At 36.1% G+C, this 135,547-nt stretch overlaps 2 protein-coding genes across 5 annotated transcripts; one reads left to right on the plus strand and one right to left on the minus strand.

Moving 5' to 3' along the window:
• Window positions 1-39,643: 39,643 nt before the first annotated feature.
• On the minus strand, window positions 39,644-42,451 carry LOC115209886 (28S ribosomal protein S17, mitochondrial). Its single transcript, XM_029778469.2, has 2 exons — window positions 42,293-42,451; window positions 39,644-39,993 (listed from the first exon to the last, which is right to left on the minus strand). The coding sequence occupies exons 1-2, from the start codon at window positions 42,407-42,409 to the stop codon at window positions 39,757-39,759; spliced, it is 354 nt and encodes a 117-aa protein (XP_029634329.1). The 5' UTR covers window positions 42,410-42,451; the 3' UTR covers window positions 39,644-39,756.
• Window positions 42,452-44,379: 1,928 nt separating this feature from the next.
• On the plus strand, window positions 44,380-121,684 carry LOC115209611 (mediator of RNA polymerase II transcription subunit 15). Of its 4 annotated transcripts, XM_029778052.2 has the most exons (18): window positions 44,380-44,530; window positions 49,712-49,799; window positions 51,366-51,417; window positions 69,560-69,757; window positions 81,014-81,046; window positions 104,831-104,934; window positions 105,825-106,007; window positions 107,912-107,998; window positions 108,606-108,676; window positions 109,809-109,936; window positions 110,036-110,164; window positions 112,289-112,355; window positions 112,441-112,504; window positions 113,525-113,691; window positions 114,714-114,880; window positions 117,490-117,588; window positions 121,160-121,257; window positions 121,508-121,684. In XM_029778052.2, exons 1-18 carry the CDS (start codon window positions 44,469-44,471, stop codon window positions 121,544-121,546), a joined length of 1,836 nt encoding a protein of 611 aa, XP_029633912.1. In that variant the 5' UTR covers window positions 44,380-44,468; the 3' UTR covers window positions 121,547-121,684. The 4 variants fall into 4 exon arrangements, with proteins under 4 accessions (XP_029633912.1, XP_029633913.1, XP_036357129.1 ...); XM_029778053.2 differs by lacking the exon at window positions 81,014-81,046; XM_029778054.2 differs by lacking the exons at window positions 44,380-44,530; window positions 49,712-49,799; window positions 51,366-51,417 and adding an exon at window positions 61,164-61,318.
• Window positions 121,685-135,547: the final 13,863 nt, after the last annotated feature.

Below are 135,547 nucleotides of genomic sequence, written 5' to 3' on the forward strand. Positions count from 1 at the left end.
ATTTCAAGGCGATGCCCCAGCATGGCCGCAGTCAAATGACTGAAACAAGAAGAATATAAAGAAAACAAAAGATATGAAGAAGGACTTCTGTCGTTGTGGTTGTAGAATTTTGAGTGCTGGCAGCTATGACGTTCTGAAGTGCTCTGCTCTTTTCTCTTCCATTGCTCAGAAATCCTTAAAGTGGTCTGTTTTGCTACATGAACAACAGTTCGATCCTCTCCACAACTCACACTTGTCTGCACCCTTCTGATGCGAACAACACATGGGACTCCAGAGATATACCTGTTTTACTCTACGAATGTGGATCCTCCGTAATCTTCCACCATTGCTACTATTTCTGCTTGGTCCCTGTGGTGTGGCACATTGGAGAACCATATCTTCGTCACCCATTTTTCCAAGTATAGTGGAATCATGACAAAATCTTGTGAAATGCACGTGGTAGTAGCAACACTTCTAGCCTTCACCTCGCTGTTACCGACAACAACAACGGTCCCATAGTGTTTGCCTCTTGTTAGGTATCCTACTGTGAGTCACACTTCCTGCAGGCATTTTCCCACATATGCTGGACTGAGATACTATGCTTGTGCAATATGTTTGTTGTTTTTTGCTCTTTCTTACTACTATGTATAGACGTGATAAGTTTCTGGTATCCTGGGAGAGTAGTATCGCATTTATATCATTTTAAATGTTTCTTCTTGTGATCGAGTGACTGAATAATCTGCTCACTACCGATTTTTTAATCAAATGAAGTTTTCTTTCGAGTCTCTATGTTGTTGTTGTTGTTGTTGTTGTCGTCGTCGTTGTCGTTCATTTTGTTTTCTTCAGTACTATTCAGTTGATTCGAAGCAGACGACGCCAATTCATTTTTCCTCTCTGATTTAGTATGTCATTGCCATAGCTACAACAGTGATGTTGTTACTAAGACAGGCTCTAAGAAAACTCATATCTCCGCCTAGATCTCAGTCCGCCACTCTGTCTGTTGTTGTCCCTCTGCCCTCCCTCTCTCTCTCTTTTTCTAGTTCAACTTTCAACTTTCTTTCACTCCCTATATGTTATATTCTCCGCTGAACATTACAAATTCTTCACATGAATCCAAGTTTACTTTCTTATAAAAAAAAACTGATAATTTTTCCAATGCAAAATTTTAAAAACGTACGATTCCTTTGACTGAGAGAGGGTCGAGCAAAATGGAAAATCTCGCCAAGAAAAAATGCGGATTCATTCCTCTATACAGATAGCAAAAATTTTTAAACTAAAACACATCTCAATACGCTTAAAAACTAAAAGAATTCGGTAATTTTACACAGCCGAGATCGAGTTCCCTGTCAATAACTATAGGTTTTGATTTAATCACTTGCCAACAATTTTAGATGGAGGGTTTTAGTCGATACCTTCGACAGCAATACATGACTGGTACTTTATTTTGTCGATCTCAGAAGGATGAAAGGCTAAGTTTACCACAGCGGGATTTAAACTCAAAATAAATACCGCCCTAATTTTCAATATATTAGTAAAGAAATATCAACTTCAAATTACACTGTAATTTTATAATATATGACACAGAGCGGGAAAAAATGAGAAAAAGAGATCGTGTTTAAAAAGTTGAATGCATGTTGTTTAAAAGAAATAAATATTTATTAGAAATTAATAAACAAATAACAATGATATAGATGGCAGTATTATCGTAAACAGATTTATCATTTTATGAAATAATTATTGAACAATACAATTAATCAAATATTTTGTTGGTTACATAAATTCCATATCCCCCTAAATTCTATACTGTAATGAACAGGTCGTATGACATCAGCTTTACGTTCTCTTGGAGACTATTCAGAAATTCCATGTAAAAATTATCAGCTTGAGAGAGATGAAATATTGGCTTCAAGTTTAGGCACAAGGACAGCAAATTCTGTGGCAGGGTGGGGGGCAATCGATTTCATCGACCCAGTACTTAACTGGTACTTATTTTATCGACTCTGAAAAGGACGAAAGACAAAGTCGACACTGACGGCATTTGAACTCGAACGTAAAGTCGAAAAAAAATTTTCACTCAGCACTTTCTTCGGCACAGTTTCCATTCTGTCATCTCGCTGCCTTATGAGAGAGAGAGAGAGAGAGAGAGAGAGAGAGAGAGAGGAAATATTGGTTTCAAATTTTGGCACAAGGCCAACAATTTCGGGGAAGGGGATTGGTTAGTTGATTACATCGACCCTAGTGCTCAACTGGTACTTATTTTATCGATCCCGAAAAGGATGAAAAGGCAAAGTCGACTTCGGCGGAATTTGAACTCAGAACGTAAAGACGGTTGAAATGTTACTAAGCATTTTGCCCGGCATGCTAACCATTCTGGTCGCTCGCCGCCTACTACCAGCTCGCCGCCCACGGAGAGATGAAATATTAAAGTCAGGTTTTCAAAAAATTACCAATCTTAGAAACAATTCATTTTTTCAAGGATCTACCAACCGTTAATAAGATTTTTCAATTCAAAGAAGCAATCAAAAAGTTTAACATTTGTTATTTTTTAAATTCATTTCATTAAACATTATCACAGGGCATTAGATATAATCTATTTTGTTATCTGCTTCATACGGACGTTTTAATACTTTTATTTTATCTATTTATTTATTTTACTTTTTTTTCTGTTCTAGCCGTTCTTCATTTGAGCAGGGTCCGTTTGTTTTTATTCGTGTGTTTACAATATTGCTGCAGTCGACGGCTTTATACGGACGATTAAATTAATTGGATAAATAAATAAATAATATTTTATGTTTATTTTAATGATCTAGTCAAACTTCTGTCGACCTGTGAAAAAAAACCCAGAGAACTGTCTTGACTCAAGAATAGGATTGGAATGCAATTTCCTTTGTATTTGGATTTAATGACATTAAACTGCATTGAATTGAAACGACATGAAATTGTGCCGTGGCTAATCTACGATGGTTAATCTCCGCACGAAAGATGACTGAGTGTTTTATTTGTGAAGGACAAATAGAAAGTTATAACGTTCGAGTATTTTCCTAGTGCTGTATTGCATTCCATAAATTTTCTAAGGTTCGAAGAAGACTATAAATTGTTAGGAGAGAGAGAGAGAAATGCAGGCGATCGAGATACGTGGTTAGGTTATTATACTGTTTTATTTTATTCAAGACAAATTCCCCCACGAGAATTTTAACATGCAAAGTAAAAGAAGGAAACTAAAGGTATTTAGATAAAGGTATTTAGTATGGTGCTCTGTTTCTACTCTCCAGTCCATAATGTTGAATTCAAAGCCACAGACTTGCAGAAGGAAAATATTCGATTAATTTGGATCTAGTACTTATTTTAAATCGTACACCCTTCTGGAATCGACAAGTAAGCATCAATCAACTACTGAGATCGATTAGATTAAAATTATTCCGCTTCCTAAATATATTGTCTTATGCTTAAGTCAGAAAGCAATGTTGCTTTCCAACATACAAGTAAACACCGATTCTTAAGACAAATAGGTTTAAAATTTGGGCGATTAAACCAGTTTAAGTACTTGACAGATATTATATTTTATCGACCCCGGATAGCTGAAAGGCAAAGTTGACTTCAGTGGGATTTAAACTCAGAACGTCAAGGGTAGTATTCTGAATATTTACCCGGCATTCTAACGATTCTACCAATCAACTGTCCAACAAATTAGAATTTAATATTAAGAATGTGAGAGAGGTTACGAAGCAATACATTTTCAACTTAATTTACAACAAAAACTCCACTCATAAAAGTATAATCTTGAGTTCAAAGTGTTGCTAGTTTGGGTTTAAGGTGAATGGCTACATGTAGAATACTGATTAAATATTGAGAATCATCCTAAACTAACACACCAATTACTTCGTTATTTATGTTGAAACAAATGGGCATCCTCTACTGAGAGGGAGTCTCTGCTGGGTCATCAAGAAAGGCTCTGCAAAACTAATGAAAGAATCTTCGCTGAGCCATCAAGGAAACTGATTCCATGGGGTAACCTCTACTGAGCTGCTAGGGAAGCTTTTACTGAGCCAACGAAAGAGCTTCTGCTGAGTCAGAGAGAAAGAGAGAGAGAGAGAGAGAGAGAGAGAGAGGGAGAGAGAGAGAGAGGGAGAGAGAGAGAGAGAACAGCTGAGCCATCACGGGAATCTCTACTGAGCAAACGAGAGAACGTTTGGAAAACCAACATGGTAGTCTTTACTGAGCTAAGAAACCTCTGCTGAGCAATTAAAGAAGTTCTATTGAGCAAATGAAGGAGCTTCTGTTAAGACACCAAGGAATCCTCTACTGAGCCAACGATGGAGCTTCTCTTGAGTCAACGAGGGAACCTCTATGCACTCATTCAATTTCCTATAAAAATCAGCCAAATCTTCTTCAAATCACACCCACTGTCTCCAAACAAACAAACATTAGACCATGTCCTAAATACGTTGTTTTTTTATGAAAAGGACGAGATTACAAAGGCGGAACGGCTTTAGTCAGATATCAGTATGATCAGAGTTGATCTGGGGCTCAATAATAATAAAATGATGTCTATATGTCCCTAGTGCAAAACCTATGAGTTGTTCCTGAATATTTAATCCGTGCAGAGGATGAACTCGAGTTATTCAAAACAGATCCTGCTACCACCACCTCCGATGCTACTGCTGCTGTTGCTACAGGAGGACTATTGTGTCAAAGGTGGGAAACTCTTTACCTGTATTCATATTTGTTCAGAAGTGACGATCTTTTTTTCCTGATGTAATATCAAGATGAGATTTTCATTTATTAAATATTTAACGGCTTATTTAAGGATAGTATACCGTGTAAGTAGGTTCTCAAAACGGACTTGCTGCTTTAATTAAGAAGGATACAAGACTGGAGTCTCATATTTTAATAGTACCATTAGTATTCCTATTTTCTCATGGAATAAACATTATAAAATATATTAACTTCATTATTAAAAAGAATCAGAAATTGAACACGAGAGAATTGAAATAAATTCAAAGAATATTGAGACAGAATATGGTGATTTAATGTACCTTTGCAAGGTGTGGCGACTCAGTAAAGGACACATACTCAAGTTATTTTATGAGCTGGAAAATGAAATTAAACATTTTACAATATGAATTCTCATAGGAGGACAAAATATGGTTATATAATTTTGTTGACATCATTAGCCACTTAGATAATTTATGGATGATAAAATGAATTCTCCTTGTGAAATTAGAGGACAAACAACGGTTATGTGATTCTGTCGATATCAATCGCCTCTTACATTATCTAAGTTTGACATTATAAGGATCAAATCTGATTATTACCTCTCTTCTTGCCAGTATTAATTGTTCATAACTTAACTAAAGAAGCACCATTTAGCACATTTCCCCTTACTGAAAGAACAGGAATTGGAATCGAGGGTGGAATATTTTACAGAGTGTTTCAAATTTGATGGCCAATTTCAAAAGAGTTTTCCATTACGAATGTATGAAACTCCTTTAGATATGTCAACAGATGAAGTTCATCAACCCTTGAATCTCGAATTCATTTACAATCAGATTATACCTTAATGTCCAAATTTAATACCGTATCCATCTCAGTATTTTATTAATCTTATGGGGTGGTTGACAAATTTCGGTTTTGAATTGAAAATTGTATCACTTATTTCTACTACTTACCGATCCGAACAGTTATTTTTAATTTCACTTGATTTTTTTTTTTTCTTAGATTCACTCTCAGGAAACAGTTGCAGATAATAAATAATCTTGCAAACCAACTGAGAATTTCTACATCATCAGCCCCATTTCAAATTTCTGAGATCTCCGAAGAATAAAACAGAAGCAACTTTCTCATTAAAATGTTGGATAAGAATACATTATTTTTTATCTATATATTACTCTAGGGTATCTTTGATGTTGCAGAATTAAAGCATTGTAAATATCTGGATAATTATCTGGATAATTATAGATAGATTTTTAATTACTGTTGTTTAATATATTTATGCATGTGATTGAACATAATTAAAGACACTAAATTACGTTAATTCTTCACAAGTTTTTCATTACTCCTCCGATATTTTACATTCTTCTCAAATTGATCTATTTACTGTCAAATTTTTTTCAACCTTGTGAAATAATTTTTGATAACAAAGTATTTCAAATTTTACACAAGACCAGCAATGTTTTTGGGAAGGGGGTTACTCGATTAATAATAATAATAATAATAATAATAATAATAATAATAATAATAATAAATAATAATAATAATAATAATAATATAATAATAATAATAGCAGCAAAAATAGAAGCGTGCTATTGTTATCAAATGAATGATATTTCTACATCTCGTGTGTCTTCTCAGGCTCAAAAAATAAACTTGTCAATCTACTTTATTTTAGTAGATGTCGAAATATCGTTGACTTGATAACAATGGCTCTCTTCTATTTTTACTTCTATATCTTCTGGAGGAGTTACCTCAGTCCTATATATTATTATTATTATTATTATTATTATTATTATTATTATTATTATTATTAATAATAATAATAATAATAATAATAATAATAATAATAATGATAATAACAACAACAATAATAATAATAATAATAATAATAATAATAACAATAATAATAATAGCCATATGTTGAGAGGAATTCTTTAGGGCTTGAATATCAAGAGTCATTTTCCAAGGGGACTCGTTGTCCCCTTTAATATTTGTCATATGTTTGATCCCACCACCACCACCACCCACCACCTCCAGTTTGGTATTAAGGAAGGCAAAGGCAGGGTATCACTTCAGAAATAGTAAGGGAAGATTAATCATTTGCTCTACATGAATGATCTGAAGCTTTTTAGTAAGAATGAGAAAGATATATACATAGATAAGTGAGCAATATTAGTCATGAGAAGGGGACAGGTAGTCAACAGCGAAAGCATCCAATTACCAGATGTTCAGACATTAAAATCATTGAAAGGAGGAGAGAGTTATAAATATGTAGGCGTATTAGAATCTGGCAGAGTACTAACTACATAAATGAAAGCGAAAATTGAGAAGGAGTACATCAGAAGGGTGAGGAAGCTAATGAAGTCAAAGCTAAATGGTCCGAATCTAGTGACGGCTGTAAATACTTGGGCCGTATCATTACTTAGATACTCAGCAGCTTTTGTAGAATTGTATAAAAACTAAATTAGCAAAGCTAAACAGAAGAACTAGGAAGGAATTCAATATGAATGGAGGACTCCACCCAAGGGCGGGAGTAGCAACATTATACTTACTTAGAAAGGGAGGCGGGAGAGGGTTAATATCAGTAGAAGGCTGTGTGGAGTTAGTTAGAGTAGATGTAGACTCCTCTGTAGATAATAGTGAAGAAAGTTTAAAAGGTGCTAGAGTCACAGCAAGACATAGGGATACCAAAAACCCAAACGAACTTAAAAAATCAAGAAAAAGAACTGAAATTATCTGACTGGAGGAGAAGGCGTTGCATAGTAGATTCCCAAAGATAGTTGCAGCAAATAGTAGTAATAAGGCATGGTTATGGTTGCAAACCTGGAAAGCTGAAGCAGAGGACAGAAAGTTTGTTAGTAGCTGCACAAGATCAAGCATTAAGGATTAACTGGATAAAAGCCAAAGTAGACAAAAATAAGTAGATTCCCAGTGTCGGTTATGTAAATCAAAAGAGGAAAGCGTTGCTCATATAGTAAATGAATGTAACATGCTGGCACAGAAAGAATACAAGACATGACAACCTAGGGAGAATAATCCACTAGGTGTTATGTAGAAAGGTAGGATTTGACCATACTAATAAATGGTATGAACATGAACCTAACAAAGTACCAGAAAGTAAGAAATACAAAATGTAGGACTTTAACATTCAGACTGACACAGTAATTGAAGCTAGAAGGCTTGATTTAGTAGAAGGTAGATAAAAAGAATAGTAAGCGCCAGATAATTGATTTTACAATCCCAAATGAGGAAAAAACCAATATGAAAGGTATAGAAAAAAATAGCAAAGTACCAGGACCTAGCCATTGAAATGTAGAGACTATGGAAAGTACTGGTAAAATTTATCCCAGTAGTTATAGGTGCATTGGGAACTATCTCTAAAGATCTGAACAGATGGATAGAGGAAATAGGCATAAGCAGATGGATGGAGTAAATAGGCATAAGACCCAGTTTAGTACAGCTGCAGAAATCAGTGTTATTGGGGACAGCTAGGATATTTAGGAGGGTTCTTGGCATCTATGTTTACTTGTTGTAGCCCGATGTTAAGATTTTTTTCTTTCCAACAGTCTAATCTGTTGTGTATATATTAATAATAATAATAATATAATAATAATAATAATAATAATAATAATAATAACAATAATAATAACAACAACAACAACAACAACAACTACAACAACAACTATAATAATAATAATAATAATAATAATAATAATAACAACAACAACAATAACAATAACAATAATAATAATAATTATTATAATAATAATAATAATAATAATTAACATCAGAAAAAAGATGGTATAGGCACACACCAGAAAAGGTCACAGAAAACCAGAAAGCAACCATACTCTGGGATATGCCGATACACACAGATAGAGAAATTAAGGCCAACAGACCAGATATAGTTGTCAGAGATCATGAAGAAAAAAAATGCTTTCTAATTGATGTATCAATACCGGCAGATGACAACGTGTCTCTAAAAGAAATTGAGAAACTCTCAAAATACAAAGACCTGGAAATAGAGGTAACTAGAATGTGGAATCTGAAAACAGAAACAATTCCTATCATAGTAGGTGCATTAGGCATGATAAAAAAATATTCAGACAAATACATAACAAAAACACCAGGACTTACAAACACATATAACATACAGAAAATTGCACTACTAGGCACTGCACACATCCTACGCAGAACACTTTCCATACAATAACCATCAGAGCATCACAACAAATCACAGCACATACCCAAGGCACACAGAGCTGCGCTCGGTAGTGAAGTGAAAGCACGCTATAAAATAAAACTACTGAATAATAATAATAATAATAATAATAATAATAGTGTCATAATTGGTCTAGACACCTAAACTCTGATGTCTGGATGTTAAAACTTGTCTCAAAGCATGAAAACAAGAAAGTATCATACTCATTAACAAAACAGGCAAAGGAATATCTGAGTTCCAAATGCAACAAATTCCTTTTGAGTGGGGTGGGATACTCGACCTGAAGAAAATTCTTACTGGGTCCCACCTGCAAAGTCATGCGCTGTTTATCTTGATATGAGATCATCATGTCGCGCAGATATAGTTGGGATGCATGTACCTGGTGTACCCTTATCAGACCGGTAGTCATGATGGATATACTGGGTTTCGTATATTTTACCCCAATGTCATTTTGATGGCTCTCAATAATAATAATAATGCCTTCTTTATTGACCACTAAGGGTCCACAAAAAAATTGGGGACAGTACAGCGGGAGTTACATAAATTGAAGCGTGTAAACAGTAAAATAAAAACGATAATATAAATTTTAACAACGAAAAATTTCCCAAAACGCATGACCTCTTAGGGTTTGTCTTGGAGATCATACAAAACAACAGTAACATTGACTACAAGGGCATGTGCCCTCTCCACATTGACCTCCTCAGTCTACAGGCGCATGCTTAGAGTAAGCCAGTTCACTCGAACCATTCTTGCTGCATTCACCCATCTTCCAATAAAATTGCTGGGAGGCAACGCATCCCTCTTTACCCTCATCTTCCTTTTCAAATGACGCTTGAAAAAGTTGACAAAAGTTTGCCAAAGAGAACAGTGTCTGTCTTCAGCCCTTTCAATCTGGTCTACCACACAACCTCTTTCGCTGAGGCCACCAGACAAATAAACATTGTCTACCCTTCCTGGTCAAACGAAGGCGGCGGGACGACCTTCACAATGAACTCAGCCGATAGCAAAATCCATTCTACACCTGACAGCAGATGTTCGACATTAACCCACAAGTCAGCAAAGCTCAGACACTGAACTAGAAGGTAGAGAACAGTTTCGTTGCTCTGCGCGCATCTCGAGCAACCTCGGCTGACGGCACTTCCAAGCTTGTAGGGTAAATTCTGAACCGGCAATGCTCCCCATAATACTGCCAGGCCAGGTATTTCTGAAAATTACCCAAGGAGCTCCGGCCCAAAAGTACTCCAGAACAAACCAGCCAGCTAATTCTCGTCGACGCCCAGAGTCTCTCCGAGAGCGTGATCGCACTTGCTCTCCACTAACCCTCTGTAGAACACCAAAGCGGAACTTCCACTGACCGCATTGCTTGACTGACAGAAGAATGCGTTCATAGGAAAACCTCCGACCCCCGAAGAAATAGGGCTGTCCATCCCCTATCAGAGCATAAACTTTGAACGTACCCGCCTTACGTGATTAACGCTCCCACGGTTATATCATTGAGACCTTCTACCTTTCATTACCACCAGCACTTGCTGCCCTCCTGGGATATATATTAGGTTAGGGATTTTCTCAAATGGTTCAAGTTTCATCTGAATCAAAATATCCAACCCCACTCCAAATGAATTTTTTTTCGGAATCTGTTTATTTATAGCAGCATGGTAGGGTCATTTAAAGCTACACATTTTATCACCCATCAGAAGTCTAGTTCTGGTGATACGATTGAAATTTTTACACGGTCACTCTCCGTTCCAGATAAATCGGTGCCAGCGGAAAATAACTCGGGTGTATCCGATCTTATGTAGATGTCCCACATGTTTTGCCATGTGTGTGTGTTTGTGTGTCTGTGTTTGTCCCCCTAGCATTGCTTGACAACCGATGCTGGTGTGTTTACGTCCCCGTCACTTAGCGGTTCGGCAAAAAGAGACCGATAAAATAAGTACTGGGCTTACAAAGAATAAGTCCCAGGGTCGATTTGCTCGACTAAAGGCGGTGCTCCAGCATGGCCGCAGTCAAATGACTGAAACAAGTAAAAGTAAAAGTAATATACTTTAATTTGTGTCTTTTCGTCGATAAGCACATAGACTGAAATGTTTTCTTTTCTGTTTGGTCTAAAAGATCTTGCAGTATATTGAACATAACTTTTCTCTGTTCTCTTTTGTGAGTGTATTTCTCCGTCTCTTTTAAATGTTCAGACTTATTGTACAAATATAGTGAAATGAAATCGAACATATTTGTGATCTTGGCAAAACAAATATTTTAGGCTGTGTTTTCACCGTTGTTGTTGTTGGTGGTGGTGGTGGTGGTGGTGGTGGTGTGATGCTGGTGCTGGTGGCTGACAATTCTTCGTTTGATCCAAACACTTCTATTCTACCCTGTTTCGACTTCTTGTTTCTTTTACTGGTAATTTAGTCGTTTTTCTTTAGACTGAACATTTCTTTTCTTTTCAATTCTTTTCAACTCAGGGTTAAGGAAAGACGTATTTTGAGACGAAATACGTCATTTGTTTAAGATTATATACACTTCATATGTACTTCAAAATAACTTGATTGACCAAGAAACTTTGAGTGAAAAGATTTTGCTGAATGCGGAGAGCTAGCAGAATCGGTAGCACGAGGGACAAAATGCTTAGCGGCATTTCTTCCAGTTCCTTGAGTTCTGAGATCATATAGTACCAAAATCATCTTAGCCTTTCATCCCTTCGGTATCGATAAAGTAAAATATCAGTCAATTACTGGAGTTGATGCAATCGGCTTGTCTCTTCTTTCAAAATTTGCTGCCCTCGTAACTCTGCAATGGACTGGCATCCTATTCGGCAAGAAATGTGATCTCTGTCACTCATACGTCATGGAAATCAGGTAAGCACCTTTATAAATACTGGAGTTCGAAAAAATATCTCCCATAATATATCATATTGAGCTACCAGCTACTAAAGAAAACGTAAGGGTGGACTCCTCATGACATGCGGCACATCTTGGGAGCCCATCTTCCTCAAGGTCTGACCATAGCTGACTTCTCAAAAAGAGAAGCAAACAGAGAAAGAGAGACAGAAAGAAAGAGAAGAATCGACCCCACTTCAAGACTGTTACTTTATCGAGCTCGAAAGGATGAAACGCGAAGTTGACTGTAACGAGGTTTGAACGCTGAACGCAAAGACCCGAAACAAATAATCCAGAAGTCGGATCTTTTTGTAAACCTGATATGATGTGCAAGAAAACAACACCTAAAAAGATACGAAGAAATAAACAAACACGAAGAAAGAAATAAAAGTACGTGTACATGCGTGTGTGGTTGGAAAATAAAACTGCTTTGCCATACATTTGAATACGTTCACATACATAACTTCTGTCTATCGATGTAGCTACTTTTCTATTGATAAGATATGCATTTGTGTTTGATTGAATAATTCTATGTAAAGAACTAACTAAAAGCCTGCAGTAAGTTAGCCTTTCTAAGATTAACTGTCTCCACCAAACGGCTTGGTACAAAGCCAAACCGTTTAGCGGAGAAGTTTTGAATTCAAGATGTAAATATATCAGGTGTTAGATCATATATACACTTTGGCTTACAATCCCTGCAATGAGATCGGCTGAGATATTAATAATCCCTTATAATTTGGATATAAGGTCAACAATTTCGAGCGATGTGGAAGTCATTTACATCGACTCCAGTGTTCAACTTGTATTTATTTTATTAATCCCGAAAAGATAAAAAACACAAAGTCAACGTCTGCAGTACTTGAACTCGGAACGTAAAGAGCCGGAAAAATACTGCTAAACATTTAGTCTGACTTGTTAGGGATTTAGCCATTTTGCCAGCTCGCCGCCACATAGAAACTGCCTTAATAATAATTGCTTCAAATTTTGACAAAAGGCCAGTAATTTTAAGGGGAGAGACTAAGTCGATGTAATCGACCCCAGTGCTCAACTGGTACTTATTTCATCGATCCTGAAAGGGTGGAAGGCAAAGTCAATCTCAGCGGAACTTGAACTCAGAACGTAAAACCGAAAGAAATGCCGCTAAGCATTTTTCCGGCGTGTTAACTATTCTGCCTGCTTGCTGCCTCAGGTCTAGCCTTAATAATCCTTTCTTCTACAGGAAAAAGGCTTGAAAATTTAGGGGAGGATGATTGTCGATTACATCTTCACCAGTGCGCCATTGGTACTTATTTCATCTGACCAGCAAAATTTGAACTCAGAACGTGAAGCCGGAAGAAGTGCTGGTAAGCATTTTATCCAAAATGCGAACCGTTCTGCCAGCTTGCTGCCTTGTCCTACCTTATTAATAATTTCAAATTTTGCCACAAGGCCTGAAATTTTGGGAGAGGGGGGCAACTTGATTACATTGACCCTACTATTCAACTGGTACTCATTTCATCGACGCCGAAAGGATGAAAGGCAAAGTCGACCTCGGTGGAATTTGAACTCAGAACGTAGCGACTGGCGAAATACCGCTAAGCATTTCGTCCAGTGTGTTAGCGATTCTGCTAGCTCACTGCCTTAGTGATTTCAAATTTTTCCACTAGGGCAGCAATTTTGGGGGAAGGGATGAGTCGTTTAAATTAACCCCAGTGTTCAACTGGTACTTATTTTATCGACCCCGAAAGAATGAAAGGTAAAGTCGACCTCGTCAGAATTTGAACTCAGAACGTATCGACGGGCGAAACAGCACCAAGCGTTTCGTCCAGCGTACTAACGATTACGCCAGCTCCCCGCCTTGTCCTACTTAATTAATAATGACAAATGTAATAATACTTCACAATTGATATTTCACAATATTCAATTCTGCTTATTACTATTTCATTTTACATCATGAACATTTTCGTTGCATCCCGGCAACCACCTGAAATGAGATCTTTATATTCAACTGATTATTGTTATTTATATTCTTTACAAAAAGAGTTTGTTGTCAATCGTTTGTTGCTAAACATTACCCAAACATTTTGCTATGAGTGAATAAATATATATATATGTAAAATTGCTCATGACACACCTTTACGTACCCTAGAATTTCATCAGCGTTGACAAGGCAAGTTAAGTGTGTTGTGTTGTATGCACATACACATACACCCACACACGAGTATGTAAGTAGGTAGGTAGGTACTGGGATACATTGCTAAGTAGGATATAAGTATGTATACACGTGTATGTCTATGTATTTGAAAAGGTATGCACCGGGTAGGATTGGGTAATCTATGTGTGCGTTTTGTGTATGTATGTATGTATGTATGTATGTATGTATCTCTATATGCATGTATGTACATGTAATACATGCATATATGCACGTATGCGTGTGAATGTGTGTGTGGGTGGGGGTGCATGTGCGCGTATGTGTGTGGGTGGGGGGGTTTGTGTAACATTTAACGAACACTACCACGCCTCAGAATAACCCTCATTGGCTGATAATGTTTACTTAAGCAGATTTCTGACTGTGTTTTACCTATCACTATTCTATTTACTGTAATATAGTCGATGTGTGTCTTGTTTATATTGGATAATGTAATTTTTTTTTATTATTGTTACGATATATTGTAGATTGTGTTTTCTCTTTCCATTATGTTAAAGCAGTAATAACTTCGAAAGTAAAAGAAAAATATAACTATACGTTATGAAAGACTTTATATGGGAGATATATCGTTTTTTTTTTTTACTTCTTCGTATTCTGTTAACATGTATACGTATATGTGTATGCGTAAGTGACTGTGTTTATAAAGTAGATAGATAGATAGATAGATAGACAGATAGATAGATAGATAGATAGATAGATAGACAGACAGACAGACAGACAGACAGACAGACAGATAGATAGATAGATAGATAGATAGATAGATAGATAGATAGACAGGTAGACAGACAGATAGGTAGAGAGATAAATAGATTGACAGACAGACAGATAGACAGATAAGTAGAGAGATAAATAGATAGGCAGACAGACAGACAGACAGATAGATAGATAGATAGATAGATAGATAGATAGATAGATAGATAGATAGATAGATAGATAGATAGATAGATTGATAGATACACGGGGGAGGAGAGATAAGTCATGTCTTTATATGACATCTAGGTAGATCATCCTCAGAGGCTAATTGGTTTGTGCGGTGAGGCAATTCATTTTTAAAGGTTTCAAATATGGTACTTTATCCTACCTTATATCGGTGGGTGTTCATGTGTGTGTGTGTGTATGTGTGTGTATTCGTGTGTGTGAGTGTGAGTGTGCGTATGTATGTATATATACATACACACATACATACGTACATAGATATATATATATATATGTGTGTGCGCGCACAGGTTTTTTGTGTATGTGTGTATGTTTGAATGCATATATATATATATATATATATATATATATATATATATATATATATATATATATATATATATATATACATATATATACATACACACACACTTATACACATGCACACACACACACATACACACATAGATATACATGTGTGTGTGTGTGTGTGCGTGAGAGAAAGAGAGAGTTACAGTAAAGACAATATACCAAATAATGAAATAAGTGAACGGACAAACAAGCAAAAAAATAGATTTGAACAAAATAAGTAAATAAGTTTTATTTGTTTTTACCGCTTTCTATGTTTTCGATGTTCTCTGGGAATTTTTGGTCTTGATAATTTGATTAAGTTCAAAAAAGCAAAAAATACTAAAAAAAAAAGCAAAAAATCCATTGCTTCATATTTACAATGTTAGTTTCTTCAGCCTTTTTTCTGTTTGTCCTTTCGAGGTGGCTGTTTCGTTTTTCTTATCTTTTACTTCAATCTTAAAATTTTTGCATTTTTTTCAACATGGTCTCAATTTGTTAAACTACTTAACCCATAACAGTCCAACAGTCCTTTCCAAATTCTTCTAACTAGGTTTACTAAAAAGGAATCCTTCTCGTTTCGTAACTTCATTCAAATTTCATCCTACGATTTTTGTGGGGAAAAAAGTGCAAGGGCATTTTCGATTCTAAAAACACTAAAAATTGACTGGTCACAACAGAATGCTTTCGATAAGGTCTATCGGGGACTAAATAATAATAGCAACCTGTCTTTATTTGCAAAGGTGAGATAGAAGGCTATTCGAAACGGCAACATTGAGATGCCAAGTGTTTCGTTTGCTCGCATGATTAATTTCGGATCCTTTTGTAAACTTTCGTCTTGATAATAACGCTTACGACGTGCCTTCACCGTTCATTTCTAAAGGCACACTTTATTCGCGCGCGCGTGTGCTAAGATATTGTATCAGATTGCTTCCTACCATTTTATTCAAAAATTTCAATTGCTTGAGTTTTCTATATAATTCTCCAATTACTATCGAACAGTATTCCTGTAGAAAATTAAACTTGTATAACGAGCTGAAATTTGGTCAACGAACAACGAGCAGTTGTGCGGATTTTTACCTTTTGACCGGCAGATTTAGAAAATAATTTTTTGTAACTAAACACTTTCAAACTTCGTATACTGGTAGAATGTGTCATATAAAACATATTTTACTCTTAGCGTTTTTTAGGAAAGTTTATGTTTACGAAGTTATTTCGTGTTAAAGTTCTCCCGATTGTGCACGCATATAAATTAGTGAGAATTCATTTTCTTAGCGAGTTCAAGTTAAACAACAAACTAGACTACGTATGCGTATAAGTTACTGGCGTGGGGGCGCAATGGCCCACTGGTTAGGGCAGTGGACTCGCAGTCTTAGGATCGCGGTTTCGATTCCCAGACTGGGCGTTGTGAGTGTTTATTGAGCGAAAACACCTAAAAGCTCCACGAGGCTCCGGCAGGGGATGGTGGTGATCCCTGCTGTACTCTTTCACCACAACTTTCTCTCACTCTTACTTCCTGTTTCTGTTGTACCTGTATTTCAAGGGGCCGGCCTTGTCACTCTCTGTGTCACGCTGAATATCCCCGAGAACTACGTTAAGGGTGCACGTGTCTGTGGAGTGCTCAGCCACTTACACGTTAATTTCACGAGCAGGCTGTTCCGTTGATCCGGATCAACCGGAACCCTCATCGTCGTAACCGACGGAGTGCTTCCACATAAGTTACTGGCAGCCCGTTCGCTTGGCGAGCTGAAATTCGAACAACAAACCACGAGTAGGTACTGCATGCGTATAAGTGCTGGGGGAGCATATACGAACGATACGCTAGTTCTTCTAAAGAAAATTAAGTCAGCCAATGAACTGAAATTTGAACAAGCTACGAGCAGAGCGTGTACAAACGGTTTGTTAACGCGCCTGAACGTATTTAATGTAGCATGCAATTTTCCATATTTTAAATAGAAAATAATTTCTGATAATCTTTTTTTTTTCTGCAAAACTTACGGCCATAGATTAACAGAAGCAAATCAAAAGGGAAAACGCACGAACGCACGCGCACACACACATACACACACGCACACACACAACTATTATCTGCCACTCTATATTTTTCTTTTAATTTTTCTTTTATTTGTTTCACTGATTTGACTGTGGCCATGCTGGAGTACCGCCGTAGTCGAACAAATCTACCCCAGGACTTACTTTTTGTAAGCCTAGTACTTATCCTATCAGTGTCTTTTGCTGAACCGGTAAGTTACGCGGAGGTAAACACACTAACATCGGTTGTCAAGCGATGGTGGGGGGACAAACAAAGATACCCAAATACACACACACACACACACATACACATATATATATATATACGACGGGCTTCTTTCAGTTTCTGTCTACCAAATCCATTCACAAGGCTTTGGTCAACCCAAGGCTATAGTAGAAGACACTTGCCCAAGGTGCCACGCAGTGGGGACTGAACTCAGAACCATGGGGTTGGTAAGCAAGCTACTTACCACACAGCCAACACACACACGCGCATTATGTAAATACGCATACACACAACCATACATATAAACGTGTATGTGTGTGTGTGTGTTGTGTGTGTGTGTGTGTGTGTGTGTGTGTGCGCGCACGCACCTGTGCGTATGTGGCTCGAATACACTGAGTTTCTAGCTGACTTACATGAGAGAGAAAAATCTTCGAAAGATATACGCATATTACAGGTATAAGATTTCTACCTTTCATTTCAGCGTGAATCTACTATATCAACTTATTCGTTTGTCTGCACAATTTTTACGCTGTCACTAAGGATTTTTGTTGTTGTTGTTGTTTTTAACAAGCCGACGAGAAACTCAGATATAGTTTTCTTTGGATTACCTTTATTCGTTTATTATATGCCTCCAATGTATGTTTGTATGTACGTACGTATGTTTGTATGTATGTATGTATGTATGTATGTATGTATGGATGGATGGATGGTTGGATGGATGGATGTACATGTATGTATGTATATATGTATTTATGTATGTATGTATGTATGTATGTGTGTATATATATATATATATAAAATAAGAAAATGGATGAATAGATTCCTTATGTATTATGAATTTAAGGTAAAACATTTTACCTTCGTCCATATAATACAATAAATGAACTAATTGCATTGCAATTGTAAGCATTCATTTGGGTACTTCACTGGCAGTATATTGGATAAATGATATCCCATAGTGGGTTACACTCATAACCCCTATCTCACTTTGTACTGTATATATATATGTATATATATATATATATATATATATTATATATATATATATATATATATATATATATATATATATATATGAAATTCTTATACTAGGATGTTGTTGACAGTGACTTCGAAGTTTCAGCCAGCTAAGCCATCATCCAACGATGGCTTAGATGGCCGAAACTTCGACGTTACTGTCAACAACATTCTTGTGTAAGACTAATAGACTTGTGCTGTATAGAATTATAGAGTAACCTATCAGATTAATGTAAAGTTGTCTATATTGTAACTGAACAGAAAAACAACCATGTACCCGACGTTTTTTTTTTTTAATTTTGGAATTTATTGCGTTTATAAATTTTGGAATCTAATTTTTCGAGAATTCTATTTTTGAATCATTTTGGAATCTTTTTTTTTTTTTCTAGTTAATTTTAGTTAATTTTTGTTTATTTTCAGATCATTATTTTGTTTATTTTCAGCTGCTCGCGACATTTGTGCTGTGTATGGAGAGGGTGCCATAGCTGAAAGAACCGCTCGTGATTGGTATGCCAAGTTCAAAAATGGAAATTTTGATCTCAAAGATGCACCTCGTTCTGGCCATCCAGTTGAGTTCGATGAAGAGCGATTAAACCAACTTTTGCACGAAAATTCTCGTCAAACGATAAGGGAACTGGCAGAGAAAATGGAATGCTCCCACACTGCTATAGAAAAGCATCTTCACTCGATGGGAAAGGTTCAGAAGTATGGAGCATGAGTTCCACATGTTTTAAGTGACAACAGCAAACTCAACGCACCACAATTTCCGCTGGTTTGCTTGCTCGCCACCGCTCAACTCATGGACACAAGCAATGATTTCTTTACTGAATCGTTACTAGCGACAAAAAATGGCGCCTGTGCATCAATATGAAGCAGCGTAAGGAAACAACCGATAACGCGCATGAAACAAGATCTTCATCCACGTAAAACGATGCTGTGCGTATGGTGGGACTGGGAAGGGATTATCCATTACGAATTGCTTGGACGGAACCAAACGTCAACGTTCAACAGATGGAACAACTCAGCACGGCTATTCAAAAGAAAAGACCTAATCGGCAGCATGGAGTTCTTCTGCTGCACGACAACGCCCACCCTCATATCTCCAATGTGACCGAGGAAGCCATTCAAACGCATGACTGAGAAGTGCTGCCACACTCGCCGTACTCTCCTGATTTGGCACCAACGGATTTTCACCTCTTTCGATCTCTTTCAAAGGCTATGCGCGGAGTTTCGTTCAGTACTGATGCAGAATTGAGAGCTTGGTTGTATCAATTTTTCGAGTCGAAATCGGGTGATTTCTACCAACGAGATATTGAAAATCTTGTTGAACGTTGGGAAGAAGTTGTAAACAACAAGGGTGAATAGATTATTGATTGATTAGTTATTTTTTTATTAAACCTTTTAAAAAACGGCGGGAACTTATTTGCCAACCCAATATATATATATATATATATATACTAGCAGTATCGCCCGGCGTTGCTCGTGTTTGTAAGGGAAATAACTATATAAGCATTTTTAGAGAGTTATAGCAAAAAAATGCATTAAAAATGGAATTAAAAAAATGATGATAATTTTTTTTTAAATCGTTGACTCAGTGTCTTCAAGTCGTTGTTCTAAAAGAACGCTGGTCTCCTTGACAACGCTTTACGACGTTGATTTCCTTATGCTCCCTTCCCCACAGCTTCACGAGGGAGGGGAGAAGCAAACACAGGTGCAGGTATTTGAGCGTGGACGCCAACTCCGCCGCCATCGACACACGAAACATTATGCATTAAAATGGAATAAAAAATGATGTTAAATTATTTTTAAAATCGTAGACTCATTGTAGACGCGCGCTAATAGCCAGACGGGCTCGATATTAATCACGACTATAAGATACCCGAATTTGGTTAAACTGCACCGCAAAATGTGGGAGGAGTTAGGAATCTAAATCGAAGGGGACAGACACTCACACAACTACAGTTTTATATATATATATATATATATATATATATATATATATTGTCATCAAATTTATATTCGCTTTTCCTTGCTTGCATGGGTTGGATCAGTATTTTCCAACACAAATCTTACCATTTGTTACGTTTTTTTGTAATCTCTTGTATGGGGGATTATCATTCTGAATTCAGGTTTTACTATTTCTGCTTGTATCTTACTCAACCTTCCTCTTTCACAGTTTCATTCCACCTGGATATCCAAGCATATTTTTACTCATGTATTATTACCCATGTGCACCACATATCCGTATCAACGTAAACTTTCTTCCTGCACATTACAAGACACTCCTCTTATACCCAGTTTATCCCTCCATCTATCTGTGCTTCGTCATTCATGGACACTGATGATACACATCAAGTAGACAATGTTTGACTTCATTTCTCTCCACCTTCTCACATCCTCCATGTACAGTAATCACGTCTCACTACCATGCAGCGTCACACTTTGTACACAAGCAACATACAAACTGCTACTCACTCCGAGAGAGAATCCCTTGTTTCTGGAAAAGATAATATCTCGCTGAATTTTTTTTACCGTATCCTTATTCTGATTACCATGATTCCAGAGCTTCTTTCACTAATGATTAGGTCCCCCAGGTAACAGAAGCAATCACCTACGTCTACTGGATCCTCCAAGCATTGAAAATGAACTATTTTTGTAGTACCCTTAATGCTAACTACTCCTACTCATCAGTCACATACAAAGTCTATTTTTTTTCGCCCTTTTCAAGCCTAGCCAGGCTCATGGACCCAGTTTCCCGGTTTCTGTGGCGTATGTGTCCCCCCCCCCCAGCTGGACGGGACGCCAGTCCATCGCAACGTTACTCAAGAAACAGGAAGAGAGAGTGCCGGAGCATCGTGGAGCATCGTGTTTCCGCTCAATAAACACATACAACGCCCGGTCTGGAAATCGAAACCGCGATCCTCCGACCGCGAGTCCGCTGCCCTAACCACTGGGCCATTGCGCCTCCACACAAAGTCTTTACTTGCAGTAAATTGCAATATAAGTAGTGAGCTAAAATATTTGCTAGATTATAACAGTATTTGTATACAAATTACTGTTCTGTAGCTTTAAGCTTCAAGTCTATAAAAACTTTGCTAAAATTTACTTTTCAAATTCATCCAGTAAGCGGAACAGTGAAAATAAACAAGATTCAAAACATAACTCGAAATTTAATATGTAAATTCCAGTAATGGGACTTCTATTCTTTTTAGAAACCAGTCTTTTCTCTATATGACAAATGCAAAGTGTTAAAAATGAAAGATAATTTTCATACATTCATGCATACATGGTGGCTGTCGTCTCATTAGAAACGTATGACCTTCGCTGACAAAGTATCTTATCCTAGATGTTAAAAGACAATGGTTGTCAGTGATGCCCATGCTCGCACAACGCCGTTAAGACTCTCGTTTTCAAAGCCAAGTAGTTCAGAAGGAAACAAGAGCAATATATTCGGCTTCACAATGAGGTGGATGTGTTTTTTCGGAATTTCCTTCTCCAAGACATTTGCTTCAAAAGAAGCTTGGATATAACACTCCTACTGGCTCATCACGCGCCGGGGCGTTACATCCGGTTTTTCTATGTCCTCGCGCATACATACGTACACTTTGCATTTGTCATATATGCATGCATGCATGCATAAATACATACACATGCAGCCGAATCATATGGAAACTCTAAGCGTCGTGTTATATGCGTAGGTAGTCACATTGTCACTTCATTGCAGACTTGAAGCAACATAAGTGGGTTCAGACAAACATCTTGAGCTATGATAGGCTTGTAAATTGAAAAACAAAATATTTCTACAAAAACGCCTTCATGGATTCTTGTATGTTTGAAGTTTAACGCAACTAACACATCACAAAACACCAGAAAAGAATAAAAGAAAAATATTTTAATTAAAAGAAAATTACTTTGGAGAAACAGAATTTGAAACTTTAAATTATAAACAAAATCAGATAAAATAAAATTTTAAACCACAGTTGAAATGTTAAAACGTAATTCAACATATTATAAAGGCATCATGTTGAATAGAATTGGCGGAACACTCTAAACCAGGCACGTACCGTCAGTAATTACTCAGGGTAGGCAGTTGGTGACCTTTATATAGTAAAACACACACAAAAAATATAATAAGCGAAACACAAGCGCGCGACTGAGTTGAAGGTAGATTTACTTCTGCCTTTATAGCGCGTAAAGAAAACGGTGTTACATCACGTGTACTACAGCAGTTCTATGCGTAGCTTAAATACTGAGATTGAAAGTCAGGGGCGAATTATGCCTACCTAATCTACAAAAAAAAATTAAATATTTTGAATTTTATGCTGAGTAATCAGATTAACCTTCATAATTTTATTCAATTAGGTGTATATTTTGCCGTGAAAGGAAAATGTTGCAATCGGTCTATTTTATTCAAGGTAGGCACTGCCTACTTTGCCTACCTTGGCGGCACGTTCCTGCTCTAAACCATAAAAATTACTGTAAATTTTTACCATCATATGAACCATTTGAAAGCTGCTGTGAAGTCTACTGAGAAAGAAATTACAAGTTTAACAAGCAAGCCGAATGGATGTATGAACAACAGCAGAGATATGCAAACATTTTGAACAATGGTAATATCTAATAAATGAGTCTGTACTGCAAAAAAAAGCTTCTAAAGAAACTATTAAACAGAAAATCGCTAAGCTCACCTATTATTAGTGTAGACATTTTATCGAAGGAATCTGATCGTAGTCTAATGTCAAGCGTACACCCAAATGACTATCAACTTAACACTTTTCTCATTCCAAACATAGCCATACTGTTTGCTCAGGCCAAACCTCATCGACCAATGGTCTGTAAAGGAAATCAAGTACATGTTATACACCAAGTGCATCAATCTGTTCGTATAGATATATTTTGCTACCAATAATAACTTAGGGCAGTGAGCTGACAGAATCGTTTGCAGGCCGGGCGCAATGCTTAGCACTATCTCATCTGCCGTTACGTTCTGAGTTCAAATTCTGCTGAGGCCCACTTTGCCTTTCATCCTTTCGAGATCGATTAAAAAAGTACCAGTTACACACTGGGGTCAATGTAATCGACTTAATTTGTTTGTCCCCTCTATGTTTAGCCCCCTGTGGGCAATAAAGAAATAAATAATATTGTAACTTAAAACTCGCAGGTTAAAAAGACGTATAGAGTTGAAAAGAACAATAACATTTAAAAATCGTTCAAGACGAAGCAGTAGATGATTGCAGGATGTTGGTTGTAGTAGTTCGGTTGGACTATACGAAAGCATTTACTTTTATACCGCACGTATGAATTATCAAAACTTTCCAACTACCGTAAGTATAATACAATATCTTGTTTTTCGGGAGGTGATATATATATACAGTTGCGGCCAAAATGTTCAGAACGGCATTGTTTTCGTCAGAAAGGTAGATATAATTTTTTATCAAAGTTGTTTTATATTCTATAATTTTCACAGACAATAAATACAATATTATTTGTTATTGCCTGAGATTTTGGAGTAATTTGAGAGGATAATACAAAAGTTATGGATGATTTAGTGATTTAATGCAAAACCCATGGCGGCCAAAATGATCAGAATGGTTGCTTTTACTCCGTGTTTTAGTATATTTAACCGGCGAACTCTAATGTTTTGAATTTGTTTACGTGACAGTTCGTTTACTAAACATTAGTAAAAATATTTGCAGTGTACTTTGTTAATATAATTCCACTTACTCTGTTACCAATTCATCAGCAGATTATTAAGCTTCCAAGGAAGGATAATTTAAGTATTGGATCTATTGCAAAGATTGTTAACAAGTCAAAAAGTGTTGTACACGGTATTCTGGTATTCTTAAGGTCTACGATGATTGTGGTTCGTGTGAAACAAGAAAGTTTACAGGTAGGCCAAGAAAAACGACCAAGAGAGAAGATCGAGCTATGGTAAAGTTGGTTAAAAAAGACAGATTTAAAACTGCTGCTGCTGTTTCTCGGAAAATGAGCATTGTATTGAAGAAAACTTTATCTCGAAAAACTGTGTATCGTCGTTTAGTTGAACATGACCTACAAGCAAGAGCACCTGCAGTGAAGCCACTGATCAGCTCCAAAAGTAAAAAGTGCCGTCTTACCTTTGCAACCGAACATGTGTTGTGGTCTCAAGAAAAATGGCAAATGGTGCATTTCCGTGATGAATCTAAGTTTATGTTATTTGGCTCAGATGGGAAAAGGTACGTTCGTAGAAAAGTAGGTGAAAAATTGTCGCCTAAATGCCTTAAGACTAGTGTTAAATTCGGTGGAAGAAGTGTCATGGTTTGGGGTATGATATCTGGAGATGGTGTGGGCCTTTTGGTGCGATTACATGGAAAGGTAAATGCAGGAGTTTATAAACAACTTGTAAAAGATTATGTCTTGACTGTGCTGAGAAATTCAACTAAGCGACCACCCATATTCATGCAGGACAATGCTTCGTGTCACAAGGCTAAGGTGGTCATGAACTTCCTCAAGGCTGAAAAGGTTATTGTTATGGATTGGCCTTCTCAAAGCCCAGATCTCAATCCTATTGAAAATGTATGGAATATTCTAGGAGAACGTTCGAAAGCCAGAAATCCTAAAACAACTGAGCAATTATGGAATGCCCTTCAGGAAGAATGGAATAAGATCACCCAGCAAGAAATTGAAAATTTAATTTCCTCATGCAGTCGAAGATGTCAGAGTGTGATTGAAGCTAAAGGGCTTCACACTAAATATTAAATAATTTCAGTATTCTCTGTCATTTTTGATTATTTTGTTATTTCTTCAACCGTTCTGATCATTTTGGCCGCCATGGGTTTTGCAGTAAATCACTAAATCATCCATAGCTTTTGTATTATCCTCTCAAATTACACCAAAATCTCAGACAATAACAATTAATATTGTATTTATTGTCTGTAAAAATTATAGAATATAAAACTACTTTGATAAAAACTTATACTTAAACATTTTGGCCGCAATTGTGTATATATATATATATATATATATATAGATAGATAGATAGATAGATAGATAGATAGATAGATAGATAGATAGATAGATAGATAGATAGATAGATAGATAGATAGATAGATAGATAGATAGATAGATAGATAGATAGATAGATAGATAGATAGATAGATAGATATGCTATCAAAAGGGTATCCTGTAAGATAAGAGCATATTTTTAAATAGTTTCGTCTGTAGAGAAGAGTTATAACCATGGATTTTGCAGGCGTTCTGAAACCAGTGAGACAGATGCAGTTGATGTTCCTCTCAAACAGTAGCAAATTAACGGCTGCAGAGAGGAATTCCATGTCGTTCCGAGGAAGAATAACTGAGCGAACTGTTTATGACTGTGCGAAATAGAATAAATGTGGGAAGCGAGACTTGTTGTAATGGACACGATATGGTTGACGAAAGGAGGAGAAATGTGTAAGTCAGAAAGACTTGAGTAGAAACGGTACGAGACCAACTACTTCCTGCACTATCGGGAGGGGAGAATAAGGAGTTGTTGGTGAGTGACTTTATGCCAAACAATCAGATATCCTACTTTTGGATACGGTTTTGGATAGCTATAAGTGTAGCAGCATTATTGTCAAAATGTTGGTGCAATATTCCATTGTACGCTTCACTTGAATTTTCTTTAAGATTAATAATTCTTGAGATTGAAGTGTTTTCTAGCACCGAAGAATATCATCCTTCATGATGCAGTTTTTGTTATGATGATGATTGTGAGTTCACCAGAAGAAAACTTCAGTAATTTTGATGTTTATCATTTGCAGTGACTTTAAAGATTCTAGTTGGCTGTTGCTTGTGCTTAAAGGTGGGATATAGTATTTTATTGATGTGCATAGTCATTGTTCTTCTGCTGTTGAAAGAGACAAGATTAGCATGATCCGCTGGAGTGTTTTGAAGTCTCTGTTCATAGAGATCTCAAAACATAGAGCGTTTGAGTTCAGAAGATTAAGGGGGATGTGATGTCATAAAAGTGGACGACGTTGGAGGTGATAGCAATAGATTGATGCATAGGAAGGAAAATGTGGAGGAACAAAACCAACAAAACCGACAAAACCGAACAATGGGGTACACCAGATAAAACATAGATCAGAGAGTGATCTTCAGTATAGTCACAATATCGCTAACATAAAATCCTCCGATTTAGGAGACAGGAAGAAAATGGATTTCATACGAAAGTGATCTTGTGCGTTTAGCAAGATAGATTGGATCTAACTGTTACAAAATTGTTTACACCAAATTTTTGAAGGACAAGAAATTACTGCTAAATTTCATTGGCGGACGAAACTCCAGTATACCTTGCTTTACGGAAGACGTACTGACAGTCATTAAGGAAGAAAACAGTACCAAGTACCTAGAGAAGGTGATTGTAAATGACTGTCTCGATCATCTTTCAGACATTGAAAGTGAGAGTGATAAGTCAATAACTTACGTGTTTGGAAGGGCTTTTCTTCTTGAAGATAGGATACACTGTAGCGTGCTTCCAAAGATCAGGATAGATCAGGTATATAGAAAGAGGAGTTGAAACAGTTTGCGAGGGTAGAGGCTAGCTCTGAGACGTGTTGTTTGAGCGTTACAGAATGGATACTTGTTAGGGTCAGCAACCTTTTTGGTTTGATGTTGTCTGCGGATGCTTTCAAACTTTTATATGTGTAAACGTTGTGGTAAGCCTGTTGGAATGAAAGATAATTTTAGAGGCGATTTACCCAATATGTGCAATGTAGAGTTAGATGCAAAATGAGCAGCAAATGTTGAAGCCTTCTCTATTGGAGTACTACTAACAGAGCCATCATGGAGGTAGGGATGTTGATACAAAGTTGTGTAGATACTTTTTGCTAGCAATAGACTTAAAGACTCTCCAACAATTAGGGAAAAGAAGTCTGTGAGCTGTGCGAGGCAAAGAAGCATCCTTTACATTTCCAGTGAGGTGTTGTAGGCGTTGTGGCAGTGAATAGAAATAGTTCAGTTTGAAAGGCAGGGAGCGATTTTTTTCCGGACGTCGTAAAATATTTTCTTTTCCTGAAAAGTGCAGCTATGAATGGGCCACTTAAATTTGAACTTAAAGATTTAGTTGTGTGGGTGATGTTTCAGTAACACGTCTACTTTGTTGTCACTGAAGATAAGGATATCCATCTACAGTCCGCGGACTATTACTAGGCCATGGATAATTTGGTACTGGGATACACAGAATTAAAATAGAAATAATATCTTTTTTATTTTATTGACTATCCAGTGTGCAGGTTGTTTTTGCATTACATATGTATTATATAAGTAATGATTAAATTATATATTAAGCATTTCATAATGTAGTCTTATGCGCGTGATCCTCGAATCCATGGGAACCGGCCCGTGCTAAAAATGTTGGAGACCGCTGAGTTAATGTTACAGTATATGTGTTTCCACGGATGGCACGAATTTGCACAGATTCGACCAACAGCTAATTTGAAGTGTCATAAAGTCAAGAAGGTGAAGAGAGTTGCGTAGGGCATGGATGTGTGGTAAGTAATCGTGATCGAGTCGTGGTCGAACGACCCGATAGGTTCGGAGATGGTAATGGTTTTGTACAGGGTTGGTTTTGAGGTGAGGAAGAGAACGAAATTGCTTGGAGTACGTGTGCGTGGATCAGGAACTTGTAGAGGAGATGAGGCTAATTGTTGCAAACAAGTGGGGATTGCAACACATTTGGTTGCTGAATCAGTAGCATCAGTATGGAATGAATGCGAGAACCATTAAAAACATTGAAGTCTCCGAAGGTGATGACTTCAGAAAGGAGTGAATTGAGATATATGTTTTGGCGCAGAAAGAGTTGGCGCATGTCAAAGAGTTGGTGGTGGCTAGACAAATTCAGAGAGATGACAACAGCTCATATGTCCTGATTCATTTCCTTGTGTATTGTTTACAAGGGATTATTGGTGTAGTTGATTCTTCTTTTTAATAGTTCTGCTATTTTGTCATCATTCTCATCAAACCAGTTTTGGTGCTTACGCTCGATTTTGCCTAAAACTTCAAGTAAGGATGCATAGACAATGTCGCAGAATTTCATCCATTTGTTCTCGATTGAAAGAGCTGAGTCGCTCATTGTCTCTAATGAGCAGGTTAGTCTGCTTATCTTTAGATCTGAGTTTGTTGAGATTCAGAGTAGATTTCGTTGCTTTTCTCTGAGGTCGTCTGTTCTTCATTATTTCGAGTTTGCACTTGGCTATCAATAGGCAGTGGCCTGTCCAGCAGTCAACACCAAATATAGACTTAACTACACATAAGTCACACCGATCTTTCTGATGATAAGTGGTGTAGTCAATCAAGTGTAGTCAATCAAGTGCCATTTAAGGGATGCGGTTCCAAAAAGGAAGTTTAAAGGTGATTTTTGTCAGGAGTAACTAAATCACAGTGCAGAACTGGAGCAGAAGTTCACCGTTGGAATTTCATTTGCCGGCTCCGTTGGTTCTTAATACATCCCACTATGTCCAGTGGTCAATTTCGACCCTGATATTGGAGTAGCCCATCAATATGAGTTTTTCTTTTCGAGGGATGGTGGAAATGAGGGATGACAAATCTTCGTAGAACTTCTCTTTGGATGCTTAATAAACCAATGCGCTCTTTTTAAAGCCTAGCCAGGCTCATGGGCCCGGTTTCTATGGCGTATGTGTTCCCCAGCTGGACGGGGCGCCAATCCATCGCAGCGTTACTCATTTTTGCCTGCTGAGTGGACTGGAGCAACGTGAAATGAAGTGTTTTGCTCAAGAACACAACGCGTCGCCCGCTCCAGGAATCGAAACCACAATCTTACGATCTGACACCCTAACCACTAAGCCACACGCCTCCACCTTTGGATGCTTAGTCATTGATTATTGCGAGGTCATACAGAAGCTTACAAGGTTGAAAAAATTGTTTCCTTTCGTTAGTAGTTTTATAATCATAAACTGATCATTTATAGGTTTTTGGAAGATTGGTAAGAATTTTTTGCTAGGTTTTCCACTGCAAGAGCTACACCAACTTCGCGTTTGTCATCATCCTTATTCTGCGCTGGTCTGTAGAATGAGCAGTATATTCCATATTTCTTGAGCTGTCCAGTTTCTGATAGTCTTGTTTCGCTGAGAACAGCTGTGTCAGTGTTGTACCTTGATAATTCTCAACAACAACTGATCTCTTTGCAGACCTATCTGCATTGATGTTATCAAGCGAAGTGCGTACATTCCATGCACCTAGCTTCAGTGACATTCGTTCTGCCCTAATATTTTGACTGCCATTTTGGGATCACGTCAACCGCGGTCTGCTAAACTGGAAGGAATGAATCAGTAATTTTCAGAGTCATTTATTTTTACCCTTTCATCGTTCTAGCGAGATGAGCAGTGTGTTCCAGAATAGGGCCACTCAGACACTCAGGGGTTCGCCAGAGCTCAGTACTGCTTCCTTTGTCAATGACCACTTACTTTAAGCTATCTAGTGCATGAGTTTGTGGATGACGGCTCTCCGCTATCCAGACCCGCTGTCATTGTCACAGGACTTCCAAATGTATAAAACTACACTGATTTCCGCGAGATTTTTAAGGTAAAGTAAAACTGCACAGATACTATCCCCGCTCTTCTCTCTTACACTTCTGTTATCCAATGGCAAGACAAAATTAACATACCAATGAAGACACGTACACAAGAGCTACCAGAATGAGACAACCATCCTGCCAACAGTAGGGATTCAACTAATAATTTTTTTTGTATATTGACTCCTTTAACCTATGCTTAAATGAGCATAATGTACAAGGCAGCAGATGGATTTGTTTGTCTCTGAAGATTTTTAAAATTAGGAAGCTCCTTGCACAGGGCCAACTTCATTCTCTAGACAACATATGCATTTGCTTATTAAGTAGAACTGGTCTACATCTTTGACTGAAAACGATGTTGCAAGTGTTACATCAGAGTTTTCCTTCTCTTAGAGAGATATCTGAGCAAAAGCTAGGAGTCTCTTACTCTCAGATGTCAGATGGCCGTTGACTCAACAGAGTTCATCCACCTTTGACAGGTTCTGTTTTTCGTCCTGCAGCATGTCCAACGAAAAACGTCCACGCTCCTTACCAAGCAGGCTTGGGAAAGTTGCCGGCTCAGTCGCCGACGGCCAGACCATGTGACAGGTTGTACGGGGTTGCCTGTTACCAGTAGCATTAGATATTACATCCAGGATGAGGTGTCATTGTTTCTTTCTTTCATACTTTTGAGGCCGACAACAGAATAATGCACTGCGCGCTTGCGCGAGATATATCGCAAGAGAACAAGTAGAATTGGCAAAGCTCCATCCTCGTGGTACTTATTTGCATATATGTTATTGATTAACCCAGCCATAATCAAAAGTGTACCTCTCTCTCTCTCTCTCTCTATCTCTCTCTCTCTCTCTCTCTCTCTCTCTCTCTCTCTCTCTCTCTCTCTCTCTCTCTCTCTCTCTCTCTCTCAGTCCATTTAGCTGTTAGGTAAACCATTAAACCGATATCATCGACTCAAATAACTGTAAATTTCAAATATTTTGTGATTCGCAGCTTTCGGTGTATTTTCCAGTGTTTGATTTACTTTCCTTAGAGGGCGCCACCGTCCCAAATTTTCATTTAAACCCTCCCTTAAATTATATTGTGTTTCCTTTGTCAAATCAGTATTAAAACCAATATTACGAGTAAAACTGAAACTTTTGATTTATGGGAAACGAATTGTTGCCGCAAAGCTTATTTAATTTAAGTACATTTATTTTTAAAACGAAAAGGTGATTTCTCTTACTCTCATTCAAAAACAAGTCATTTATGCGATATGAACACATTATTTTAAAACTATTTCAATCAAAATATAATTAAAGGGAAATAACTCTAAAGGAAACCCTTTTCTCCATGGCTGCACAAAATTTGAAAATGTTATAAGAATTGTGGAGCCTTGACTAATGAATTAAATGCCATAAAGCTGGAGTTTCTCCTATATCAGTAGGACTGCATCATGCATGTTGTCAGATACTTTGCATACTATCATCATCATCATCGGACTCAGTTATGAACTCATTTGCATGCAGCTAATCAGAGCTCAACTATCAAACTAATTTATGAGTGCATAACAAGTGATGAGCGATAAGATAAAGTCACTTGGGTAAGGAATGACCATGCTTCTTTTCACTTTGGATAATACTTGTTCTTGTTCTTGTTTCAATCATGGCTGCCTCTGCATAGTTATTTGTGTTGCTGTTTACTTTGTAAAACAGTAATGGGAGATGGTTGCTAGGACATTACCCTCTACCTACATTTTCCCATCCATATCTTTACCATATGGGGCACTAACAAAATCCGATAATAGGTATAGATGCAAATCTATCTAATTACTTGTCTCCTTCTAAAATCAGGCATAACTTGGCGATCGGTCGACATACAACACCGATCTTTGTCTTGAGTTTACTTGGTAGAATGTGTTTGTTAACTTGACAACAAGATCAAGGTGAGGTCTGATTGGCTGCATGCAAATGAATTCATTACAGGGGTCCCGAACACACGTGAGAAAAAAATTTCGCAAGCCGGCCAGGCAGAAGCCTGCACCAGACTTCTATAGTTATTTTGGCAGGACTTTTACAGCTGAATGCCCTTCCTAAAACCAATCACTCAGTAGAATGGACTTAGTGTTTTTTTTTTACGTGGCACAAGCACAGGTGAGGTCAGTTATGGCAAGATTTTTACAGCTGTATGCCCTTCCAAACGCCAGCCACTTTACAGTGTGGACTAGGTACTTTTAAGTGGCACCTGCACTGACAGGGTCACCAAGTACTTGCAAGACAGAAACTATGTATACTTTTATTGCATTTCACTGTTTTTTTCTCTTTCTTTCTCTTCATCCTTTATGTAAATCCCCACACAAATTGTTGTCCATCTTCATGATGTACCCTCATCTATGCTCCTATGGCTAATAAAACTACTACTACTACTACTAAAGCAGCAAGCTGGCAGAATCGTTAGCATTCAGGACAAAATGCTTAGCAGCATTTCGTCCGTCTTAAGGATCTGAGTTCACATGCCACCATGGTCAACTTTGCCTTTCATCCTTTCGATGTCAATAAAGTAAGTACCAGTTGAACAATGGAGTCAATGTAATTGACTCATCCTTTCCCCCAAAATTGCTGGCCTTGTGCCAAAATTTGAAGCTTTTTTTTTCCAGCTTTGTAATTGACTTAAATGCTCCTCCAAAACAACTGGTCTTGTGCAAGTTTTAACCCACAATGAAAGCAGTAAGCTGGCAGAATCGTTAGAACACTGGATAAAATGTTTAGCTGTATTTCTTCTGGTTCCTTACATTCTGAGTTCAAATGTCACCAAGATTGACTTTGCCTTTCATCCCTTTGGGGCCAATAAAATAAGTACAAATCAAGCACTGAGGTTGATGTAATTGACAAGTCATCAGTCAGCAAAATTTTAGGCCATGCCTATAGTGAAAAGAATTATTATTATTTGTTTAGCCCTATGCCAGTGAATATTCAACAGACTTATAATCTGATGAAGTGTTTCAACTGTAACCATACTGTCTTTTAGCAAATGTGTACTTGTCTTTCCTTTTTTAAGATGGTAAGCTGTGATCTTAATGGTATTTTGTACTAGTCAAAACAATTTCTTTTGTGGGTGATGCCACACAAGTCAACAAGAGTAAACTTCTCAAGTCAGTGATGAAGCCTCTGTGGAAGTATGATCCACAAGAAAATGCAGTCAAATTTCCCTCATATTACATCCTATTGTCTTGAAAAGTTGAAACTTGCATTACATAATCTAGTTCTAGATGCACTAAGAAGGAGATAGAATGCTGGCGGCTATAATGCTCAGGAATTAATAAGTGTTTTAATAAATTATAGAGTCCTTTTGCTGATTAAGGAGTGTTTTGATTATTTGTGAGTTTTCTCTAGTAGATACGAAACCTTAAAGAAACTGCTTTAATTATATATTTTTTCATTAATGAATGCAAGGAAGAGAAGCAGTATTCAAAGCTTGTAGGTTGTCTTGAACAGGAGAATAATCAATAGCTTTGTGAGGTTGATGCACCAGATATTTATTATAAACTTTCATATGTTAGCATTTTGAAGTAATTGGAAGGATCTGCAATTGTAAGATGTTGCTAAATGTAGGCTTAGAAGATGACATTGAAATGTATGTGTGTGCACATGCATGCGTGTGTAAGGATCTTTACTACATGTTAGAAGTGTAAGCATTATTCTAATATAGAGAGTACTTGTGCCTTGAGCAAGATTCTAATTGTATCAGATAATAATTGTCATACTTATTCACTCTTCGTGTAATTTTTTTCAAAAATCTTTCTTAAAAAATATCACATTGCTTTCAGAGAATTCTTATAACATCAGCAATATATTGTTAAAGTCATCAACAGCAAAGCTGAAGAGGTATATATATATATCACAGAATAACTGTTGAAGTTAAACAGCTCAAATAAAACTACATACCTAGGGGCTAATTGGGATGTATATTTACAGATTAAAAACCTGCAAAATACACATGGCCAACAATTTTGATGGAAGATGATAAGTTGATAACATCAACCCCACAGCTAGACCGACTGGTACTTTATTTTATCTAAAACAAAGCAAAAGGTAACTAGTAAAGCAACTTGGTCTGGAAACCTGTTTCTAAAGAATTTGTGGAGGCAAGTAATAGTTACAAACACAAAGATTTATTCATAAAAGCAAAGTGTGTTTCTTCAACATCAGATTTTCTTTCTTACTGTACACCAACATGACTCGTTAGCCTGCAGAATATTCTGTCAAATGTAATGCCTATTTATTCACATTATCTTGAATTGATCATGCATTATTTTGTAACTTTGAGAGTTTGTACAAGGAACAAGTAAATTTTTAGAATGATTATGTAGGGTTGGTCTGAGAGGTCAGGTCTGACCAGTTTGAACATAGAACAGGTTGAATATTTTGGCTGGATATGACTGGTTTTTGAATGGAATCCTCTCAATCAAGGGTTTAGCTGGATACAATGGAACTGCTGTTTCTGAATGCCTCGTTTTTTTATTACCCACAAGGGGCTAAATATAGAGGTTTATACAGCACAAAAAACAATACAAAACATAAAATCAGGGAAATAAAAATACAAATAGGAAATCAGGCAAAGAAGAAGAAATAAAAAAACGAATGAAATTATGAATAATGATAAAATGAGGCACAATGCCCACTCGAACCCTGAAGTCAAGTGGTTAGATTTGAACATGACTTTGGACAGTTTTTCTCTTTTTTCTTTTGAAAACAAAATGTTCATAGTTTCATCATCGTTTTTTTTTTTTCTATCTGTTCATGATTACATCTCCATTCTTCTTAATTCCTCATATTCCACAACCCAACTATCATACTCACCAATCCACTGTATATGTCCATAAATCCTTCATATCTTTCTTCCTTCTCTAGAATCCCTCTATCATTTCCGTTAAATTTCTCTCTGGGAAGCTTCACCCTCACCAGTCCTTTCCACCTCCACGTTCTTTCTGTAGATTATCAAGAATCTCTTATGACTACATTCTTTTTCTCTCTACTGCTTGCGTATGTTTAAGTTTAGACTGTTCCCTTCTTTTTGGGGGTGTCCTCTCGGTTCCTGTTGCTTGTCCCTGCAGGTGTTCCCTTGCCTTTGCCTTCTTTCCCCTTTTGGGGCTGACAAACCTGTCACTCCCCTCCTTTGCCACTTTCGTTCTATCTTCATTAGTCTTTTCTTTCTCTTTTGCATCTCTGATGCACTTTGCATCGCTTTTGTCCTCACTGTCTGTCTTTGTTTCAATTTTTACTTCCATCCCTATTTCTTGGTCTTTTTCCACTACTTTCCCACTCTGTGTATGTTCGTTCTTGGGGCACTGTGTCTTCATATGACTCCTTACTCCACATATGTAACAATTGGGTCGACGACCCTCTTCAATAACTTTAAGCAAACTTTCCTCTGCAATCTCTATCTGGTATGGGATCCTCTCAATATCTTCAAAAGTGGCCAAAAGTCACATCTCAACACTGCATCACCACCAGTTTAACATGTTTGTTCTTCCTACCAGTCCCAACTCTGGATTGTCTTCAGTCGCAGCCAGAATAGCTGCCACCAATCACTCTGTTTTTATTTCAGGTGCCACTCTCCTTATTCAGATTTGAATACTACGCCTGCCCCAATATGTGGGCAGCAGCACTACCTTGTCCAACTGCAGAATAGTGGTGGAATGTGAGGCTGCCTCTGCTTTGGTGATAAACCTCACTTCCACCATACCATACTTCTTTCCACTGCTCACAAATGTTGCTTTCTTCATAATGGCTCCCAGACATTCTTCAATATTGTTTATCGATATTTCTATTTTGTTGGTGGCAACCGCATGTGTGTGGTACACACTGTCCTATTACTCTTGTCGTTCACTGTTTCTTCTGGAGAGACCAGCTTGATAGTGTTTCCCTCTCTTTGTACAAGTTGTTCACTTCTTATGATTTCTTCCATGTTAACTTTTATCTGCTTTGCTTCCACTGCAGCAGTCTTTGCATAGCTTTCATGATGCAAAGCTAATTTTTTCACCCCAACAACGGAGAGAAAAACAGCAAAATACAAAAGCAAAAAACAATTACGCGCAAGTTGCTTCAACAAATATTAACAGTAATAATAGCAATATCAACAGACAATCTTCCTCAATCAAACTGTGGTCAAAAATGATTAACTCCTCCCTCAGTTTACGAACACCTATCATCATGAACAAATTGGATAATGAACAATTTTTCAAACATAAACCATCTCAGATGACAAACTGTCACAAATAACAAACAAGCAAGTCAGTAACAACAGTTGGCAAAAAGTTGGGAAAACCAGAGAATCAGTTGATGTCCAGCTTTCATTCAGTACACATCGTTACTCAAATTCACCATGCTTTCTTTCAAATTTCTTATGGGAAAAATAATTTCCATTTAATAAGAAATTTGAAAGAAAGCATGGTGAATTTGAGTAACGATGTGTACTGAATGAAAGCTGGACATCAACTGATTCTCTGGTTTTCCCAACTTTTTGCCAACTGTTGTTACTGACTTGAATGAGAACCACTTTTAGGAATGAATTAAATTCATAAAGTGAAGTTCCACTATACTTATTTATTTACTGCTGAACTAAGATCAATTGAATCTTCCTTCATGAAGCAATCCTATTCAGTAAACTATGAAAATGTTAAACAAATTGCTTTGAAGCCAACATGCAATATCTCTGATTAATTAGAGAAGAGTCAATTGCCTGAAGCTATAGTTCTTGATTTTTCTTACTCTTTTAATACTTGTAATGCCCAAGATAGTTTATATTAACAATAGATGAATGCATTTCTTTTTGCAATAATTGGATGGGTTTTTTTTTTTTTTATCACAGTAAATAAAAACCATCTTTCATTTCTATTAATATTCTTATGCTAAGAACAGAAAAGATTATTACAAAATGATGAGTTATCATTAAAGCTCTTTTGTCGACAAGAAACAAAAACCTTATTTTTATTAATTGGCGACTGACAGCAAATGGCTTTTAATTGGAATATTTTTTAGAGAAATAATATCACTGCATGATTAAGAAGTTTACTTCTCAATTGTGGTTTTGGATTCAGTGCTATTGCACAACACTTTGGCTATCATCTATCATGGCCCTAGGCTGATCAGTCTTGAGAGTTGATTTCTGTAGACAAAAACCGAGAGAAAACCATCGTGTGTGTGTGTGTATCTATATAAATAAATGCATGTGGGTATTTATGTCTTCCTTGCTTGTTGTTATCAGTTCTTCTATCACCAAATCCTCTGCACTTTCTTTAAAATATTAGTGGCAGGAAAGGCATCCAGCTGTAAAAATGATCCTTGATAACATGCATCTAACCCATGCAAACATAGAAAACAAATGTAAAAATGAATTAAATGGTATTTATAGTCAAAATTTTATTCTTCTCTATTTACTGTTGATATTGGCTCATATTATTTTAGGCTAGCCAGCAATATACATACACACACTGGAATGAGTATCATTTCAAGGGAGAAAACTAAAAGTGAATCAACTTGAAAATTTAAATTTCAAATATATAAATATGTTATCCAGTTAACTGAAATTATTTTAATGTCTGATTCAGAAAACACATAAGTCAAACCTGTATATGACAGTTGACATAAACATTGTCATATTAGGGTAGCACCAGGTTAGTACTGATCAAGCAGACTTACGATCAAATGCATCCAATCCACAATCATCCCTTTTTTAAAAATAGAATGTAACCAGGACTGCATTATCTAATGTGTCCATCTATTTTAAAGATGGCATGTTGTAATTTGAATAAGATTTTGCAGTTATCCTTGCAAATTGACAAACCAATGGAGGCTTCATCAGTAAAGTTACCTTCTTTCTTCATGCTATACACTATAAATCACTGAGTGTAGTCATTGTAATTAAACCAGTAACCTATCTTGCACAAAAATTAATGAGAAATATAAATGCATTGATTTCAGTCTTTAAACCCTTTAAAGCTTTTACACAAGGAAAAATAATGTTATTACTGATACTTATTTTACCAATCCCAAAATGATAAAAGACAAATTAATCTTAGCAGGGGCTAAATTTAAAACTACTTAAGATTGAAACCTAAAACTGTCCAACAGTTAATGTTTCAATAATCTTCCCCAAGACCTTGATTAGATCTCTTGTAGGGTTTCCTTGCTAGTTACAGATGCCAGTATTTCAAATACGCTATGCAAATATACAATTAAAAACAAAAATTATTAAAAATGCAATGCATATAATTAGCTTAGCTATAGCAATTTCTTGTGGAAGACCTAGCAACCTTTGATGAAGTGCTGGTTGAGAAACTTAGCCCAAGATCATTTTAATAACATGTCAACATAATGCAATACTTCGTTTATGTGTTCTTATCGAGGTGTTTTTCCAGTATGTCTCTGCATATATATCCAGAAATCAGCTAGTGACATAAATCTGAAAACTGATCATGTATCTTCTCATATTTGTGTTATTTATAGGCACTTTTATGCTACAAGTGGTTACATCAAGACAGCATTTTCTGTTAAATTCTTTAACATCAAACAAGTCAATGCAACTTCTTGCTGAGAGTTTTGAAGAGTAAATCTATCAAATTTAGGGAATGTTCATTTTGAATGAAATAATTTAAATACTTTAGCATTTACTTGTCACAAACCTAACACACTACATATATAAACATTGTTGGCACGCTGGTAGTTCATAGAATTTCTTCCAAGCTAATGAGCAAATAAAAGAAATATCAGCCAAATCTCTCTCTCAAATCATATTCAACAGCCTTTTTTTATGAAAATAAGGATGTATTGAATAGTTAAGCCCTCATACACTTCAATCGGCTCCATCAAAGCTGACCTGAAACTAAACAACATCGACTAGGGTAACAAAGATCAAATATTAGTATTAGACCTGACTAACAGTAACAACATAGGATATTTAGAATTACTAGCTTAATTCAAAAGCTATAAACCCTACCAACAAACAAAGAAGACAATACAAAATTTTAGGTGCAGACATGGCTATGGTAAGAAGTTTGCTACCCAACCACATGGTTCTGGGTTCAATCCCACTGCATGTGTCTCCTACTATAGGAGAGACAAGTGTCTCCTACTATAAGCCCAGGGCCAACCAAAGATTTATGAGTGGATTTGATGGAAACTGAAAGAAGCCTGTCATATGTATGTATGTAGGGTATCCAGCCATAGAAACAATGTCACAACACACAGTTGGAGTCTGGGCAGCTCCCTGCAAGTCAGCTCCATGTCAAACCATCCAACCCATGCTAGCATAGAAGGCGGTTGTTAAATGATGATGATGATATATATAAGTGTGCATGTGTGTGTATTTGTGTTTGTGCCCCACCACCACTTGACAACTGGTGTTGGTTTATTTATGTCCTCATAACTTGACAGTTTGGCAAAAGAAAGCAACAGAATAAGTACTGCAATCGATTTGTCCAACTAAATCTCTCAAGGTGGTGCACCAGCATGGCAACTTTCCAATGACTGAAACAAGTAAAAGAAACAATGAATAGTAAATATTCTAGGTTTCATCAAAATTCTATAAAAAAAAACCCAAAAAACAATGAAAAAGAAAACAAAATTTATTCAATAAATTCCTATAAAAAAACAGTCATATTTCAAAGTCTAAACCAATGTTCAATAGATGTTATATTTTAAGATAATTAAGTATGGTGTGTCAGGAAGGTTTATTAAGTAGTTTTTCCCTGATTTCCATGTCAACAAACTTAGTCCCAGCACATAGTTTTCCAGTGATAGGATCCACTACAGCACCATTTTTGAACATCATGCTTTGGATTTGATGAGTAATCTGAACAGTGGGTCGTTCTTTCAGTCTGTCAATTACAACTATATCGCCAATATCACATATTTTCTGAGGATCAAGTGCCCAGTAGGAAGAACGCTTGTTGAAGTACTGAAAAATATTAATAAACATATTTAGAGAGCAAGTATTACATCATATATATACAAACAAACACAATCATATATATACACATACGTATATATATATACACACACATAGACACATATACACCTACATATATGCACATATACATACATACATTTGTACGTAGACAAATTAAAGAAAATGGAATTAACAAGATTATTTAAAATCACTACAATTGTTTTGATGCATTCTCACACCAATAGTTCATAGTTGAAATGTTACACACCCATCATCTTACATCCTAGGTGTAGAATGCATCTCCTCAAGTAATTGCTTAAATAAGTTTCTAGTTAGATAACCTACAAGATTTTTACCCATGTTTTGAAACATGAAATTCATCACAATATTTTTCAACAATGCGGAAATTTTATCCATCAAAGTAAGTACCATTACAATCAACACATTTTTGCCAAGTTTGTTTATTCTGGTAACATAAAAATTTGGAGTTCTGGAGCTGAAGAACTCTTTGAACGTACTTTCAGCATTGGTTTGATTTTTTAACTCCTTCTCTCACAGGAAACAACCAAGGTGGTTGGAAAAAAGGTAGTTGCTAGGAGAAAGATCTAGGGAATAAGCTGGGTGGGGAAGAACTTTGTAGCCAAGTTCCCTCAACTTCTGGTGTGTCATTAGTGAAACGTGTGGTTGAGCATTGTTATGAAGAATAACTGGCCCTCTTCTGTTGACCAGTTTGGGATGGAGGAGTAGCAATTTTCCATTCATTTTGGCAATTTCATGGCAATATGTTTCTGCAGTAATGGTTTTTCCAGTTTTTAAGAAGTTATAGTGGATGAGTCCAACAGTACACCACCAAACAGTCACCATAACCTTCTTTTTGAAGAGCTTGGGTTTAGGGAAGGTTTTCAGTGCTTCATTTTGGTCCAACTACTGAGAAGAATATTTTTTATCATTGTACAGAATCCACTTTTCATTGCAAGTTACAATACACTCAAGAAATGGATCGGGCTAGTTATAGAGAAGAAGCGACAAGCAAATTTCATATCTGCATATTTTCTGATTTTCATTCAAATCGCGTGGTACCCATTAGTTGAGCTTTTTTGGATTTTCTGATCGCATGCAAATGGTTGCAGGCAGTTTTCTGGCTAACTTCAAGTTGTTATCAGTTTTCAAGTAGTTTTACTTGGATCTTTCTCAAAGACAGTCTTTAATTGCTCCATTGCCACATTTAAGCAAAAAGCTCTGACAGTCCGTATTTTAAGAGTGGAAATTTGGGGATTTATGGGGTGAGTTGGGAAATCAGAAAAATTTTTTCTCTCTCGCATAATCGAATGAACTCTTGTGTGAAGAACACAAATTCGCGAAAATTTTTTGAAAATTTAAAAAAACATAAAAAGTTATGAGGAGTTATATGAGGTGTTTAAACCAGAATTCTGCCATACCAAACCAATTATATCGGTACTCGATTGGTATTATTTCATTCACCAAAAAGAATGGACGAGATGACCTCGTCTGGATTTGAACGTAAAGCATGACGAGCCGGAACAAATATTACATGGCATTTTGTCCGACGTTCTCATAATTCTGCCTGTCTGCTTAACCTTCATTATACTCAAGATTATGAAAATAACAGGCATTAAGGGAACCGGAAGTTATGGTATTTTATAACTTTCCCCAAGGACATTACTATCAAATTCAAGAGAGGAAGTTTTATCTGAATGAGTTAAATAACATCGTTCCAACGAAACTGGTTGAAAGCTTGTACCGAAAATCTGTACTCTGAAAATAGACAACCATTCTCTTCATAAAGTTGGGCAATCTTTTACATCACGACCGTGATCTCGAAAGACTATGTTACCAATATACCAAATACAAATTGAAACCGAAAAATTATATAAAATACTGGCATGAATGATAAGGATTAAATTTTACAAAGAAATAACCAGTAATGCTTCAATATTCAAGACATCGAACATATCTATATCTATATCAAATAATAGCTGTAGTAAAAAGGATAGTATTGTTGTCTAAGGCGACAAAACAAAACATCTTGCACGTGTATTTTTTACTTTTATATTAGTTTCAGTTTCTTCTTTTCTACTTTCTATCCTATATTGTTGAATTTATGAATAGAATACATAACAGTCTAACACCGACTCTTCTGCCCATAAAAAATAATAATTCTTTCAAATTTTACATCAATCACCAGAATTTACTTAGAATAATACGGAGCTTATACAGTACGATGTAGTCTATATTACAAAAAATAAGCAAATAATAAAATTCTGATTAAAAAATATAAAAACTTTACCTTTAACAGATATTTATCTAAACCAAGTTTCAAACATTGCACTTTGTAGGCATGAGGGTTGACTGTACTTCGTTTAACAATATGTCCCACTAAGTTTTTACGAAGAGTAGCCGCCATGATAGCTGCTTGCGTAAACGAAGTTATGTCCCTTGCTTCTGACTGAATTACGTCCCTTTATTCATGGTGTAATAATTCTGTTAATCGAACAAATTGTCATTATACGTAAGAGCGGCCAGATATTAGGTTTTAAGGTTGGATAGTCTGGATTTTAAGCGCCTTAGCATCTATCTAGCAATAACTTGAGCCAGCTGTTAATTTATCCTCCTTTTTAATTGAGAGTTGACTGAGAAGAAAAACATACAAATGGCCTATCCGAAAAGTGGGATCTAAGAAGTGAACACTGAATCTATAAATATGAAAAAAAAAAAAATTCACGTACATGGATGTATGCATGTATGACTTCATCACTTAGATAACAACAATTTGTATGAGGACAACAATAATATTACATATTAGTGATCTACCAACAGATTACATTTGTAAAGTCCCTGTCAACAAGTCTCTTTGCTTGAATACCCAGGATTTTCCAGATTCTCGCTTATATATTACATATCTAAGCGAGAATCTGGAAAATCCTGGGTATTCAAGCAAAGAGACTTGTTAAGATAACAAAAGAAAGAAAGAGACTTCGATATTATGTAAATAGAGGAATTTATCTGTAAATGTATTATGTGACAATTATTCAGTAGCCAAGATAAAACTCCGAGTTTCGGATGCCGAGGTGGAAATTCACGTCACCATCTCTTCAGTTATCCGGCCATCGCAAAAATGCTATGAAAAATGACCGTTATACAAAGAGAAATTACTGTGTTATTGAGCGCTATTAAGAAAAAAGAGCTATTCGAATAACTGCTAAGTAAGGTGGGAGTAAAAGTAAGGGGTTAAATAGTTCATAGTATTCGCGTAATTGCGCCTGTTTATACCTACACATGCGCACCCGGACACCCACGTGCGTGCGCCTAAAAGTATGTATTCATCCACCCTCACTCTCACTACAAACAACGGCAGTGAATACATGTCATTGATTGGTTGAGATTTCCGAAATACGACAACTTTAACAAGAAATAACTTCCAAACTATAGAATTTTCTCAACAACGCCAAGAGTAAAATATGTTTTATGCGACACATTCTACGAATATACGAAGTTTGAAAGTGTTTAGTTACAAATAATTACTTTTTAAATCTGTCGGTCAAAAAGGTAAAGATCTTTCAAATAAATATATAAATAGTTAGGTCAAATGAAAGAGGTTCATGGGAAAATGGTACATGATATGAAATCAAAGAAACTTGACTGAATAAAAAAAAAAGCTCAACATAAGATACATTTATAGCCTCTTCACTATCTGCTGGGGTGCCCTTTTCGTGCTATATTTCTTCACCAAGTAGTTAAAGAGAAGAAATTATTGAAATTAGACATTACTCACTTTACCATATTTTAGACGTCATGTTTTGAAACTGAAAATTATCAAACTAGACATTAGTGTGGGGATAAATTAACTTGGAATCCAACAGAGAAAAGAATATTGATTGTTAAACGCTAAAAATTATCTAGATATTTTATTATTAGCAACCTCAATTGCAATCGTGAAAGTTATAATGAAAATTGAGGAAAAATTTCTGGTAAAAAGGCCCTGCCACCTGACTCTTTCATCTTCAACAATTATGCTGACCAATTTTTACTCATAAAGATGATGCAACAGTACAAAATAATGATGAACACTTGCAATATAATGATTTCAAACAGGTAGGGAGAAAATGACGAGTAATCAAAAGTTACTAATTTTGCCCCCTCCCCTCCCTAATGATAAGTTTCGGAGTTTATACTTGGTTGGTTTATGTTTGTATCTGAAATCGTGCGTTAAAATAGCAGAGTGATGATAGCCATTAAAAACACGTTCATACATTCACTTTTGTTTATTTTATTTCTTGATAGTATTGTATATTAAAACTGTCAATAAGTTTCGGACTGATCAATGAAAATGTTTACAAACAAGCAAGCATGAGGAATAAATTGGTTTTGTTACTGTGTGAAACTAGTTGGTGACGTAGCGGAAGTTGGTGTCACGTGCTCAGAGTGGTTGTCACGACAGAGGAATATTCTATGGTATCTCCATTATGTCAGACATGCAGAACGAGTGGAAAACCACGGAATTTCGTAACAGGGTGGTCATGCAGATGTAAGTCTTATTAATTTATGCTTTTCGTTGTAAAGCTAATACTATATTTTTGTATTTAAGCGATTGAAGGAAAATGTAGAATAAGCAATTATATATTATTATTATTTATAATTACATTTACTGTTCTTCGTAAAGTAACTGAGTAGTGAAATAAACATGCTGCGAAGAATTACAAATATACTCACTGTTTAACAACAACGTACTACACTAGGCGAGTAAATATCTCACTATTCCCTTTTATAGTAGTTAGTTAATTATTTTTTTAAAAAAAGGAACCCTTTTCCGGCTTCAAACTGTAGTTCTGCGTATCCCTATCATTGTAAACATGAGTTTACGCAAGCAGTTGAAAGTTTCGGTTGAAAATGAAAATATTAACCCTCTTCTCTTCCTATAATATTTGAATATTCTTTAGTAGTGGCGAACAAGTAGTTGTTTTTATTGTTAACATTGTTTTTCTTAAAACTGTTGTGCATATATTACAAATTAAAATTATCGTTAGAATTATTTCATCTTATACATTTTTGTTACATTAGATTTTTTTTTTTAATTGTATCAAAATAATTTTGAAACTCTCTTCAAGCAGTTCGTGACGATCTTGAATACTTGGTTATTTTTAATGATGTGTGTGGATTGGAAATGGAAAGTTTTGATAAACATTTAGGCTTTTCTTAACGGCATTAACAATATTCCTTTAATCAATAATAGCGATTCTAAGTTGTTGAACCTGAGTCAATCTGAAATGGTTAATCTTTTACAGATTGTTTTGGTTTCATTATCAATACCGCACATTTACGTACTTAGAACCTAAGATTGCCTGAAATGTTTAAGAAAAAATGAAATAGGAAGTCAGTTTATTATACTCTTCCCCAATATTATGCCATTCTTCACTAAGTGTTCTGTTAATATCGTCTGTAACTTTTGATAATTTTACTGAACCGGCTGCAGCTTTTTTTCATCCGCCACATTTTTCTTTCAGTCAGTTTGAATTATTTGTAGCCTTCCCTTACAATAAAATTATAATAGTTTGAAACTTAGTTTAATTTTGTATTGGTATTCTCGTAAAGTCTTGTTCATCTAACTCTGTTACTAGACAATACAGTCATTTATTACTGTCAGCAAAATGAGCCTGCCGGTTCTCATTTCTATCCAACTGTAACTGAAGCTATGTATATTACTCTAATCCGTTGCAGTAAAGCCTAATTTTTGTTGAATGTTCATGTTACTATTCTGTAATTGAAGCTGTTCACATTCTCTGCCCACGTTCAGTCATCAGATCTCTTAATTAGAAAGCCCAACAAGTTTTTCGAACAGCGAATCTATGAAATTGTTTCTATAAGACTATGAGGATTTGCATTCCCAACGAAACTCGTCTTTTTCCCAAACTTTTTCTCAAACCTGCTATAATGTAATACATGTCTTTGGTGTGGTAATTGTACGCGGCTGAAGAAGGCTATTGACATACATGTTACATCAATTATGCATTGATATAAATTATCCAATAAAGCCAGAAACATATGTACCGCTAAATCCTTTGCATCCTGTTTTTCTTTTGATAAATATACCCTATCACCTACACCACTATCTAGCATATACAGGTGCTTACAGTTATCAAGTATTCACCCTGAATTTATATATTGAAATATGTAAATACGTATCAATTATTCCTATCACCAAACTAGGTAACCTCTTTGACAGTGCCAAATCCTAGCTTCCTGCTGTTCTGATCTTGATAGGGCCACTGGGTAAGTACCCTCGGCTATTTGTGTCCTGACTGGCACCAACCCCAACCTTTGCACAGTGTAATCTCTAGTCTAGCAGGATATGCTTAACATCTTACTGTGCATAATGTTTGCTTCCGGGACTGTCTTATAGCAAATACACTTCACCTTTAGGTTTTTGATCCTTTTGATGGGCAATTTGATTAATTAATTTTCTTTAACTAAACACTTTGAAACTTCTGATTCTGGTAGAATGTGTCATATAGAAAGAACATCTTTTACTCTTAGCGTTGTTAAGAAAATTATTGCTTTATTATTATTATTTTTTGCCAAAAACCTAGCCTTTCTGATACGGAGATTCCAGAAAATTGCCAAAAATGGGAATTTTAAGGTTCCCCCGCTCCTATTTCTTCATTTTTCACTTTTTCCGTAACCCTAACCCTAAAAACCCAACCCTAAAACCCTAAAGGATCTTTTACCCTTTGAATGGCCGAGTGAGAAATTAATTTTTTAGTAACTAAACACTTTCAAACTTCGGACACTGGTAGAATGTGTCATAAAAAACATCTTTTACTCTTAGTGGAGAAAAGTTTGTATTTTCAAAGTAATTTCGTGTTAAAGTTGTCATATTTCGGTAATTTCAACCAATCATTGACATGTATTCAGCTGAATAAAATTACTGCTGTTTGTCAACAACTTCCGGCGGTTTCGTTTGTCACTGTTATTTATGACATATTTCATCTCTGTTACGTTTGTATAAATAAACGAGTGTATCTGAAGCATGTTTACTTCTTGGCACCACCATAATCGTTTGTGCATTTCTACTGCTTTTAGTTTTATTTTCCTGTTTTTCAGCTACTATTTTCGGAAAGACTTTTTGCCCCCCTACCCCTCTCCCTCCAATTTTTTTCTGTAACTCTAACCCTAAAATTCCAGCCCTAAACCTAAAACCAGTACAAATGCACGAACAATGTCATAAATAACAGTGACAAACGAAATATACACCAACGATAGTTCTTGTTGACAAACAATGGCAGTAATTTTATTCAGCTGAATACACGTCATTGATTGGTTGAAATTACCAAAATATGACTACTTTAATACGAAATAATTTTGAAAATATAAACTTTTCTCAACAACACTAAGTAAAAGATGTTTTATATGACACAGTCTCCCAGTGTCCGAAGTTTGAAAGTGTTTAGTTACAAAAACTTAATTTCTTGAGCTGCTGTTAAGGGAAAAGATCTACCCTAAACCCTAACCCTAAGTAGAAAAATTGTTGTAAATTTTTTTTAAAGCTAAAACCAGTACAGACGCACAAACAATGTCATAAATAATAGTGACAAACGAAATATACACTGCCAAAAGTTGTTATTGACAACAACACCATTCTTTTAAAAATACACCACTAAAATACTGTATTTATTAGTTTTCATAAATAAATTGCAGCTAAAATCAAATATTGCCTTCAACTGCTAATCTTTATAATGCCCGGTCTTTCTTGATAGCATAGTTTTTAAGAAACATGAAGCACTTATCATCTGAACAGGTTGGCAGTGTACCCTATATTTGAGAACTTATTTAAAGTCATGCACCAATCACATAGACGAGTCAGAGAAGCAGCCCTTTGGTGTCTCTCCCATTTACATAGAAATATCAACCAAATATATCTGAAGTCATAGCTTACCATCTTATAGAAGGAATAATATTGCCTTTGCTATCCTCATCATCATCACTATGATCATTTGAATGTTTGCTTTTCCATGCTTGTTTGGATCAAAAGGAATTTGTTGAGGTGGATCTTTTACAGCCAGATGCCCTTCCTTGTCTGTTTCCAAGTAAAGTAATAATTCTCCTTGGCTGGACATGTTTTCGTGGAAGACTGGAGATGAAAGGCACTGCTTGTATGAGAGACAACTAGCATGTGATGTCGAGATAAGCACACACACATACATATATGATAAGCTTCTTTCAGTTTCCATCTACCAGTTCCACTCTCAAGGCTTTGATCAGCCTATAGCTATAGTAGAAGACACATGTCTAAGGTGCTGTGAGGTAGAGCAGAACCTAAAACAATATGATTGGGAAGTAAACTTTTTAACCCTTCAGCATTCTGATTACTCTGTCAAATGTAATGCTTATTGATTCACATTGTTTTAAATTAATTATGCATTATCTTGTCACTTCGAGATTTTGATGATGTGATACTTTATTTTTAAAATGTCATTGTAGGGTAGGTGTGAGGGGCTGAATGTGGTCAGCTTGAACACAAAACAGAATATTTGGGCCTGACATGGCCAGTTTGAATGCTAAATGGTTAACATAGCTATGCTTGTTAAAAACAACAAAAAAAAAGGGAAAAAGATAATGGTTATGGCTAGAATACTTTTGGTCACAAATCTACTCAGTGGAGGTTGACTAAACATTAGACAAGTACAGCATGCAAACTCTCACTCTGGATTATGTTCTACTGCAAAAAAATGTCATTTTTCTTTATTCATATACATTTTCCCTTCTGTTAGATTGTTCTTGTTTTCTTTATCAATTTCTTCTCTAATAGCCTCTGTTCCTGTGTACTTATAAATTCATTTCATACAATTGCTTTTCCCTTTCCTGATTTTTTAAAACTTTTAGTTAGTGAACCGAGGCCATGTTAGGACACTACCATTGTCTAATCCTCATTGCCTAACCATCTCTTCTGGAACTGCATCTCTTGAATTCCCTTCCTGTTCATGATTTTACTTGAACATGTCTACTCAACTTGCAAGATTTGAAATTGAATATTCAATGCATTTAACTCCAACCTCTTATGTTCTCTCGATCTTGAGAGGAGGGTTGAAAAGATTATGTACACCTGTTACTCAGACATATATAGTATGTAGTATAGCATTGTGTTTACATTCAATGCTGCTTAGTTGTATCTACTAGTGACAGGAATTTTAGTTTAGATATATTAACACGAACTACTACAATTTATTTGGTTTTAACATATAGATTCAGTTAGTTTATTGTTTATACATTGCAGTGTATTTCTAAAGATTACACAGCACCATTTTAATCCATTTGAATCAGTGTGTTATTCTGCTTCACTTTGCCACCAAACTGCTACCATTTTCCCCTAGACAGTGCTGTTCTTGATCTACTACCACAATATAACTCAGTTTAATTATGGAGACTCTATATGGTTGTTCCATCTGCTTGAAGCAGCAGCTAAATCTTTAAATTACACATGATTTTAGAGAAAGACCCATTAAATAAGATGTTTTAAATTCTTATAACTGTTGTAGAAAGTATTTTTAAATGTTTCAATAATGCATCTACTCTTGAGTGTACCTGCACAACAAAAAGGTATTGGTTACATCAGATCTTTGATGTACATTAGTGTATAATATTTTATAACCTTCTTTCTGTTTAATCTTGAATATTAAAACCAAAATGTTTGATCAACTGTCTTATATTTCAGTGAAAATGCCTTGAAGCAATCTGGAACTAAAATTCCTAAATCCAGTGTGGAAATGGAAAATCATTTACATCAAAAGGCCAAAACTAAGGTAGGTGAAGTAGTTTGGAATTATGAGTCTTAATTTGTGAAATTTGAATTAAAAGTTTTATACCATTTCAAAATGTTGACATTCTTTTATTGTAAGGATCTTTAAAAAGAAATAAATGCTTTGTTTTTAAAAGAAGATATGTTAATACACAATCTGTAAATTTGTAGAATACACTTCAGTAAATGGAATTAGTAATTAGTGCACCAAATGCAGTTATGTGATTATAGTGTGAGCATTTATATAGTAACCAGTGTAAACAGCTAAGTTTTTAAGATTTTGAAATGCGATAAAGGACTGAAGCCAACATACAAATTTTCCTGTTATGATGGGCTAATGAGAGAAGATTGCTAAGAAGCTCCAGTCAACACATCAGATGATGGTCTAGTAAATGTATAGGCCTTACTGTATGGTATTTAGGAACTACCTTCACCTCATACCTGCACAAGAAGACCATAATGATTGTACTACAGGTGATTAGAGAGAGATACTTCTTGGTCATCAAAAATATAGTCTGTATGATGCTTGTGGAAGAGTTAAGTGGTGGTCGCCTAGTAGGGCTGGAGTCCACATTGACTGGATGAAGTTTACAGACTAACTCTAATCGTAACAAAAATAAACATTATTCTTGCCTAAATTTGACGTTAGTTGATAATAGATGTAGAATCCATTTTCTGAAATAATTTTAAGGTTTTCTCCAGTCTTGCAATGATAAAGGTAGACTATGTGATTTATGTTTCTGAACATAATGTTGCATGCCATTGAAAGGAGTAGGCATAGTATTCCTATGGAAAGGAGTCTTTTCTGTGAATCGTAAAGATAGGATTAAATGTTGTTATATGTTATAAATCAGAAATAGGGGTACTACATATAAAAGATAGTTTGTACTGTGATGAGAGTGGATGTTTAGGTAAATTTCTTACACATGATAACTAAGACAAGTAAATCAAAGAAGATATGGAACTACATTTTGATGTATTAGCAAATATGTGATACTGCATGGCTACCAAACCAATATTAGAATGAACAACCAACAAAAGGGGTTAAGTAAAAATCAGTAGTTATATGGAATGTTTACCATCTTTGCTTTCTACTCATTTGAAATGACTCAATGACATTATTTTCAAGTGTCTTCTATAATAGCCCTGAGTTGACTAAAGCATGTCTGCATGCATACATACATAGTGTATGTTAGTCTTGACACCATGTAATAGTTGTCAAATGATAACCACTGTCATGTAAGAAGTATCATTAATTTTCAGTATTCTGCAAAAAACATGTCTGGCCATGGGGAAATATTACCTTGCTTGATAGCAGGTGATGGTGGGTGACAGGAAGGGCAACCAACTGTAGAAATCTACCTGAATAAACTCCAGCCAACTTATGCATGCATGAAATAATGATGGTGATGATATTGCCATCTGCTGTCTTTGTTCTTGGTCAATTAGTTGATAATCCACAGCTTGGGGAATTACTATGGTGGTTATTGAAGCATCCTGATAGAATTTAATAAACTTTGACATAATCTCTATGTGCTTCATTTATTGATGTATGCTATTTTATTTTCAGGAGGAATATTTGGATCTTTTATCCAAGTTAATTATCCATGTGTCTGAAATTTGTAAGTTACTATTTTTCAATCTATTATTTTAACTTTTATGCCCAAACCATGGCAATCACAAATACAATGGAAAACTCTTGTTACATATGCAGGACTAACACCTATTGTAGTAGTGAGATGATCAAATGGCAACATCTGGCCATTAGTGAGAAATCCTTAACCATCATGTAACAACAATTGCACATCTTTCTTCCTTTAAGAAATAGAAAACATACACTAAAAACCTCATCCACCACTAGAAATTTCTCTCGTCTTGTCAACTACAAATTTATGAGCTGCAACTATCAATGTTGACTCAATGAAAGGCAGGCCTGGAGAGATTGTAGAAATGCTTGAGCTGAGGGTGTAGTAGTGATCTATGTACAAGAGGTAAGATGGAGGGCCGCTACAACCACACTTCTTTTGGATAATGAATATATGATCAAATGCTTCTGGATGGGTAACTGCTAGGGTTGGGAGAATTGGCATAAAATTGGTCAATTAAAGTAACTGAGATCTTCAAAATATGTGACAAAATAATAAAGCTAAAACAAGTCATAGGCAACATGACAAGAATTCCCTATGCTTATGCACCACAGTCAGGACTAACTGACAAGTATATGATCTGTTTCTCTAAGGCCTTCTTGCAGATTATCTCGGTAATAAATTATTGGAACCTCATTTTTACAGCTGATGACTTTAGCGGACATGTCAACGCAACATAGCTATTCTGGCCTACACAGGCCTATAGATATTATGCAAAGAATTAGAAAGGAACATGGCTATTTGAGTTCTGTGATGCAGATGACCTAACTGTTTGCGATGTCAACTTCAGAAAATCAACCAGCCACCTTATCCCTTATAACTCAGTTTAAACACACAAGCCAGTTAGACTACATACATACTAAGAAATAGAGTTGACAACTACCAGTCATATATTCAAAGAAATGTGAATTAACATGTATGATAAGGAGGAAAAGATAGAAGCTTATAAAACATAGTCAGCCTACAGCACGTCACAGTCTGATCTGTAGCTGGAGCAAGTTTCCAGCCAGATGGAAAGTGATATGGTGGTGGAAATGATACAAGAGGCAGAGCCATAAGAAAAACAGTTGTGAAAATATTGGAAGAAAGGAAGAGACAAGGAATTGTATCAGATCGCTAGAAGGGAAGCTACATGCCATGTATACATAGCAATGAGAAAAGCTGAAGGTAAGAGGTTTACCAACTTTTGTAGCAAGAAGATAGAAGATGTGGCAAAATTACGATTACAAAGCAGTGATGCAAATCAAGATATCATTGGGAAATGTGTTTGAAATGCTATCATTTCACTTGCTCTCACTGATGTTGAGAAGAGAAGAAAATCATAGAAATGAGAGGTTGCTGAATATGGAGATTGCAAAGATTAAAGAGGAGGTCTAGTAGTAGACCTAGACATAGCTCCCAAAGAATCAGAGAAACAATTCCAAATGTGGAACCAAAAATTAGAAACAGGAGATTTTTACGTAAAACCCTATCTGAGAGAAGAAAGCACTCTATATCCATCAGGGTGGTAGCTGTGCTCAGTATGTTAGAAAGGAGTATGTAGGAACTCTGTACTGTATACTGAAGTAAACTATGATTGTACAAGAGATTCTGTGGGATCATAAGAAGGCTGACAGAGAAGGAATACATCTGTAGTAAATGCACAGAAGTTTTTAGCAGAAAGAATAGAAAATTTTCAGCTGCTGGGACAGCTATAATTGATTGCTTGTTACTTAGGTAATCTAAATAGCAGTGGGGTTAAGTGTTCCATAAGTATAGTAACCAAAGTAAAAATTGGGGGGGGGGAGTAAGGGTGTTATTACTTCTGCTAGCTACAAGGAGATTCTCTTTCCAGGTGAAAGCTAGATTGTATGATGCTTTTGTGCAAAGTCGTGTGTTATGTGGCAGTAGGGCATGGGACATTGCTGAATATTGTAGAGGAGAAACAAAGGCTGGAAAGAAAAGAAGCAAGTGTGATCCACTGGATGTGGTGCATGAATATCACAGCACAAATGAGCTGAGTAAAAAAACTAGGTATAAGAGAAATTTGATGCAGTGTACAAGAGAGAGGAAACTGCACAAGTATGGACATGTGATGCATATGAAAGATGACAGTTGGATAAAGAATTAGCAAGCAATCAGAGTGAAAAACCTATGGAAGAGGAAGATATGTGAAGAGACGAAAACAGAAATTAGAAAATAGAATCAAACCGTTTAGTTTAAAGATTAAGAGAACAGTGTGAATTTAAGATTTAGGATGAATAAACATTCAGTAATATTAGTTTAATGCTTGTATTTAGAGAAATAGAGTTCACTGTAAAAGTGTAGAGGCGATCTGGATGAGATATATCAAATCCCATTCGTTTTAGTGTTTGCAGTCGCTTGAAATTTCTTCAATGGCTTCAAACTTTACTTATGTTACTTGTATTTGATATTTCAATAATAATAATATACAAAATGCTCACAATGTAAGGTAGATAACTGAAGTAACAGCTATATTTTATGTTGACAGCGAATTATCTTTTGATATGGAATTAAAATAATATTAAACATTTTTTTCAATAAATCAATAAAATAAGGACTAAATTGAAACCCATATGAGTTGATGAGTAGAAATAATTTAATGGACTCTCTTGCTGAAGACGACGTATGGGTGTTCATCTTGCATAAATGATTCGTCTATGGTGATCAAATATATGTGCTGTACATTAGCTCACTCTTTCTGTCAAATTGATGTTACCTGAACAGGTGCATGGTTACTGCACATCAGGTGTCGAAGTGATCACAGAGTAACATGAAATGAAAAGTTTTGCTCAAGAACACAATGCACTACCCAGTCTAGGAATTGAAACCATGATCTTGCATTTGTGAGTGCCCATAATTATTATATTTAATGATTCAAGAATAGGAAAGACATAGTGTGTAATATAGCACTGCAGGGTGTTATACAAAATAGTATGTTTGATGTTGTAAGTATAATAGTAGGGATAATAAATTAATATAAGAAGTACTGAAGAATGACAAAGGACAGATGCCTAGTGCCTTGCTGTACTCAAGAAGACCCATACTCCACAGCAGAAGTGTTAAGACCAGTCCTTCTGGGGATATAAATCACTCATGATGGTGCCATGCAAAAGTGCCCTTGCAGTGCCACATAAAAGCACCCAACACACACTGCAAAGTAGTTGGTGATAAGAAGGGCATCCAGCCACAGAAAATGCGCCAAATCAGACTGGAGTCTGGTGCAGCTCCCCCAGCTTGCCAGCTCTTGTCAAACCATCCAATCCATGCCAGCATGGACAGTTAACGTTAAGATGATGATGATGGTGGTTTAATGGTTCAAGAAAGAGGAAGTGTTTAATATTAGTAAGACAGGATATTATGGAAAATAGTATGTTTTATATGTAAGTGTAATTGTGATGTATGTTGTTTGGAATAACTATTTTCTATACAAGTGACTATTTCAAGTAAATGCATCTGAATGGTCAGCTATATGTTACGAAGATATTTTACAACATAAGAAGAAGCAAAAGTTGTCATTTTATAGAAATTGTGGATTTGGTAGATGGAAACTGAAACCTGTTGTATATATCTGTGTGTGTGTGTATTTGTGTCTGTGTTTGTCCCCCTCTGATGTTGATATGTTTATGTCCTCATAACTTAATGGTTTGGCAAAAGATTCTGATAGAATAAGTTCTAGACTTACAAAGAATAAGTCCTGGGGTTGATTTGTTTGACTAAAGGCAGTGCTCCAGCATGGCTGCAGTCAAATGACTGAAACAAGTAAAAGAATAAAAGACTACACACATATATACTTTTCAGCTGTCTACATCCCTAGCTGGATACATATTCAAATTTAAGTCGAAGGGAGTCAAATTTGGAATCAACTAATTGATTATCAACATGGTGCCTCCCTACCAACCATCTGGGTGCTAATGAAGGCTTTGCTTACTTGAGGCCATTGTTATTATTACAGCTGGTAGCCCATTCATGTGCAATATTTGCAATGGACTGGTAATTAATTGCCTACACCATTTGAAGTACTTCTTTAACACCTATTTGGGATGCTGACATTCTCCCCTACCTCACACTCTACTCCTATCTATGTATCCCGTAACTTCCTTACTTGGAATTACAACTGGGGTTTATCGATGCACTATATTACTATGACATATCATCATGCTTGTTATTATTGTTGTTTTTGTTGTATGTATTATAACTACTTTGCTGCTGCTCCTGATATATCATCATCATTTAGCGTCTGCTTTCCATGCTGGCATGGGTTAGGTGGTTTGATTGGAGCTGGTAAGCCTGAGAGTTGCACCAAGTTCGTCTGATTTAACATGGTTTCTGCAGCTGGTTGCCCTTTCTAATGCTAACCACTCCAAGAGTATAATGGGTACTTTTATGTGCCAATTATGTGACACCAGCATCAGCCATTACTGTGATTTCACTTGGTTTGACAAGTCTTTTCAGGCACGGCATATCACCATAGGTCTCTGTCACTTGTCATTGCCTCCGTGAGGCCCAATGTTCATAGATCATGCTTCACCACCTCATCCTGTATCTACCTGGGTCTACCTCTTCCAGAGGTTCCCTCCACAGTTAGAGATCGGCACTTCTCCATACAGCTATCCTTGTCCATATGCATCACATGACTATACCAGTGCAGTCATCTCCTTTGCACACCGAATCTGATGCCTCTTATGCCCAATTTTTCTCTCAAGATGCTTACTGTCTGTCATACATGCACACTGACACTGCACATCCAGTGAAGTGTACCAGCTTCATTTCTTTCGAGCCTACACTTGTCATCAGCAGTCACAGCCCATGTTTCACTACCGTGTAGCATGGCTGTTTGCACACAGCCATCATACAACCTGCCTTTGCCTTTCACTCTGAGAGAGAATCCCATAGTTACCAACAAAGGTAGAAGCTCTCTGAACTTTATTTGGCTTCTTATTCTAACAGCTATGCTCTCAGAGCATCTACTCCTGCTGCTAACTTGGTTACCTAGATAATGGATTCTATCAACTACTTCTAGGTATCCTTGCTGGCATTTGATGGAGTCTATCTTACTTACATTTCTAGTGTTTCTATATCTGTACACCTGCCTCACACAGACTATTTTCCCTGTTAACCTTCCTCTGATATTGCTGCACCTCTTATGTGACCATAGCTTGCACTGGGTACATCTTATGGAGTTTCTACCTATGCCTTTTCTACATATTGAGCAGGCCATCTACCTTAAGGGATTTGTGATTTGTCCTTTTTCCTACTTAAGACTTTGGTTTTTTGCTAAATTAACTCTAAAGCCCTTTGATTCTAGAGGTTGCTTCCACACCTGAAATTTCTTCTCTAGTTCTGGTAATGATTCTGGTAGCTATAAGAACAAGTTCATCAGCATAGAGGAGCTCCTAGGGGCAGCCTGACTTAAATTCATCCGTTATTGCCTGAAGGACTATGATGAGCAAGAGGGGGCTGAGGATTGATCCTTGGTGAACCCCTACTTGGAAAAATATATATATGTATATATTGCTTAGGCGTAGCAATACTAATTACTTGGTGTTAGAATTCAGTATACACATGCTTCATGAAAAAAGGGTTACTTGAGTACAGAGCGAAATAAGAGATTACATAAATAACAGGGGAACAAGAAATTATGTATTGAACTTCATTGGCTTACAAGTGTTTCTACCATAGATGCAATGTGCTTATAGCCTTGTGCTTGTGTATCACCTTATATCTTTGTCAGAGCTTTAAAAATGAAGTGCAATCTTTTTGCTTTCTCAGATAAAACTGCGCTTCATTTTTGAAGCTGTGCTAAAGTTATAAGATGATACACAAGCACTGAACAATGAGTGCATTTTTTACATTTGACGGATATTTGTCCTCATCTTGTTTGTTGTTAACACAATGTTTTGGGTGTCTTGAGGAATAAAACTTAAACTTAATTAACCTATTAATATTTTTTTTATATCTATCACCCCATTTTGGCCACCCCATTATTATCCCACTTTTCTTCAACTAGATCTTTCCACCGCCCCCAAGGGGGCAGTACTGCCCACTTTGGGAACCACTGATATATATAATCCAACCCATGCCAGCATGGCAAGCTGACGTTAAATGATGATGATACATATGACATCTATTTTCTTTCATTTTCCCCCATGTTTATTGAAATTTCAGTGTTCTTCAGTATAGTAATTTTATTTAATTGCATTGTGAGTTGATATTATTACTGCTTGTGCATTTTCATAACATTGTTATATTTATATTTCTATATTGCTATTGTATATCATCATTGTAAGTGTATTATATGTTGTTGTCATATGTGTTATTACTGTATTGTATGGTATTTTCTACCACAATGAGACTGGCCTCTACTTTTCCAAGCTAGCTGTTCTCCCAATTCACACTTCTCTATTCCTATGTATCCTTTCTCCAGCAAGCATTGCACTAATCTCTGTGCCCATTCTTCTTTCTCCAGAACATTGGCCTTCTGGATTTTCTTCTTTGTAAATGTTTTTTCTATAGCCATAAACTAATGAGAAGGCATGGCTGTGTGGTTAAAAAGCTTGCTTCTCAAACATGTGGTCCTGGGTTCAGCCTCACCTTGGGCTAGTATCTTTTTCAATGACCCTGGGTCAGCCAAAGCCTCGTGAGTGGATTTGATTGACAATAGCTGAATGAAGCCTGTCATATATTTGTTTTTACATTCGGTTATAAAAAAAACAATTTTACATTAATCTGATGGGTTACTCTATACTTTTGTAGAGAATGTTGTTAACAGTGACTTTGAAGTTTCAGCCAGTTAAACCATTTAGTTTCTACTAGCTTTGTGATTTCTTTATTCTTTGACCTTTACTTTAAAAAGATCCTCTTTTGGTTTCCAAAGATATTCTAGTATTCAAACAACTGAACTACTTATTAAATTATAGAGTAAGTAGATGAGTATTCCTCAGACCCTTGACCTTTAATGTAATCCTGAGGAAGAATCAGTATGATACAGTGACAAAGCTGGCTCTTTGAATTACAGTCCATTCAATGGGTTTCTATCCAGTTTCAGGCTACCACTGGCTCAGGAGTGAAATTTGCTTAGTAGGTGTAAACCCAGTTCCAAAATTTATTTTTACACATGATGTCTTAATGTTTTTTTTTATTTGGTTTTGTTCTGTGTTCTTTGAGAAGAAGTTTAACTTCAATCTACTTTTTACACATTGATTTCTAAACCTGAGAAAATTAGGGATGCAAATTTTGATTTTGTACTCCCCAAAATATTTTAGGCGGTACACCCCTTGTTCCCAGGCCCATGCTGGCTACCTAATTTCACCCATTAGGTTTGGGTAAACTCAATGCTCCATGGTGTCATATAGCAGGATCAAGATATTATTTTTAAGTATTATTGATAGCAGAGTGAGGTCATCCTAATAATCTGACCCATACCATCAAAGGAAAAGAACTGAAAGTGATCTTCTACTTGATCTTTAAACTTGGCAAGAAATAGCAGTCAAACATTTGTGTTTGTATCACTTAAAAAGAGGAATCCAAAGAAATCAGTAATGACTTTCAACAAAAATTGAATTTAATGATATAAAGTAAAATTACTCAACTTGGTCAGGGTTAATGTCTCTCTCACATTGGCATACCAACCTAACCCTTTATCAGATTACTCTGTCAAATATAATACTTATTAATTCATAGCTTTGAGATTTTGATGATGTAATTATTTAACATATTGTAACATAAGTGTGAGATCAGATTTGGTCAGTTTGAACATAAAATATTTTTGCTGGGTATGGCTGGTTTAAATGTTACAGGGTTAAGTCATTTTCTTTCATAATCATCACCATCATATGTCCATTTTCCATGCTGGCATGGGTTGGATGGTTTGACAGTAGTTGGATGCCCTTCCTAACGCTAACCACTTTACAGAGTGTACTGGGTGCTTTTTATGTGGCACCAGCACCAGTGCTTTTTAACCTTATATAGTGTTAAAATCATGCTCTTATAATATCCTTCTAAAACACTTTCATTCAGTGCTGCATTTTTAGAAGTGTGTTTAGAGAAATAATTGAGTTTTAACTATATTATTTAACCCTGGATCAACCCTGAGCATAAACGGTATTCTAGTCATGAACAATCCTGTCTTTTTGAGAGAAAATCTACAACAATAATATCTAATATGCCCTTTTAACACTGAGGGTATGATTGCGAAGAACTTGGCTACTTTTCCTAGTAGAGTGAATAATGTTGAAACTCTGTTGCCATGTGTTCCACACTATATTTCTTATACTTTTCACACAGTACAGTGTGGATTTATTGCTTCCTTGTTTATTATAGAATTTGGATTGTTTGTTGATAGTTTCTATTGTTTAGCTCAGCACCAACTGTGAATATGCAAACTTATAATCAAACACTCTTCAGTTATATTTGTCCTACAAGTTTGAGACTGAATTCACCTATGTTTCCTTTTAGACTAATGATTGTATTTTGAAAGAGACTTGGCTGTAGCGGTATTTGTGTTTGTGTTGGTAAAATTCTGAGGCTAGTAATAGTTATGTTTATGACAACAAATTTATTAACTCTTTTCTGACTATATTTCAAATGGAAAATATTCTCTGAGACATGTTTTTGACCACCATACCACAAGTTTTTGAGGAAAAACTGAAATTGTCAGAATATTTAGAAAATTTAAGTGGTGCATCTATATGAATTTTAAACAGAATGCAACTAGACATCTACCTCTGTTTTAAAATAATATTTATAATTGCTTTTATGCAACAAAGTTAATTATCTTTATTCAGTGTACCATGAATGGGAAAGATAAAAAATCTCAGATCTATAACTTTAAGAAATAAAGTTTGAAAATCAAAGATTTAGAAGGGTTTGACAAAACAACTCATTATTGAGTTGTGTTTCTAATATAGTTTATACAATTAGAATAAGTTTTAATTGCAATATGACAATTTGTGGTGGTGGGGCATTTGTCTCCTAGAATCAAAGGTGGTCTTAAGGAGCTTGATATTGGAAGGGTTAAAATATTATTAAAAATTTTGATTTTGTATTGATATAATCAATAATTATCTATTGTTAAATGACAGCCAATATTTATTTTATCTATCATTCCTTCTGTATACATATTTTTACAAAAGAAAATGTCTAATTTTAATTTCCATTTTCTAAGAACACTAAATGGATCAGATTCTATTTCTGAAATTGTAGACGACCTTAAAGATGAGGGAGAGACTGTTTAAATATATCTGTAGATAGTGATAACTGCTACTAGATTTGATGTACTGAAATGGACAGCCTGACCTGATTAGTATTATATTTAGTTAAATGGAAGATTTACTCATGTTCACCCCCACCACCACCCCTTTTCTCCATCTACCTTAGTCTGTAAATGAGTGACCTAAATTCCTGGTCACTAATATTGTTTGCTGTTATGTGGCAATATCTTGTGACCCTGATGTGTACATAACATATAACAACAGACTCACAGATTCACTGTGACAACTTTTGTTGTGATTATTTCCGAACCCTGCTTTTGCAATTTTACTGATCATCATGGTATATTGAAAGACTTAAGACACCAAGCTTCCCACTAGCACTTGCTTTCCTTTCTTTCTATTAATTGTCAAGAAGGGAAGAAAATCTCTCTCTCAAGAGTTTTCCAGCAGAGGTAGATGCAGCTGCTCTCACCTCTACTACTGTTACTACTACTACTACTGCTGCTGCTACTGTTAGTCTTGCATCTGCTGCTGTTTAGCACTACTACTTAGCTGAACTGCTACCAGTGCCTGCCTTTGCATCAAGATTTTGGCTACCTGTTATTGGCTGCCTCTGCCTTGTTTTGTTGATGTATATTAACAAACAAGCATGTTCTATTATGGATGTAGGTACCCACAAATCTTTTACTCCTTTCTACCAATGTTATTAATTGTTTTTACCTTCCCATCATGATTTTCTATTTCCAACCTTATTTCAACTCATTGAGTTGCACTACACCTGCAAGTCAACGATTATAGTTTTCCTTTTTAAAACTTTTCTCTCATTCATTACTAATTTCTTTATAATGTCTGTATCTCAGAAATAGAATTTGATTTGTCTTTGTTTATTGCAAATGAAACTTCATTACAATCTGACACATTGTGTCATTGATTTCCTTGAGCAGTTTTCAATTTTTTATTTTGTTTTATGTGACAGCTGGATAAGATTAAAATTAAAATGTATGAAATGGTTGTCTCAGCTGTTTTTGTCTGTCTGTCTGTCTCTCTTTCTTTCTCTCTCTCTCTCTCTCTCTCTCTCTCTCTCATTAGATGTTATTATTTAGCAATAACAGCTCTTTACTTTTAGTATCACAAGTAAGTGCTGGCAGATGTGAAAGCTTTAATTGAAAATCCCATATTGCATCGTATCAATTTAATTCTATTGATTACTAATAATGACTATTATTTCATCACTTGGTAGCATCTTCAATGTTTTTAATGGTTTCAGAATTACTTCCAGAGAAGGAATTCCTAAATACAAATATTAAATTATTTCTTTAGTTTATCTTTTAGTTTTTATTTTATTTTTCAACCTCCCAACTTTATTTTTAATAGATGAAATTAATGTATATATTATCTATATCCTAAGAAAATATCTAAATAATATCTAAATTCTGACAAAAACTTGTGACCAAACTAAAGTTTAGGGGCTTGTAGATATTCAGCAGTCCCTCTCTTTTTCTGTTATTCTGTCAACCTATTTTTAGCTTTGTTGGTTCATTATATTCTTCTCATTTGATTCATATGATTTTCTAATTATAGATAGTAGTTTCAATATGTTGCAGAAATTGTCAAACAAAATTGCCTGTCTCTATCTAGTTTGCTTCTAACCTGTGTGACGTTTATTCACCTTTTGAAATTTAGGGCCCCTCAAAAAATAAAAAAATAAAATCCTTATCTAATCTTTTCATAGGGTTCAGTCTCAAGTTGCTCCAAATCCTTTCATTTTTCCCCATTTTATTTATTTATTTTATTCTTTATTGTAAGAAAAATGTTATTCTTTCAATGTTCTTGCTCTCCAAAAGAATAGTGGTAGAGTTTAATGTCAAAATTAGTCAAAAAATATGTTGTTGTTAATTATAAATATTCCTTTACTCTTATCTTCATGTATTTGATTAATGGCATCTTTTGCTATTTTTCACTATACACTTCCTTCTTCATGTCTGCGAATGTATGAAGGACCTGTAGCTTTATTGTGAATCAATATAGCTCAGCCAGTCCATAGAAGACAATGAAAATTGAAAGAATTTCATATATGCATTTGTTACAGAAAACATTAAGACACCTTAGTTTTCATATCAGTCAAATCATTGTGAATATAAGATAAAAGAAAAAAAAAAGGATATGCATTTGATGTCTCCAGAATGTATAATAGTGACTTTAAGCAACCAACCTACATGAGGGGGGTGGAGTGGGAGAACAGTCTCATCCTGTTTAATCTAATGGTTTTCTTCACTGAACACTAGCTTCTCATCTCAACATATTTAGTAGATTTACATCTTTTTTTTTTTTCTTTTTAAACTTTGATTTATTTTGAGAGGACTAGTTAGCTTTAGCCTTTTTTAATATGAACTTTTCACATACTGGGAAGGAGACCAAATGTTTGTTTCCCTTGTCAATACACTTCTGTTTGATATTAGTGGTTTGACTGTTGAATTGCTTTTATCTCCAGTTTCTTTCAGGCTTGCAAACATAGAACAAATTTTTAAAATCTATCTTAAAACCAGTTTGGCTTTGTGTATGTGTGTGTACATGCTGTTGTCTTATTTCTTCTGTCTTTGCTTTTCCTAACATATTTTGAGTTCATCTTGTATAATAACTTTCTAATGTCCCTTAAATCTCCTATTAAGTTGAAAATGTCTAGCTGGTGATATTTGCTTTAACCATGTATATATAGACATTATATAAAGTCAATTTCCTCTAAGATTTTCTGAACTCTGTTGCACAAACTTCAATAATAAAAGGTCCATATTGGGGACATAGAAAAGCAACTTTTAACTTTTTTGTTTTTCTTAGAGAAATTTCCCAACAAACTTTTCTAACATCAATTAATGAATTATTGAGAAGAAATTTATTGCAAATGTCTGGTTATATTACAGAAATAGTAACTGTTGGGGTTAAGACTCCTATTGCATGGCACCTTGGGTAATTGTCTTCTACGATACAGACTGACCAGTGCTTTGTGAGTGAATTTGGTTGACAGAAAATGTGTGAAAACTCGTGTGTGTATGTGTGTTGTTTTGCTTGTTTTTGTCCCACCCACCATTTGATAACCAATGTTTGTTCATTTACATCTCCATAACTTAGCACTTTGGTAAGAGTGACCAAAAGAATAAGTACTGGAGGCTAATTTGATCGACTAATCCCTTCTAAGCAGTACCCATTGTGACTACAGTTGATTGTTTGACATAAAGAAACGATAAAAGATCCATTAAGATTTAACGTTTGAGAAATTTGTTTCCAAGTTACCTGCCAGTTAAGAGCAATTATCAAATGCCAGTCAATAACTGATTGGCTAATCATCAATGTTTTTATCTCATGATTGCTCAATATCGAATCCTCTTTTCCTTGTGTCATCATCATCATTTAATGTTCATTTTCCATGCTGGCATGAGGTGGACAGTTTGACAGGAGCTGGCCAACTGAAGAGCTGCCCAGGCTCCATGTCTGTTTTGGCACAGTTTCTACAGCTGGATGTGTTTACATGGTATCAGTACAGGTGCTTTTTACATGGTACCAGCACCCATGAGCCTGCAAGATTAGGAATGCTCAGCTGGAGTGGGATGCAGGAGACAAGCTTGTATGCAAGGACAACCATGCTTTTACTTGGCTTGGCATGTTTTCTCAAACACAGCATACTGCTAGAAGTCTTGGTCCCCTATTAACTATTTAGATGGCTCACCAGATGTACTTTACTATTTCTATTACCTAGTTAATCTAATTAGTGCTGGGGTTAGTTATATATGGAAACAAAATTAAGAAAGGGTTGCTAGAAGTTTTAGGGAGCTGTTACCGCTGTTTGTAACAAGCGTTTTACTCTATAAAAGGCAGACTATGAATCCTGTATAAAAAGAGCAATGTTGCATGGTAGCAAGACATGAGTATTAAATGAAGACAATCTGTAAAAGCACAAGAGAAATGAGGTGAATATTTTCCATTGAAAGGTGTAATTGATTTGTATAGAAGGTGGAGCACCATTTAATTGGGAGAGATATCTTTTTTCTTTTTTTAATTGGTGTTGTATACAGGGGATTTGACTTGCTAGAATGATCAAATGATGTGAATGAATGAAGAGTATTGGATGAAAGGTTCTGCCAGCTGTTAACTGATGTCCCTTGTGAAAGAAGAAGACCTGTGAATAAGTGATAAGAGTTTTTGCTGTTGGTTTTACAGACCAGTGGTGATATGCTGTATGGTTGACTTGTCCAACCTGACATGATAAAGTAAATGTTTAAACATACAAGTACAGCAAAGAGTTACTTATTTCTCATTTTCCCTTATCAGAAATATTACCCTTTTGCTACCATATTTCTGTTGAAATACACTGCTTTCGTTTTGGTTAATTTTCAAAATAACGAAGAATTTAGTAAAAATAACATTGTCATTATTAAGCTGTGTTGTTGCAACATAAATTAACTTGGAATGCTGCTGGATGGTTTTAATTTAAATCACTGTAAAACAGAAAGTTGTATCTTAGAACTAGGGGTAATCTCAGTTGGGTTGGTATCAAAAGGGTTAATGAATAAATATTAAGCTTTATTAGTAATACAGATAATGTAAATTGGAGTGGATCTGGTCTTTAACTATAGCCCTGGGACAACCAAAGCCTTGTAAGTGGATTTGGTAGACAGAAACTGAAAGAAGCCCATTGAATATCGTTCATTTTTAATATTCTGCAGAAACATATCTGGCCACAGGGAAATATTATATCACTTGGAAACCAGTATGGATTGGCTACAGAAAAGGTATCCAGCCATAGAAAATGTGTCTGACTCATGCAAGAATGGAAAATGGATGTTAAAACAATGATGATGAAAATAAATCAAATTCCACCTCACTGTAGGCAAATTGATTATAGAAAATGTAGTCACCTAAAAAGACAACCCAAACAAATGAAACCTGTTGCACTAAGGTCTCACCTGAATGTCTACCTCTGCAGTGAGAGTTGTTTAGGTGGCTGGTATGTAACAGAAGAGTTTAGTTGGAAGGTGGAAACTGAGTATGCATGGGGAGAAAAAAAAAGGTAGAAGAAAGTTTGGAATCAGAGAAGGGTCTAGATGAACAGGTGTTGTAGAAAATGAGCAATCAGATAATAGGGATGCAGAACAGGAGTGTTAAATTTCCATTGCAGTACCTACCTCTTGCCTTAGTTATTATTTTCAACCACAGCTCATCTCTAATTGAGCTAAGATGTATCTGTAGCCCACTATGTATCTTTTCATGATGTACAATAATGTTAAGATGATAAGGGTGTTATTTGAAGGAATTTAGTTGCTATTTCTAACTAATCAAGCAATTACATAGAGGTTTCCACATTGGCTCATTGCCTTGGTTATAAATGGTTTTGTCAGCCTTGGCTTGACAGTTTTCTACAGCTCATACTTCTTTCCCTCAAAACACCAACATACATGAAGTACTATATAACCTATCTGTAGAATGAACACGTGCTGGAGAAAGTTGCCAAAATATATCCAGTACATATTAATTTACACAAAATTTAATATTTTATGGTCTTTTGCTATTTAACATATTAATATTTCCATAAACGTCGAGGCAGTGAGCTTGCAGAATCAGTAGCATGCTAAGCAAAACGCTTAGCAGCATTTCATCCATCTTTACATTGTGGGTTTAAATTCTGCTGAAGTCAACTTGGCCTTTCATCCTTTCAGGGTCAATAAAATATGTACCAGTTGCGTACTGGGGTTGATGTTATCAACCATCCTTCGAACTTGCTGGTCTTGTACCAAAGCTTTGAAATCAATATTTCCATAAACGTCATAGTTTCAAATGGAGTAAACCATTATTTATCTCTCCAAGATATGCGACAACATACTGTGCATTTTGTTAGGTTTTAATCTATGATACCGAAGTTAATAGACTTTCATTTATAGTTCAATGTAATATTGCTGTATTAACAGTTCAAGTCATTCCTTATATAGCAATTTAGTAATTTTGTCCAATACTTCACCACTCTGAAGGGAGAAGAGAGTTTTGTCATGCTTCCAATATTGATAGTACCCATTCTCCTAAGATATGACAGTGACTAAAAGTTGCCTAATGAAAATAGAAGAAAAATTATTCAGTCAAAACCATTTACTTATTACAGTTTAACCCTTTAGTGTTCAGACTGGCTGAAAATAATTCCCCTTTATTTGTTTGAACCAGCCAAATCTGGCCATATCTGATTCCTCTAGGAAATCACTAAAAAAATAAACAAATCATGTTACTGAATTCTTGTAGGTTTTATTCACCATGAAATTTTTGAGACTTTTTGGTTTTTACAATGTTTGAAGAGAAGTATATTCCTTGGTTTTTAACCATATGGTGTCAGCAAGTAGTGATTCTAACTTCGAAGGTTTTACTCTTGATGATGTACAAAATATAAATAAAAACAACAGTGATTTGTCTTTGGGCAAATCTGATATTGATATTTATGAAGCTTCATCAGACGAGGGAGATTTTAATTATGAAAGTAATGAAAATGATATTGAAAACATTATGGCAACATGGTTGAAGATTACTACATCAACCAGAATTCCCGATTTCACAGAAAAGACTAGTCCACAATAAAAGTCTACCTCTCGATACTCAACCATTGGACTATTTATTTATTTTTTTTACTAAAAAGTTTTTTTGAAACTGTTGTGGAGGAAACAAATAAATATGCTCAATGCATAATTTCTATTCGTGGAAGACCTGATCCACTATGGCAGTCAACTGATACTGTGGAAATGTGAGCTTTTTTTACTATAAACATTATGTTTGGTTTCAAACAGCTTCCTTGACTGTGGAACTACTGGAGTCCTGATATAAGATATGGTGATCCATATATCTCCAGTGTTGTTTAACTATAGTTACATATATTGTTTATGTAAAAAGCCACAAGGTCAGAAAATATTGACTTCCATAAAGTGGAAAAAATAAATGGAAGAAAAAAGTTTGCAGACTGTGTTTGCTGCAAAAAAGAAAAACTGAAAGGATATCAGGTCGAGACCTCATGTGTTTATTTTGTATATTCCTTTCATTTTATTACAAATATGTGAAAGTGAGAAATACATATTAATTTTCAGTATGTTACACACCTGTATTCACCTTTATCTTGCCTGTTAATGGGTTTTTTTTTTATTAGATGCATTCTGTTATGTAAATGTATGCATTAAATTGTATGAGTACATTGCCAATGGTATATAGTAAAAGAGTTTTGTACTTTATTTTTCAATGAAAATGTTTGAATGAAATATAGAGAAAGAATAAAATCTTGTACCAATTATATCTGTATTTTAATCAATTCAAATTAATGTGCCTCATCTTGAAAAGTGGCAAAATTGTTGATGGTTGACATCTGGGATAATTTTAGTAACAAATCAAGCAGGTAAGATGCATTAAGAATTTCAATTTTAGTGTTTATCCATAATGTTATTGCTTTTAACCTGTTAATTAAATTTACCCACCCATAAAAGTCAAATTTAATCAGAAAGATCAACTAAAATTACGTAACTATGAACCTCCGGTACATAAGCACCCACTGACAATTTCAAATTTGTATGTAAAAAATTAATGAAGTTACATGCAAATATTATGGATGCCAGCTCTTGAACCTGAATAATTTAAAATAATGTGAACAAATATGCATTACATTTGACAGATTAATCTGAACATTAAAGGGTTAATATCATTTTTCACCTTTTTGCTTTGTTTTATAGCTCTTCTCTGTCTGTCTACATAATGACTGTTTTATCATCCATTTTCCTTGTTGGTATAAGTTTAATGATCCAGCAGTACATCACCTTTCTATGCATCTCATTTATGTCAGTTGTGGCTTGGATTATGTCTTAAAGTCTGGCTCTTCCACCCCAAACAATTAATGATCCTCTACAAAGTTCTGCTTAGATCTCAAAAGGAGTATTGGTCCTACACCTGGGATTGTACTGCTGCTGCACACATATACATCCTAGACTGCATCAAGAAAAATACTACTGAAGTGATTGGCATAAAGTCACTCCAGCCTCTGGCCCACTGCTGTGCTGTTTCATTTCTAAACCTTTTCTACTCCTACTAGTATGGTTTCTGCTCCTTGGAGTTAGTTGCTTTTTTTGTCACTTTCACTTAGACATTCCTCTCAAACTCCCATGTTGTGTTCAACCCCCAATAGGTTCCACAATAACCGCTATACCCAATCTTTCCTCCTCAAAACATTAACCTGATGGATTTCCTTCTCTGATCATGTCTCTCATGCATCAGTCTCGTCAGCCTGTGAGGGCCTGCAAAGGCCTTAGACACTGCTCTTTCCTCCACACTTGGCAAATATAAAAAGAAAAAATAAGGTCGAAACCAATTACATCTTCCCAAATTTCCTGAATCCCTGTCTACTCTATGTATTCTTCCAACCCTAACTCAGCTTATTTTCAATTAACATGTATCTTTCCATACTACATCTTCATAAAATTAGTGTTGTCTCTTCTGTATAAATTTCTCAAGACCTGTTTCATCCAGTTGCCTTCTTCAATCTCTTTCACTCAGCTTTTCTAATAAATTAACATGGTAATACTAATTTATCATTACTCAGATTCCTTCTGTCCAGTTGAAGTCTCACTGCTATGAAACCTTTATATACATGCTTGATATAGTCTGTCCCTTATAAAACAATCAAACATATCAGTAAGATTGTGTGAATAAAGACAAATGTGCACCTGATAGACATGTTTGCAAACTACAACACACTATGTAGCGCTGATTTTATTTTTGTGCTTTTGAGTCTTACCTAATTTCAGAACTGCCTTTTTGTAATATCTATAACGATTGTAAGTTTGGGAATTGCTAATAAATTATAATTTAGTTATTTAATTTTTTTTCTTGATGTCTTTCAGCTAAGAAAGGTAAACAAGCTGCATCTGATGCAGTAAACCAAGGGATACCTCCTCAGGGCATACCTCCACAGAGCCTTGCTCCTGGCCAGTCACCTCAGCAAGCTCAACAGCAATCTCAGACCATGCAGGATCCAATAAATGCTTTGCAGAATTTAGCTATGCAGGGGACCACTTCTGCAATATGTCCTCAACAAGCTGGTAAGTGTTTCATTTACCTCATTTCAATTTTTTAACAATTCCCTCATATATATTTTCTCTCTGTTAGATATCTGAACTTAATATTGAACATTTTACAGTTCTTTTCTTTATTTCACAGAAATATTTAAAAATACCAATACAGATGATGTTCTGATGTTTAATGACATTATTTGTTCTGTATTTAGTACTTCAGAAATTAATACATTTATTTTTTATTAATGGTACACAGGATTGCTTATTATTGTCATCTTCATTGGTTCATATGGAACAGCTTTCTAAAATTTCCTTCTTTCCATCACTTCCACTTTTTTCTTCCATTTTTTTCTCTGCTGATTTACTAAACCATTAATTCATATAATAAAAATCATGTTATCAGGCATTATTTTGTCGCAAAATTATTACGAAACTAGGAGTATCAGTTGAGGAATTTCTTTGTCTCAACTGGTTTTTCTTTTCTTCTTTTGTGTTGTACAAAAAGAGTAGCTTATATTTTTTAATTGACTTAATTCATTAGTTTCTGAGATTATCATAAGAAATCATGGTTTCTGCTTTAGAATGTATCCTTGGATTAAAATTTGGTTTATGATATAGAAGTCTCTCTGGCAATCTTATTTGAGCCTGTTTTTGTTTCATGTTCCTCTCATACAGTGCATGTAGCAGTGACAATTTTTATTTCAACCTCCTTTTCAACAGTCACAATATACATGTTTTTCTTTCCTGAAATTTTATAAAGAAGACATAAGCACTTAACCATGAACTTATTGATCTTGTATTTTTTTTTAGCCATCAGTTTTAATGTTCTTAATTTTTTAGTGTTGTAAACTGTTTTTGCATTTAGTGTCATTTACTTTTTCTATTATTATTATAATTATTATTATTACTATTTTCAGCTTCGCCTCGTATTGCATATTATTTCTCCATACGGGGGTTTTTTTCAATGGCGGCCCATTTTCGCGGGGTTCTACTGTTCTTCTCTATCTATCTCTCTCTCTCCCTTTCTCACGTTGTCTGCCATTCCCCCCCTTCCATTGCTAAGAGCATTTCTAAGCCAGCCCGTCAGTTCAAACTTCGTCCCCCTTCCATTGCTAAGAGCATTTCTAAGCCAGCCCGTCAGTTCAACCTTTGTATATTCCCGTGTCAGGCCGAAGAACGAAATGTTTCCAAGATAAGAGTCTTTCTAATCTAATGTTGTGGTTGAGCTGTTTTGTTTGTTTATTAGTTATTATTATTATTACTATTATTAGTACTAGTATTGTCCCTTTGATCCCCTGGTCGACAGTTTGCTTATTATTATTATAATTATTATTATTACTATTTTCAGCTTCGCCTCGTATTGCATATTATTTCTCCATACAGGGGTTTTTTTCAATGGCGGCCCATTTTCGCGGGGTTCTACTGTTCTTCTCTATCTATCTCTCTCTCTCCCTTTCTCACGTTGTCTGCCATTCCCCCCCTTCCATTGCTAAGAGCATTTCTAAGCCAGCCCGTCAGTTCAACCTTCATATATTCCCGGTGCACCCGCCCTTGCCCACCACCAATACCGGATATCTCTATATTTTTGCTCCATCTATACCGGATGTCGCTTCTCCCACCACCATTATAGGTGTCTACTCTTCGAAACCCCCTCTTCAATACGCTATTTCACCATGCATTACCCCTCTCTTGATATCCTACGTTCTACTTGCCTAGAACCTGTCATCATTTCTCTGAACTACCCCTCCCCACTGGTGCTCCCCTATATATTTCTGCCCCCCCCCCCATAAAAGCACCATCCGAACGTGGCCGATGCCAGACCCCTCTGGCACCTGTGCAGGTGGCACGTAAAAAACACCCACTACACTCGCGGAGTGGTTGGCGTTAGGAAGGGCATCCAGCTGTAGAAACACTGCCAGACTAGACTGGAGCCTGGGGCAGTCCCGAGCTCCCCAGACCCCGGTCGAAACCGTCCAACCCGTGCTAGCGCGGAAAACGGACGTTAAACGATGATGATGATGATGATGTCTTGTGTGTCATAAAATATGACTGGTTCTAGTGAAATGTTTCCTTATATTTTACTAATATGCACCACTCATGGAAAATACAGTCCTGAACTGTCTTTTACACTTTACAGATCTAATGATACATGGTATGCTTTCTAGGGTGTAAAATTTTTATCTCAGATAAGTGGAATTCTCTAATTTTTAAGTATCTGATATGCCATTATTCTTATTAAATATGATACTGAGCACAAAAAAAAAAACAGGACCTATGAGGAAATAACCTGAAAACAAAGGAAATCTCTAGTTTGAAGTATGTCTTCAAAACAGTTTGTTATAAAAATGACCCTGTTCCTTGATTTCAGTTCCTCTTTTAGAGTAATTTTCAAATATATTTATGATGTCTTAAAACTGTTATATATATATATATATATATATATATATCTAAGCATAACCAAGTTTCTAAAAGTAATCAAGACTAATATTTAATTAGTCTTTATCCACATAAAATGTTTAGCAAGTTTGAACTTATTGGCTTCAGATATTTCAGTAAAAGCTTAAGTCTTATCAAAGAAATGAGGAATAGTGGCAAATAGTGACAGACAAATTAATATTAGATCAGTTCTGTTGATGATCATTGTCAGAAATAACAGCAACATCATTATTTTAACAACTTTTTCTTGCTGACATTCTTTAGACTTTTCATCTTGTCTGCAAGCCTCAACACATTCTCAGAACTTACCACATTTCATGTCCTCTTTTTCTTTGCCTCTACTATGAATTCTCTTCCTCTTACAACATATTCCTACCTAGTAGGCATCATCTATTTGTATTACATATCAATACCAATACAGTCACATCTTTCACATATATTGTTCAATGTGGTTTTAATATCCAGCATCTTTCTCAGTTCATTTGTACTTTGCATGTATGTTAACACTTAAGTAACCGCTTTGTTACTGCTCATATCTCTCTATTCTTCATACATCTTTCGCATTCAATACTTGACTGTTCTCATACAATATCATACTTCATTCAGTTTGCCATTTCCTCACAGAGAAATTTTGTTTCAAAGTTAGTAATACACCTACTATTACCTGTCCTTAGACATCTGTATCTAAATTCCTGGTTTCCTGCCAGTCTACAAGAGATCCCACTGCATGTTTTCTGTACTCATTTTTTAATTTGGTTTCTCCTAGATCCCTTTCTACACACTTTCCAGACTGTTCTTTATTATGAGTAAAGTTAATTTAATTTTTTTTTTTATTTTGTATGTATGTGCATGTCTGTGCATTCATCCTCTTTGTATTTAGTAATTTTTCAGTTTGTTTCATAGCTGTTATATGATTTCTTTTGATTTTCTCCAAATGATTTATCACCAACTTTAAATCAAAACTCGGGATGCATACAAAGAATTACTTAGCAATTGATGTGTTATTCCATTTTCATCATTATCTATTAATGATTAGGACTTCTTAATGGTGCATAATTATCCTCTGTTAGTTGTCTTCTATTTGTGTTAACAAGAATAGCTCTGTTTTCCAAAGTAGAAAGATGTACAATTGAAATACACACACATATGCACACACACAATGCATCTGGGAAGAGTCATATTAGCCGTTTTCAAAAAAATAAAGTAAAAGATTGTTAATTTCTTGATTCCTTATTGATGCCTTAACAGTGTTTTTCTATGATGTACTATAGAATATATCTGTTGGTTTTTAGCCAGCTTTGACAATGTAGACAGATGTAAACAACTTATCTTTTATATTGTATTTACATAAGCAGAAAGTGTGTGATCAGACTGCTATCAGTAGGAGTTTCGGGAAATCAGATTAGCCAGTTGACATAAAATAACACATTCTTAGCAGCTAGTTCAATTATTATTGTAAGCAATATCTCTTTAGATAGTTAAAGCGAGTGCTCAGTTGCTGTTGAGGTTCACATATAATTATCTCTATATAAGAATAGCCGACCTAAATATTAGTTTGTTGCTTCTTGGTTGATTTTGCCAGTCACCCTTTACATTTATAGGGAGAAGTTGAGAGTAAAAGGAAGAGATGGTATAAGAAGTGTAGGATGAGTGGATATACTAGACTTAGTGGCAGGCAAGGAGCCTTTCTCACATACACTATGATAGGAAGAATCATGGAGGAGGAGGAGGAAAGGGAATGAATGTAGTTGGCTGTAGCTGGAAAAACGTCTTGCATTCCTTTGTTATTGCCTGGAGGGCTACAATGAACAAGAAGGGGCTGAGCACTGATCCTTGGTGAACCCCTACTTGTATCCTAAATTCTCTGCTGTACTCATTGCCCACCCTCACCTTACTGGTAGCGTCCCTGTACAAGGCTTGTACGGCTCTCACCAACTACTCATCTATCCCTAGTTTCCACATTGACCACCAGATAAAGGATCGGGGTCTCTGTCAAAAGCTTTCTCCAAGTCAACAAAAGCCAAGTACAGAGGTTTATCTTTGGTTAGGTATTTCTCCTGCAGCTGCCTTACCGGAAATATAGCATTAGTTTTGCTTCTCCCTTGCACAAAACCAAACTGCATCTCATCTAGACTAACTCTCTCCCTAATTAGTTGGGCTATGACTCTCTCTGTAACTTTCATCACCTGATCCAACAATTTGATATTTCTGTAATTATTTCTATCTAAGGCATCACCTTTACCTTTGTAGCAGTTGACTAGGATGCTGCTACACCAGTCATTGGGTGTGACTCCTTTGTGAACCACCTGATTTATAATACAGGTGACTAGACCATAACCCAAACCTTGAAACTCAATATGTATTTGATTTCACTTTAGTAACTCTTGTGAAGCACTCAAAAAAGAACCTTAGTAGATGGAAATTGTGTGGAAGCCCATCATATATAATGTATATATAATTTAATTGAGTAGTGAAATTCAATATGCTTCTGGTGCAGACAGTTGGTTAGCTTCAAGCATAGAAAATACTTGTATTGATAATACAAAGGAGATGGTAATCAGACAGTTAAGTTTGTTAATCAATGTATTCACTACACTTCATTTCATATCAAATTAAATAGGAATTCCTATAAGATGACAACTGTTGTACAACTCCAGTATATAGCAACAAAAGTTGCTATTTATGCGATAAGTCTGGGTGAAGAAAATGGAATAGGTAGTTATGTACTACACCTGTTTCAAAAGACTCACCAAAAATATTATTATCTACTTATTAGTCCATTGTCATAATGAATTTGTCAAGAGAAACCGGGAAAAATTTTGAAAATTTCAACAGTCAAAAGGGGAGTGGAAATAGGAATCAGTCAAGCACCGAATCACTTGCTTCCCGTACAAGCAAACTCCAGTGAAGTAGAACATGGTGTGGCTTTCTAAGAAGGTAATTCCCTATCAGTATAAATGAGGCAGTTTTGGAGAATTCGGTGGTGATTAATATTATCACTATATGGTAATAAAATTGAAAAGACAGTGCTGAGGCAATAACAGTGGAAAAAGTAAGATACTAGAAACAGTGTTGTTTGTAAGATACTTGTACTCACACAAACCCATTAACAGATGTCAATACATTATATTCTTATCTGCATATACTTACACATACTACATATACTTTACATGACACTGGTATCTGCCACAGCTGCTATTTTGTTCATACAAGCATATATATGAGAACATTTATATATATAAATATATACATGTACACATGCATACTCTAAAAATACAAAAAATTATGAATATATGCATTAAAAAAATCACACATTATTAAATCTTAAGTATATACACATATACTCACACACATGCATATCAGGTGTGACTATTGTTCACCAGAATATCGATGGATGCACACCTGTGTGTGTAACAATGTAAATTTATGTTTACGTGTGCATCTATTGTGAGTGCATCTGGTTATTTATGCATTTAGACATGCTCATTTGTGCTTGGTGTGAATATATGTATTTATTAATGTGTGTGCATATGAAAGTTTGCCAACATACTTACGTTATCTGTATGTCTTTATCCTGAGTAATTGTTCTATTAAATCCATTACATGGTTCTATGCCAGTTAATCTGGAAGCTGGCATGTAAACATGGTATAGATTTAATGGTAGGGTTACTAGATATAAATAACCTACATAGTTTTCAAGTGGTTATAGATTATCTTTATGTTTGAACATGCAAAACCATAAATAAAAGATGCGTGTTTGTCACTTGGAAGTACATACATAATAAAAAATTCCAAGTACAATCATATCTGGTGTTCAACCATTCAGTATTTTCAAGTATATCAACGAAAATTTTAATGTAATGCAACAAAGATTTATTGGATTTCTATGAGAATGTAGATTACAATTCATATAGAATAAAATATTCATTTTCCTAGAAAGACAAAGATCAATATGATCATTATTTTTAGTAAAATGTTCAGCATACTCAAACATCTTAATGCTTTTTCAATTTCTGATATTTTTATTATTTTAAACTCAAGATATGTTTTGACAAGTTTTTGTTAGACCTTTTGGGATTCCAGAAAGTATATAAATGTTGATTAAATCTTAGATTAAAAAGATCTTCAGTCATCCTGACACTTCTTTTCACACCTTAAACTAAAGGCAAAATTTTCAATGGACAATTTATAGGTTAAAACAATTTTATGAATTGAAAGAATTTGTAGTCAGACATCTAAGATTTTTACTACCATTTACTATTTTGTAGCAAAATCTGGTATTTAACCAAAACTTTATTTAACATTATTCTTATTCAAAATGTTACATCTGTACTTTAAAAATATTATAAGTGTTAAACCAAGCAATTTAATGTACCCTATTTTTAAATGCTTCATTTTGACTTATAGTGACAAAAAGAAATTAACTGTCAATGAATATTAAGACATAATTTTTATTAAATTAAATATCCTTTACTTATTTATTATTGAATGATAGAGCAGCACATGCCAGCAACGTGAGCTGGAGTACAAATATACAAAACATAATATACCCATCATGACTACCCGTCTGATAACGGTGTGCATGACACAGTGGCCTCATATCAAGGTGAACGGTGCATGACCTTGCAGGCCGGACCCAGTTAGAATTTTCTTCAGGTTGAGTAGACTATATTACTCAAAGGGTCCCTGAACAGTTAGGGATGATGAACGAAACCCCCATATTTTCAGGGAAGAATTATTCAAATCCTAAAGAATCCTTTTCAACATGTGGCTATGATGCTCCTCCACTACTCCTACTCATCATCAGAGATGCATGTATTGTCAGCCACTAAAGGACATGCTCAACTGGTTATGGTCAAGCCATGTGATTTTTGCCATCAACATGCAAAACTATATCAGAAGTAGATTTTTGAAAATAATCAAGTGAAAATTTTAAAAACTTCAAGTGGCTGGGAGAAATTTTTATAAATACAGACACACTCACACACACACACATGTGTGTATGTATATATATATATATGTATCAGGTCATCCCACAAGTTCTGTCTGATTTTACCTTTTTTAAGATTGAATGAAATTTAATAGTATTTTAGAATGTCTAATGAAATTAAAAATTATTTTTATGCATTTGTGTACATTTAAACTAATTAAATATTATTTTACAGAATAATAGAATTAAAATTTCTTTGATTAAAACACTTTCTAACATGGAAGTATCCAAAGAGCATTTGAGGCACATAATGCTTTATGAGTACAAAAAAAGGAAACTCTGCAGCTGAAGTGACTTGAAACATACACTCAGTTTATGGGAAAGAATGCTTGAATGAAAGAACTTGCAGAAGATGGTTTGCAAAATTCAGATGTGGAGATTTCAGCCTTGAAGATGAAGATCAAACAGGACGCCCAGTCGAGTTTGATGATAAACTCCTTGAGGCATTACTTGAAGAAAATCCTGCATTATCAGTTAAAGAATTGGCAATAAAGCTTAGTTGAAACCATACAACTGTTCATTGTCATCTTCAACAACTTGGAAAGGTTCTTAAACTTGGAAAATGGGTGCCTCATGAATTGTCCAAAAGCAACTGCAAATCCCGAGTTGACATTTGCTCTTCTCTCCATTCTCGCGAACTCATTTCACCCTTTTTGGACAGACTTGCGACTGGTGACAAAAAATGGATTTTTATCGAAATGTTAAACGTCATAAACAGTGGCTTGGTAAAAGAGAAAAGGCTCAACTACAACCGAGAAGGGAACTTCATGGGAAAATGGTTCTTCTCTCTATCTGGTGGGATAGTCTACTGTCAGCAATTAGAGTGTTTGAACAAAGCTTTGAAGAAAAAAAGACTTGCTTTAGTGAATCGAAAAGGAGTGATGTTTCATCAGGAAGATGTGCAACCCCACACTGCATAGATCACATCACAGAAGATCGAAGAGCTTGGTTGGGAAAAAATTCCTCATCCACCTTATTCTCCTGACCTTGCTCCTTCAGGCTACCATTTGTTTCGTAGTTTCGTAGAATCATTTGGAGGACATAACTTTCGCAAGCCAAGAGGAGGTCGAAACTGACATTTCAGAGTTCTTCACTTTAAAACCAAAAGAGTTTTACATTAATGGGATTAAAAGGCTTGTAAATAGATGGAAGGAAGTCATAGATAATCAGGGAAAGTACATTGATGATTAAATTTCAATTAAATATAACATTTGATCACTTGTTTTCTTTATTTAAAATTAGGACAGAACTTACAGGATGACCTTATATATATATATATATATATATACACACTTACATTACTATGATTTGTTTTGATTCTCTATTCATGTTTAGTGCTTATCTGGTGTTTGAGAACGTCAGAAGCATATGTAAATGTCAAACAATGAGTATGAGCGCTCAACACCGCATTGGTGTATAAAGATTCTTTGTGTATTAAGGCTACCATTGGTTTCATGTTAAGAGAATATCTTAATGTCTTAACAATTTTTCAAGCTGATCACAAGGAGAAATTGGTGTTCATTTCCATTTTGGATTATAACATGTGAGTGACTTGAAAAATTATTACGATATTAAGATAATTTTCTTAACATGAAAGCAATGTTAGCCTTAATACACAAATAAAGAATCTTTATCCATCAATGTAGTGTTGAGCACTCATTCTCACTGTTCAACATTTATGTATACATGCATACAGGAAGAATCTTGTTTGTAGATTTACAATTGGACTTTTGTTGTAGTAGTCATGATGTTTTCGTGATCTGATGATCTTGCTTTCTTTATTTGCCTTAATTTTGTGAATATTAAATTCTGTTGTATAATGCTGAGCACACATGAATGCAAACATGTATCCATAATTCCTTGTATATTGAAATTTATACTACATGAAGGTTGTGAAATGGCATAATCCTATGGAACTCACATGATTAAATAAATCTACCTTCTTCACCCATACCTTCTGGCTTTGTTTTTATGTACTTCTCAGAGAATATTTTTATTGATAATATTTTCTAGATTTTCAGTTACATGGACACTTTACATTACACTTCTTTGTAATTGATTATTATGTGGACTGATAGCCGAGTCTGTATGAAGAGCTTACTGTGATAGCTGCATGATTTTCTGAATCCATCATATATATATATATATATATATTATATATATATATACACACACACACACATGCATACATACATACATACATATATATATATACATACACATACATACACACACATACACACACACACATATATATATGCACATATATTTATACATATGCATGATGCATATTTGTGATGAGAATTTTTTTTAAACTGTGAATCCCATTTTTTTTAATTTGAAAGATACAATATTTACATCTATACTAAATGTTGATCACTTTCATCTCTGATCATTGCCAGGTGTCTACCTTTTGGATTTGTACATAATACTAAGGTGGATTCAAACTGGGAACCTCTATTTCTAAACTAAAGATGGTAACACTCTTATCCACTAGGTCACTAGCACAAGTCTGCTATTAGTTTAGAAATGAAGGTTCCATGACCAAATTGAGTTTGATACTATTTAGAAATTCAAGAATAAGACACTTGCTGAGAGTTGGAGATTAAGGTAATTGAAACATAGTCTAGCTGTAAAGCTGAAAAAAATAGATGGAAATCACATTTGTTGATTCATATTGATTTATGTACCATTATGTAAATGACTACTATATTTCTATTTTAGACAGGAACATTTTTTAAGCTTGGCTATCTCATTTAACCCTTTTGTTACCATATCAATGTTGAAATACACTACATTTGTTTAATTTAATTTTGAAAATATTGAAGAATTTAGTAAAATAACTGTCATTATTAAGCTTGTGAGCTGACAGAAACATTAGCATACCAGGTGAAATGCTTAGTGACATTTCATCTGTTTTCACATTCCACGTTCAAATTCTGCTAAGGCTGACTTTGCTTTTCACCCTTTCGGGGTTAATGAAATAAGTACTAGTCCAGCACTGGGGTTGATGTAATCGACTTATTCCCTCCCCCAAACTTGCTGGCATTGTGCCAAAATTTGAAATCATTATTAAGCTGGTGTTTGGAACATATGAAATTCTGGTAGGCTTTAAATTTAGATCACTTTACAACTGAATTTGTTTCATAGGCAGAAGAGTAGTTTCAAGTGAGTTGGTATCAAAAGGGTTAAACATCATAAGTCTTACTCACTGAACGAGTTTTCAAAAATCAATTCTATGTAATTTTCCCAAGAATGTATCACTAATTTCCTTCAGACACTCAAAAGTAAAATCCTTAGCATCTTTCATGATGCTATGGGATTATGAGTTTTTCTTTTTGTCTGTTTTATTTTTATGTATTTAAATTTTACATTTTATAAAAAGGTATTGTAATAAATGAAATCAAAGGGGAAATGTATAAACAATAAGCTGTTGATGTTGTTAATATTTTAAATGTCAAATGTAATCAAATAAAGTTTGGTTCTAATGTGAGATATGTGTTCATTACATTTGAAAGTTAAAACTGAAATTGCTAAATGGAAAGATCTATTTTACATTCAATTTGTTTGTTTGTGTTACATATGTAATAATAGCCCTGAATTACCGAAATAGTGTGTAATAGTCATATTTATTCAGTGACTGGTACTCACTCCTAAAACTGAAAACTGCTCAGATGTGATGAATGCGGCTTAACATGACCTGACATGACACAACTTGTGACATTCTTTTGGATACTGACTCTAACTCCCACCACCCCTACATCTTGACCTAAACTAGTTTTAAGTTCACCTCTCCACCGATAAATTAGTGTTAGATCAGAGCACTTGGCTCAACTATTGATTTTCTTCTTCTGCAGAGCGTATGAAAGGATACCCTCAAAATTTTCCACGTGAGTAACGGAATATGAAATCTCAATTTTATTTCAAATGCCTACTATAGCTATGGGTTTCTGTTTATTTATTACATTTATTATATTTATTATTTTGGAGAGAGGAATATGTGATAATAATAATGATGATGATGATGATAATAATAATAATAAAAAAAGGGTTAGTGTTTTACTATTTTTTAAATTACCTAATTTTGGATAAGAAAGTAACCATTTTTATATATACTCTACTATTTAAATTGGTTTTAAATTTTTAGACTAAAAGACTGATACGCATGTGCATTTATGTACACTCACACATACATATGTGTACATATATATTTATATGTCCAGTTCTCTTTCAAGGAAACATTTTGTAATCCTTAACTGAGTTGTGAAGGGGAAATAATAAAAAATATTTCTTGCTGGCTGAAAAAATTCAATTATGTATATATAATTTTATCCAGAACTGTTATAGAACATTAAGTTCTTTAGTGCTTCAAGATGAAACCAGACAATGATTTTCATATTGCAGTCGCATTGTATGTTCTCTTTATTTTTAGTGTTCTCTTGTTATTAAAACTAATGTTATCATTGTTGCAATGTTGTGAAATTGTCTTTGTTGCCCCATATGGCAAGATAATGAAGTTAGCATTATTTTTTATTAATATTTGAGGATGGCACATCACAGATTTTGTAGATTACTATACAAAATACTTTATAGTATTTAGCTGCATCCCTTTATATTTTGAACTGAAATCCTGCTAAAGTTTATTTTGTCTTTCATCCATCCTGGATTGATAAAATACCAGTCAGATACTGAGTTCAATATAGTTAACTGGTCCCTACCCCCAAAATTTCTGGACTTGTGCCTATTCTACAAAATTATTATTATTGTTATTATTGTTACAATTTTGATTATTGTTGTTATTGCTATTATTATGATTGTCAATCTGGTGGATACAGTAATGTGGTGGTAAGTTTTTGGTGAACTCAGTGGTTTGGTTTCAATCCCTGATTGAAATTGAAGCACCTATTTCACTAATGCCTTTGGGAAAGGCATGAACTTTGTTTCTCATACCCTGCATTCTTAAGTCTTCAAGTTTAAGTGAAACATTATGCTTGTGGTGAGTGTTACAATGCAATGGTAAGTTCTTGACAAACCAAGTGTGCCATTCAGTTTTGATTCTAAATTTATACCATTTCTACATTGTTATTACTCTTACGGAAGATATGAACTACACAATTTCTCATTCTTCTCAGACATGTATGTAAGAAACTATATTACAAGTTTGTGCATGGTTTCTTGAATGGCAACAAAAAGCAGCAAAATACCACACAAATTACACTTTATCTTTTCAGATTGCTATATTTAAAAAAAAGGACCCAAAAAAACTATCTTTGGTCATAAGTCTGCTTGGTCAAAGTATGCCTGAGGCCTAACAAAAACTTTTTATCATACCACTGCAGTGTCTGCTCTTGAGCAAAGAACCAGTGAACCATATGGATTGATAGTATCTACTAATTGCCTCTTTTCAAAAATTGCAGGCATCATGCCTAAATTAGAGACCATTATTTTGAATGTGATGGATTGACCAAAACATTAGTGCGTTGAACAAAATGCTTTTCAGTATTTGTTTCTGCTCTTTACATTTCGAGTTCAAATTCTACTAAAGTCAACCTTTGCAGAATTATCAGTTTGTCAATAAAAACGATACTTAGCAGCAATACTTCCTGCTCTCTACATTCTGAATTCAAATTCTATTGAGGTTGACTTAGCCTTTCATCCTTTTGGGCTTGATATAATCAATCGAACTCTCCTGCTAAGTTTACTGACTTGGTGCCAATATTTGAAACCATTATCATTACAAGAGATAAATTATAAGAATCACTAGCATGTCGTAAAAATGCCTTGCGTTATTTGATTTGGCCAACATCAACTTTGCCTTTCATCCTTTTAGGATTGATAAAATAAAGTTCTAGTTATAGATTGAAAGTTGATTTCATTGATTATATATGTACCCCATCCTTAGAAATTTAATACCCTGAGCCAATGCAAAAAGACTATGTAAAGAGCAGAATGCCTGTCTAAATGTCTTGCAGTATTCACTTATGTCCCCTTACATTTCTAAGTTATGTTTCTGTTGAAGTTGACTTCACCTTTCATACCTTCTGGAGTTGTTTACATTAGGTGCTAGTTGTATACTTGAGTTGATTTCATTAACTGTAACCATTCTTCAAAATGTGTGACCTTTTACTGATATCAGAAGTCATTATTATTACTATTAGAGTTACAACCTTGTTTTAACTAATCAATCAAAACTGAAAGGCATCACTCAGCTAAAATAACCAAACTTCAAATTTGTTTAAAATGTTAATAATAATAATAATAATTTTTTTCTAATTTTGGAACAGAGCCAGCAATTTTAAGGGGAGGTGTTTAGTTGATACCATTGACCCTTGAAATTGATTGTACTTCATTTCATTGACCCCCAAAAGGACAAAAGGCAAAGTTGACCTCAGCTGGATTTAAACTCGGAACATAGAGAGCTGGAACAAATACTGCAAAGCATTTTGTCCAAGGCTCTAATATTTCTGCCAGCTTGCCACCTATAATGATTATTTTTAGGCCAGAAATTTTGGGTTGAGGGCATTAGTCAATTACCTCTTCTCCCAATCCTCCCATACGTGACAGGTGCTTTATTTAACCAACCCAGAAAGAATAAAAAAGCAAAGTTGCACTCAGCAGGATTTGAACACAGAACTTTTTGCTTTTGTGTTTAAATCCCACCAAGATCAACTTTGCTTTTCATTCTTCTGAGATGGATAAAATAAAGTACCAGCACCTGTTCCCTTCAAAAATGCTTAAGTCAGAAACCATTGTTATTCGAGCTGGCAGAATTATTAGCACTCTGGTCGAAATGCTTAGTGGCATTTCACCCATCTTTATGTTGAGTTCAAGTTCTGCCATGATGAACTTTACCTTTCATATTTTTCGGGGCCAATAGAATAAGTACCAGTCATGCACTGGGTCATTGTAAATGATTTACCTATTCTTTGAACTTGCTGACCTTGTGCCAAAGTTTGAAACCATTTACAATTATTATTAAGGCAGTAAGCTGGCAGAATTGTTAGCATGCCAGGTGAAATGCTTAGCAGTATTTTGTCTGCCACTACGTTCTGAGTTCAAATTCCACCAGGTCAGCTTTACCTTTCATTTTTTTCGGTGTCAATAAAATAAGTATCAATTGAACACTGGGGTTGATGTAATTGATTCATCCAGACCCCCCAAAATTGCTGCTCTTGTCGAAAAAATTTGAAACCATTATTATTATTATTATTATTATGGTAGCAAGCTGACAGAATTGTTAGCATACCAGGTGAAATGCTGCAAAGCATCTGTTACTGTTCTGAGTTCAAATTCCACTGAGGTCGACTTTGCTTTCATCCTTTTGGGGTAGATAAATTAAGTACTGGAGGTCAGTGTAATCAACTAGCTCCTTCCCCCAAAATTCCAGGCCTTGTGCCTTTAGTAGAAAGGATTATTATTATTATTATTGTACACTGACAGAATTATTAGCATACCAGACAAAATGCTGCTATCATTTTGTCTGTCTTTACATTCTGAAACAAGCTAGCAGAATCATTAGCACGCCAAACAAAATACATAGTGGCATTTTGTCTGTTTTCATGTTTTGAGTTCAAATTCCTTTAAGGTCAACTTTGCCTTTCATCCTTTTGGGGTCAATAAAATAAGCACCAATTGAGCACTGGGGTCGATGTAATCGACTTACCCCATCCCCTAGAATTGCTGCCCTTGTGCCAAGATTTGAAACCATTATTATTATTATTATGTAATGAGCTGGCAGAGTCATTAGCATACCAGACAAAATGAATTGTGGCATTTCTTCCAGCTTTACATTCCAAGTTCAAATTATGCTGAGATTGACTTTGCCTTTCAGCTCGGTAAAATAAGTATCAGTTGAGCATTGGGGTTTATGTAATCGACTAGATTGCTTCCCTAAAATTTCAGATCTTATGCCTATAGTAAAAATAATTATTAATAATGAAGGTTGGCAGAAATTGTATTGTGCCTAACAAACAATGCTTTACCTTATTTAATTATATCCTTTTTTATGTGGTGATTGTGAATCCCTTTGCAGTTGACTTTACATTCTCACAATTTTGCTGAAATAAGTGTCAGTTAAGTATTGAAACCAATTAAATGGACTATTCATTGAATGCAACTTTGTGGCAGTGGGCCAAAGTAAAAATCATTATTATTTTAGCTATTTTCTATTTTTGATTCTGCTTATACTTAAAAAAAAAAAAAGAGAAAAGAAAAAGCCATCTTTCCATAACTGTTTTCCTTCTCAGTATACATGCACAATTTTCTTTTCTTCAAATTCCCCCAGAGTGGAAAAATAGAATTTGCATTTTCTATTTTTTAATCTCTTATTTTATTTTTGTTGTCTGTTACAATTACCTGAAGAATATTGATATTTCATATTGCCAACTATTTTGTGTATCAAGAAATGTAACCAAAATCTCTGGGATAGGAGAAAGTTCAGAAAGATAATTTTCTCTAATTGTCCATGATTGAACCATTTCAATATTTCCAATTATATATATTACCATTTCGACTGGCATAAATCCAGTTAGATCATTCTTTGCTGACATTCAAAGCAACTCTGGTCATAGGACTGTTTCAAATGAGGTAAAAGTATGTTTCTCATCAGTTTATATATATTTATTTTTATTACAGTTGAATTTTTTCTTTGTATCAATTAATTTGATGTAAAATCATTGTTGTGTCAGTTTTAAATTCAATTATTCCTAACTTAATACATTTAGAAAATAATTATGGAGTAAAGGTAAAAATGTTTTTTAAAAGCACATACATGGTGATGAGACAAAAACAATAATTTTTTTTTTACTTCACATAAAAAATATCTCTTTTCAGATGTGTTTTATTAACTTCTGATTTCTGCCATTTTTTTTATCTCTCTCTCATGAGTGAGTGTGTGTGTGTGGATGGGTGTACATATATTAACTAACTAAAAGTTAATTAGAACTATGAAAAAAAAATCTATTTGAAACATATTTCTGTACAAGAGAGAAGCTCAAAGCTATGAATCTGAAAATGTCTATTAGTATGGACATTGAAACATTTTACTAACCTTTTACTGTTTATTCATTGCCAAAAAAATTCCAGGTTCTTTTTCTTATAGAGCAGCATTGGTTCAAGTAAAGGAAGAGATTGGCAAGAAATAAGCACTCATGACAAATTTTTTTATGATGATTAACAATAAATCAAAAATATCTGTGTACCATGTTTTGATATGATTGTGTTTGTGTGTGTGTATTGTTTTCTCTCTTCTCTTTTAATACTGAAAATATCAAATGATTTCAAACAAGTCAATAATGAATTTTCCTGAAAATATCACTTGAATTATCATTACATTTTTATGTATACAGATTAAATTAATTTATTCTTTTCTTTACTACTTTCTCTGTTAAGAAACAACTATTAAGTTAATTAAAAGCATGTCAGAGGATAGTGGGAGTCTGCATTGACAAGTTCATCTAATAGAATTTTTAAAGTTCCCAAGTGTCTTCTGCTATAGCCCTAGGCTGACCAGTACTTTTGAGTGAATTTGGTAGACATGTATACAAAGCTGTGTGTGTATCTGTACATGTATATCTCATCATTTAACGTCCTGTTCCATGATGTCATGTGTTGGATGTATGGCAAGACCCAGTGGGTCCAAGGACTGCATTATGCTTCAGTGTCTGCTTTGGTATGGTTTCTATGGCTGGATGCCCTTCCTAATGCTAAACACTTCACAATGTGTAGTGGGTGCTTTACTCATTCCACTGGCACTTGTGAAGTCACCATGCAGCTTGCAAGCCTGCAAAATCTGGGAGTAGAGCGGGGTTGATGGGATGGGGGGGATTATTCTAGCAGATAAAAGATAAGGTGTAAGAGAAGGGGTGGAGCAAAGCAGGTTCCTGTTGAAGATGAGCTACATGACTACTCACATTTGGGAAAGTGAAAAATTAATCAATTGGGACTACGAAGGGATAAATAGTGATAAGATGGCCAAGTGGCACCTTGAGGTATGAAGTATGCAGGGGACAGCTAGGAGTGTGTATGGGTGGGGGTTTTCAGGTGTGTAGGGGATGGGGAGAAAGAGATAGGGGATATATATATATATATATATATATATATATCTATATATAAACGGCAGTTTGTCTGTGCGTGTTTCTGTGTGTCTGTTTGCTTGTACCCTCACCCCAACCACGGCTTTCAACCGATTCTGATGAAACTTGACACACACATAGCCCAATGTCATAATCCAAAACTAACTTAGCGAAAATTTTGAAAAGTTTCCCCAGTTCTGAAAAAAATCGATAAGTTCGACATGGGGTCGAGAATCGGAAACACGAACCACAAACTGTCTAGGGGACGCAACTCCATCCTTTTTTGACTCTCAAAAAAAAATTTACCATCATTTTTTTCCATTTTTTTTTCTATTTTTTGGCTATAACTCTCTAAAAATGCTTTATAGTTATTTCCCTTACAAACCTGAGCAACGCCGGGCGATACTGCTAGTATATATATATATATATATATATATATATACACACACACATACATGCACACACACACTTACATAAGTACATACATACATTCATGCATGTATTGTGTATGTTAACAATCTGTGGTGAGCTGTGGAATGTGATTCTTGTTGATATTTCTTTGTCAACCAATCTTTGTGCTTTTGAAGGTGAATGAAATGTAAACTTCTTTACTTTAAAAGCATGTAAGAGTTTTTCCTTTACAGGAAGGGCATCCAGCTGTAATACAATACCTCGGTAATATATACTTGTCTAACCCATGCTAGCATGGAAAAAAACATACCTACAAGGCCGTATGTGTGTGTCTTTATGTATGTCAAAGGCAACAGAAATCCAAAGAAGATTCTACATGAATTAAAGATAACTATATAACAAATAGTTATATTTTACAAACTTAATGTTTTAGAAAAGAAATTCAGCTTGCACTAAGTCAGTTCACAACTTCAGTAACCTATGTATATTTATATATATCTCATTGCACTGCACATTGGGCAAATGTCTTCTTCTACAGCCCTGAGCTAACCAAAGCCTTCTGAGTGGGTTTGATAGTAGATGGAAACTAAGAAACAATCCTGTTGTGTGTGTACACACATACATACACACGTGTGGCTTTTGTGTATTTGTTTGCATCTGTTGCTTGCTTATATGAAAGTCATGACATTCGCATAGTCTTCTTGTTGGCATTTCTCTTGTCAATATATGTTTGCATCATGCCTTCAAAGCTTGTTGGAATATGAGATCCTCTACTTGAGAAAGAGAATCCAGCAATAAAACAAATGTCTCAATAATATATTTGTGTAACCCTGGCTAATGTAGAAAATCATGCAAAAACAAATGAAAATATATATAAAAGATAAAGATAAATAGGTCTGTCATGAGCTTACAGGTTCATCAGGTTCAAGTTTGTCCAGTTGCCATTGCTTTTAAGCTCCTGAGAGAGTACAATACTCTACCACTGAATGAGAAGTTAGTCTTCCATACTCATTTTCTGTTGAGTAGACTGGAGCATGTGCATGCACAAATACACATGCATAACTGTAGACAGACATACAGAAAATGACTGAGAAAATCCCTTGCAGTGTTTAATTATGCTCCTTTACTTCCTAAATTCACTTTCTTCTGAAGCTATCTGTGCTTTTCATTTTATGAAAGTGAATAAAAGAAATTCAGTTGATAATGAATGTGGGCATTACTCTGGTTAAAAAGTTTGGTATACAACCTTATAGTTCTGAGTTTGATCTCACTTCACAGTGCTTGTGATTATAATTTGGTAGATAGTAAAATAGGATAATTGATACTTGGCCAAAAGGAAGTCTATCTCATTTTATGAATCATCACTCTCAATGAAATCTTGTGGCCTAGAACTGGATGGTTAATGGTGATGTTGGAATTGGCTTGATTTCTAGATATGGCTTCTCAGCTAATCCTGTGTTGACATTTATTGGTGCTGCTGTTAATTCTGAGCTGACATTTAATTGTTGATGCTGCTGCTGTACTTAGAGATATCCTAAGTGGTATCCAATGAAAGGCAACTTGACTTATTGCTATGAAGTTGCTCACCATCACACTTCAACAACCTCTAGTCATATGAAGTTATACCAGACAGTGTCTTCTACTATAACTTTGAGCTGACCAATGCCTTGGGAGTAGAATTTGGTTGATGGAAACTGTATGTGTATTTCACATATGAGACATATGACAAGTTGATAATTTTAGTGAAGATCCATTGTAAATTTTGTTATGCCTGGCACAAGTTATATATGTATGTATGTGTATATTCTCTTCAGTAGCCATGCAGGAGTAATACAACTCTCAGAGGTTTTTGTGTGATCATAACAGTGCTGTTTATTGTTCTATATTCTACTGACTGTCATTTTAATTGGTGATGTTGTATGAAACAAAAAAAAAATAAATAAACAACGATATCTGTGTGTATGTTTAAAGAGAGAGAGAGAGAGAATGAAGGATTTGAGATGGTTGTCTGCATAGTTTCAGTCTACCAAATTCCATTTACTACAAAGTATTGGTCAACCTAAATCTATACTAGAAGATACTTCCCAATGTGCCATGTAGGGTACTGAATCTGGAATTGTGTGTGTGAAGCAAACTTCTTCAAAGCACTGCATACATACCCCCCTATATGTGTCTGTGTGTGTGTATATATATATATATATATATAAATTGGACATGGGCGATTCTTGTATTCTTTCTTGCCTTGAGGTTCACAGCCAAATGGCTGGGTGGGTTCTCATGAAAAATGGCACACATGTGGAGACAGGTGCATAGATTGGAATGCGGTTTGTATTTTTTTTTCCTAGTTCCCATAGTTACTGAGGAAATCGATTAAAACCTTTTCTAATGGAATTCCCATTTGTTCCGCCATTAAAACAACAAGTTGTTCACACAGCCGGCATGTACCATTTCGCTAGCAACAAGGGGAGTACAAGATGACAGTCAGCCAAAACTTTCGCTATGCTATCTCTCTCCTTTCTCCTCTTTGTGGGGTTAATAATCTTAACCTTTAGTTACAGTTTCTCATTCAAACTACATAATAGACTGAATTGTCGGATTAAGACAGTAGGGTGTTTTGAGGGAGATTTGGCTCCTATTTCTACCAGTTCTACCTACCATGTAAAGGTCTGAACTTAATTTTCATTTACATATTTGCATTTCAAAAATTTAACATAATCTTTTCCATAAATCAACTATCATAAAAATTTTATACGATGACCTCACATTTTCTATGTATGTGTGTGTACCTTAAAAGACGTCTATCATCATGACACACACCTTCACTCACATATCTTTCTCACACACACACACACACACACACACACACACACACACACACACACACACACACACACACACACACCACACACACACACACATGGACTGAAACACCATAAAAAAAAAGCATCTCCTCAGAATTATTTTGTTACATATCACCATCAAGGCTCAGACAACACACCTATCTTTTCTCCTTGTTGTGTTTTACTCCCCCTCTTTAGAACATCAACCCTATAGAATTTTTTCCCCACAAACATGGTTTTGCAGATGTTTAAACTGAACAAGTTGTATTAATCTCGTCAATTATGAAATACCTTCAAAAGTTAGAGCCTTGTTCTATCTAATATATTTCTTGGGAGAGCTAACTCAGTATTTCCCACTAGCTAAAAAAAAAAAAAAAAACAAGCATCAAGACTTGGTTGAAAAGGTCCTTGTCAAGGGATGGCATGCAGCCTCGTTTTCTACTGAGGTTGCTACCATGGCATTCCAGATAGATTGGTGCTATTTCCTACAGAATATAAGTCTAGGATTCAGACAGCTGAAGAAATCCACCGTGGAGATAGGCAGAACAGCTGAAACCAGCTCAAGGTAACTATAGTTCATCGGAGAATATAAGTGGAACCCTTCTACAGGTGAAGAGTAGTTCAGTCCTCACTGCCCCACTCAGGTGATGTGTACACGCTAAGGGAGCAAAGCACTTGTGACTCTGAGACACCTGCTGGCAATATGGAAGGGTTTTCAGCATTTTGATGGATATAGAAGATCTTGTAAAATCTCTGAGTAACTTTTGCACAAGGCAAAGCATCTCTGATATTTATTACACCTATCTCTCTCTCTCTCTCTTTATACACACACATATATATTATATACTAGCAGTATTGCCCAGCTTTGCAAAATGGTCACATTTAATTCAAAGCGTTAAAAATGTTATGAAAACAATTGGTGTGTTCACAAAGTCCAAACGATTAATATGAAAAAACCCTCTAGGCTACATCCCGAAATTTCATTTCTTTGCTGAATTTCTACAATGTTTATGGCGATTCGTTTTTATATCTTGATTTTTTATTTTTCATGCAATTTACGCATGCTTGCACACGTGGTGAACACAGTTCACGTCAAACAGCTGACTGAGTAAAGTTCACTATTCAATGCAAGGGATAAGGCCTAAACAAACACATTATCGATTTTTGCACTTGCGAGATGAATTTTGGGACAGAAATAGCGCAGTTCAATTTTCATTCGCCTAAACTTTAAGTGACCCATTTTTGGTGGTTCTACTATTTGTTGGCTAGGAGGAGATGTGCTGGGAAGTTAAACACACAGACACACAAGTTGAGTTTTATGTATATATAGATATATATACATATTTTTTATAGCTTGTCTCAGTCATTAGACTTCAGCTAGGCACCGACTTGAAGGGTTTTAATCAAACAAATTAATGCCAATGTTTTTTTTAAAGTCTAGTATTTATTCTATGGGTTTCTTTGCTGAACTGCTAAGTTATGGGAATGTAAATATCCCAACACTGGTTCTCAAACAGTCATTGGGAACAATCAAAGACACACACACACACATATATACAACAGGCTTCTTTCAGTTTCCATCTACCAAATCCACTCAATACTTTGGTCAACCCAAGGCTATAGTAGAAGACACTTGCCCAAGTTGCCACACAATGGGACTGAACAAGGAACCATGTGGTTGGGAAGCAAACTTCTTACCACACAGCCACACATGCACCTGTATTGAAAATCTGCCTCAACAAATTCCATCTGACCCATGCAAGAATGGAAAAGTAGATGTTAGATGTTGATGATATATATATGTGTGTGTGTGTGTGTATGTATGTATATATATATATATATATATATATATATATATATATAAATATAAATACAGGGTATCTCAGAAATCACTGATAGGTTTCAATTTTTAATAACTTCCTTAACTTTACAAATAAATGCAAGAAATGTTGATACAATATAAAGGACATAATGGAAATTAATATGCACAAATAAAATTTTGCAACATTGCGACATCAAATATGAAAAATGACAGCCATTTTCAGTTTTGCACACTCATGTTCTTTCCACCATAACACCCTCAAAACTTTCAGATCCCACTTCTCTGTTTTCTCTATTGATGTTCTCCTTCAGTTGCACCAGGGTATATGGCTTGTTGATGTTAACCCTCTCTTTCAGGTATCCCCACAAGAGAATATCAAGTCTGGGGAACATAAAATTGATATTGGTGTAGCAGGAGATTATTCTTTCTCCAAAGCACTGCCATAGCAACTGCATTGTTTCTCTTGTGGTATAAGCAGTTGCCCCATCATGTTGGAACCATGTGTAAGATCTACTGAATGGCCTTCATGTTCTCCAGACTTGACTAGCCTGGATTTTTTCTTGTGGGGATACCTGAAAGAGAGAGTTTACATCAACAAACTAGAGACCCTGGTGCGACTAAAAGAGAAGAACAATTGAGAAATCGGAGAAGTGGGGTCTGAAACTCTTGAGGGTGTTACGGTGGAAAGAGCACTGGTGTGCATAGCCAAAAATGGCTGCCATTTAAGCAGTCATTTTTCATGTGTGATGTAGTGGTGTTGCAAAATTTTACTTGTGCATATTAATTTCCATTATTTCCTTTATATTGTATCAAAATTTCATGCATTTATTTGTACAGTTAAGGAAGTTATTAAAAATTGAAATCCATTAGTGACTTTTGGGACACCCTGTATATGTATATATATGTGTGTGTGTGTGTATATATATATATATATATATGCTTTCCTCCTGGCTATAACACGAACTACGAACCGCAGGATGATGAATAATATCAGCTAAGTCATATTTAAGTTCACGACCTGTCCCTCTTTCATTGTTTTTGCAAGTATTATTATCACCATCAAGCCTTATTATTGTGTCCCCCATATATTATCGTTATCCTTCGTCTCAAATGCTAGCTGAAGCATATAAACTTTCGCTCACAAAAACTTATTCACACGACCGCAAAAAAACATCTCGTCTCAAATCTGGTCTTTCTGTCGCTTAATTCTCTAACCCATCTTTCGCAACTTCCACTCATAGAAACTTATGCACACGACCGCAAACCTTTCCATCTCAAATCTTGCCTTTCTTACTTTCATCTAAATCTCGTCTTCTCCCAGTGCCCGGTGTCGTTTTTTTGCCCCTCTGTTATCACCATGTCTCTCTCCCTCCCTCTATCTCTCTCTTTCTCTGCGGTGTCGTTTTCTCCCTCTGTTATCGCTGTCTCTCTCTCTCTCTCTCTCCCTCTCTCTCTATATATTTCACTTTCACTCGCTGCCACAGGCTTCTACCCACACCTCCTCACCCCCTCCCTTATAAAACCCTACGCACGAGGCTTGACCGCCCTTATTATTGCTTTCCTCCTGGCTATAACACGAACTACGAACCGCAGGATGATGAATAATATCAGCTAAGTCATATTTAAGTTCACGACCTGTCCCTCTTTCATTGTTTTTGCAAGTATTATTATCACCATCAAGCCTTATTATTGTGTCCCCCATATATTATCGTTATCCTTTGTCTCAAATGCTAGCTGAAGCATATAAACTTTCGCTCACAAAAACTTATTCACACGACCGCAAAAAAAAAAAACATCTCGTCTCAAATCTGGTCTTTCTGTCGCTTAATTCTCTAACCCATCTTTCGCAACTTCCACTCATAGAAACTTATGCACACGACCGCAAACCTTTCCATCTCAAATCTTGCCTTTCTTACTGCCGCCTAAATCTCGTCTTCTCCCAGTGCACAGTGCGCCCGCCCTCCCGCCCCCACCACCAGTACCGGAAGTCCTTATCTCACCTTGCCTTCCTTTGCTTTTCTTCCATGAACACCTAAAGGCCTTAAACCAATACCACCCCTTCTATATATGGTGGTGACCATACGGCGCAAAAACATGTTAGTGCAGTGTAACAGGTTGAACTTAAGTTCATTGCTTTGCTTATGAATTCTGCCAAATGCGAGTTTTCTTCTTCCTTTCAGGTACATGACGGCACTGCTCCCCGTCCCTGGGCCTCTCGGGTCAATACCTTCCACCCCCTCAGGGTGGGCACCCTCAACGCTGGCACACTGAAAGGTAGGTCTGGCGAGATAGTCGAGATGCTTGAACGGAGACGTGTTGACGTATGTTGTATGCAAGAAATAAGGTGGAGAGGAGGATCTGCTAGGTTCCTCACAGGCAAGGAACACAGGTACAAGATTTTCTGGGCAGGGAACACTGACGGGGTTGGTGGCGTGGGTATACTTATCGCTGAGAAATGGATAGATAGAGTAATTGAGGTAATCAGAGTAAGTGACAGAATACTTAAGATTAGAATAGTGCTTCATAATAGATTAGCAACCATTATATCGGCCTATGCCCCTCAGCCAGGGCTACCCGATGGACAGAAAGACAGTTTCTATGACACCCTACTGCAGACCACCTCATTGACGAACGACAGGGACCTTTTCTTTGTGGCTGGTGATTTCAATGGGCATGTTGGACGACATGCTGGGGGCTTCCATGGCGTGCATGGAGGCTACGGTTATGGTTCCCGCAACGAGGAGGGAACCAGGCTGCTGGAGTTCTGTGATGCGAATAGTCTTATGATCTGCAACACTAACTTCAGGAAACCAACAAGCCACCTGGTCACCTACCGATCGGGCCGGCATACTAGCCAAATCGACTACATCCTCGCCAGAAAAAGGGAAAGATGGCTGCTTATAAATGCCAAAACCTTCCCAGGCGAAGAATGCACCCCACAACATAGACTGGTAGTTAGTGACTTTAGGATCAGGACTAAGAGGGCGACTAGAAGACGACCAACTTGGAGAAGAAGGGTCTGGAAGCTTAAAGACCCTGCGAATGGACAGAGATTTAGAGATATGTTACTTGAAGCCTTTGACGAAGTGGAAGGGGGTATAGCTACACATGGGGTAGAAGACAACTGGACGTTTCTGAGGGACAACCTGCTGAAAGCCGCTGACCAGATCTGTGGCTGGTGCAAAGTCCCCTTAAGACCCAAAATAACATGGTGGTGGAACAATATTGTTGATAGGGCTATTAGACAAAAGAAACAGGCTTGGAAGGCCTGGAAGAACGGTGGTAGCAGGGAAGTGTATCAGACTGCCAGAAGGGAAGCTAGGAGACAGGTCTATCTAGCCAGAGGGGAAGCAGATAAAAGAAAATTTGCCAATGTCCTGCGCCGTGAGGATGAAAGACTTGAGGTATTTCGTGTTGCAAGACAGTGTGTGAGAGAGAATCGAGATGTGGTAGGAGAGAAATGTGTTCGCATGGAGGATGGCTCACTTGCGCTAAATGAGGATGCAAAGAGAGAAGCTTGGAGACGCCACTATGAAAGGTTGCTGAATGAGGAAAATGAATGGGATAAAGAGAGTCTGCCGAATGTTGACCCAACAGAGGGACCAGCTATCCGAGTTGATAGTTCCGTGGTAGCTAAGGCAATTAGAAGCATGAAGACAGGGAAAGCCCCAGGCCCATCAGGAATTACTGCAGAGATGCTCAAAATATCTGGTAGTGTCGGCTATAGCATAGTCACCCGTATAGTTAACCAGGTGATACACGAAGGAGTCATACCCAATGACTGGTGTAGCAGCATAATAGTCAACTGCTACAAAGGTAAAGGCGATGCCCTAGATACAAATAACTACAGGGGCATCAAGCTGTTGGATCAGGTAATGAAGGTTACGAAGAGGGTTATAGCCCAGTTAATTAGAGAGAGAGTTAGCTTAGATGATATGCAGTTTGGGTTCGTGCTAGGGAAAAGTACTACTGATGCTATATTCCTGGTAAGACAGCTGCAGGAGAAATACCTAGCCAAAGGTAAGCCCTTGTACCTGGCTTTTGTTGACTTAGAGAAAGCCTTTGACAGGGTCCCCCGATCCCTTATCTGGTGGTCAATGAGGAAACTAGGGATAGATGAATGGTTAGTGAGAGCTGTGCGAGCCATGTACAGAGACGCAGCTAGTAAGGTGAGGGTTGGCAACGAGTACAGTGAAGAATTCCGGGTAGAGGTTGGGGTCCACCAAGGTTCAGTCCTCAGCCCCCTCCTATTTATCATAGTCCTCCAGGCAATAACGGAAGAATTTAAGACAGGATGCCCCTGGGAGCTCCTATATGCTGATGACCTTGCTCTAATTGCTGAGTCACTATCAGAACTGGAGGAGAAGTTTCAGGTGTGGAAACAAGGATTAGAATCGAAGGGCCTTAGAATCAACCTAGCCAAAACCAAAGTCCTAATAAGTAGGAAGGTGGACCAACCACAAACGACTTCAGGTAGATGGCCCTGCTCGATCTGTAAAAAAGGTGTAGGTAGAAACTCTATAAGGTGCACCAAGTGTAAGCTATGGACACATAAGAGGTGCAGCAATGTCAAAGGAAGGCTAACTAAGAAAATAGTTTTTGTCTGTGGCAGATGCTCAAGAGAAATAAACACTGGAAATGTGCAGAGACCAACTTCTACCACGTTCCAGGGAGACAAACTAGAAGTAGTTGATAGCTTCCGCTACCTAGGAGACCAAGTCAGTAGCGGGGGTGGGTGTGCTGAAAGTGTAACTGCTAGAGTAAGAATAGCCTGGGCAAAGTTTAGAGAGCTCTTACCCCTGCTGGTGACAAAAGGCCTCTCGCTAAGAGTAAAAGGCAGACTATATGATGCGTGTGTACGTACAGCCATGCTACATGGTAGTGAAACATGGGCCGTGACAGCTGAGGATATGCGTAAGCTTGCAAGAAATGAAGCCAGTATGCTCCGATGGATGTGTAATGTCAGTGTTCATAATCGTCAGAGTGTAAGTACTTTGAGAGAAAAGTTGAACCTAAGAAGTGTCAGTTGTGGTGTGCAAGAGAGACGGCTGTGCTGGTATGGTCATGTGACGAGAATGGCTGAAGATAGTTGTGTGCAAAAGTGCTACACTCTAGCAGTTGAGGGAACCTGTGGAAGAGGTAGACCCAGGAAAACCTGTACGAGGTGGTGAAGCACGACCTTCGAACTTTAGGTCTCACCAAGGAAATGACTGAAGACCGAGTCCTATGGAAGTGTGCTGTGCATGAGAGGACCCGGCAGGACTAGTCAGGCCATATCCCGTGGCCCCTACCTGGGACGTAGTCGATCCACCTGTGCATACCTTCCTTCTTGTGACACTTGTGAAGACCTGCTGAGGCAAGTGAAAATCAATCAAAATAGATGAACATCAATGGAATTGTATCTTTGTGGTACCAGTGCCTGTGGCACACAAGAAAACCATCCGAACGTGGCCGTAGCCAGTTCCGCATCGACTGGCCTCCGTGCTGTGGGAACATAGTGGCACATAAAAACACCATCCGAAGACCCGGCAAGACTAGTCAGGTCATAACCCGTGGGCCCTACCTGGGACGTAGTCAGTCCACCTGTACATACCTTCCTTCTTGTGAAACTTGTGAAGACCTGTTGAGGCAAGTGAAAATCAAAATCAAAACAAATCAAAATAGATGAACATCAATGGAATTTGTATCTTTGTGGTACCAGTGCCGGTGGCACACAAGAATCCATCCGAACGTGGCCGTAGTCAGTACCGCTTGTGGTACCAGTGCCGGTGGCACACAAGAATCCATCCGAACGTGGCCGTAGTCAGTACCGCATCACTGGCCATCGTGCTGTGGGCACATAACAAACACCATCCGGTCGTGGCCGTTCGCCAGCCTCATCTAGCACCTGTGTCGGTGGCACATAAAAACACCATCCGAAGATCCGGCAAGACTAGTCAGGCCATAAACCATGGCCCCTACCTGGGACGTAGTCAGTCCACCTGTGCATACCTTCCTCCTTGTGATACTTGTGAAGGCCTGTTGAGGCAAGTGAAAATCAAAATCAAAATCAAATCAAAACAAATCAAAATAGATGAACATCAATGGAATTTGTATCTTTGTGGTACCAGTGCCGGTGGCACACAAGAGAAAACCATCCAAAAGTGGCCGTAGCCAGTACCGCATCGACTGGCCTCCGTGCTGTGGGCACATCCGAAAGTGGCCGTAGCCAGTACCGCATCGACTGGCCTCCGTGCTGTGGGCACATGACAAACACCATCCGATCGTGGCCGTTCGCCAGTTCATCTAGCACCTGTGTCGGTGGCACATAAAAACACCATCCGAAGACCCGGCAAGACTAGTCAGGCCATAACCCATGGCCCCTACCTGGGACGTAGTCAGTCCACCTGTGCATACCTTCCTTCTTGTGACACTTGTGAAGACCTGTTGAGGCAAGTGAAAATCAAAATCAAAATCAAAACAAATCAAAATAGATGAACATCAATGGAATCTGTATCTTTGTGGTACCAGTGCCGGTGGTACACATGAGAACCATCCGAACATGGCCGTAGCCAGTTCCGCATCGACCGGCCTCCGTGCTGTGGGCACGTAACAAACACCATCCGATCATGGCCGTTCGCCAGCCTCATCTGGCACCTGTGTCGGTGGCACATAAAAAACACCTTCCGAAGACCCGGCAAGACTAGTCAGTCCACCTGTGCATACCTTCCTTCTTGTGACACTTGTGAAGACCGGTTGAGGCAAGTGAAAATCAAAATCAAATCAAATCAAAATAGACAAAATAGATGAACATCAATGGAATTTGTATCTTGTGGTACCAGTGCCTGTGGCACACAAGAAATCCATCAGTGCTGTAGTCAGTGCGGTGGGCACATGACAAACACCATCCGATCGTGGCCGTTCGCCAGCCTCATCTAGCACCTGTGTCGGTGGCACATAAAAACACCATCCGAAGACCGGCAAGACTAGTCAGGCCATAACCCATGGCCCCTACCTGGGACGTAGTCAGTCCACCTGTGCATACCTTCCTTCTTGTGACACTTGTGAAGACCTGTTGAGGCAAGTGAAAATCAAATCAAAACAAATCAAAATAGATGAACATCAATGGAATTTGTATCTTTGTGGTACCAGTGCCCGTGGCACACAATAAAACCATCCGAACGTGGCCGTAGCCAGTACCGCATCGACTGGCCTCCGTGCTGTGGGCACGTAACAAGCACCATCCGATCGTGGCCATTTGCCAGCCTCATCTGGCACCTGTGTCGGTGGCACATAAAAACACCATCCGAGCGTGGCCGTCTGCCAGCCTCGTCTGGCACCTGTGTCGGTGGCACATAAAAAACACCATCCGAGCGTGGCCGTTTGCCAGCCTCGTCTGGCACCTGTGTCGGTGGCACATAAAATCACCCACTACACTCTCGGAGTGGTTGGCGTTAGGAAGGGCATCCAGCTGTAGAAACACTGCCAGATCTGACTGGACTGGTGCAGCTTTCGGGCTCCCCAGACCCCAGTTGAACCGTCCAACCCATGCTAGCATGGAAAGCGGACGTTAAATGATGATGATGATGATGATGATAAACCAAAAAAAAACCCACTTCGTATATATATCTGTGTGCATTATTTTACACTTTACACATATATCAGCACACATTTTTTGAGTATTTATATTTTTATACTTTAGATTTTATAATTTTTGTTTAAATATGTCTATGTATTACCATTATCTCAATATCCCGCTTCTGATTTATGGCATAAAATTACTAGATACTACGTATATCTCTCCTGATATTCCATATGTAAGTGCCTTGTTCCTTCTCGAGCCATGCCTGGCTCATAAGGGCCAGTTTCCTTGGCATATAGGTTCCCCACCTGGACGGGATGCCGGTCCATAATAGGTGAGATGCCGGAGGAAAGAGTGAAAGAAAGTTGTGGCAAAAGAGTCAACAGAAGTTCACCATTACCTTCTGCCGGAGCTGCGTGGAGCTTAGGTGTTTGGCTCATAAACATACACATCGCCCGGTCTGAGATTTGAACCCACGATCCCTTGACCGCGAGTCCACTGTTCTAACCACTAGGCCATGTGCCTCCACATGTAAGTGCCTGGAGCAGTCTTTATAGAAACCACCAAATAATTAATTTTAAGTACCAGAATGGTTATTAAACTGATTCTACATAAACAGAAACTGAAAGAAGCTTCTCATATATATACAGGGGTTGGACAAAATAATGGAAACACCTAGCATCATATCATAATTTTGAAATATCTATAAAACCGTCAAAAGCTTGTTTATTTTTATGTTTTTTTATTTATTATTAGTATTACTTAATATGTTTTGCATACTTGCTGTTTCTTTTCAGATATCATCAGAAAAAGGTAATTAAAATTCATTAAAAAGACAGACCTATCGGACTTTTAAAGATGTCAAATTGTTGGTGCTCATATGGCAGGTGCTAGTGTAACTAAAACAGCCAAAATGTTTGGTGTATCAAACTCCAGAAGAAAACCAAAACTTTCAGATAGGGGCCATCAGACTCTTACGCGAATTGTTAGAAAGGATCACAAAAGTACAGCTCCCAAAATTACTGCAGAGCTTAATGACCACCTCGAGAAACCAATTTCCACAAAAACTGTTCGCCAAGAGCTGCACAAAGCCAGATTTCAAGGGAGGGCTGCAATCAGAAGACCACTACTTTCAAAAACAAACATTGCAAAGCATTTAGAGTGGAGTAAAAACCTACAGAATTGGTCCCTAGAGCAGTCAAAAAATGTTATTTTCTTAGATGAATCATCCTTTACCTTATATTTGACCCAGACTGCCTTCTTCGAACTGTTAAACATGGAGGAGGATCTGTGATGATCTGGGGGTGCTATATCTTGGAAATGCACCAACCCACTGGTTTCCCTTCATGGCAGAATTAATAGTCAAGACTATTTAAGCATTTTATCTGATAAATTCATCCTGTGGTTGTAGAACTGTTTCCAGGGGTGGGGGGGACAATCTTTCAGGATGACAATGCACCAATTCACACAGCTAAAGTTGTTACTGAACGGCACGAGGAACATTCTAGTGAAGTTGAACATATTATCTGACCAGTCCCCAGATCTCAATATTATTGAACATTTATGGTGCATTTTAGAAAAACAAGGAGTTGATATCCTCCACCATCTTCACTACAAGAACTGGAGACTGTTTTAGCTGAAGAATGGACAAAAATTCCATTGGAAACAATTTGAACTTTGTACAAGTCCATTCATCAGAGAATTCAAGGTGTAATTACAGCCAAAGGCGGTCCTACCCCATATTAAAATAAATTTGCTTGGAATGTTAAGGTGTTTCCATTATTTTGTCCAACCCCTGTATGTATGTATGTATGTATGTATGTATGTATGTATGTATATACATATATATATATATGTGTGTGTGTGTGTATGTATATATTTGTATGTATCTTGTGTTTGTCCCTTCACCATTATTTGACAACTGATGTTCGTGTATTTACATCACTGTAACTTAATGGTTCGGCAAAAGAACCAATAGAATAAGTACTAGGCTTACAAAGAAGTCTTTGGGTTGTGCTCCATCATGGCTACAGTCAAATGACTAAAAGAAGTAAAAGAATATACGTGTGTGTGTGTGTGTGTGTGTATAACAGTTGTAAATATTAACATTACTGCCATACAAATGATGCTTTTCATTTCCAATCTTCCATGCAAATGTCTGGTCATGAGAATATATTTCCTTACTTGGAAACAGATAACAGGTTGCTAACAAGAACGTCCAACTATAAAAAATCTGCCTCACAGAATTCTCTCTGACCCATGCAAGCATAGAAAAGTGGACATTAAAACAACGTTAATAATGATTAATTACATAAACCTAAGTATAATTTCACATTAGGAGCATTAGTCTACACATACATATCTAAAGAGAAGGAAAAACTTAAGAAAATATGGATAATAAACCACTGCATAAAATCAGCTTCTGAATCTGCTACTTTTTGTGTGCAAAATGTGAAGGAGACGTTCATAAAAGGGCCATTTGTCCAAAGGGACCACTGAGCTTTTGAAAGGTTGAGAACCACTTATTTATATGTGTGTGTTCATTGATTTGTTCATTTTTACGAGGGAAGATTTTTTTTTGGAGCATTTGCATGTCTAACTTAAAAGTCCAGCTGTTCCAGAAGATATAGTTTTGAGAGAGAACTGAACTCACATTCTGCTGCTGGGCATATCTATGTTCTCCACACCTCTACTTTCAAATTAGCATCCTTCAAGATCTTTTCTACTTGTCTGTCATGTTTTTGTCTGAAGCAGCTGTAACTCTCATTACTCATTTACTTGTTTCAGTCATTTGACTGTGGCTATGCTGGAGCACAGCCTTTAGTCGAGCAAATCGACCCCAGGACTTATTATTTGTAAGTCTAGTACTTATTCTATCGGCCTTTTTTGCTGAACCACTACGTTACAGGGACGTAAATGCACCAGCATCGGTTGTCAAGCGATGTTAGGGGGGATAAACACAACACACAAACATACACATATATACGACGGGCTTCTTTCAGTTTCTGTCTACCAAATCCACTCACAAGGCTTTGGTCGGCCCGAAGCTATAGTAGAAGACACTTGCCCAAGGTGCCACGCAACATTTATTATAAGACATTTTCTTTCTTTTTTTAATGTCTGGTATAATGATATCTGGTCTATGATGTCCAGTTGTTTTGTGTGTCTGAATATCAAAATTGTAGTGAATTTTTAGTTTACCAGGTTCATTTAGAGCCATTTCTAGAACATGATTGTATCACTTGACTGAAATATTGCATCTATATCTTACAAAGTGACCTATGTAAATTGAGACTTTCTAATGTAACATTTTGCAGCCTGCTACATGACCGGTATTTTTCACTCATTGATTACATAGTTAATACTTCTTCATTAAAGCAGTGAAAGTTCAAATCCTACTGAGGTCAACTTTGCCTTTTATGCTTTTTTAGGATTAATAAAAATATAATACCAGTCAAGTACCGGTGTTGACTAATTTTCCCCTCCTCACCCCAAATCATAGGCCTTGTACCTCCAGCTTTACATTCTAAATTCAAATTCCACCAAGGTCAACTTCGCTTTTCTTTCTTTCACAGATCAATGAAATGCAATAATAATAATTATTATTATTAGTAGTATTAAGGCAGCAAGCTGGCTGAATCGTTAGCACACTGGGTGATGTTCTTAGTGACATTTCATCTGTCCTTACGTTCTGTGTTCAAATACTGCCACAGTAGACTTTTGGGGTCAATCTAATTGACTGGTCCCCTCCCCCAAAATTTCCTTTTGGGGTCAATCTAATTGACTGGTCCCCTCCCCCAAAATTTCAGGCCTTGTTCTTATAGTAGAAAGGATTATTATTTTGAAAGGTGGTGAGGTGGTAGAATTGTTAGCGCACCAGGCAAAATGCTTAGAGGCATTCGTTCATCTTTAATATTCTGTGTTTGAATTCCGTCGACTTTGTCTTTCACCCTTTCAGGGTCAATAAAATAAATACCAGTTGGACACTGGGATCGATGTAATCGACTACCATCCCCACCACCCCAAAAAATGCTGGCCTTGTGCCAAAATTTGCAACCATTATTCTTATAACAATGGTGGAGTATTGGCAGAATTGCTAATGTGTCAGACAATATGTATTTGTGGTATTTGTTTTGGCTGTTTAGATTCTGAGTTAAAATCCCATGAAGATCAACTTTGCTTTTCATCTCTTTGGGGTCAATGAAATAAAATACCAGCCAAATACTGGAGTGAGTGGTATTAACTAGCCTCCAGCCTCCTCTCCCAAATTCCTGACCTTGTACTTATGTGATTATTATCACATTGGCAGTCATTTGGCATACTCGATAAGTATTGGCCAAAAAGCCTTGTGGTATTTTACTACATATCTTTGTTTTGAGTTCAAATCCTGCCATGGTTGACTTTTACCTTCTCTCCTTTTAGGCTCAGGAAGTGTCGGTCAAGTAAATGGCTAAATTTAGTCAACTACACTCCCTTCCTCCAAATGTGTGGCTTTGTGCCCATGCTAGAAATCCTTATAAGCATCTGAATATTACAGATCTCTTTGTTTCCTTTTCTTAAAACAGTGTTCCTTTTTCTCAAAATAAGAAATAATTTCTAAAAGAAAATTTAAAAGGAAAATGCATCATAGCATACATAAAAAAAACCCACTTATCTCTCTCTGATTCCTATTATATATGAGTATATTTATGTAGTTGTTGATTTATTTGTTTTTAAGGTAACTGTCTTGTCAATAACCCTGATCCAGAAAACTTATGATTAAAGGAATTTTAGCTGTAATCTTCTCATATTTTTGTACAACTACATTGTTCAGTGTGTCTTATGAATATGTGTGTGCATCATGAGAGAGAGAGAGATAATTTTTTTCTAAAAATTCAAAAGCTGGTTGTTTTTCTGCAAAGTAAATTTAAACTTTAAACTGTGACTGTTGAAAATTTGACAAAACTACTTTATTTTCTTGTGCGTAGGTATGATGAACCACCAGCAAGCTACAGCTGCTCATATACAATTCCAACAGCGACATATGCCAGCTCGCACACCTGTTAACCAACCAAAGCCTGTTCCTTTGCAGGTGTGTATTCTAACTTTTGTCTTTGGACTATGTTTGCTTTGTAAGAAAGTTAACAGTTGTGTACTTTGATGGCCATTTCTTATTGATCTTCCATGTTACAGATGATTACTGAAATAACTAATCTTAAATCCAATAGCTGTATTGCTTTGCTTTACTTTGAGCTTGCTTCTATTTCTATTTTTAAGTCTTTTTAGCTTTGTATTAAATGTCCATTCTAATATATCATGTATGTCATAATGATAAACAGATTTTATTGTCATTGATTCTTATGGAGAACATTAAATGATGATGATGATGACTTTCTTTTTGTACACTGTTTTGAGTTTTGTATGATACTAGTTGTAATGATGGTACACTTGTTTAGAAAGCAATCTATTACACCATGGATTGCTCTTTAAATAATTGATGTGGTGGCTAATAATTATCGTTCAGTTATTTAACTATCAATAGCTTGACATTTGTTTAGTTTTTATAAGTTGTTAATTCTTAATGATTACAAATATAAAGTAACAAAATCTCCAGATAGATATTTTATTGATAGTTTGATAGTTTAAAAAGTTACAAAATATAAGTATATTTTTCTATATTATTGATAGTTTTCCTCACTCCTTTGAAATTTATCCAAATTTTAGTAATGTTATGCTATTTCCCATAATGTAACTCATAACAAATTAGACTAAATTTGTTAAATATTTCATGCATTAATAAAGAAAAAAATATATAATTAGATGTTAATTAAAATATATTTCTTAAGATTTTCATTGCTTTAAAATGGATAGGATTGTTTCATTTGTTGGTTTAATCAACATTGGCTGGCTTGAAGAATGTATTTTATTGTCCCTCTCAGATGTTAATATTACTGTTCTCATCAATCAATTTATCTTTCACAGAGGCATGATGCTTTCATGGTTTCCCAAGCACCACCCCAAGCACAACAACAAACGCAACCACCACCAACTTCTCAACCACCAGTTCCACCACCACAAACTTCAACACAGCAACAACCCCAACAACAACAGTCAGCACCCCAGCAACAAATGGTTGGTCAACAAATGGCAGTGTCAGGCCCTAATGTAATTCAATGTTATTTACTCTAATACACATTTTGTAACTCACAATTATTTTAATTATATTATCTTGTTGATATGCTAAACATATTTGTAATAGCCTTCACAGCTTATTCCATATTCATCAGCTGTATATTACTTCACTGTCAAAGTCATAGTTTTCACTAAAAAAATATTTCCCTTATAACTACAAGTACAGTAATACAAGGACCTGCTTTACGAGACCCTGGGTTTACGAGTTTTATTTTTCAAGCACAAGATCCAAATTCTGAAGTGCAAAAGTTTCTACTACCATAACAAATGCTTCTATGTGTTACTGAGAAATTTATAGAGAGCAAAAGAAACCTTCTAAACAAACAACTCTAGACTTGATTTTTTTTAAAAAGAAATCTACAAGTCTGTCTACAAGTGCTTGTGAATCAGCAATTGTGTCTATTAATGCTAGTGTGTGCAAGTCTAGTGTCAGTGAAAGGGATTCAGTAAACCAATTATAATATATTTTTATTATAAATGATCTTGACATTTTTTTCTCTACATAAAATATTCTTTACTTTCTGCTGTTATTTTATTGTCATTTATCTATGAATATTATAAATTTTATAGGTAAAATATTCTTCTGAGAACGTATTATGATTTATAACATATGGGAAATTATTGCTCTGCTTTATGAATTTTTGCTTTACAAACAGTCTCTGGGAACAAATTAACTCATATATTGAAGCATCACTGTATTGTTTTACAAATATCTGACATCTTTCTATATTAGTTTTCCTAAGATTTGTTGCCCTGGAGTAGGCCTTTGATAAAGTGGTCATGAAGAAAACTAGTTGTAGGTGAATTATTCAAGAGAGCTATACAAGCTGTGTATAAAGGTGCCTTTAGCTAGATGAGTTAGCAATGATCATCCAGTATTCAAACGTGTTGTTATGGCACAGATCTGAACCCCATCCTATGTATTATAAGTACTTCAGGCCACAACAAAAGAATTTAAAACTAGTTGATTGTATGTTAATGAGCTAGTTCTTATAGTTGAATTATCAAAGAATTTGAGAAGTAATTTAAAACGTTGAAGCAAAACTTAACAAAGACAAAAGTAAACCTAGAACCTCAAGATAAACTTTGCAAAGTCACAATTTAAATTGTAGAAAGCAGCAGTTAGGAACTCTGTACTGTGTACCAAAGGTAAAGTGTGATTGCACATGAAATGCCGTGAGATCATAAGCAGGTTGACAGAGAAGAAATATTAGTAGTAGTTAGTAGTAAAATAAATTCTTTCAAATTCTTGGAAAGCTCCCTAAAAGCAGTTGATAGCTTCTTTTACCTATACAACTTAATTAGCTATGGAGACAGATGTTTCAAAAGCATGATAGCTATAGTAAGAATGAGGTGGGAAATGTTAAGGAAGCTATTTCTTCTGCTAGAAACAAGGAGATTCTTTCTCCAAGTGAAGAACAAATCCCATCCATACCATGGAAGTGTGACAAAGTGGACATAAAAGATAATGATGATGCGGAAGAAGGAATGAATCATCTTTCTGTTTCAACTTCAGAGTATCTTCAAACAGTTGCAGTTTGCAAGGTACACCAAACCTTGCTTAACACGACTGAAATGGTCTTAGCTAATGATCTGCTAGTATGACAACTGTCACCCCTTCTTCAACATATCCATTATATCTATTTCTTCCACTTATCCTGTCACATTTTTCTAAACCCTGCACTGAATAAATAACCAATTGTCTTTCTTTTAAACTATATCTTCCCATAAAATATTTCAAATGTACTTTGTTATCTCTCCACTGACTTATCACAGCAAAATAGATTTTACAAAATGTTTTTCAACAAATCTTTAAGAGTCAATATGTAGTTTAAAAATATATGTAATTATTATTTTTATTTTTCTTCCTTCTTTAGCAACTACCATTCCAAGGGGGCAACCCTCCTTCTGTACCAAGATCAATGGTTCAAAGTCCATACATGAGTCCACAGCAATATGGCCAAGTAAGTTAGCAGAATACTTCTTCTGCAATGATTGTATCTTTATTTCATCTTAAGATGATATTAGTATGTGCCAACCATTCACATTACATGTACTTACAGATATATCTTTGCTACTTTTGTTGAAGGTGTTTCACTTCCTTCCAAACCCACCTGTTGTACCTACCTCTCTACTTTGCACTAATAAGGACATTTCTATTTAGTCACTTGCTATCCAGAAACAGCAGTAAAATCTCCCTCAAATAGCATTGCACTTTTCTTAAATAAAGGATATACTGGTTCCTGATACTCACTTTGGAGTGACTTTTGTCATAACTTTGTTCAGTCCAAGCTGGACTGGGTATAAACACCATCTCTTCCTTACTAGTCACACTGTCTTTCCTTAAACCTTGCACTAACATTACAATCAGTCTGTCATTTCAAAGTTTTCTGCTATGTGGAATTGCCTCCTATGTTTGTTCCTTTACCCACATTACCCACACCAATCAGATTTATTCTTTCTCATGATTCATGATGTTTGCTATGAACAATATAGACTAGAGAAATCAGCTCGTTTGTTTTAAACTACTCAGAACTAACAGAAATATATTTTGTATATTGTCTTTTGCAGAGTCCTAGTCAAGTACAGCCAGCTAGCAATGTCTCACAGTTAAATACTGCCCATTCACCTGCTACTCAAAGGTTTGACTTGAAAGCATTTTTCTTTTAATATCTTGATGTAAATTAGTTTTTTGTTTCCCTTCCTGAAAAGAAGCATGCTACTATGCTTGCTTCATATCTACTTCAATTAAGTGGTAGCTAGTTGATTTCAAGTAAGGGTATGTACCTTTAAAAAGAAAATTGCTCTATTAGTTTACAATTTTTTGAATTTACAAAAGTCTTCTGTCATTACTGTTAAAGAAAATGGATGTAAAACTCCCAAATCATGAATACAGTATTAACAACTATTATTCCTTGTAAATTTTACTTGTTTAAGTCCCTTCAAAAACCTTGACTAAGTTCTATAATGCCACTAAAACTAAGTCTGATTATAATGAATATTTTAGAGTGTAATCAGTTTTGTTAGGGAGACTTGGCTAACTGTTGCAGAAAATGTTAATTGTCGTCATTGGTAACAGTTTTGTTGTTCAAAAATCATTTCTCTTCAATGAATATTTTATACTTTGATAATTAATGTGACTAGGTTGGTGTTTCTGTCTAGTAGATGACCCCATTTTTATTTTATTTTACCCCTATATATTACATTAGCCTGCAAAATCTGAAACTACTTTACCTGTTCTGTTAGTCTGCTTGAGTTTACTATGTAAACATCAACAGAAGGGAAAAAACCCACCTGTCTGAGGGAAGGAAGGAAGGTTGGATGCTTTCTGATATCAGTGCATGAAAGTATAAGGATTATGTTCTTTACATAAGAGTATCATTCCTTGTTCTCTAATGGTGCGCAGGAAACTTTTATTTCCAGAGAATCAGCAGAACCATGAATCATCTTAGTAGCTTTCATAACAGGCAAGTTGTAGTGAACTGGAAGCTGGAAGCTATTAAAAAGTAATGCACAGGACAGGACATGAGATCTGCAGGGATTTAAAAGACAAAGAGGATAATAAATGGTTTAACTTTACTTACAGCAAGTTATGGGTGGAATTAAAATATCTATAGATAAAAAAAAGGATAAAAACAAGTGAATCTAAAGATTTGGATTTTGGTGATAAAGCACTGCTTATTAGTAAATAAAATTCCTCTGTAATCTGAAGTGAAAGTATTTCTTTGTTTCCAACTCTCTTAATCACTATTTTTGTTTTTTGTATATTTCTAGTTCTCATATGGTCCATTCACCTGCTAACTTGGCTGCACCGTCACCAAATACTCATATTGTCCCATCTCCAGTATCTCGTAATGCTGCCATGGGTGCCCCGTCACCGGGAAGTGCTTTGAACACACCTGGTGAGGATTTATTTTCATTTATATATTTATTGTTGTTTTTGAATGCTTTACTTTTAATTACAATCTGTGACATCCAAAACTGTCTTTGATTGATTATAGGTAATCCTGGTTCTGTGGGAACTACTGCTAGTCCATCTGAAGACCAGGCTTATTTGGAGAAATTAAAGCAGTTATCCAAATATATTGATCCACTGCGAAGAATGATTCGTAAAACAGAAACTGAAGAAGGTAAATTTTGTATCACAAGTTTTTTTTTTCTGTTTTCCAAACAATCTTTACCCATTTTCCTCTAAATCTTAATCTGTTTTCCCCTAGATCTTAATCCACTTTCTTCTAATCTTTATCTATTTTCCTATATTTAACTACTTTCATATAAATATTTTCAATATAACCTACTCTAAATAATATATCTTATAAATCTACTTTTTACACTGTAGGTATAAAAGTAATGCTTGTGATATGTTTCAATACTATATTGGGTCATGTTGCTTAACTTGTTCCTTGCATCTTTCTTTCTGTTTGAGACAGTTGACATCACTTACAATTTGTCACACTCTACACAATGTGTACTCACTTGAAACTGTGGCTCTGGTCTCTGGCCATGTGACAGTCATTTGTATTCTGCCTTTCTTTTTAAACCTAACTTTTTAGTTTGTAATTTCAGTATTAAAGATAGTCTCCAATCTGCAGTGGAGACTAGTGAGAGAGGACTGAAGTAGTTAGTGTGTGTGTGTGTGCATAAATATATATATATATATATATATATATATAGACACATATATATATATATATATACGTGTGTATGTGTATTATATATGTATATTATATTATCATCATCATTGTTTAACATCCGCTTTCCATGCTGGCATGGGTTGAACGGTTTGACTGATGACTGGCAAGCCAGATGGCTGCACTAGGTTCCAATCTGATTTGCCAGAGTTTCTACAGCTGGACGCCCTTCCTAACACCAACCACTGAGAGTGTAGTGGGTGCTTTTATTGGCATGACGGCCAGTCAGGTGGTACTGGCAATGGCCACGCTCAAATGGTGTTTTTTACATGGTACCTGCACAAGAGCCAGTCCAGCGGCACTGGCAACAATGATCATGCTCGGATGATGCTCTTAACGTTCCACTAGCACAGATGCCAGTTAGGCGGGGCTATCATTGGCTACATCAGCAAATTTGATTTTGAACTGACTTATATATATATATGGGTCAAACAGTTTGATTCAAATTCTTTGGTACTTTAAGTTCAAGTGTGATGCTAGTCTTCAGCAATTGGAATTAGAATTCTAATGGCTGAAGGCTAGCATTATTCTTGAGACTTGAAATACCAAAGAATTTGCATCAATCTGTTTGACCCATACATGTAATTCCCAATGAATATGTTGAGTGCCCTTCTTTTGTTTGTTTGCTCGTGTGTGTATGTATATACACATACATAGACACACACATACAAAGTAAAGGGATGAAGAGAATTGATTTGACAATTTAGTTTCTCTAGTATTATTGTTTAACCCTTTAGCAGTCACATTAGTCTGTCAAATGTAATGCTTATTTATTCACATTGTTTCAAATTAATTGCGTATTATCTTGTAGCCTTGAGATTTTGATGAGGTGGTTGTTATTTTTAGAGATTGGTGTGAGAGGCCAAACGTGACCAGTTTGAACATAAAACAGGTAGACTATTTTGGCTGGATATGTCCAGTTTAATTGCTAATGGGTTAATGCCAGTTAAACCCTGGTTAAGCAGACCTATAATCCAAAGTGCTCCAGCCACAGTCATCTCATCTTTCTGTGTATCTAGGACATACATTTTCTAATTTGTCCTTCCTTTTTAAAGAAAGTGGGTTATGATTTGAGTGAGATTTTTACTTCCATTTCTTACTGATTGAGGCCCCCTTGTTGACTTGATATATCAGATGCAATGGTAATTCAGGATGAAGATTAGGCTTAGGGACTAACGACAGAGTTACAATTTTGAAATCTTTCTTTATCCAGTATGCTGTGTTCCAGACAAGGTTATTACTCTATATTGGAGCAGCCTAGATAAAAACAGATGCATTCCAAGAAATGAAAGTTGCACTCATGTATCTGTGGGGCTATTAATACTGAACACTTTAAAGAAAAAGCTCTAGTTTTGAAATAAGCAACTAATATATTTAAATGTTCTTATCATTACCTGTAGTTTTCTAATGCCATATTAACATTATATATATTCCAGCATTATTTTGTCATTGACATCTAATACTACCTTTGTCACTAGTTTGTTGCAAAATAGGGAAAAATTCTGGTTATAAATGTATTCTTACTCTCTCTCTCTCTCTTTCTCTCTTCTTTTCTCTTGTCAGATAATAAAAAAGATCAATCTCATAAAATGAAGAATCTTTTGGAAATTTTGTCTGATCCTTCAAAACGGTATGATTTTTACTTCTTTGTAATTTTCTTCTCAGAAGACTCTTGTGGAAAATAGTTTTTACATTACTATTGTTTGTTATTGCAGTCTTCCAATGACCACCTTGTTGAAATGTGAACAGGTCTTACTGAAAATGGAACTATCAAAGCCAGTAAGTGTGCAAGTTCTGAAATGAAATTGCTTGTAATTCTATTTGTTCTTATCTTCAAAGAAAAGTTCACTCACCCTCTGTTTATAAGATGTACCTTGTTTTTGTACATCATTAACATTTGGTGACTGTATTCTGGATTTGATTTACTTCACTTTCATTGTAACATGTTGAAGCTAGATTAAATCATCTGCAATACATTCTCTTAAATTGGTTAAAATAATCCGTTTGTTGTTATCAGCACTTTTCTAGTAAAGTAATCTTTTTATTTTTCCTCCAAATATAAAATTACACAGACTGTTGTAGTAATGGTAAAAGACAGAGGAAGCAAGATGTTTGTGAATTAGAATTGTGTTATAGAAAAACACTTCATAATAATCTGAAATTATTGATTATTATCACTCCTACTATGTAAGATTTATAAACAGCTGTCATTACAGTGCCTTGCAGTGTCTCTTCTGACTGTCTGCACTCTGACTTAAGATCTTACCAAAGTCAACTTTGAATTTCATCTGTTCAGAATTGATAAGCTCTCTAGGTTGATAATGTCTAACAAACTGGGTGTTTTGTAAAAATCATCCGAAGAAGCAATGAGAAACCACTCTTGTATACTCTCAAGCACAAAAAACTTGTCAAGGAAGTCACCCAGGGTTATTTATCAGTCTAATGGTATGTCTATATAGGGTTTATGTCTTAAAAATATTCACTTAAATCTTAATTTTAGTTGATAAACTCTTTGAAATTATGAAATGTGTTGTCATTAAAGAAATAAATTTGCAATCTCGGTGTCTAAATATGCTTTCATACAATTGGATTTGTTAAAATGTTTTCTTTTTATCATTACACAATCTGTGATTCCTCTAATTTGCTATTCAAAAAGAAATGTCTCTCAATTGAGATGTTCTTCCTAAAATTTACTCACTGTTATACCTGTAAGTGTAAAAGTTGAATGAATTGTTAGTTTTTTTCCATCCCTGCTGATTTTTAACACTTTTTTTCATTTTTTTTTTTTTTTCTTTTTAGCCTTCCTCCAGTGATGGCAGTGGGTCTAGCTCCAAGAATGGAGAACAACATATGTGTCAACCCTTACTAGATTCTATTGCTGCCCACATGAAGTCTCCAATGCTAAACCACACACTTCATCGTACTTTTGGACCTGCTGTTGCAGCACTCCGTGGCCAGCCTATTCGGTAAGAGATAGTTTTTTGAGTTTTTCTTTTACTCCATGTTCCTCAAACACACCTTCTGCTCTTTTGAACATGCAGGATCCATGCCATCACTACCCAGACTCACTGCACTTATCTGTCTTCATTATCATCATCAGTATTATGTCTCATTCTCCAGAACTTGCACTCAATACTTTTCTCATTCCTTCTTCCCCAGAGTGGCATTTCTCTAGAATTTTCTTTTCCTCTCTAGTTTCCCTATCAGTACTATCCTTGGGCACCTACAAAGATCATGGGAGACCTCCATACTTATATAACTAATCTTTTTTTTATAAATACAAGTCCTGGTTACTTCGTTGTAAAGCATACAACATGCCCAATTTGCCACATTGCACCTCATTACACACTTTATGCAAACAATCACTGCACAGTAGGGAACACAATGTGGTTCCAGACCTACATAGGAGTACATCAGATATCCCAACATCTACAAATCACAACCCAATATTGATCCAGTATTATAGGTTTGCACTGCCAGAATTGACTTGTGACATAACTCCCTCAGCAAAAGGGAACTAGTAATTATTTCTATATCACTATTCTGTGAAGTCCTGAAATCCTTTAAAGCATCAGAATGGAACCAAAGATTTAGATCATTGTAGTCTGACACTAGTCATATTTGACTGAGCAGACATAACTTCTATGTTATTGTAGGAATTTGTGCATCTATGAGATAGGGAGAAAACTGTTTTGTTATTTTGCTCTGACTACTTTCAATGCAGGAGTTGGAGAAGCTGAGTATATTGATTTTTCACATATGAACAAGACCTCAAAACTGGAAGAAAGGAACAAGTGTTCATATCAGTCACAGTATTTGGCTGGTACCTTAATTATTAACTCCAGAAGTCTAAGAGGCAAAGTTGATCACTTTGGAATTTCAACTGAAACTTAAGGAACTGGAACACAGTACCACCAGGCATTTTGCCTAATACTCTAATGATTAAATATATTGTGATGGAAAATCATTTGTTTTGTTATCATTTTAGGGTTCCTAGTCCACCTCCTACTAAGAAACCAAAAGTTTCCAATGAGAAAGATAAATTGACTAATATACTACAAGGTGAAATTGCTCGATTGCCACACCGGTTCCGTATTAACCTAGACCCTGCACATCATGTTAGCTCAAAGACTGTCCATCTTATCTGTAAATTAGGTAAGAATTTCTTTTTTCTCTTTATTATTATTTTCATTGTCGTTATGTGATTACTTGTTTGGTCAGTTGATTAGTTAGTAAATAAACACAAAAGCTTGACCTAGTATGACAATAAATGTTGTATGTATTTAGAAGTGTATGTATGTCTGTCTCTGTTTGAATTAGATGGAAGAGACATTTAAAAAATGTTGAGTATTCTACAGTAGGTTGAAGACATTTTTATTTGATTGTTAGTTCAAGAAGATTCCAACTTTAAATGAATTATAATTTTTCTGTGCTCAAATGATCTTTCACACTACTTTGCTTTACTGCATTGGTGATAATGATTTATTGTGAGTTGAAGTTTGAAAGGTGTTTTCTAGTAGTTTGTGTGGCAACATCATTGTTTCCTTATTCTGGCTGAATGTTATATTTATGAGTGCAATTGTTAACTTATTTATTTATAATGAAGTGTTAGCATTCAGCAGTGTGTAGGCATGAGTAGAATTAGTTAAGTTGAAATATGGTTATCATATATTTCAACTGCTAAAAGGCACTGTGGAGAATATATCTCTCTTATGGTGAACTGGTGTGAAAACACCCAGTTTGTTTGTCGCCATCTATTAGGAATCTCAGACACTGATGTTTCAAGCTTCTTGGCTCTTGTCAATGAGATGTACCAAAGAGAGGCAACTCTGAATAAACTTATAAAGCCATAGCTTTATGTATAATTCAGTCAACCTGATGACTGATTTGCACTTGTAGATTGCCTAATCAAGGGAAAATAACGAAGTGTTTGCACTAAGCAGTGTTTAGGCATGAGCAAAATTAGGTAAGTTGAAATATGTTTGTTATATTTCAACTTCTAAAAGGCAAATACACTGCCAAGAAACATCGATGTCTGAGATTCCTAATAGATGGCAACACTGAATGAACCAGGCGTTTTCATACCTTTTTACTATAAGAGAGACATATTCTCCATAGTAACTGCAGTATATTTGCCTTTCAACTTACCTAATTTTGCTCATACCTAAACACTGCTTAGCGCTAACACTTTATTTTTCCTTGGCCAGGTGATCTACAGATGATGAAAGGTTAAAGTGTGACAGAGAGGCAGAAATTGGTGTCTTACTGTAGAGGAGGGCCAGAGAGTGAGAGTTACTTATCTTAAATTTTAAATACTTAAGTCAACTTACCTTTTACTCATACTGGGTCAATATAATAACTAGTCTTGTAATTTTTTCAATCTCTTAAAACAATTTGACCTTATGCCAATATAAGATTGTTATTTTTTCTTCAGTGGTTTCATGCAACACTACAGCACCTCTGTGCTCTCGAGGTGTGTGCAACATTGTGTTCTTTATTTTGTAGGGATTGGGAGAGTATAGACTCCTCCTGTTGTGTACTTCCTCATTTTGTTTTGTTATAGAGTTCACTTTCTTGCTATATTAGTGTCTGTTCTGATGTATGTGATGTGTGTAATATGACTCATTATTATTATTATTATTATTGAGTGAGGGAGCAGTGCATGCCATCAAAGTGACGCTGGGGTAAAATATACGAAGCCCAGTGTACCCATCATGACTATCCGTCTGATAAGAGTACATGCATCACAACCATATGTGCACGACATGGTGATCTCATATCAAGATAAACAGCACATGACCTTGCAGGTGGGGTCCAGTTAGAATTTTCTTCTGATCGTGTAACCCATCCCACTCAAAAGGTCCCTGAATAAGAGTTGTTTAAGATTGTTGAATGAAACACCCATGTTTCCAGGGGTGAATTATTCAAACCCCAAGAATCCCTCTCAACACATGGCTATGATGCTCCCCCACTACTTCTGCTCGTGATCAGAGATGCACATATCGTCAGCCACTAAGGGGCATAGTCAACTGGTAAAGATCAAACAACCGACAAGCAAATCTGTGGTATTGAGCAGAATATTTGCTGTAGCCCATCATTTATACCAAGACAAAACAATGTACATGATAACACTTCCAACCAGTTAAGATGAGAAGCCACGAGAGCCACTGCCTGGTACTGCATATTATTATTATTATTATAAGGCAGCAAGCTGGCAGAATTGTTAGTGCAATGGATGAAATGCTTAGTAGTATTTTGCCTGTCACAATGTTCTGAATTCAAATTCCACCAAGGTCGACTTTGCCTTTCATCCTTTTGGGGTTGATAAAATAAGTACCAGTTGAACACTGGGGTTGATGTAATCGACTCATCTTCTCCAAAAATTGCTGCCCTTGTGGCAAAATTTGAAAATGATATTCTTATTAAGGTGTCCAGCTGGCAGAGTCATTAGCACACTGGACGAAATGCTTAGTGGTATTTCACCAGCTGCTACATTCTGAGTTCAAATTTTGCCAATATTGAATTTGTCTTTCATCAATTAAGTGCTAGTGAAACAGTGGGGTTGATGTAATTGTCTAGTCCCCTCCCAAAAAAATTTGAGGACTTTTGCCTCCACTAGAAAGAATTATTATTATTTGAATGGGATATATAACAAAATCACTTGTTCTTTAACTTTCTAATGATGTTGAAGCATTATTTTCTGTATAATCTGTAACATTTTAATTATATATTTTTTTTACTTTATAAATCTTCCCACATTCTAGATGATAAGAACCTACCTAGTGTGCCTCCTATCTTGATTGTGGTACCTGAGGATTATCCTTCAACCAGTCCGCAGTGTGACAGCAATGCCGAAGATTATAGTCAGTATCTTATTTATTGATATCTTCATTTAAACTTATGTAAACCTCTGAGAAATTACTTAACTCTAACTTTGTACTAGTGTTGAAATACTTATTAATCGTTTTGAGGTAGTTTCAGAAATAAGAGTATTGTTGGAGCTGATACAGGCTGGTAACAATTGTAAGCCCTACAGTTTCGTGATTTAAATATTATCCAGATGAATTTAATCTTTAGCTCTCAGAGACCCTTAAAAGATTGATTACAACCAGGTTGTGTGGTTCAATGGAAGGTTAAGGTGATGACTGAATCTTTGATGTAACAGTTGGATGGTTCAAGTGTTGACTGAACCTTTGGTGTAACAGTTGGATGGTTCAAGATTTCAAGTTTCAATCCTACCAGAACTGATTATAGACCAGCATCCTATCCAAGAAATATCTGTTTCTCTACAGGAAATGGGGATAAGTTTCATTGCAATAAAGTCAAGCTGGAGTAGAAGTGGAACAAATCATTTATATATATATATAGACAGACAGACAATGCTGGTGACATAATTTGCTTTAAAAATAGAGAAAATCTAGTTATGATAGACTCACTGACAACTAGCCAAGCTGCATGAGTGCATTATGAGGTTAAACTGAGATAACATAATACTTTATAAGGATATTTGTGAAACTGAAGGCATATCCATGAAATTGTTTTGCTATATTCTACAAACATTGACACAAGCATGGCTGTATTATAAGAGGCTTGCATCCCAAGCCTATGATTCTGGATTCAGTCCCACTGCATGGCACCTTGAGCAAGTGTCTTCTACCATAACCCTGGGACAACCAAAGCCTTGTGAGTGGATTTGGTTGATGGAAAATGAAAGAAGCCTGTCATATATATGTGCGTGGTGTGTGTTTGTCTCCCACCATCATTTAACAATTGGTATTGGCAAATTTGCATCCTCGTAATATATATATACATATAACTTAGCAGTTTAGCAAAAGTGACTAATAGAATAAGCACCAGGCTAAAAAAGGACAAATAGGTATTGGGATCAATCCATTCAACTAGAAATTCTTCAAGGCGATGTCCCATTATGGCAGCAGTCTATTGACTGAAACAAGTAAAACGATAAGGTAAAGATATCTAGCCTTTGTTTTAATATGAGAAAAAGGGTCTGTTTCTATTTGTCTGATTTTGTTTAATTAGAACCCTTATGTAATTCAACTATTGTATTTTATTTCAAATCCACTTAATTCTGTTTAATCTGTAGTAAGAGGTACATTAAGAGTTAGGCTTACTACTTCAGAAAATATATTTAGCTGTGTGCATGTAAGGTTTGAAATGTATAAATGCATGTTTTACATAAAGGTATCAATAAATGTCAGAAGGTAACGTTTTTGGTTAACAAACAATTTATTTCTTGATCGCACATGAAGTAGTAGGCACAACAGAGATAAGCGTTCAAGACAATAGGGTATAAAAGACATGAATTAATTCCTTAATATATATCAAAGTGGCTAGCTCCAGTGCTTGGCTACAAATCTAAAACATCCAATGAATTTTGTAGTGATAATGAGGTGAGGTAGAAATCCCACAGCGTGTCACGCTAGACAAACCACAAGCTTGTCGACAGTTTAGTGTCTACATCTGAATTAGATAAAGCAAAGCAGCGACGAAAGGGAATCAAGTGTTAACGTTCTGACATTTAGACAACGACTGAATAAATGCTCTTGAAAAGCATGTGTTGTTACACTGGGCGGAAGTCATGTGTATTCCTCTGCCACTAGCTTTTAACAGGCAGAGGAAAGCAGCATCAGTGTGCTGCTACACTGGGGGTGAAGTAATTCAACTGCCCTGCTACAGATCCATTGTAGTTGTATACTTCTCACTGTATCATGGTACAAGGTAAACTCTACTTCAGCTAACCTTTGTGTTTTTTTGTAGCTAACTGCATTACATTGCCTTTCATAGCTTCTATATATTACTAGAACAGACAACATTACACAGCCTGCTATAGACAAAGTGCATTACTTGTCCTAGTTTGCCAAACTGAAAATAGGTACCATTCTCATTAGTTAATGTTAGATCTCAGTCAGCCCTTGATATAACATTGTGCAGTGTGTCAATTTCAAGATAGTAGATGTGATTTAAGTGAGATTTAGCTGCTATTTCTAGCAGGTTCAGTGACCATGTAGAGGTTGTCTTAGTTGAGATAACCATTCAGCTGTAAAACACCTGATCAAACAATATGAGTGCATGTATTTAATTAACTTTTATTGAATTGCTAATTAAGATGTAACATTAGTGCTGGTGCCATGTAAAGAAAAAAAAATGTACTCTCTGCAAAGTGGTTGGCATTAGGAAGAGCATCCAGCTGTAGAAACCACTCCAAAGCTCAATCCAATGGTGCCGGTATGGAAGGGGGACATTAAACGGTGATGATGATGATTGACAGATAAACTATTAGACATTACTATGCTTGTACTAATAAGCATAAAATTTTCTTAAGAATTCATAGACACCGACTTGTTTGTGTGACATGGAAATTTGCTCTGAACTACATGTTTGAGGTTTGTTCCTATTGTGTGTCAACTGGCTTGTGACTTCTGCTTTAGCCATGGTCTGACCAATGCCTCTTAAGCAAACTGTTAGATGTAAAAAACAAGAAGCTTGTTATTCATGTTGGTGTGTGTTTTCCCTTTGCCTTGATATTTGTGTTGATTGTAATCAAAATCATTGTCCATTGTTATTTGTCTACAATCTTCTGCAAAATCTCAAGCCATTGAGTTGTTCATTATTTAAAGGTCTAGGAGAAATATTACTTTGCTTGGAAACAGGTGAAGGTTAGCTACAAAAGATACATCTGGCCATTGACTGGCAGTGATGGTTGTTGTTGTTGCTGTTAAGCATCCTGGTGCAGTCCCTTATTACAACTTCTTATCTATTAAAATCATTTTGCACGTAAATTATTCAATCAGTTGTGTAACAGTTTTTTGATAGGCATAAGTTACAGAAAATTGATGCTGCATCCAAAATTCAGCTCTTGCTTTAAGCGAATGAAGAAATTTCTGTGTAGTTGTTCAACCTGTAGAAAAAGCAACTAAATCTTAAAAACTTAGAAAAAGAGTATTCATTAGATAATGGTGATCCTAAGTTCACTGTGTCAAACAAAAAGATTTAAACACATCATTAGAATGTCTTTGATTGTTGAACTGCTGCTCATTCAGGGCTCCCTTGGTGCTAAGCATCATTATCATCGTTTAGCGTCTGTTTTCCATGCTAGCATGGGTTGGACGGTTCAACCAGGGTCTAAGAAGCCAGGAGGCTGCACCAGGCTCCAGTCTGATCTGGCAGTGTTTCTACAGCTGGGTGCCCTTCCTAACGCCAACCACTCCGTGAGTGTAGTGGGTGCTTTTTACGTGCCACCGGCACAGGGACCACAGAGGACTGACAAACAGCCACGATCGGTTGGTGCATTTACGTGTCACCGGCACGGGTATCTTAACTACAATTTCCATTTGATTTTAATTATTCTTGTTACAATCATGAAAGCATTTTTGTTGTGAACACAAGTTGTCATTTGAATTTTTAATTTTCTAGCTGCTACTCCCTTTCTACAAGGTGTACAGAATGCACTTCAATCAAGTTTACAGAAAATGCCTGATCACTTCTCAGTAACAACTCTATTAGATACTTGGGTATGTTGTCAATTCTTTTCCTCCCATTGCTTTAAGATATTTTCATGTAGTGGTGAAATCAGTTTATCCTGTATACATTGGTTTAATCTGTAGTTGATACGATTTTCACAAAAGTGCTTTACCAAGTAATAGTCTTAGGCAAAATATTGTTTTATATCCAAATTTGCTGAGGTTTATGTGTAATATGTCTTTTCTTTTAATTTGTCATTCGGTTTTCCATTTTTTAAAGGTTTCCTTTCTAATTTTGCAGGAAATGAGTGTCCGAAGAATGTGTGCACCAACTTCATAAATCAACCTAATTCCTGTAAGGAATTTGGGATCCTGAAACACTACTCCCTATTTTTGCCCATCCAACTGTATTTAAAGTATCAATTTTGACATTGTAAATATTTCTTATGATACAATTGAAATAAAAAAAGAAACAAAAAACCAAGTTGAAAATTGTTGTTCAGAATCCTCAAGCTTTTCTGATTAGCACAATAAACTTTTGATATTTTAAATGGTCTTTGACTCATTGTAGTCATCAGCATTTTTTACATCTGCTTTCCATGAATGCATGGGTTGGATGGGTCACATATCATGAGTTGGTTCTTATTTGGAGAAATTACTCTCTTAGATGGATCAGAGGATCACTTGTGCATTCTATTTTTGGCATGGTTTCTCTTGCTAAATGCACTTACTTACACCAACCATAAAACAAACTGTATTGGGTACATCGTATTGTGACACCAACACCAGAGAAGTTGTCATGTCCTTGACCAGACTAAATGGTCATCTCAACTCTACATTATCTCTTATTTACCTCCTACTTCACAGAAAGTAGTGGATATATTTTACCATTAATTAGGTTGCTGTGTGCCCCACATGGCAAAGAATCCTTCTACACTGTGGTGCTTCTGTTTATTGGTGATTCCTATAGTTACAGTGTTTTAGAATGATGGTATATTGTTCCATCCATTCATCTTCTCTAGTATTCCTGGAAGGGTCTTGTTGTAGAATCTTCAGACACCTCCATCGGATCCTATCGGAAGCAGCTGTCACTTATAGACTTTCTGACTGGATTCATACGTGTGACCTCCTGAACCTATAGATATTATTCAATCATTTCATTCTTGGACCGTCTGTTGAGGCAAGTGAGAATCAAAATCGATCAACATCAATGGAAATTGTAGCTGTGATACCAGCGCCAGGGGCACGTAAAAAGCACCATCCGACCATGGCCATTGCCAGCCTCGCCTGGCCTCCATGCCGGTGGCATGTAAAAAGCACCATCCGATCGTGGCCGTTTGCCAACCTCGTCTGGCACCTGTGTCGGTGGCATGTAAAAAGCACTCACAGAGTGATTGGCGTTAGGAAGGGCATCCAGCCATAGAAACATTGCCAGATCAGACTGGGCCTGGTGCAGCCTTCTGGCTTCCCAGACCCCAGATGAACCGTCCAACCCATGCTAGCATGGAAAGCAGACGCTAAACGATGATATTTTGGATTACATCATAGTTTTACAATATTTGATGCGAAAATCCATTCCCAATGAGTATCTTTTATCTTTTACTTGTTTCAGTCATTTGACTGCCACCATGCTGGGACTCCACCTTGAAGAGTTTCAGTCAAACAAATCAACCCCAGGGCTTATTTTTTAAGCCTAGTACTTATTCTATTGGTCTGCTTTGCTGAACCACCAAGTTACAGAGACATAAAAATACCAACACCAGTTGTCAAGCAGTGGTGGGGGACAAACACAAAGACACATACAATACAGACTTCTTTCAATTCCATCTACCAAATCCACTCACAAGGCTTTGATCAGCTCAAGGCCAAGATGCCATGCAGTTGGAGTGAACCTGGAACTATGTGGTTTGGGAAGCAAGCTTCTCACCACTCAGCTATACCACCACCTACATGTGCAGGATTTTCAAATGAGGTGCACATGTGTAAAATTTTAGATCCAATGTGTATGCGCAATTATTTAAACAATGCATATAAGTAAACATGTAATTTGTTTGATAAAACCCTTTACGCTGGTACCCCAGTGTGGCCGCAGTCAAATGACTAAAACAAGTGAAAGATTGGGAATGAATTTTCACATCAAATATTGTAAAACTACCATGTTATGTGAAATATATTTGTATAATTATTTTGAAAGGTCCAAGAACATAGCTTTAGATGGTCACATTTAGGAATCTAGCCAGAAAGTTGAATGACAACTGCTTCTGACAGGATTCTATGAAGGTACTTGAGTACTCTACGCCATTGATATCCTTAATGTTTGGTCTTTTTGGGTCATCAAACTCTCATCCAGTTTGCCCAGCTAGAATTGATAAAATCCCAGCTTGTATCTTAACAACAAACTGCCCTCTTGATCCAAATTCATCCTGTGGCTTTCTCTACAGTTTCAGTGATGGAAAGTATGACTACCCTCTTTGCTACACCAGTTATTCCAAGTTCAAAAAGCACTCTGCAAAATGATCACCTCACAAAACCATGGCAGCTTATTTCAATTGGTTTTCAGTGTGCCTGCCAGCCTTGGCTTCTGTGGTGTGCTCCCTCCACACTCTTTTTATCTTTCTTATTCCTCCCCATCTCCTGATATTTGGCGAGCTTTCTTTCATGGGGCTTCTCCCATGTTTTTCTATGGACACAGTCAATCTCCACATAATCACATACTTTGTGGGATCTGAGAAAATGAATATCTCAAGGCACAATGTTGGTATGATGTACTCTCAGCTTCCAGTCTAGAGCTGTGGAAAGTAATCCTGGTTGTTGATGTTTCAGTGAATGGGGCTTCCCTCTAGCTTTGAGAAAACTGGTGGCTTCCTTCCAGGGGTGGTGTCTAATGGACTGAATGGCTGTTTTCACCTCCACAATCTTGAACACCTTGTCATTTTGTCAGCAATAATGATCATCAGCTAAGGATCTGGGGCAGTGCTGAAATGTTGAAGGGACCTTCTTTTAGCACACAAGAGACAGAAGGGCACTTTGCTCCTGCCTTGTGTGAATATTTGTTGGCTTTGTTAAGGTGTCATAGACTGTCTGGATCTGAGATCTGACCAGGTGTTATTCTGCTGCTTTATGTTATTTTGCCCAGGATCATTGTTAGCTAAGTCCTACTATCTTTCTAATTCATGCTTTCACTAAACTTGTGTGACTGCATGAACTTCTTGGAGGAGATAGTCTTAGCTCTTTCCTTTGGCATTACCAAGTGTGTGTGTGTGTATGCATAATCACTATCGACCAGACTATCAGATGTTATACACCGCTGGTAATAATGCCCTTTCCCACATTGTTGTAACTTTTGAATGATATCAGTCCGCTGGCTAGGTGAGCAGGCCAGCATTTCCCCCAATCAAATCCCAGACCATTGCAGGGTTACTCATTCACAGCTGAATGGATTAGAGCAGTATGTAATGAAGTGTTTTGTTCAAGAACACAATGCACCACCCATTTAGGAATCGAAACTGAGATCTTGTGAAAAACACTAGGATATGTGCCTGGGAAACGATCTCAGTATGCAAATAAAGCTCCTGTTCTTTTACGCTGACCACAGTCTAATGATGCTGACTGGCGAACCAGTTGCACCGAGCTGTACCGATATAATGTAGAATAAATATAATAATAAATAATCCTTCGATGGAATTTATAAACATTTAATATATCGCTACACGCGTTTCCACAAATCACATGTCTCTTAAGAGACATGATTTGTGGAAATGCACGTAGCAATGCATTAAATGTTTTATAAATTCCACCCGAGGATTATTATTATCATCATATATATAAATAATAAGCATGGCTTGCTCGCAATTTTACAACTGAAAGGCAGAAATATATGCATCACTAAAGTGACTTAGGGCATTAGTCAGCACCAATATTGCTAGAAATAGGAGTAAAAACAACTCATAGCCACAAGAAAGCACTTATCTTAATGACTGACAAGGGAGGCAAGCTCGAATGCTGTAGAGAGCTTTGCCTCCCTTATAAGTCATTAAGGTAAGTGCTTTCTTGTGGCTATGAGTTGTTTTTACTATTTCTAGCAATACTTGTGCTGACTAGTGCCCTACGTCACTTTAGTGAAGTATATTTATACACACACACACTTCTTTCCTTCTCGTATCAGGCGGTGTGTTGCGTGACTAGTTGGCATTTGAGGCAGACATAGTGTTTAAAGGATTTTGTATGCAGACAACATGAAATGGGATTTTAGCCCTTTTATTAGAATATGTGCTGGAAGCTAGAATTTTTGGCTTCTCAGTACCGAAGTTTCATCTCTATGGCACTTTTTCGTTTTGGTTGCGATATTTTATCTTCTAGAAGGAATCCTCTACTTGCGGTACTTCAGTCTCTGGCGAAGTGATTTGTTGAATATATCGTACCTTAAAAGTGTTACCCATGGAACTGTTTCGTTAATGTTAATATATAGACCAGTTACTCGGATCATTTGTATCTCCTTTGTATCTTCTCGAGGCCAAGAAGAATAATGATTTCAAATTTTGGCACAAGGTCTTCCACTTTGCAGGTAGGCGGTAAGTTGATTACATCGACCCCAGAACTCAACTGGTACTTATTTTATCAACCCCTGAAACGATGGAAGGTAAAGTCGGTGTCGGCGGAATTTGAACTCAGAACGTAAAGACGGACGAAATGCCGCAAGGCATTTTGCCCGGTGTTTTAACGGTTTTGCCAGCTCTCTGCCTTCAAGAAGAATGAGGGGACCACTAGCACATAAATTTCTCGTGTTTGAGCATGTGCAGTTATACAGGCGTGCTTGCTTTGAGCTCATGCAGTACCGAGGGTTGAATACATAAAATATACTTAGCAATTTTGCTCGCTGAAACTATCAACGAAACCAATGGCTTTTTTAAGCTCAAAAAGCTCGGGTACTTATAGCTGACGAGATACATATCGAAACACCAGTGACCCAGAATCCCTTGCGCCAATGAGTTTAGTGTCATGAACACACAGTCTATCCAGGCACGTAGCTACGGGGGTGGGGCTATGGGGTGCTTAGCACCCCCAGTATTTCATAAGCAATATCTGAAGTCGCTAAAGATGCAATAAATTGAATTTCTTTTGATTTAGTAATTAGTGATATGAAAACGTGGGTAAATTAGAGCTGGTGTTTGTTGTAGCTGTAATTGTTGTCGCAGAATTGGCTGCTGACCCGGTCATCAACGGTGGGCTGAATTAAGGAGTGCATGATGCTGGGTCAGTTGTTGTGGTGGTGGTGGTGCTGGTGATTGTCCTTGTTGCTGTTGGCACACTCATTGGATGATCTAGGACAGGTCGGCTGCCAACCAGTGCAGCCAGTTCTAGCAAAGTTTGATCAAAAAATTTATGGAAATCAGAGACGTGACTTCTTGTCAAGCTGGTATACTAGTCGTTTATCGTTAGAGTATTCTCTTTCAAAGAAAGCCTTGCTTTGTTTTGCTTATCGGCACTTTAATACTTCTGCTCAAGCTGATACGTGTTTTATTAAAAATGGATATTCTAGTTGGCATCATGAAAAAGAAAAAAATAAAGGTTTAAATAAGCACGCAAACACTGCATGCAATATCCAAGCTATGGTAACATGGAAGGAACGCCAACAGCGTTTATCCACAACATCCGTATCATCAATCTTGCAAAATGATCAGTTGAGCAAAAACCGTTATTATATCAGTTCCATTGTTGATATTGTTCATTTTCTTTGTGCAAACAAATTGCATTTTCGAGAAAACGAAAATGAAGCTTTTCAGGATCTTTATTCGGAAGATGATACGTAGCCTTGTGGTCTTTTTATGAAATTATTATTCCAGTACACATTGGAGAAAGACTCAAAGTTAATGGAATGTTACAGCACGATTCAAAAAATGCGACCTACACCTCAGCAGCAATGCAAAGCGAAATCATCGAATTGTTGAGAAGACACACTGTCAGCCTCGTGGTCGATGTTTATTTGAAATTATTAAAATAATGTTTAAAGATTTGGCTGTTATCTGTAGCATGTAGAAAGACCTTTTAGGCTTAACTATGTGCTTGCTGAAAATCATTTTAAAAAATATTGGAGTCGATACATTTAACTAAAAATTCTTCGAGGTGATGCCCCAGCATGGCTTCAGTTTAATGATTGCAACAAGTAAAATGAAAATAAAAACGAAATATATCAGAAGTTTTGACCACGTAAAGCGTCAAGTGCCTTCATAACCATCCTAAATTATTTCAAGTTAACAGAAGATTGTCGCCGATATGTAACAATATACATCCGTCATATAAAAAGAATAATTTAAGATAGATAAATTGCATTACAGTATCGTATACTCCTTCAGTTCGTTACATCATAGTTTATATATGTATGTAGGCGTGTGCATACAGGCATAACTTTGACAGCGAATATTTTGAAGAACGGCGAAGAAACCGTCTCCTTGCATACACAAACCGTCTCTCCTTGCATGCACAAACAATTTAAGCAACGAAATTTCAAGCATGATATCTCGTCCACCTTACCACCTATCCAACTGGGATAAATTCAAGTTATATTGTTGTTATAGATTATATGCACAATAATTCATGCTGGAATTCTAAACTGCACAGATATGTATAGCATTACCATAACACATATACATGACATTAAGCGATTTGCAAAATATATTTTATAAATTCGTTACTAACAATAGAAGCTGTATTAGTTCTGAATAGCAGTCTAATATATCTTACTTAAGTTGGATATACTGTAAGAAAACCGTAATAGTGCGGTATTCGTCAAGAGAAGGCATTTGGTATGGACACATAAATACTAAAAAGCACAGAAGCAAACGAAAAGCGTTCAGCAACGGTGGTGGAATAGCTAGATCCCGGAATGTCTGTATTTGCGCATCATCCGCAAGCATCCATTATCAACCGCATGTGTTCATATGTTGCCAAATTTTTCGTTAACGACGTAGAATAACAGTAATCAACCAAGTATTGGTGGGGCAAGTATCTTGTGGACTGAGAAAAAAATTGCCATAATGACAGTAGCAGCATTAGTTCCAAATAGTAACCTGTGTATCTTACGGTTTTAATACTTCTGTGAGGTTATATATATACATATAATGGGATCCTAATACTGAAGTCAACATGTGGAGGTTAAAATTCAATGACTTATAATGGGAATGCAGTACATTACAATTTCGTAGCTATAAGCCTTATTTCCATAAAAGTCCCTCTTAAAAATTGAAGATTTTTAAATTAAAAAGACATACCTTTATTAAAGAAGGCCTTCCATTTAATTCTTCTCGGGATATTTTCAACGATATGCTTAATGTCAACTTTCCTCGTCGAAAGAAAAATGTTCTTCAATGATGTTTTCGCTTCGTGTTTCTTCATGACTTGTCTTTATCAAGATCTGGACTGCATGTGATATGGTGAAAGTCCCATGTTTTGGCAGACAATTTTTTAATTTCTTTAGAAGATAATTGTGAAACAGTATCTGAAATCAGAATATCTGGTATTCCATGTCTGGCGAAGACGTATTTCATCCTGTTAATAGGTGTTAAACTAGTTTTACCTCGTACTTACATTACTTCAGCAAATTTGGAGTAATAATCAACAATGACAACGTAACTCCAACGTAAATGTTAAGAGTCGGAGGTTACCAATTGTAAACGGTAAATGCAGTTATTCGTTTTGAGAGGTTGTCCAAATATAACGGGTGTGATGTTACTGATGTCAAAGAAGAACAATGGTCGAGGTTGATGGTGACTCCAAATTTTTATTTACTGTTACTTTATGTATAGCCACACACGACGGCGGGCGTGTATAAGTGGAAAAGCATGCGAGGTTAAGACAGTTAATTTATTCTTGTATAAGTGTATACATGTCCTCGTCATTGTAATAGTAAGCCAAAGATAGTGATAAAATGTAGAGCGGAGAAATGGGCTAGTGAGAAAGTGAGAGTGGTGGAACGAAAACTGTCATTCTTTTTGTCTAGTTTGATGACTATTGAAGCGAAGCGATGGCTGTTGAAAAGAAGGCCGTATTTCTTTAGTCTGGTCACCAAATGTATGTGGCGACATAATAGAACAAGCAGTATCAGAAAGGCAGTAAATCTTTTTAGCGTCGGGTCAGAAAATTCTTTTTAAGTCGGGGTAGTGAGTTCTTTTTAAGTTATGGTAGTAAGGAAAAGATAGCAGCTAATGTAGCTTCAGAAGACAGCAATTCTTTTTAGATGGGGTCACCAATTGTAACGATGCCTGTTGTGGTAATTGTAACGATATGTAACGGCTCTTGACGCATCAGAAGGAAGTCATTCTTTTGAGTAGAAGTAGCAAATATATAATTCGTAAAGCATGCGCGGTTAAGAGAGTTAATTTCTTCTTGTATAAGTGTGTACATGTCCTCGTAATACTAAGCCAAAGATAGTGATAAAGTGTTGTAGAAAAGAGAAATGAGCTAGTGAGAAAGCTAGAGTGGTGGGACGAGACAACTGCTTCGTGGGTTAGTTACCGCAGTTTTCCCTTTGTGCCTTTTCATTCAGAGACTGCGTTTCGGTCAGCCAACTGTCCTGTAAGTCAGTTCTCGTTGACTTTGGCTTATGGAGTTCTTGTATTTATAACTGTACAAAACTAACTAGAAAAATAGGCATATTGCAGAGAACAAAAGATATTCTTTGGGGGGTCGACCGTTATCTCAATTCAGTTCTCCACCGCACACAAGAGGTTAGAAGAGTCAAGTGGCAAATACATAAATCGGCTTAGCAAAGCCATATGTTAAATGTAACTGCGGTCACTATTGTTTTTCTGTGAGAAAACGCTGTTGAAATGTTAAAGGAAATTGGCAGATTCAAGTTCGAATCTACTCTATGCCTAAATGAAGTCACTACATAACCATTACCATTAGTTGAGAATGAATCATCACCAGCCTTTGACTGAAGATGTTCTGGTATCTCATGAGACAATAATAGTTCTTTAGGATTGTCTGTCCTGAATCTGACACATGTGGTATAGTTTTCAACTGCTTCCTGAATTATGGATTCATGCCAGGCTAAAACAGTACATCTCTGGGTCTCTGTTTTCTTCTTACAATGTCTTGACGCGAGTGTAGAACTTTGTTCAGTTTCACTTCTGAGTGATTCAGAGGGCGATTACTCTGTCACTTTTGAAAACCAGTCGGTTTCATCACGGAACTCCCAATATGGTTTCACTGACGACGAATATTCTTTTCTTGACTTTGGCCAACTTTTTAGCATAATATCACGCAGTAATATCAAACTGACACTTTGATTGGTTGCTATCTGAAACTGTATCGGAGGCGAGCTGATAACATTAACGTCTAGCAATTCATCATAGGTGGAGGCGCGTGGCTTAGTGGTTTGGGTGTCAGCGCAATGATCGTAAGATTGTGGTTTCGATTCCTGGACCGGGCGACACGTTGTGTTCTTGAGCAAAAGACTTCATTTCACGTTGCTCCAGTTCACTCAGCTGGCAAAAATAAGTAACGCTGCGATGGACTGGCGTCCCGTTCAGCTGGGGAACACATACGCCATAGAAACCGGGAAACCGGGCCCATGAGTCTGGCTAGGCTTTAAAAGGGCGCATTTATTTTGAGGAGGCGCAATAGCCCAGTGGTTAGGGCAGCGGACTCGCGGTTTCGATTCCCAGACTGGGCGTTGTGTGTGTTTATTGAGCGAAAACACCTAAAAACTCCACTGTTGTACTCTTTCGCCACAACTTTCTCTCACTCTCTCTTCCTGTTTCTTGAGTAACACTGCGATGGACTGGCGTCTCGTCCAGCTGCGGGGAACACATACGCCACTGAAACCGGGAAACCGAGCCCATGAGCCTGGCTAGGCTTGAAAAGGGCGAAGAAAGAAAGAAAATTCATCATAGAGAAAATCTTCGTTCTGAATTAGGTATGCTCAATTAGCTACACATAAATCTTTTTTAGATTTGTACGTGTAAAATAATTTTCTGTACGTGTGGTATGAGTAGCCAAAGATTCTGGAAAACTGATACTAATGGTTTGTGGTCAGTTTCAACCAAGGCTGTCTTTCCATACGTATAGTCATAGAACGGTTTGCATCCAAAGACTATGGCTAGCAGTTCCTTCTGTGGTTGTAAGTAACCGTTTTGTGTTGTTGTTTTTTTTTAGTTTCCGTTAAAGCACGTGATACATACGCGATGGAATGGTCATCTTGTAATAAACATGTTTCTAGATCGTAAGGTGTTTACAGAAAGTATAGTCGGTTTCTTGATATCACAATACTTTACGACAGGTGCGTTTATTATCAGTTCTTTTAGTTTATCAAAACTCTTCCTGTGTGCATGATTTTATGTGAATTCCATATCATATTTGGTAAATTTTTTGCAACATACGTGACCATTCTTAAAAAACCAAGTATGTCTTTTTTTTTTTGTGGGTTGTAGTGTCTCAACAACATTACACACGCTCTGGATTTTAATACCAAGCTGTATGAATATGTGACCAACATAATTAACTTCGAATTTCCCACTATCTACAATATCAAAGCTTAGTTAAAATCCTGCTTAAGCAATACAGCCGAGGTCTTACTTCAGTCCCTTTTCATGTTCTTTGTTGTAACTAGCCCACATTAGTATGTTGTCAGCGATGACTTCCATACAGCCCATTCCTCCAAAACAATTTTCCGTAGTTCGTTGCTCTGCTAGCCTATTTTCCCTCAGTCTTCCACAATTGTAAAATTACTTATCATTTATTATTTAACCAATAATATTTCAATCAAATATTCAGTTCGTGTCCGTTCAGTAATGGTCACCTAATCTATAAACCACATAAAATATTTTATTTTATTTAATTGTCTATGTCGTTATGACATGATATAACATAGTGCCAGATTAAAGTAACTTCCATAAAGGAAAGGTGCACCCGCAAAAATGAGTATTTATTATCTCTTTTAATTATATTTGTTTTGCTGAACTCTATTTTTCTGAACTCCGTTACCTTCTATGCCTTTTAGAGGAAAGAGTAGGTCTTCAGAGGATGAGTTTGAAATCATCGAAAAACCAGAGCTTTGAAGGAAGTTTAGACGAAAACTACAAGGTCTTGGGGAAAATATGAACACTGTGACTTCTATTCACTGCCGTTGGAGTCACGGAAAAGTACGAAAAAAGTTATAACTCTTTGTTGTCAGATCCCAAACACAACTCTTTTGAATTTGAAAACGTAGACGATGAAATTAAATCATCACTGTTAAAACGATGCAGATCTTCAAACTGCTGACACTCTTGGTTGGTGAAGCATTGGTCCTTGCTTGAAATAGCTCCGTAAAAAGTAATCGAGAAGGTTGAGATTTGGGCTATTACTGGGTCAGATGTTGGTCCTCACAAAAAATGACACCTTTTCACCAAGGAAGGCCTGTGTTGCTTTTGACCCATGGCATGGTGCAGAATCCTGGATAAGCACCGCATTGTCAAGCCCAAACTTCAGCTCCATTCAAGGTAACAGAGAGTTCTTCAAAATGTCCAGATACTCCTTTGTGCTGATCTTCAAGCCAGACTCAATGAAGTATGGATCCATGACACTCCCATCACTTGCCACGGCTCCAAATACCATCTCAGACCCAGAATTCTTAGTCTCAAATACAAGTGGAACGTCAGAAGGGTTGTATGCAATCACTCTAGAATTCCTGCGATTCACCTCAGCATCCACAGTAAACTTCTCGTCCACAAACACGAGAGTTTTTCCTGCACCTTAATGCTTGATGACTGACAAGCATTGGGCATCTCTCGGCTCTGGTTATTTTGGCCTTGGCTGTTTGGAGGTGATGGCGTCGTAGAACACAGCTAGTCATGCCAAGGTTCCTGTTCATCGCTCTGGACACCATGGAAAGTGACACATTGCGTTTCTTTGTAAGAGTTGTCCTTTAAAGGCGGTGCTCCAGCATGGCCGCAGTCAAATGACTGAAACAAGTAAAAGAGTATAGATGTCGATGGGTTGGCTTCAATCGAGGGTTTGAGGCCATCGAGAAACTTTGGATTGCACTTGGAATCACTTCGAGTCTTGTGTTATTTTCTATCAATCTTTCCCTCTTCTTTAAATTGTTTATACACACGATACACTGTTGCTTTTGGAAGTTTCATCAACTTAATTTTATTGGCTGTGTGCCCGGTGCACGCCAAAAAAACAACGGCGGAACGATTCTGTTGTTCCATGACTTTCTATTGTCGAATCAGTTTGCTATTCATCTGAAAAATAAAGAGGGGAATTAGATTTTCAAACAAGCCAAGTTTTGTCAAAAAATGTAATGTTAAACCCACTAAGTCATGAAGGGATATACAGGCGACGCTGCTTATATACCTTCGTAAATACATAGATACATATATACATACATATGTACATACATACATACACATCAACCGCCACCCCACCCCAAACATAGTAACACACACTCCCACAGACATACACACATACACATAAGTTAGTTTTAAAATGCTGTGGAAGGGAAAGCAAGTTGGGAGTGTGAAGTACGTAGGTTCAATGAGAGAAGGGAGTTGGTAAGTTGACAACAATTGTTCATATCCATCATAAAGAAACACACATACATACATACATACATACATACACAATGCTAACCCTGACGCTAACCCTAACCCTATGAACGCATGAACAAAGGCCCACACGTTGTTTATGGTCTATGGATATTAGAGATTGGATTGTAATCATCCCAGGAATGCAGACTATAGTCTCAAAAAGAACATGGGATTTGTGGAAACGCGCGTAGCGATAGATTAGAATATTTATAAATTCCATCCATGGATTCTTCTTCTTATTACTATTTCTATCATACGTTATATCGGTACAGCTCGCTATGATCCCATAAAGCTGCTGTTGTAGGTTGCAATCATTAGGCCGTAGCTGACATAAGAAAATAGGAGCTTGTATATGCGTACTCACAAACGTTTCCTGTAAACGGACTGAAAGGATATATAATTAGAGGTTGTGCTAACCTCATGAAGGGATGGTTTCATCCAAAGAAATACTAGTTCAATGCCTAGTATTTGGAGGGAATGAATTTCCTTAAAATAATAGGTATATATAAAAACATATTGTTTATATTCATTTAAAAGAAGAAAATGGAGATTGAGAAGTTAATAATTGTTTATTATTAACAGCAATAAACATCAAATTTACATTTATGCTCATGTCGCATTAAATATAAATTTAATGTTTATAGAGTATTAATAGAAACGGCTGTAAGAGAAGATGACCAATTTGCTGTTAATAATAAACAATTATTGACTTCTCTATCTCCATTTTCTTCTTTTAAATGAATATAAACTATATATATATATGCATATATATATATATATTATATATATATATATGCATATATATATATATATATGCATATATATATATATTATATATATGCATATATATATATATATATGCATTATATATATATATATATGCATATATATATATATGCATATATATATATATATATATATATATATATGCATATATGCATATATATATAATATATATATATATAATATATATGCATATATATATATATATATATATATATATATATATGCATACATGCATATATATATATATATTATATAATATATATATATATTATATATATGCATATATGCATATATATATATATATATATATATGCATACATGCATATATATATATATATATATATATATATATAATATATATATATGCATATATGCATATATATATATATATATATTATATATATGCATATATGCATATATATATATATATATATATATATATATATATATATATGCATATATATATATATATATATGCATATATATATATAATATATATATATATATATATATATATATATATATATATATACATGCATATATATATATATATTATATTATATATGGCATATATATATATGCATATTATATATATAATATATATATATATATATATATATATTTATATCCAAATGACATGGATCTCATCCATAATGTGAAAGTGACACCGACACTACTCTCGGATCACAACATGATAGAGCTGACCATGTACGGGCCAAAAGAGAGCACGGACATGCAGCCTACAAGAAACCCTCAAAATCTTTCCAGCTTGAACTACCATAAGGCAAACTGGAAACAAATTGAGAAAGAGATCCTCAAACAAAACTGGCCTAAATGTCTCTCCTCGCCAGACATCGACGTGAAACTTCAACAATTCATGTCTGTAATGCAAGCCATATGCTACAAAAGTGTCCCAGAGAGAAAGGCCACTGTACACAAGAACAAAATCCCCAGAGAGAGGAAAATTTTAATGAGACGGCGTA

The sequence above is a fragment of the Octopus sinensis genome, linkage group LG3 (assembly GCF_006345805.1).
Source record: "Octopus sinensis linkage group LG3, ASM634580v1, whole genome shotgun sequence".
NCBI classification, from domain to species: domain Eukaryota; kingdom Metazoa; phylum Mollusca; class Cephalopoda; order Octopoda; family Octopodidae; genus Octopus; species Octopus sinensis.

What these genes read in the sequence shown, in the direction of transcription:
- LOC115209611 (XM_029778052.2), top strand. Translation starts at nt 44,469, where the DNA reads ATGTCAGACATGCAGAACGAGTGGAAAACCACGGAATTTCGTAACAGG. An exon ending in AAGTGCTTTGAACACACCTG is followed by an intron (nt 109,937 to 110,035) that starts GTGAGGATTTAT and finishes GATTGATTATAG; the next exon opens with GTAATCCTGGTTCTGTGGGA. An exon ending in CTCCGTGGCCAGCCTATTCG is followed by an intron (nt 113,692 to 114,713) that starts GTAAGAGATAGT and finishes TTATCATTTTAG; the next exon opens with GGTTCCTAGTCCACCTCCTA.
- LOC115209886 (XM_029778469.2), bottom strand. Translation starts at nt 42,409, where the DNA reads ATGGCGGCTACTCTTCGTAAAAACTTAGTGGGACATATTGTTAAACGA. An exon ending in TAGATAAATATCTGTTAAAG is followed by an intron (nt 39,994 to 42,292) that starts GTAAAGTTTTTA and finishes AATATTTTTCAG; the next exon opens with TACTTCAACAAGCGTTCTTC.